The 142,790-nt window shown below is 45.4% G+C and overlaps 9 protein-coding genes across 24 annotated transcripts in view; 5 read left to right on the plus strand and 4 right to left on the minus strand.

The window, feature by feature from the left end:
- LOC307079912 (putative oxidoreductase YteT) overlaps positions 1-9,778 on the plus strand; it is a 22,777-nt gene extending 12,999 nt beyond the window's left edge. For 2 of the 3 annotated variants that reach the window (XM_079742431.1, XM_079742430.1), the window contains exons 9-14: positions 7,184-7,238; positions 7,488-7,580; positions 7,747-7,881; positions 8,182-8,283; positions 8,947-9,112; positions 9,302-9,778. In XM_079742431.1, coding sequence (XP_079598557.1) covers positions 7,184-7,238; positions 7,488-7,580; positions 7,747-7,881; positions 8,182-8,283; positions 8,947-9,112; positions 9,302-9,483 — 733 coding nt within the window. In that variant the 3' untranslated portion in view covers positions 9,484-9,778. The remainder of the gene's footprint in view (positions 1-7,183; positions 7,239-7,487; positions 7,581-7,746; positions 7,882-8,181; positions 8,284-8,946; positions 9,113-9,301) is intronic. The other variant, XM_079742432.1, reaches the window with a different exon arrangement.
- Positions 9,779-19,124: 9,346 nt separating this feature from the next.
- Positions 19,125-27,833, plus strand: errfi1b (ERBB receptor feedback inhibitor 1b). The gene is made up of 4 exons (XM_079741069.1): positions 19,125-19,237; positions 22,899-23,033; positions 23,722-23,801; positions 25,546-27,833. Exons 2-4 carry the CDS (start codon positions 22,933-22,935, stop codon positions 26,682-26,684), a joined length of 1,320 nt encoding a protein of 439 aa, XP_079597195.1. The 5' UTR covers positions 19,125-19,237; positions 22,899-22,932; the 3' UTR covers positions 26,685-27,833.
- Positions 27,834-28,039: 206 nt separating this feature from the next.
- emc1 (ER membrane protein complex subunit 1) lies at positions 28,040-39,616 on the minus strand. Its single transcript, XM_079741026.1, has 22 exons — positions 39,477-39,616; positions 38,607-38,734; positions 38,354-38,419; positions 38,185-38,278; positions 37,969-38,097; positions 37,596-37,722; positions 37,303-37,452; positions 36,694-36,861; positions 36,238-36,309; positions 35,729-35,827; positions 35,428-35,524; positions 34,944-35,060; positions 33,636-33,835; positions 33,205-33,354; positions 32,677-32,838; positions 31,975-32,094; positions 31,605-31,742; positions 31,101-31,274; positions 30,489-30,699; positions 29,870-29,954; positions 29,655-29,784; positions 28,040-29,191 (listed from the first exon to the last, which is right to left on the minus strand). Exons 1-22 carry the CDS (start codon positions 39,566-39,568, stop codon positions 29,012-29,014), a joined length of 2,889 nt encoding a protein of 962 aa, XP_079597152.1. The 5' UTR covers positions 39,569-39,616; the 3' UTR covers positions 28,040-29,011.
- An 812-nt stretch (positions 39,617-40,428) lies between these two features.
- ubr4 (ubiquitin protein ligase E3 component n-recognin 4) lies at positions 40,429-97,575 on the plus strand (the record flags this gene model as incomplete). 14 transcript variants are annotated; one of them, XM_079741620.1, is made up of 105 exons in its annotated part: positions 40,429-40,553; positions 44,373-44,470; positions 44,836-44,939; positions 45,187-45,316; positions 45,643-45,788; positions 45,904-46,006; positions 46,126-46,267; positions 46,644-46,768; positions 47,022-47,146; positions 47,244-47,303; positions 47,502-47,692; positions 48,085-48,205; positions 48,679-48,816; positions 49,210-49,327; positions 50,337-50,378; positions 51,742-51,929; positions 52,080-52,236; positions 52,662-52,747; positions 52,896-53,065; positions 53,347-53,626; positions 54,017-54,149; positions 54,251-54,330; positions 54,666-54,794; positions 55,158-55,340; positions 55,856-55,978; positions 56,072-56,301; positions 56,637-56,755; positions 56,959-57,056; positions 57,770-57,927; positions 58,451-58,657; positions 59,023-59,124; positions 59,248-59,348; positions 59,709-60,096; positions 60,484-60,547; positions 60,652-60,843; positions 61,133-61,203; positions 61,446-61,638; positions 62,151-62,384; positions 62,732-62,902; positions 63,325-63,507; positions 63,939-64,097; positions 64,383-64,535; positions 64,777-65,004; positions 65,242-65,399; positions 65,685-65,859; positions 66,425-66,626; positions 66,996-67,159; positions 67,632-67,848; positions 68,455-68,674; positions 69,816-69,879; positions 70,582-70,716; positions 71,127-71,298; positions 71,761-71,892; positions 72,009-72,130; positions 72,431-72,542; positions 72,677-72,807; positions 72,949-73,135; positions 73,464-73,568; positions 73,867-74,004; positions 74,354-74,522; positions 74,925-75,132; positions 75,588-75,701; positions 76,055-76,264; positions 76,659-76,808; positions 77,051-77,278; positions 77,573-77,651; positions 77,774-78,034; positions 78,426-78,594; positions 79,146-79,290; positions 79,504-79,589; positions 79,715-79,802; positions 79,918-80,111; positions 80,778-81,017; positions 81,187-81,325; positions 81,492-81,617; positions 81,738-81,866; positions 82,098-82,450; positions 82,860-82,950; positions 83,209-83,293; positions 83,569-83,696; positions 83,893-84,022; positions 84,351-84,508; positions 84,629-84,738; positions 84,981-85,122; positions 85,461-85,542; positions 85,926-86,099; positions 86,542-86,663; positions 86,997-87,194; positions 87,481-87,561; positions 87,777-87,864; positions 88,107-88,234; positions 88,508-88,615; positions 88,859-88,975; positions 89,447-89,637; positions 90,128-90,301; positions 90,744-90,843; positions 92,169-92,387; positions 92,609-92,722; positions 93,056-93,198; positions 93,460-93,585; positions 93,979-94,173; positions 94,779-95,003; positions 95,162-95,252; positions 95,683-95,845; positions 95,976-97,575. In XM_079741620.1, 105 exons carry the CDS (start codon positions 40,429-40,431, stop codon positions 96,038-96,040), a joined length of 15,618 nt encoding a protein of 5,205 aa, XP_079597746.1. In that variant the 3' UTR covers positions 96,041-97,575. The 14 variants fall into 14 exon arrangements, with proteins under 14 accessions (XP_079597746.1, XP_079597752.1, XP_079597754.1 ...); XM_079741626.1 differs by having other exon boundaries at positions 74,928-75,132; XM_079741628.1 differs by having other exon boundaries at positions 72,949-73,126.
- A 4,924-nt stretch (positions 97,576-102,499) lies between these two features.
- LOC307079335 (transcription factor HES-5-like) lies at positions 102,500-103,121 on the plus strand (the record flags this gene model as incomplete). Its single annotated transcript, XM_079741598.1, has 2 exons — positions 102,500-102,571; positions 102,711-103,121. 2 exons carry the CDS (start codon positions 102,500-102,502, stop codon positions 103,119-103,121), a joined length of 483 nt encoding a protein of 160 aa, XP_079597724.1.
- A 4,594-nt stretch (positions 103,122-107,715) lies between these two features.
- LOC307079519 (uncharacterized protein) lies at positions 107,716-108,551 on the plus strand (the record flags this gene model as incomplete). Its single annotated transcript, XM_079741902.1, has 2 exons — positions 107,716-107,781; positions 108,111-108,551. The coding sequence occupies 2 exons, from the start codon at positions 107,716-107,718 to the stop codon at positions 108,549-108,551; spliced, it is 507 nt and encodes a 168-aa protein (XP_079598028.1).
- Positions 108,552-110,821: 2,270 nt separating this feature from the next.
- On the minus strand, positions 110,822-111,432 carry LOC307079822 (uncharacterized protein; the record flags this gene model as incomplete). The annotated part of the gene is made up of 2 exons (XM_079742328.1): positions 110,822-111,256; positions 111,367-111,432. The coding sequence occupies 2 exons, from the start codon at positions 111,430-111,432 to the stop codon at positions 110,822-110,824; spliced, it is 501 nt and encodes a 166-aa protein (XP_079598454.1).
- Positions 111,433-113,340: 1,908 nt separating this feature from the next.
- On the minus strand, positions 113,341-118,482 carry tas1r1 (taste receptor, type 1, member 1; the record flags this gene model as incomplete). Its single annotated transcript, XM_079742329.1, has 6 exons — positions 113,341-114,266; positions 114,696-114,816; positions 115,236-115,472; positions 115,835-116,602; positions 117,874-118,186; positions 118,316-118,482. 6 exons carry the CDS (start codon positions 118,480-118,482, stop codon positions 113,341-113,343), a joined length of 2,532 nt encoding a protein of 843 aa, XP_079598455.1.
- Positions 118,483-134,379: 15,897 nt separating this feature from the next.
- On the minus strand, positions 134,380-140,563 carry LOC307079579 (tumor necrosis factor receptor superfamily member 14-like). The gene is made up of 6 exons (XM_079742010.1): positions 140,425-140,563; positions 139,046-139,123; positions 138,494-138,619; positions 136,967-137,125; positions 136,791-136,872; positions 134,380-135,700 (listed from the first exon to the last, which is right to left on the minus strand). The coding sequence occupies exons 1-6, from the start codon at positions 140,465-140,467 to the stop codon at positions 135,577-135,579; spliced, it is 612 nt and encodes a 203-aa protein (XP_079598136.1). The 5' UTR covers positions 140,468-140,563; the 3' UTR covers positions 134,380-135,576.
- Positions 140,564-142,790: the final 2,227 nt, after the last annotated feature.

Here is a 142,790-nt window from a genome sequence, read left to right on the forward strand (position 1 = left end):
TTTCTTTATTGCAAAAATGTCAATATACATTTTATTTTTTTTTTTGAATGATTTTTTTATTTGGAAATGATTATGAGCAGATTACACTGAGCATACATTTGAGCAGACATATCCAAGTTTTTTTTTTTTTTTTTTTTTTTTTTTTTTAACGTACATATACAAACAACAGTATCCCACCCACCCCACCCACTTGAACATGTAGTACACACACCTAGGATAACAAAAAGAAGAAAATATATAAATAAATACAATAAAAGTAAATAAATAAAATAGTTAGCAAGGTTACCATACTTAGTAGTGACAAATGTCACCATGTACTTGTTCGCATACATACTCACAAACACTTTACATTATAGGCTGAAATGCCAGCATCAATCCACATCGCAATTACACATCCAAAAATAATAAAATAAAATAAAATAAAATTGTTTTATAAGTTGATTGGCCCAGAAGTGACCAAATCTGTTTATAGGGTCCTAATGCAAGAACTATTGCTATGGGGTATCAGGTATAGTTTTGAGTTTCCCTATGTATTTCAACACCGGATCCCAAGTGGAGTGGAATTTGTCCCTTGACCCCCTAAGCGAGTATTTAATTTTTTCTAGTTGTATAAAGTGCATCAGGTCACACATCCACAAAGACGCTTTGGGAGGGTTTTTTGATTTCCAATGTAATAATATTCTTCTGCGTGCAAGCAGAGTCACAAAGGCTAATATATTTTTATAACTTTTCCTTACTATAGAATGTCTTTGATCTGTGATACCAAATATAGCTGCTGCTGCATTTGGTTGGAAGTCAGTATTGAGCGCATCAGACAATGTTTTAAATATCATAGACCAGTAAGTGACCAGGGCAGGGCACGACCAAAACATATGGGTTAAATTGGCAGGGGTGTGGTGACATCTGTTGCAACTAGCATCTGAATCAGGATATATTTTAGCTAATCTTGCTTTGGAAAAGTGAGTCCGGTGTAAAACTTTAAATTGTATTATACTTAATTTTGCACACGAAGTGCTGTCATTCACTCTTTGTAAAGCACAGTTCCACATGCCATCTTCCATATCTTCCCCCAGTTCATCTGCCCAGTCTGCCCTTATCTTCGCGATGGTTATGGTTTTAAGAGAGGCTATACAATCATGTATTCTAGAAATTAGCCTTTTCGAATTGAACGGGGATTCTAGCAGATCATCTAAGCTTGATACTGAAGATAAATTTGGAAAGTTGGGGTCATGGCTCGTAAGGAAGTGGCGTACTTGGAAATATCGAAACAGACTAGATCGAGGAAGGCCAAATTTTTGTGATAGATCATTAAAGCTGGCAAATACATAATTTATGTACATATCTTTAAATTTAGAAATGCCTTGTCTTTGCCAAAAAGAGAATGTAGCATCTAATTTAGCTGGGTGGAAGAGATGGTTATTGCATATAGGGCTTAAGCTAAGAATTTGTTTGAAACCAAAGTGCCGTCTCATTTGAAACCAGATCTTCAAAGTATTGATGACAATAGGGTTGTTTGTGAACTGGGTAATCGAAACTGGAAGACTGGAAGTGACCAGAGCTGTGAGAGATGTTGAGATGCACGATGTAGCTTCAAAGTGGCACCAGTCTGTATCTGGAGCGTGAAGCCAAAACATTATTTTTTGAACATTTGCAGCCCAGTAGTAGTAGAAAAGATTAGGAAGAGCTAGGCCTCCCTGTAATTTAGGCCTCTGTAGAAGCTCCAAACGTACCCTAGGGTTCTTGCCATTCCAAATAAAAGAAATAAAAGCGCTATCAATACCTTTAAAGAAAGACCTAGGAAGGTAAAGTGGGATACATTGAAACAGGTAGAGGAATTTTGGGAGCACACTCATCTTGATGCAATTCACTTTACCTGCTAAGGACAAGTGGAGTGTTCTCCATTTCTTTAGATCTAATTTGACTTTATCAAGTAGAGGAGCAAAATTTTCCTGGTAGAGGTTTTTCATATCTCTTGTGATGTTAATGCCCAAATATTTAAAACTGTTTCTAGACATTTTAAACGGTAAAACATTATCCTGGATTTGAAGAGCCAAGTTGTTAACAGGGTAGCATTCACTTTTACTAAAGTTCAGTTTATATCCGGAAAATTTACCAAATCTTAACAGAACATGGATTATATGAGGTACACTAAGAATAGGGTCCGATACAAATAGTAGTAAATCATCGGCATATAAGCTTAGTCTATGCTCTTCTCCTCCTCTAAAAATTCCACTAATAGATGGCAATGATTTGAGTGCGATGGATAAGGGCTCTATGGCCAAGGCAAATAACAGTGGACTAATTGGACATCCCTGACGGGTCGCTCTCGACAGGGTGAAGTACTGAGATTGCCTGCCGTTTGTAACCACAGAGGCCTTGGGTGAGCTGTAAAGAAGTTTAATCCATGAAATAAAATTAGGACCATACCCAAATTTCTCCAAACACGTGAATAAATATTCCCACTCAACCCTATCAAAGGCTTTCTCTGCGTCCAGCGAGATGACCACCTCTGGTACCCCACTGGGCGCAGGGGAGTGAACAACATTCAAAAGCCGTCGGATATTTGCAAATGAGTGTCGACCCAAAATGAAACCGGTTTGGTCAGCAGAGATCACATCAGTCATTGTGGTTGCTAAGCGCAGGGCAAGAGCTTTAGCTAGGATCTTCACATCGCTGTTTAGGAGGGAGATGGGTCGATATGAACCACATTCTGTATTCTCTTTACCTGGCTTAAGCAGGAGAATAATCGATGCCTCAGTGAGAGTTTGTGGTAATGAACCACGGGACATAGAATCTATAAACATTTCAAGTAGAATTGGGGATAGTTTCTTAGAAAAAGTTTTAAAGAATTCTATTGGGTAGCCGTCGGGGCCAGGAGTCTTACCACTTTGCATTGCCATTATTGCGTTAATAATTTCAGACTGTTGTAATGGGAGTTCGATCTTTGTCTTATCCGTTACCTTTATGGAAGGAGCCTCAAGATTGCAAAAGAAATGTTCCATATCAGTTCTATCATTGGTCGCCTCTGATGTATACAGGTTAGAATAAAATGAGGTGAATGTTTCATTAATTTCTCCCGGGTCAGTAGTTAAATCCCCATTTGGTTTCCTTATTTGTGAGATTTGTTGAGAAACAGATTGGGCCTTAAGTTGGTGTGCTAGAAGGCGGCCAGCTTTTTCTCCATGCTCATAGGTATATCCACGTGATCTTAACAACATTTTTTCTGTTTTACCGGTTGACAACAGGTTGTATTGAGTTTGAAGGTCAAGCTTTTTTTTATAGAGTTCAGGGGATGGAGACGAAGAGTACTGAGAGTCTATTGTGCTTATCGATTTAATAAGCTGGTCTTGTTCAAGTCTTCGCATTTTATTGATTCTTGCTGAATATGATATAATCTCACCTCTGATCACAGCCTTCAGTGTCTCCCAAAGCAATGAGGAGGAGATGTTATCTTTTTTGTTGGATACTATAAAGTTGTCAATTACTTTGTTTATCAAATCACAGAATGAGCTATCAGCCAGTAAGGTTTTGTCTAATTTCCAAGGAGGACGTTCCGAATTGTTAGGAGGAAACACGAGATCTAGTAAAACTGGGGCGTGATCAGATTCGACTATGGTTGAATAATCAGCTTTTGTGACAAAGGGAAGAAGGTTTCTATCAATAAAAAAGTAGTCTATTCTGCTGTATGAGTGGTGAACCGGGGAAAAGAAGGAGAAGGATTGACCAAGTGGAAAAAGAGAGCGCCAGGGGTCGACTCCACCTATTTGATCCATAAGAAAAGATAAAGATTTGGCCATTTTAGAAGGGTCTGTAGATTTAGGATTAGAGCGGTCCAATATTGGGTTAATGGTGCAATTCAGATCACCCCCTAAAATTAATTGTTGTGAACTTATGTCTGGTATTAATGAAAAAACTTTACCCATGAATTTATCATCATCCCAGTTTGGGGCATATATATTGACCAAAACGACTGGTTTGTGGAAAAGTAGCCCAGAAACGATGACAAAACGCCCCTGTGGGTCAGAAATAACAGTGGTAGCACTGAACTGGATTTTTTTATGAATTAATATAGCTGTCCCACGTGTTTTGGAATCGAAACTTGAGTGGAACACATTTCCCACCCAAGCTTTCCTAAGTCTAATTTGATCTTTCAACAACAAATGAGTTTCTTGAAGAAATGCAATTTCGCATTTTAAATATTTAAGGTGATTGAATATTCTAGCTCTTTTTACAGGCCCATTTAAGCCTTTTACGTTCCAGCTAATAAATCTTACATCAGCCTTACTTACATTAGTTCTTTGTTCCATGTTTCATCAGGGAAAGGATATAATTGTATTAATAACTGTAAAGCAAACAAATGGTCGCAACAGAGATGTGTGCAGCTCCATGGATAACCTCACTAGGAAAGAGTTAGTTAAAGAAATAAAAAATAGAAGAAAAAATATAATGGTGTACCATCCCATAACCCTGTCCCAAACCCCAGACATAAACACATACATAACTAACACTAAGCCTATACTTGTTCCTTTTCCTAAGGCAAGCTGCAGGCGTAACACTTTTTCCAATAACTTCTGGTGCAACATCATCTTCTTGCTTCTAGCTAAGAAGGCTCCCAGTAATATATGTATAAACAAGCTTAACACATAGGCCATGAAGGCAAAAGCAGGGCTGAGGGGACAAAAATATTATAAAATAATAATTAGGCACATCCATGTAATGGAAAAGCTATGTGTCCCCCTCCCTTTATTTTTTTTGTTCCCCCTAATTAGCCCAAACATAACATGAATGAAAGCAGTAGCACACAGTAACACAAAATCCGGGCCACTTTTTTCCCCATTCTTCTTTTCCCCTTCTAAACATGTTATCCCCAAACGTAGCGTGGATGAAAGCAGTACCTTAAAATCCGGGGCGCATGTCAGAGTAGTTGCAAAGGCCGTTACGAACGTACATAGAGTATGCGTTATTTACCGTCCGTCTCCAGCCCATATAGTGAATGCGAACGCTACCGAATTATTACTCTTTAGCAATTCTCTGATCGTAGAACCTCTGAGCTTCATCAGATGAGTCGAAGGTGAGCACGTCGTCCCCGTATGTCACGCGCAGCCTGGCGGGGTAGATCAGGTGGAACCGGACGTTCTTTTGGTAAAGGGCTTGTTTTATTCCGTTAAATGCAGCTCGCTTTTTAGCGAGAGCTGCGCTGTGATCTTGAAACATCCTTATGACAGTTCCTCCGTACCGCAGCTCGTGATTTCTCGCCCATCGCAGCGCAGCCTCCTTCTGTTGGAATCGGGAGAAACAAACCAAGAATGTGCGCGGAGGTTTTCCTTGTCCAGATCTGAAGGTCGGGGATCGGTGGGCTCTCTCCAGTTCGGGCGGTACAGTGAAGACATCGGGGCCCATCACCTGCATCAGCAGCTCCGACATGAATTTAACCGGGTCCTTGCCGTCCTCGCTGCCTTCTGGTATGTGCAATATACGGAGATTCGCTCTCCGCGATCGGTTTTCTAGGTCATCAAGCCGAGTGAGGAGAGATTGGTTTTGGGCTTGGAGCGTCTTAATGCTAGACTCCGCAGCGCATACACGTTCAAAGTTATCACCGGACACTGACTCCACTGATGTGAGGCGCTGTTGAAATGTGTTCACTGTTGTTTGGAGTGAGTCCAGCGAGGCTTGTAATGGCTTTGTAGATTCTTGAATCAGAAGAGAGACATCATCCCTTAGTGTGATTCTCTGCTTCGCAAATTCTGCAGCCAGTTGATCCTTAGACATGACAGCGGCATCCATGGTAGCTGAAGTTTTTGTCGCTGTCGGAGGGCTGTTAGCTGAGAACGGTGCTAGCTTACTTGCGGCGCTACTAGCAGCACGTGTAGCTTGGGTTTGTGCACTGCTGCAAACTGATTTAGAAAGCTTCGATTTGCTCATTTTAAGTGGAAACACTTGATTAAACACACTACTGATGGTTTGTCAAAAACACTGGGAAGAAAGCTTGGTAAAAGTCGAATATAGCAAAAAATAGACTGGGAGCCTTCACTCGTGCGTCCGCTCACCACATTTACAACCGGAAGTCCGTCAATATACATTTTAGCAACAATTTCAGTAGCGTCGCCATTATTGACTCTAGAGCCCCAAAACTTGTTCAATAGAGGCATGGCCTCTTTATGGTCCTATTACAACCTTTGTGATGGGGAGAGGGGAGGGAGTGGGAAGATGCATTGGTTGGAGGCAATATATTTTTTGTTAAATAAATGTCAATAATTGTTTGAAAGATTATACTTGTAATATGTTCAATCTCTCCATATTTCCCCTGCTCATAACTGTGCACAAATGTACTGTTTGTACACCCTTCTGGTGCCGGCAGACATATAGAAACCTCCCAGCACGGTGCGCTTTGCGAGCACACAAAAAAAATTGTGAGCGGAAAAATAAACATTTCACCTCCGCTGCTTCAACTCCATTCTAGTGGAAACACTGGTTCAGTTAAATTCAAATAACTTTATTTTTCCATTAGGAACTTCAGATGTGGAGGAGCAGCATGGTGTGTCCATACCCAACAGTACACACAATAAACAAAAACACGCACACACGCGCACACAAACGCCATCAGCCCCGCAGAAAATAAAAAAATCCTTGCCTAAGCCTAATGAATAAATAGAATTACCTCCATAGTGGAGGAGAAATAAATAAATATTCCAGGCATTAAAACAGGAGGATACAGTTCAAAAATATTCCAGGTATTAAAATGAGAGGATACAGTTCAAAGAGGGGTTCAACCATTCAAATGTCTTATAGATGCCGGGATGAAGCTTGACAGGGCTCTGTTTGTCCTTGCGTTTAGTAAGCAGAGAACTATTCTGCTCTAGCCATAGCCCACAATGGTATGTTTTCGCCTGTTCTCTACCTGGCAGGCAAACATTCAAAACTTTACTAACTAATGGTCTATCAGGGTCTTAATGGTCTGTGTTAGGCTTGGCCCCCGTGAAATTCTGCTTGCAGCTTTAACTCTTATTATTACCCTACCCTCTGCGGTCACAATAAAATTTCCCATCTCGGATTAATGAACGAAATGTTGTCATATCTTTCGTAATTTTTATGCAATGTAAAATCAAACATAGAAACTTACCTTTAAAAACATTTTAATTTTGAGCGTGAGATACTTAACTATGTTGTTTTTTCTGTTTCTCAGGTGTCTTAAAGTGTCATCATTTGGAGCACTGAGCCATTTTCGAAAAGAAAGTAAGGTGTGTGTCACATTGCCTGAATACAACCGTTATTCCAGTTATTTATAGTCCTCATGGTATATCTGAATCTGGGCTTTATTGTGTTCATTTGTAATATTTAAGCAACCCTTTTCTGAAAGACTTCAGAAATCTGAATTTGTTGTTATTTGTACATGTTAAAAACTGACATGAATCTAAGACTTTTGTCGTTAATCTATTAGTTGAATGTAACTGTTGTAAAGGTTGTTTATTGTTGGTTATTTCTTGTAGCCAGCTGGTGCTGCAAATCGCTGCCTGGACTGTCCAGTAGAGGGCGACTGTGCATACTCATCCAAGAAGTTGTACCTGGATGGTTTAAAACGAGTAATATCCTCATTTACTTAATTACGTGAACCACTATTTATTCTGAGCATGCATTGAAAAACTATCCAGAAAAACTGATTTCTAGGTGTCTGTGTCTGTGTGTGTGTGTGTGTGTATGTGTGTGTGTGTGTGTGTGTGTGTGTGTGTGTGTGTGTGTGTGTGTCAGGGTAACGTCGGCTGGCCTGTCTCTGTTATCTGTCCTACGTCGCTGCCAGACATTGAGTCGGTGACCGAGGCTCTGAGGACCGGACCCTACGGCCGCTGTGTCTATGACTGTGACAACGACGTCTGCACCAATCAGGTTAGAGCCAAAGTCCCCTGCACCAATTACGTGTGAAACCATTAACGTCTGCACAAATCAGCCGACAATAAGCGGGAGCTATGCACCAATGAGGTGGAAACACCCTGGACACCCAAGAGAAAAAACCTGTCTTTGTGTGTGTGTTTCATGTACCAAAAGGTACCAGGTTCCTTCCCCCATATAGACAGCCTACCCCATCCCTAGCAACTGGTCTATCCCCATCTCACTGTGAGTCGCCTTGGATCAGTGTCTTTTCACTAAGCCATAAAGTCACGTGTGGGTAACTATGATCCCTTCCAGGTGGTCAACATGGAGTTTGAAGGCGGTCTCACCGCAGCCTTTAGCATGGTGGCCTTCACCGAGTCCATCTGTCAACGCAAAACGACCATCTATGGCAGCAAGGTAGGAATTTACCACATTAAGCGTTAGGAGCAAACACCGTAGAGGTTTTTAATGGACGTGGGCAGTTAGCAGGAGGAGACCAACAGTCAGTTCATTATGCTCTTTACCAAATAATATTAGGGTGCACTCCTGTTTTTTGGCGAGGTCTCCCCACAACGCTGTCAAATTTAGACAACTCAAGTAAGGTAAATAATAAATGAACTGAATTTTAATAGCCAACCGTGCCAACCGGGAAATACATAGATTGAAATGGAATAAATGATGCGTAATTTCTATCAATCACTAAATTATATATTGTTCTGTCTATATATTGATTAATAAGAGACCTGGGGGAAGTGCGCAGGAAGTGATGTCATGCGCAGAGTAGTTTCTCAAGCTTTGGGAGATGCTTAGGGAAAAGGGTAGGGCCAGATGGTTCCTCAGTCATCATTGTGCATGTACAATTGTCTGCAAGAAACAGAAAGTGGCTTCTGTGTGTGTCTTTCATCCTCTGCCCTACAAAATGGATGTCCTTCATTAAAGGTGCTATGTGGAGCATTTTGTGGCATCTCGCATTGGGGTTGCAACCAACTGAGAACTTTATGTCGTCTTATTTATCGTCGCTTTTGCAGAAAAGTCGTCAGCTATGTGACTTATTGTACCATGTCCCGTGTGTTCCACTAGGGGGAGCTGTCCTGCGATGGCCATGAGATTCGCGTGTTTGACTTTGTGAACCGGAGAATGACCAAGCACACGGTCCCCAATCAGACCCCTGAGGGCTTTAGTATGACCGGCCACGGAGCAGCCGACTTCAAACTGATGGAGGCTTTCATTTCAGCCGTGGCAGTGCGTGTTTTTTCTTTAATATATGTTAGGCATAATATTTAGTAAGCCTGGGAATATTTGAAAGATTCTCGGTTCTGACAACACCAATGTCCTCCTCATTTTGCGAATGTCTTAATGAGCTCCATAAACGTTAGAAGCTGTATTTGTTGCCACATAATTAAGGCTAATATAATTATTGACCTTCCGTTGACAGAACAACGACCCGTCCTTGATTCGCTCGGGCCCAGAAGAGACCCTGCGAAGCCACCGGTTGGTGTTCGAGGCCGAACGATCCAGACGAGAGAGCAGGGTGGTGGACTGCAGTGCCATCGACCACCACTAGGTGTCGGCATAAAGCCTCGACCAGCCAATCAAACGCCAACATTAACAACGTAACTATTAGAGGCACTATGTGAATGAGAAATGTCTTCTCAATACTGGCCGCTTTGGCCAGTAAGTCTACTGCAGCCTGCATTCAGAGCACTGGGTTTTATGAATGTAAAATCACAGTTAATATAACACATTCACAAGTGTTTAATGTAGTGATTCAATTTCTTTTATTGATTAAAGTGTCTATTTGGGTTGCTGCTTGTAAATGATTCATGTTTGACTGCTGATTACGTTCCATCTTTAAGTGTCATAACTGTCAAGCTGGTACGTCTTTAAATACAGTCTTATAACTGACCTGATAATCCAATAATATACTGCTAGTCAAGGTTTATTGATTGTGTGTTTTGATCTAAGCCTTGCTTTTAATTTATTTTTGATAAAAATGTCTGCTTATTGTAGATTTATTCCAATATCAATTTCCTTTACACTGTTATTTAATAAGCAATTATTAAAGATTAAAATAAAATGCTGCATTGCAATGTGTGTGTGTGTGTGTGTGTGTGTGTGTGTGTGTGTGTGTGTCAGTTGACAATGGGGAGCAGTACATCATTACCTTCGCGATAAGAACAGTGACTAAGAAGGCTTTTCTGACTTGTGCAAAAAACTATCCCAATGGACAGATCAACAGAAGATAAGGAAAACAAAAACGGTCAACTAGTTTGGTCGAGACTCTTTTTCAAGTCTAGTCAGGAGATTTCCACCTCTTCTCTTGTCCTGCTGGAGGCATTACCATGGTTACCACCGGACCAGCTCTTTAACTTCATAGGTGCAGTTGTAAAATATAAATGTATTATTGACTTTAATCAGTGATTAGTAATTAGTGAGGGAAAGGCGCTGTGAGAATACCTTTTTCCAGAGGACTGTGCCTTCTTCCGTGTGAGACAATGTAGATACTAGACCGCTCCTGGCTCCATTCTGACTAATCAGGGCTTATCTTCTGAGATTGGTACCGGAAATTGTTTTTTGCCTGCCTGAAATTCAGCTGTCCTCGATGCCGGAGAATCGTAGGGAGGGAGCAGACAAGATAGATACGTCAGTAAGGAGCCAACGAGCAGCAGAGAATGAAATAAAACATTTGTTACAGTTCATAAAAATAACCAAATTTAAAGAAACAGTTATTTAAAATGGCTACTGTCTTTACTTAATAGCCTGATTAAACGCAGACAGAAGTGGATAGAATTTTTTTGATTGATCATAAGTATCGTTATATCTTTCTCATGTATGGATACACTCAGTTAGACACTTTTTTTATTTAGCATTACAGACAAAAAAGGGAACCAGAGAACCAACTTTATTCACTAATAAGGACATGTGTATTCTACGTATTAGGACTTTTACTTTGACAAAAATACTGTTTCGTGGGCCTTACCATTAGGTCCTGGATGGAGGGGATTTTCAGTTTTTAACTGTGGGATATGACTCTTAAACAATGGACTGATGCCAGAGGGACTGGGCCAAATACCCGCCCCTGTCATTTGGATCAGTCATAGCTGTGACTGAACAGTTCTCCCAACCAATCAGAGAGCTTGCAGTCGACGTGTTGGTCGACTGTGTTTATGTTGCACCAGAGTGTTAATGTGAAAGTATGGCTCAATTGGCTCAAATTAAATATAAAAGAGCCCATGGCTTTGACATCTGCCCACGCCGTTCCCAGAACCAGCACAGTGTCCCTGGGTGGGCCTCTGTTTAGTTTGTACAAACAAAGTATTCCACATCAGACAAACAATAAACTACCAATATTAGTAAGCGCTCACTGTGGGATACGTTAAAAATGTACCTAGCAAATTCTGTATAATTTGCCTGTAGTTAACATTGTTTTTTTCCATCCTCGGTTTGTCTGATCTTTTCTAATCTTATGGTGCGTTTTATTATCCGTCCGTCTTGGAGGTCCGAGGACGTTGCCTATGAACACGCCCCTTTTCCTCGGACGGCGAACTTGCTTGTTCGGATGAACTCAGAGGAGGCCGAGCAAGGATTCCGAGACAGAATTCAAGATGGCTGCGCCCGGTGTGACTTGAAGTATGAACTGTTTTCATTGTGTTTGGACCGCTTTGGTGGTTTAAATGTCAATTTCAATCACTCGTATTACTGCAATACCTTACTGCGTCCGTATCTCTGCCTATGGTCTATATCCTACTTATTTTGGAGCGCCTGGTACTCTGCCAATGCTACCGCTACAACAGCTTTCCGGGTGGCGTCCATGTTTTTCTCCAACGCGAAACATAATAAAACGCTTGAAGTGTGGGCGTGACGTCACATCCGAGGTCCGAGTCGGTTCGCAGAGAATACTAAAACGCAAGGGCGTAGGAACCGGGGGGGACCGAGGGGACGTGTCCCCTCCAATATTGGAGACAGGCGCATTTGTCCCACCATTTGTCCCGGGGGGAGAAAAATATTTTATTTTATTTTTAAAGTGCAACACAGCGTCTTGTCACCGCTTCTTATTCTAAAAAACTGGATGATTGAGTGTGAAATTAAATAATTGATTTGATATTTATCAATTCATTACTGCCATTCAAAATGTGTTTTCCTTTACATTTACAAATTTATCTTTTTAGTAGAATAAAATATATTTGTGAATTTTTTCAGTGTTGTTAATTTATGACATATTTCTGTTCAAACCATTAACGAATCTGTCAGGTTTCCGATATGTGTCCCCCCAATGTTAAACTCATTCCTATGCCCCTGCCAAAACGCACCATAAATCTTAATATTGGATGTTTTTCCATTGAGATAAATAGTGCTTAAAGGGGACATTTTGTGAAAACAACACTTTTCCTGAGATTTTGGGCTGTTGTTTTGGGTCTCTGGTGCTCCCACACGCATACAAACTTTGAAAAACGCCTGTACATGATTTTTTGAGTGAGATATGCGTTTCTGAAAGTACCCCGCCTACAGTTACCAAACGAGCGAGTCAGTTTCGGCGCCCCCTCCTAAGGGGGCACATTTGAATATTACCTCCCACTTCCCCACGCCCCTCCAATCAGAGCATAGCTAAGTCTTTGTGGGCCAGCGGCGAGCAGCTCCGGCGGGGGGAGCTCGGCGGCAGCCCGGCAGCTCAGCTCCGCAAGTGCAATCCCTTTCTCCGCTGGAACTGCCGGACTGCCGGACTGCGAGCTCCCCTCGCCGGACTGCCACCGAAGCTTTGGCCAGGGGAAGCTATTGCCGCTGAAGCTACTGCCGCAGAAGCTTCGGCGGCAGCTGGCAGCTCCGGCGGGTGTACTCCGGGAGCTGAACTGCCCCGGCAGTTCCGGCAGCTTGACTCGGCGGCAGTCCGGCAGCTCAGCTCCCGGAGTACAATCCCTTTCTCCTCCATGTCGCGGTTCATATGGACTTCAGAGAGTCAAGGCCAAAGTTTCTTTCCCCCAATCCTTCTCAACCATGCCCAAGATAACCCCCACTACGAGTCTTAACTTGCTGTGGAAGTACCAGAGACGTCAGACTCAATCTTTATGATTCATAATATCATCCGAGGCGCACATAGCTTTTGGCCGTGATGTTAGATATAATATTATATAAATACCTATATATTATATAATATTATTATTATTATTATATATTATATTATATAGATATAGAGCTCCAGGAGTCCGCAAATGGCAATAATCGCTTCTCCTCCATGCTGTGGTTCACTCTGACAGCTCATTGGTCAATGGGCAGCAGCTCATTTGCATTAAAGCTACAGACACCAGAAAGAGCGCATTCTGTGTAGGGAATGAAACAGAGGAGAATAGCGGTAGGCAAGATTTCTTTTTCTAAAAGCTATTTCCAGCAAACAGCTTCAAAAACATGTTTTCTGGAACTCATATACTATGTTTGCTTGTTGGGAAAACACCATAATATGTCTCCTTTAAATAAACCCTAATGTCCAAAACTATCTATTAAAGTATCAACTGAAAGTGCCCCAAAATGTGAAGCAACCTCCAAACCTAATAGACCTTCCTCTGTAGCTGTCAGAAGATGAAAGCGAGCTGGTGTCGAACCAATGTGATCCTATACCTTGGACCTTACGTTTGCTGTACAGAACACGCCTAAAGGCCAGCGGATGTGAGTCACATTGTGTCATATAAGCCCAGTAAAAAGGGCATTCCAGCTTTATCAAGGAACTCAACTCGCTCGTAGCTGGTGCCCGCAGTTAATGTCAACACGAGAGGAACCATTGCTCCATAACCAACAACGATGACTAACCGCTAGTTAGCCTGTCCTTCAGGCAAATATGATGCGTGAGCCAATCCCAGTGCCCATTTATTATAAGAGGAGTGATGGTTATGATGGGGGCAATCAGGGTGCGTAGAGTAAACACACAGAACTACCTCCCACAGGTGGTGGAACCTGAGCGGCACGTTTATGACTGCATAGCACCAACCCTTTGGGATGACATCACCGCTGGGAATGGCCACACCTTTAGGAAAACGTTTTGGTTTTCTTTTCACGTGCTCTTAATGCTTATGGTATACTGTATATGGTAACATAAAAATGGCTTTATGTGAAACGTAAGCTTCAATGGCAGGGTAAAATGGACTTAACTCACATTTGACTAGTCTTTCACACAAATAAACAAACGCACGACACACATTGACACAGACACACACACACGTGCATACCAACACACAGTGCAGTGCCAGATGCACAGACTTTTGGACGCAATCCCGCTAACTGAGTCAGCAGCTGTATGCAAGAGTGAGTCATCCTTTCATTTCCCACAGTCTGTCTGTCTCTCTCTCTCTTTCTCTCTCTCTCCTCTCTCTCTCGCAGAGTAGCACTCGTTCTTCGCTGTGTCTTACCTCATGGAGACGTTTCTTTGGTCTTCCTGTGCCATGGCATCACTTGGCATAATTGGGACTTCTATGAATGAGCCAATCACTGAGCACAGGTGATATGGAAAGGGTTATATCAAAGGGGATGCACCAGGTCTTGACTGAACAGGTGATGGTGGTAGTGAATAATGACAGTGATTATACGGACAATGCATTCGCTGTAAAAAAGTTTAATTATGACAAGTAATACATTCATTTTAGGTGCGGGAATTTCTCCCATATATTCTTCAACCTTATATGACCAGTAGGAAGTGCCTTGAGAAACTACTGAGAGGACAGGAAGTTTTTAATTAGCTGCTCCATTCCAGCATGGCTCTTGTTAATGTAACCTCCGACGGTTGCTATGTTTCTGCATAGCACCAGCGATTCCGACAGCTCCTCCCGCTCATGTGTCCTGCGATTCAAGTGCCTTGCCCGGAAAACATGGCGCGGCACATTCTTACGTATGCTTTTGATTTACAAAGGCATCATCACCATGTGATGTCACATCCTCCTTCCTCTGAAACGATGCAGAGCACATTGGATAACAATGGGGTAAAAATAGGGCGGTTGAGCCAGGAGGCAGTAAAACGAGGAGAAAAAAAAGAAGGAAAAGCAGGACAACAGAGGGGCCGATACGTCAGACTCCTTCCCGGTGACTCAACAGGAAGTGATGGGAGAAGAAGTCTGGAGAAGGGAAACAGACGGGAGTGGGAGAGGGAGGAGGAGTGGGAGGAGGAGGAGGAGGGAGTATTAAAATGAAGGGAGAGAGAAATAAAGTTAACTTTGTCATGCCTCAGGATTTCCAAACATGTGCATGAGTAAAAAGAAAAGGGCAGGAGAGAGAGAATGGTCTTGCCAGGGTTTTCTGATGAAATCTGTGTCTTGAGAATACACAGGGCGGCCAAGAGAGTCATCGTAGTCATGGACGCAATCGGACACAGATGTGTGGTGTCACACAGACGCACACAAATATAATCTTACACACACACAGAAAACACATACCCACACACACACACACACACACACACAGAAAACACATACACACACACACAACCACACACACATACACAAAATCAGAAGGAGGTATCTTTGTAGATTGGTCATTTGTGTATATTTAAAATTTAGCCACGTAAATCGTTTAACGGTTTTTCTTTCATTTCTGGCCCTTAACATGAAGGGATTGTTAGTGAAATCATCTGACAGTCAAAGTTTCCTCATCTCAGAGCAAACATGAGCACTGCACAGGTTCAGTGAGTCAAGGCCTTGTTGGGAGTTGATTGCAAATCAGCGTAGGCAGCACAAGCGTAGTCACCCCCAAAAGTTTTTTTCCATTGCTTACACTTGTGCTTGAGCTAATATTTGCACTGCGTCAGGTTTATTTTTCGCAAATAAATGTCAAGGTTTTTTGCAAAATTAGTTTCACATGAGCTGCCAAGGCAGCTAGGTGATCTTTGCTCTGTTTCACCAACCCCCAATTCATAATAATGTAACGGATGAGGTCTTTCAAATAACTAAACTAAATAAGAATCTAACTTTGGGAGGAATTGATTTTAAATGAACTGCGGTCGCTCTTAATTCAATTCCTCTCTATCTTTCGTTCTCCTTTGAGACTGAATTGGATGTCAGCCTGCCAGCCCGGAGGGGGGGCCGTTACTGAGGACAGGGGCTGCGGGTAGGGAACCGTCCGGACCATCAGACAACGTTTCCTGGAGGAGCAGCAGCTAAACAATCCTCAACTTTTGTGGCAGTTGCTGTGAAATCAGTTTGCCACCGGTCAAGTAATCACGACACCGCTCTTTGAATCTTCTTCTCTCTATGAGTTATTTCCTGTCTTTGTTTTCAATTTCGTTTTTGGGCTCTTTGGTTGAGTAAGCTCCAGAGGTATTATGGGATGTGTTGCCCATAATAAGGTGTGTTTGTGTCTGTGTTTGAGCGCTGCTCGCTAAACTAGCTATCAATAAGGTGACACAAAACCTTTAAATTCGATGGTGGCTGTTTCCGCTCAAGCTAGCCAAAAAGCGAACGCGTCATAAAGAAATCCTTCCTGAGGCCACTTCCTCCCACTGCATTTTGACTATCTGATAAGTCGGTTGTTTTTTTTTCAACTGAATGGGTCAAAGGCTGTTGTGGGTGGCCCAGTCAGACATTTTAGGAGTCTGCTTCCGTCCTTACGCCTCCATCTTGTCATCCCTGACCAGAGTCACAGTTCGTAAAACAGCACCACGAAAGGGGGGATGTTTTTCACATCACCCTATCTGCATCCATGTGCGACTGCATGAGTAATTACTTCAAACCATTTCAAACCATTTAAAATAATGGTAAAAAAAAAAAAAAAGGGTTCAGGAAGGAGCATACATCCTGGGGATCCATGGGATGGAGGGGGACTTAAAAAACTTGAAAGTGAAAGTGATTTTTAGGAGCTTGTCATCTCCTGGACAAATATGATTTTATGAGACTTTAATAGACTATAATAAACAAAATAGATTACAAAAACGTTGTAAAACAAGTGTGAGTGTGGTGGGCCGGATGTCCTTATCATGCTTGTAATCATGAGGATATTGAACCAGTGTACTATTGGTCTGTGTTTTTAATCATAGGCCTTGTGATACGCAGATGAAAGTGCGGAATGTGTGGGAGGAGTTTTATCTTAAACACTATATAAGACTGTCAAGGACCATGTGCAGCTAGGCTACTTTTGAAAATGACAACACTTTGGTTTCATAAATTTGATGAAACCACCAGACACAGGTTTTTGCTACTCATGTTTTGTTATTGTTTCAACTTGGTGAAAATTGGCCTCATTGGCTATAGGTTACCGTTAGAGCGTCTTTGACAGTTTGACATTAGTGCCATACTGAGCCAATTAGAAACAGCAATTCCTATATCATTGTGTATTGCCATTGATGGTACAGTCCTCTTCTTTCTATTTCAGTGTGAGTGTTTTCTTTAAATGTGTTAAAGAGGCTGTGAACACATTTTGAGGCTGTGAACACATTTTTTGAAAAACAACAATATACTGGTTATATATAATAGGAATCCTTCATTTCGTATTGACTGAGGAATACCATGAGAACAAATAATATCTCATGTACGCTACATTTTTGGAAAAGTAGCATTTCAAGGAAAGGAAACCAAGATTCAATTGAATTCCATCAGGAGATTGGATTTTGTTAATGCAATTATACACTAATTTAATATGGAGTTAAAAAAACAAAAGTGTACTTACTTGGGGCAAAAAGATCCCTTTAAATCATATAAATTTTCTGCTGAATAAAGTTGTGTAGCATATGCTGTAGCCTACATGTTCGCATGATTGCTTGTGTTTTATAGATATCAGAGGGCCTGTCGTTCAGCCGTGTATGACTGCTCCTTAATGGCTGTTTCATTCAGTTTGTACACAGCTGCTTTCTCCATATGAGATATTTCCCTTGACACAAATGACATCTGAGCGAACCGACATAAAGGTCCTTACCATTGAACATGTCCTGTATCGTTCCCTGCAGGGAGCAGGCCTTTCCTACGCTAGCGTAGGGGTACATCATACTGGTTGTGCGATTAAATATTCACTTAGAATGGAAACTTTGTCACGGAATGCCCAAAGTGTTGGACTTTGAAACTCTGAACACCTACAACCCAGTCTAATGAATGGAGGTGTCCAGGTTGAAAGCGGGCACTTCCAATTCCCAAAGTGGTTGACTGTGAACATTATTAACATTATATACACATATTCTATTGGTTAATACTGAGGGCTGAACTTTGATTTAGAGGCAGTGCGTGGGTGTTTTGCTGAAAAGACAAAGTGTGTGTGTGGGAGTGTGGGGTGTGTGTTTGAGAGATCTACCGGGGAGGGAGGGGGGGGTTGGGGGGTGATGCAGATGTTGCAGGGGTTTGTCTGACCACACTGACAGCTGTGAGGGAGAGAGGTCTCTGAAGACAGGAAGTAACTTGACCTCCCCTGCCCCCATCCCCCATAGCCCTCAGCACCACGGGTCATTAGTCGGTGCCCACACACACACACACACACGCACACACACACACACACACACACACACACACACACACACACGCACACAAACACACACACACAGACACGGCTACAGGGCATAGTGCGTGGATGGAGGGAACATCTGCTTGTTAGAGTATGATTCTGGAATAAACATCTAGTAGTGAGCAGTAAGATTCTGGAATAAACATCATGTAGTGAACAGCAATGATTCTGAATTACCATCTAGTAGTTAACTGTAATGATTCTGAATAAACATCATGTAGTGACCTGTAATGATTCTGAATAAACATCTATAGTAAACAGTTATGATTCTGAATAAACATTTGTAGTGAACAGTAATGATTCTTCTGAATAAACATGTTGTGAACGGTAATGATTCTAAACAAACAGCATGTAGTAAACAGTAATGATTCTGGAATAAACATCTATACTATACCAAACTATACTAAGACAAACTATACATACTTTACTAAACCGTACTACACTATACTATACTACACTATACTATACTAAAGCCTACTATAGGCCCACTATACTATACTCAACGTTGGAACCTATCATATATTGATATGATAAGGAATTCTCAACGCACAGTAATGTTTCTCGCATCCATTCTAATTTAGAAAAATGAGCAGTGCCATTCCAAAGTCGTAAGCCCAAAAGAAGAAATATTGACAGAATTCATTATTAAATAATTTGAAGAGAACCTTGGGTGGAGTAGTTGGACACGAGGGTAGTAGCATTGATTATAAGGAGAGGCTGAAAGTCGCGTCACAGTGAGCAATGCATTTCACCACTCAAGTGTTGATTCAGAGGAGGGAAGACGCACGTGGTTGGACCGAGTGACGGTGACTCCTCGAGCAGGGAGTTGTGTTTGCGTTGTCCGACGGCAGAGTGAACCGAGGCGAACATGGTCTACTAGGAGTGGCATCTATTCACTGGCGTGACCACAACCGTGAGTACATTCAGTTATTCCTCGGATTAACACTGTTTCCCGTGACCAGGTTGAACTTTGTGCGGTTGAAGGCATTTACACGCGGGACGAGAGGATAAAATAAATCTACAAATACGTTCGTCTGAGAGCCGCGGACTCGATGTGCCTCGGCACCGCTTCTCAGTTTTCTAAAGCCAGTGTAACTCTTACAGACGAGTACAACAACAACGCTGTTAGTTAAGGGTCTTGCAGGAGTTTCCTACTGGAGATTTCCTTTACTTTGGATTTGGTGGAGGAACGGGACAGTGTACGCCATCGGCTCCGGTTGTGAGGGCATTCTGGGACACGTCCCGTCTGTTACTTTATGTTCCAGTGAGCCGGGCAGAGCGCTGCCTCCAGTGGGCTAGCCTCGCGCTAATGGCCCGTATCACAACTAATTGAGTCGTTCTGGATCGATCCATCGCTTCAACGATGTCAAATGTTTCAAAAAGGAACCGAGCGTTGGACGTAGAAAACACAGGCTCTAATGTGAAGAAAAAGTCTTATCTAAAAGGCCCACGATTTCAAATTGTAAAATTCGCAAGATATGCCTTAACTAACGTTATGACTAACAACATTTTATAGCACATCCAATGTCTAAAGGGCTAGTCTTGTCAAAACGACAAGATTCGTTCACTGATGTATACAATGGCCTTCAAGTGATTTATTTAGAAAAACTCCCGAAATCGAAACTTGTCAGTAATTTATTAATTCAATATATAATGAGGGGAAAGCTGTCTAACAAGTGTCTCAGAAGGGGAAAACCTCATTATCCTAGAAGATTTGGTTCTTCAGAGATGAGGCATATCAATGGAATCCTTACAACAAAGTAATCAATAGTCATTTGTCACGCCACACGCAAGGTTCAATTCAAGGCTTTTCACTTATGCAAACAAGTCATGGCCGATATTGTTCATAGTTCATATGTTAATAGTTACTCATCATACCACTGTATTACATGGAACAAAATGGGCGCTACAGTAAGCTTGATGTTTGATTTGAAAGAAATTATATTAACTTCAAATGAACCATTACTGTACTTGTACGTTTGTCTAGTAGTCATTAGCCTACTGCCTAATAGAGATAACTATTCTTAAGAGACACAGAGAAAGGCTTTCTGAAGGGCTTGGGGGGGGGGTCAAAAGTGTGCGGCACACCGTCTGACTAACAAACATGCCAGCATGGGGCTGTTCTGTTCTCTGGAGGGTCCGGTGAGGAACACCACATCTTAAGTGACATCATGACATCAGGACTCACAGCTCCATTCAGGGACATTCAAAGCCCATGCCTTTAGGGAAGTAACTTCATATAATATCTATCTGTCTATCTATCAGTCTGTCTCTATCTCTGTCTATCTATATATCTCTCTATCTATCTATCTATCTATCTATCTATCTATCTATCTATCTATCTATCTATCTATCTATCTATCTATCTATCTATCTATCTGTCTATCTATCTGTCTATCTGTCTGTCTGTGTCTGTCTGTGTCTGTCTGTGTCTGTCTGTCTGTGTCTGTCTGTCTGTCTGTCTGTCTATCTATCTATCTCTCTTATCTTGCTCTCTCTATCTATATACAGATACAGTCTTTATCTGTTTATCCATCCATATAATAACACATACATATGTCATTGTAATTATCTGCCCTGTCAGTCTCTCTGTCTATTCCAGCCATATAACAACCGTATAATATATTAAACCGTCGTTGTATTTAGGAGGTCTGTCAGCCAAGCTCATAACTCAAAACTGCAATCTTCAGATTGTTGTGTTGTTTGTCCTGCAACAGATGAATGGGGCTGCACTCCGAGTGAGGCATGGGGGTTGTAGTTGTTGTCATTCTCTTTCTGCATGTGCCAGTTCTCAGCGACGATGACAGCAGGCTCCCTTTGGACCATCTCTGGTCTCCCAGCCCAGAGGAGCTTCTAGCCCTGATCTCATGGGAGGGAGGGAGAGAGAGAGCGAGAGAGCGAGCTTGGGTTTTAATGGTTGCCTCTCAGCACACCAAAGAAACACAAAGGGCCATTCATGGTGTACCAGAGTGGACCCATTCATTCACGCTTACTGAGTAATTGCCGGTAGAATCCGTGATTGTTCAGCCTCTTCCATCTCCGGGGCCCACAGACGGATATGACGCCAGAAGCAGTTGTTTTAAGACGGCGCGACATTCATATTAAAATACATGCATGGATGTGGGGGGGGGGGGGGGGGGGGGGGGGCAAGTTTGGATTATACCGGCTTTCGTCGTTCAATATGCAAGAGCTGCATTTTTTGGCGTCCTACATACATCTAGTGTTCAAGAAGCCGTTGCGTAGCGCGCCTTGGCGTATTGTGCTTGCGGGCACACAGACGCGCTACAGTGGAGAGAATGTCGATGCAACATAAACGTGTGGTGGGGGATAGATGAGCCATTGTGTTCCGCTCAGATCACAGGCCCGCCCGTTGAAGTGGAAGGGGGCGTAATATGTTGATAGTTCCTGATATCCTGCATTACTGAATCATACTTACAGCAAGCAGTGCTCATCTACAGTATATTGTGAATGCGTATGTAGTTGTAGTGTATTGTAGGTCACAACAACGACTTTCTTTGCAATAGTTCTTAGTTCAAACACAGTGGGAAACCCAGATGCTACTCAGAAAGTCATGTGTTTTCGGGCCTTCAATGGATCATCACATGTACACAAGTGGAATGCAAAGTCTAAAGTGGTCTAAAGTCAATAATAGTCTGATGTCCAAAATAGTCTAAAGTCTAAATTAGTCCAAAGTCCAAAATTCAAAACAGACTCCAAGTCTAACATGGCAGTCTAAAAAAAAAAAAAAAAGACCCAACCGCATCCTGAAAGGAATCATATTCAACTTAATAAAAACCTGTCAACGTATCACCGCCCACCCACACACCACACCCACCAGCCGGCCTCCCCGTCATGCGTCAACGGGATACATTATTACAGTGGTGAGAGCTTCTGTTAGAGGAGGAGGAGGAGGAGGAGGAGGTGCTGCTGACCCTGAACCGTGACAGGAGATGGGTTACCAAGGCCTCCCACAGGTGGGCGGGAGGACGCTCCTCTCCCACACCTGATTCCCCCCCCCCCTCCAAACACACACACACGTTTCCTCATGTAGTGTGAGAGAGAGTCAAAAGAGAGGGAAGGAGTGAGACAGTTTAAGAGAGCGAGACAGAGAGAGGGAGAGGGCGAGACAGAGGGAATGAGGGACAGCAGAGGGAGAGGGTAACCGAGAGAAACAGGAGGGGGTGAGAGAGATAGAAAGAGAGAGACAGAGAGCGAGAGGGAGAGAGACAGAGAGAGAGAAAGAGAGAGAGACTGTTTGTCCAGAAGAGAGTTTTCCCATGAGAGGAAGCCTGAATGGTTTACTGAACATTTATTTTAGAGTTTTATAGTTGGTTTCCACACCGGGCTGGGCGAGTCTTTGTACTTTGAGGTGATTACCTCCCCCCACCCACAAATGTTTAACATATTGGAAATATATGTTGCTGCGTGCTGCTTTTTGTCACAAAATTGAAAGGGAGATGATTCCTAATGCCTTCAATGTTGTTATCTCTTTCTGTCTCTCTATCTCTCTCTCCCTGTCTCCAATTCTGTCCCTCTCTCTCTCTCTCTCTCTCTCTCTCTCTCTCTCTCTCTAGGCATAATGGTGTATGAGCTTTCTTGGTTGGAGGTATGAGAACAGAGCCTCACAGAGTCCCATTAAGACCCCTCTCTTTCAGTCACAACATGGCCGGCAGCAGGCCTTACTGGGGAACCCACGACTCCAACGCCAGGTAAATAGCTTCTTAGGGAAGCCTTTAAGCCCTGTGGGACACTAACAATATGGGCGAGGGAAGGAGATTTATTTTCTACACTTCAACCCCTTTTTCCTCGATCAAAGTAATATTCCACTTTAATCGAAGGACGTCCCTAGCAATGTGGGCATTTTTTCTACAGAAAGCAGCCTGTGATCTTAAAGATATCTCTGTCAATACGAGAACCTTTATAGAGAAATAGATTATTTCTCCTATGCTCAAACAAATAGTCTTTGACCAAGCGTCCTTATTTTCGAACAATATGAATATTTAACTCAACGTTATGGTTGAATGTAACTTGAATTATGAAAATTACAATATTATAACTGTATCCGTAGTGAACAGAGAGGCATCTCCGGAAACACAAGACCTTCTTTTAGGACAATCCTTCCATGTACTCGTGTATCTTTCTCTTCTATATACTGGCCCAGAGCCCGGACATGGAGCACCTCCTGGTGACACAGCCCACCCCCAGCCCTCTCCCTCCCCCTTCATGGGGAGGGAGAGGGGTCTGGGAGCTGACATGGGTGTTTAGTGCACATGTCAGCCATGTTATTTCACTAAGAAGGACTCACCCGTGACGAGTTTCGTGTTAGTTATGTGTAGAGATCATTGACGGAGGGCGCTGTATGGATGTTTCTCATGCCAGTGTTGTTGTGTTTTGCAGCTTGTGCCTCAATCTGAATACTAGTATGGACCACAACACCTCACGGCTACAGCAGACGCAACCAGCCCAGACTTTTCAAAGTGAGGACCCCACTATTTTTCCATTTTGAATTTGTCCTATTTTGAATATGTCTTAATATTTTGTATTTGAATAGATCAAGAATATGTTTTGAGTCAAGTATATAATATATGTATATATTTTATAATTTAAATACTTGCTAACATTAGAAATGTAAGCATCTAAGCTTTACTTGTGAGCACTTTTTTGTAAAAAGTGGCAGTTGACTTTAAGATCATTTTCTATATGCAATTTTCTATTTGGATTGGGTATACTAGAAAGCAATAACAAAAAGCAACAGTTTAGATTTCCTCAGATTTTACTTGATTAAGGTCAGTCTGACCTTAATCAGGATTGACTGAGAAATGATGTGGGAAGATAACGAGAACACAGTGCATACAAAAGTATACAAAGGAGATACTACAAAGCTATCGTTGTCTGTTTTAAAGATTGGACTTTGTTTCACAAAAAAAGTATAATCTCTGTGTGCTGGTACTTGTGTACTTAACTCTTTTTGCCTATTGATATGATTTCTATGAACAAGGCGGGTAGCTCTTTACCACTATAACTATAATTATAACATATTCACATGTATTCAGTTACACGGCCTCAGCAGGGTCACTAAAAAACACAAGAACAGAACAGGATAGAAGAGGAACGAACAGCTTGATTGGGCTGTTTTCCCCCCAGGTTTTGTTTTGTATGTTTTGCTGGATCCTTCTGATAGAGGAGCAGAGAGGAGGGCTAGAGAGGAGAGGGAGCTATCGCTAGTCTGGTCAGCTGCTGTTCCTCTGCGGAGGTCTGGGTGGTGCTGGCGGTGGTGTGTGTGGTGGGGTTGGTGGTGCTGACAAATCGGATGTTTTCTCCGGAAGCCCGGCAGAAGGTTGTCTGCCGGGGTGGGAATCGGCCGGAGATTGTGCCACTCGAGGCTCAGATAATAAAACGAGGGGAAAAAAAGGAAAAAATAAGTGCTTCCTGCGTAATCAGGGTGTTGTGGCTGATGTTTGACCAACAGGGTGATAGGTGAAGAGGCTGTTGTTTGTAGTACTATCCTGTTTCTCCCTCCTCCTCCTCCTCTTCTCCCCCCTCCTCCTCCTCCTCCTCCTCCTCCTTCTCTTCATACTCTTCTGCCCCCTGCTCCTCCTCTCCCCTCCTCCTCCTCCTCTCCCCCCTCCTCCTCCTCCTCCTCCTCCCCCTACTCCTCTCCCCCCTCCTCCTCCTGCCGCTCCTCCCCCTCCTCAACCTCCTCCCCCTACTGCTCTCCCCCCTCCTCCTCCTTCCTCTTTCCCACCTCCTCCTCCTGTATGTGGTGGCAAAACAGTTTTTATTTCACACATATCGACACACACACATTGACACGCACGTACACACATCCCACCCATAAACAAAGACATGTTCATGCACAGTCCCAGCCACTCACACACCCTCTGGTGTTTTTCCCAGAGGGTGACTCGGAGAGTCGGACTCTGGGAAACACTGGGAAAGTGAGTGGGGGAGAAAAGTGTGTGGAATTCAGCCCCCTATCTCTCTTTTCCCATCCCCATCTCAACTGCTTTCCCACTCTGCTTGTCTCTCGTTTCGTTTGCTTACACCTGCATGGAACAATATCATTACTGGATTTTACCGATGACAATGGCGCCACTTGCCACTCCTGTAAAGAACAATACCCCAAACAAAAAGCCCTCTCGTGATGAGCAGCAACTCGCACTGTTGGAACATGAAGGCAACGTTTCTAAAGCATTGATTCCTTTTCTTCCCCGCCTACAGCCGAGTTCCCCCCGCGCCAAACAGCACTGTGCTCCGCTACTCATCGCCTGGCGCAGTGCCACAACAACCTGCTTCGACCACAAGAGGGCGACCAGGTGGTCCCTTCCTTCCAGAGGCTGACGGTGCTGGAGGGACACCACCAGCGGCCCAAGCCCCTGCCGCCCCCGCCCGACCAGGAGGAGCTCATGGCGGACGAGGCGGCGGACAGCGAGGTGGAGTTCTTCACCAGCGACCAGCGCAGTCTCCTGCCCAAGAGCCCCGGCGGCAAGGCGCCGTGTTTTCGGGCCACCAGCAGGGGGAGCTACGGCGGCTTCGGCCAGGTGAACTACGCCTACCAGGGGGTCCCGGCGGCGGCGGCGGCGGACGGGGAGGGCGGAGACGGTGCAGCGTCGCAATGTTGGTCCGCTATCGGAACCGACGCCGGGGCCACCAGCTGGCCACCGGTTGATGATGTACGGTATGGTAACCGCGGGCAACCCCTCCTCCAGAGGGGGGAGGGCTACGAGCAGATGGCGCCCAGAGCACGGAGGGCCGTGTCCTCATCCAGGAACCCCGCCGATGTCCCGCTCCCCTCCGGCCTGCGGTACTCGTACCCGGGACCGGTCTACCGTACCGAGGGCCCAGGAAGCCCCACACAGCCGCCGCCCCCCCAGGACAAGCCCGTCGTCCCACCCCGGGCCCCCATCCCCCCGCCCAAGTCCTCGGCCCTCCACCCAAGAACCCTGAGGGGCGACGCCTCCGCGGCCCAGGGTCGACAAGAGGAGGACCGGCCCCCCAAGGTGCCTCCAAGGCTCCCCCTGGTGGCCACGCACCCTCCCCGCACCCCCAGCCCCAAGAGCCTCCCCATCTACATCAACGGGGTGATGCCTGCCACGCAGAGCTTCGCCCCCAACCCCAAGTATGTCCGCAGGGGGCCGTTGCCCCGGCAACAGAGAGCACGGGCGCCCCCTGCTGACCAGAACGCGCCCTGCATCGTGCCCGTCATGAAGGACGGACGCCAGGCCAGCGCCACACACTATTTCCTGCTGCCGCGACCGGCCTATCAGGAGCGGCTGCAGAGGATCCTCGGCCAACCGGAGAGGGCGGATCATGGCACGGGGGCGTGGCCCACACCGGACATGAATGCTCCGAAGAGATAATAAAATGAAAACTCACAACTACTGTCTTTGTTGGGACCTCACGAGTCTGAAAGCTGTTCAGGGACTACAACTATGGAAGCCCAACGTGGGATGTTCTTTGGCATCTGTGGCGTACAGTACAGAGGTAGAGGCAGCCCAAGACGCCACCTTGTTTGGACATGGGACATGGTGTGTATGAGGGCCCCCCCAACAAGTGTGTGCATTGCACAAGCCGTCCATTCCTCTTCAGTGAATTGATAGTTGGCTATGATTACTTATTATTTATTACTGAACAGATTGAGAGTAACGTGTGAACAACGCGTCGTCGGTGGGTCATGTGTTCAAGGGACCGGTTTGGTCGGTCTTTAGTATTACGGATTCTGGACTTTCGCCGACAGACTGAAATGGTTGAGACTAAAAGGGCTTCACTTAGTGCGTGGAAGGTTATGATTACGACACCAGATGGGGAAATGACGGTTGGACAAGCTGTGCTTGGACACAATAACCCTTGACATGTGATTTGTTTTTGTACTGATACTTGAAATCTTCACTTTGAGATTGGATGATTTAAAAGACTTTGACTGATTTATTTAGCTATTAAAAATGGGAAACTGGGAATGAATTAACAATATGAAGCTACAACATATGCTGACAACTAAGACCTAATCAAATTTTGGGGAGATTTTAAACTATTTTAATTGTAAAAACAATACATTTTATCAATTTCCAGAGTGTAATTAATGTTAAATCTAAAGGCACTTAACGATACCCTGGAAGTTATGTGAGAGTAGTGATCCTATTTTTCTATGTATATTACATGTTATTTAATGGACTGAACACAAGTTGGATGGTTAGATTTCATATGCTGCATTTGTTGGTCATTCTGTTGTATCCTGAATGCAAGTGTATCAAAATGCCATGTTTCATGAACATGGAAGGCTGTTATTTAATTGTTACACATTGTTTCTTTCTCCACATGCCATTCACATTCTAATTTATTCATGTCACCAAATAATCATGACATCAGAGACACCGTCTATGCTACTGGCACAGTGATTCCGTTAGAGGCCATGTTGTGTTAGCATAGCATGCTAAGATCCTTGTTTACATTGTTACATCAGTTGGTTAGTTATTGTAGAGTATTTTTTGTATAAATGTTAGGCGAAGGCCATTGATATAATGTATGCATGTTGTGCTAATTTCACAATGAAAGGTCTTGGAAAGAATAATGGAATTTGAAGTGATCTATTTATAAAATTAAAATAACTTAAATTATGACTTTTTCAATGTTTTATTCTCATTATTTCCCCTCTCTGCAGTCATTAATTGAGGAAGGATAAAAGGTATGGAGATGGTCCAAGTAAGAGGAAACCAGGGGGAGTAGGATATTTTTACTCTGCAACAGACATTAAAAAACACAATTCACCAAGCTTACAGCTGCACTTTTATATTGAAATAGTTTTATTATAAATAAACAAAAAAATGCAAGCGCAGCAGAGGATTCCAGCATTCGAAAAACTAAACTGTGGCATGTGAAACTTACATGGATCCACTTATATTCTTACTGCCTCGATGGAGTGTGTGGTTGTACTGGAGACGTGTGTATATTAGCAAGTGCGAAGAAGGAAGTACACAAATGATAGGAAGGATGTCAAAAACCACACACATAAAGCAATACTCTCTGAAGTGTTGTCAATGTAACTTCTCTTTATCACACTCATTCTCTTAATTTCACAGTTTTCACAGGCAAAATATCCCAGGAACAAATCAATAGACGAAAACCATCAAAACAATCCAACAATAATTATATTTATTAATTCTCCACATATTAATGTTAAACAGTTAATCAAATTAAATCTACACAAACCACTTATCTCACCCCGACCAGTCACAACTTCGCGCTTAAAAAATAAGTTAGAAAATAAAGACAAACCATTCCTAAACCTCACTGCCGCTCCACGTTCTCCATAGTTCAAATAAGACTGTTATTCTACCTTTAGATTTTGTCCTCGGCTCCTCCCACTCAGTCATTACAAGCCATTTAAAATGTAGCCCATTTGTGACATCGCACGTTGGACTGTCCGCCCAGATGTATGATGGTCAAATTTGTTGGTATAGTCCGCCTCTATGGCGGACTGTACCAACAAATTTAACCATCATACATCTGGGCGGATGCTCCCACTTGTGATGTCGCAAAAAAAGCAGCTTCAAAGATTTCAAAAAATGGCTTGTAATCAACCTCACACACTGGCGGCAAAACAGGGACCCCCTTTAGTGGCGAGAGGTCCCGTAAAAAGGCAGCCTATGGGCATCGGGGGTCGAGGGTCGTGACCCCTCTGAGACCGCCCTCACCGCCAGGCGCGGTTCAGCAGCTTGACCTCGGCGAGCCGCTTGCTGATCATGGTGGCGAAGAAGAGTCCGAAGAGCACGCTGCTGATCAGCATGTAGTCGTAGTCGTCCTTCAGCACGTCGAACTGCTTGGAGGGGTAGACGCGCGTCTGGTAGATGTCCAGTCCATAGGCCACCACCTGCCCCCCCGCAAAACACACACACACACACACACACACACACGCGCATGTTGGGAATAGGGCTTGTATGTCGGAATGCATTGTGAGATTTCTTTGTTGCCGATGCTCCGCCGTTTGAGTACTCAAGACAGTTGTAGTAATGTAAAACGTTAATATGCCATATTTCAAACACAACAATGTCACCCCATAATGACAAATAATGGCACGATTAATACCTTAAGTATGACCAAAACACTATTTCTTTTACTATTTACATTTTATGCTCCAATGCTAATAAGCCCTATACATAGGTGTGATATGTATGATCAATCTAAATACATCCTCATTGGATTCCCTTACACAACATTTACAGCAGAAAAGCCACAAACTTTTCATCCTCATCACGTATAGCTAAATATGCTTTGGATTCAATGTTATTATTATTATTTTTTTATTTGGAACAATTGGAAAACTGAATACTGACCAGGCATGTGGACTCCAGGCCAGAGGGGGCGGTGTAGATTCCCCGCACCCTGGACACGGTCTGGTTGTAGTTGATGAACCACTCGCTACGGATGGGCATCTCGGGAGCGTAGGGGATCAGGTTCTCCTCACTGGGGACATGATGGAGTAACGTGAGGATAACATGGAGAGCAGCATTGATCCTAGCAGAAGGTAAAGTCTGGTTAGGGTACGCACCGGCTCTGCTCAGTCGGTATCTCCGGCCGACGAGGGTCCAGGAACATCTTTGGGAGGGACAGGATGGCTCCTGACGGCAGGCCGACTACAGAAAGGATGGAGATTTTATTATTATTTTTTTTTCATGAGTGAATGTTTAAGTTCCTTTTCGAACACATAGTTCACCGCATTGCAAACTGTACAGGACGATCAGAGATTGAAAATCCAGCAGTGCTTAAAAAATTTTTTTTAAAAAAAGGATGTGGTCGCGTATTCAAAAAGGTGCAGTCCAGTTGAGCTGTTTAACCCATTCAGACCGGATCACGCATCTGTGCGTGTTTACCTTTAAGACCGGACTGCGCATCAATGCGTGTTTACCATTAACCCATTTGTACTGGCTGCGCGGAGCAACATTGTATCTACTAGATACAATGTTGCGCCACACAGCAGCCTGTACAAATGGGTTAACAACGCAAAACCATTCAATCGAAATCAAATTAATCACATGAAGCTAACACGCTAGAGATCCCCCACACTACTGAAATCTACTAACAACAACAACAACATGGCGGCCGATCACGTCGGCGACCAGGAAGTCCCCCAGAGGACGTCTTAACCCCAACAACAGGGCGCCACTGACCCAGCAGGTGGCGACTGGTGATGCCCTTCTCGGTGAGGGTGGCCTCCAGGGCGGAGATGGCGGTGGGGAAGATGTAGGACTGCTGCAGGACCTGGGGCACGTGGGGCCGGTCCAGGGAGCTGAACACCGTGCTGTTGTACAGCTCCATGCCCTCGTAGAGCTCCAGCACCGAGAACTCGCTCCTCCGGGACTTGGTGCTCCAGTACTTGTACTGCGAGATGAGGGGGGGGGGGGAAGAGCGGTTATACGATGTCTGAGGCGGGCTCCACCTGGACTGAGGGGGGGATGTTCGCTACTAGAAGTAGAGACAAATATTCAAAGCAAATGCCACCCATCCCACACCCACACACACTTTTATATGACATATGTTGTTTAGAAACCAGGCAATCTCCAAAATAAAGAAAGTATGTTCAAATATTAACAAAGGAGTAGAAATGACAAGCAAGCCAGGAGGCAGCAGAAACCAAAGAGTCTTAGTTTTAAGGGCTTACGGAGTCAGAGTACACTTTTGCCGTGATCATATCCATTAGGCCGTACAACAACAAACGTGTAGTCAGACTCCCAAGGCGGTGGGGTAACGGTACATTAGGAGCGAGCGGGCCTGGGACTCACCACCACCCAGTTCTCCGAGTGCACCAGGTGCACCGGGCCGCGGGCCTTGCGCTGCACGGCGTCGTGGATGATGCGCCCGGTGATGCCGTCGATCAGCAGGACGCCCACGAAGCTGCGCTCCGGGTGGGGGTCCGTGCTCTCTGTCACCACCGCCAGCAGGTTGGGGTTCAGGTACTGGAGGGTGGAGAGTGGGGAGTAGGAAAGGGGTTCGATTTAATGGCCAGGTATGCGTTTCTTACGTCATTTTTATTCATACGACCTTGCCAAAACTATACAAGGAGTATGCTGAGGTTTGCCAAGCTCTGCAGAAGGATATATGATATACGGAATGTATGAGACAAAGAAACCTAATAAGGCAGGTTTTGTCTTTCTTCCGTGCGAATGTGCGACTCATTGTGTGGTTGATATGATGACAAGAATAGCTGGACTGTTGTTTTGATCAACTGGAGTGAATGAAAGAAATTCCCTTCAGCCCATAGCGTGGGACTGTGGCAAGCCGGGTACCTTGTAGAGCACACTGCGGTCGCCCATCACACGGCCCTGGGAGTGCACGTGCTCGTTACACCTCTTCCCCTTGACGAACAGGACTTTCTGGACCTCCAGCGGCAGAACCACCTCCCAGATCAGCTCCGTGGACAGGTCCTGGGAGAACGGCGGCAAAACTAATTAAAACCTTTCTTCAATGTTGTTTTTCAAAGTTATTCAATCTGACACATGTACAATGTTTGAGGTGACTTATTTGGAATAGGCTGGGAAAAGTGGGGTCGAGGAAGAGGGTTAGGACAACATGTAGCAATTGACCACGGGTGTGAACGGAACCCGGGCCGCTGGTCGCCTATGAAACACATGGAAGCGACTTGAGATTCAAACTGACCGTGCGTAGCCGGTATCCCGAGAGGCGTCCCATGTTGGGGTCCACCAGGTAGAAGAAGATGGTAGGGGCCATCTCTTGGAGCTGCTGCAGCACGTTCTTACTGGAGGGGAAGGCAGAGACCTGTGGGGGCGACACCAGATGGGATGGAAGGAAACACTCTGGAACTCTCATAGAATTAACATAAACTGAGTGGGATTTTTATCCATATGAAAAAAACACAACCGGACGGCTATTTCTGTGAATCTTGTGTGTGCCGTGACTAAATAAGGAGCAGTCTACATTTCCGCTATGCACTTTTCCCTTCTGATACATTTTGTTGTTACGATAACTGCGACTGGATGCCTGGGCACTCCTTAGGGTTGACCGGCCAGCCACCCCATCACTGATTTAAAAAGTTCTGCCTGTATATATGTTTGTACGTGTGTCAATTATGGCACCCATTGCCCTGCTGACCATCCCTGGAAGGAAGGATCCCCCCACCCTGTTTTCCTCCACCAGATTTCTTCCTCGCTGTTTAAGGGAGTTTTTCTTGCCCTCTTGGGGGATTAGGGCAGGGGGGTGTCATAAATATTTGGCCTGTTAAGCCCTACGATACTGTAATGGTGATTAAGGGCTATACCAAAAAAAGTATTGAAAAGTATTGAAAGTATTGAACTGAGCACGGTCGTGGGTGGTAACGTCAGCACAACGTCATGCGGGTACCTTGTACTGGTCGTCGATGAGCAGCAGGACCTTGGAGTAGTCCTGGTCCATGATGGGCAGCAGGATGGACTGGAGGATGGGCTGGGGCAGGGAGGGGGGCGCCACGTGGCTCTTCCTCCCGAAGATGGGGTTGAAGACGTGGAGCATGCCTAGTCCAGTGTCCTGGAAAACCATCACATACACAAACACAGAGGAATACAATTACAAGTCCGGACCGTGACGGATGTATCTGCATGCCAGCGCACGGACCACACACATGACCGATGCATTCATACAAATACATTTCCATCAATAACGATAGTGGCAAAGAAAAACCTGACGTGTTTGGCAGTTTGTACACAGGAAAAAAGGAGTTCACTTCCTGTACATTTTGTTTAACAAAGTCATTTATCAGAAATGCTGATAACAATCAAGCCGCCATTTACCAGAAAACATTTCCCCTTTAAGACCTACATTTCCCACCACTACATAAACTCAACAAAGCCGTCCCTGGGTGATCCAGTCCCCCTGAGCGCCCGCGGCACCCACCTTGTCCTTGATGAGCAGGGTGCACTGGGGCGGGTGGGGGAAGTGGGCAGTGGTCCTCTGCACCATCAGCTTGAAGGCTGCGTTCGCCGGCACGTTCTCCAGGTAGTGCTTCCACACAATGGTGCCCGTCTTGCTGTCGATGCCGAAGAGCTGCATGGCAAACACAGAAAATAGTTAATCTGCAACTGACCTGGTTTGTTTTTGCAGCGACGCAATATTTCCTGTCTGAGAATCATTTAAGGGCCCTCTTAGCTTATATTCATGCTCCTTATCCAATAACATCTCAAAACAGTCTATGTAAACCATAGTCTATGCATGCCAATGAATAGGATGCTATTTAATGGTCATTACAATCCACAATATGCAAAAAAAACACACAACCATGATTACTCAGGAGCCCAGTTCCTCGCCAGAGGAACCGCTTCACGTACCTTTCCTGAGGCCGTGACCATGATCATCATCTTCTGCAGGTTGAACTCGTCCCGGGAGAGCGTCTCGATGGTCACGTCGTTCTTCACCAGGCTGCGGGGCTTGCGGGCGTCATAGAACAGCTTCCACAGGTGGCCCATCCATGCCTGCAGCAGGATGAGCTGGGAGGACAGCCTCTTCAGCACCATGGAGAACAGGCCGTCTGGACGGGACAGAACACACGCAGCAGCAGCAGGGAGATTGGAGGAGACGGTTCCGTTATTCGAGGAAAGGAGGGCTGCATGCATCTGGATTGGCATGACGGATTCTCGCTATAAACAGAGGTCGGAAATGTCTGCCTTTATATTTTCTTATTACAAACATTATCTTTACAGATGTTCATGATTTACCATGAGGTTTTAACGAGTGTCCAGTGCAGAAGAAATAGAATAGAAACATTACATTTGCTTGTAAAGTTGTGTTTAAATACATTTGTGCTTATTTAACGACCCGCAGGTTGCTCATCTCTATCCAAATAACTACCGTGCTAGGTCGTTTGCGGGTTTTTTTTATGTACTTTTTTGAATTATGTATTGCAATATCATATGACAGACCTTTTGTGTTTAATCATTTGCCCAGGTAGATTTTGGGTGTTTTTACTTTTGACAATTTAAGGGTTAGAAGGTGCCTTTAAATCTTCCTGTGCAGCCCTTTGAAGCATTCACTTTTGTTAGACTCATTAAATGAAACGGTTTGATTTAGTGTATGAAAGCACGCACGTCAGATAAAAAGGGGTTAAAAGGCTGAAAAGTGAAACATGCTTTTCTCATCAAAATACTTTCAGAAAAGCATGTGAAATTCAAGAAATGCAAAAAGCAGAGAAGCACGTTACCTTGTATGGCTAAATCCAAATGCCGCATTGAAATAAAAGGGCAAAAAAAACAAAAGGAGGATGAAGCTTACAGAACATTAGCATTAGAGCATTAGCAGTAGCATTAGCATTAAAGCAACAGTGTGAGAGAAGAGAGATTGGACCGCTGCTGGAACCTCCTCCTGCTGTCACTCAAAAACTACAGCTGCTACAATATATCAGCCTGGCCATTATCATCTGCATCACTATATCTCTACAATGTAATGATTTAGGACTGAAATTATAACCTTTTCGTTTTTTTAAATCATAATTTAATTAAAAAAGGTACTCTTCTGATAAAGTAGGTTATCGTAAATGAAAACAGTTGTTGTGGATGGACTACAACAGGTTTGAAAGCATAGTAATCAAATGGTTACAAAAAGGTGAATCGTTTGTATTCAAATCAAAATGGCTCCTTTACCAGCCTTCTTGCCAAACTCCCCCTCCAACTCGGCCTGCGTGCCCGTGAGAGGCAGGTCCACCATTTCCATGGTAACCACATCCGAGAGGGCCTCCTCCCTGGTCCACATCACACGACCTGCAAGCCAACCACACAGCCTTCATCACTCCTCTGAAGAACGGCTGGCCCTTGTTCTGATGCTCAGTGGTCCAACCTTGTTAGTGTTGATATATTTATATGAATGAAACTCCCCATAAGGTAGTTTCAAACATGTATATAAATATGTCAACACTAACAAGGTTGGACATACAGACATTTTGATCCTACATTTGATCCTCCGTGTACACCATGGAATTATTCTTATTTTGTCAATTGTACAACAGTTTTACAGTAGGTTACAATACTTTAGATTGTCACATTACTAACAATCTGCCTATATTGTCATTCGATCCAATTGGAGCTCCTGTTGAGGCAGAGAAGAGCCACTAGAGAAGGAAGCTCCTACCTGGCTGCTGCATGAAGGTGAGGGTCTGGTCCTCAGACTGCACCATCACCCTGTAGCCCACAGAGTCGTCCTTCTTCAGGAAGGCCTGGATGTACAGCTGGAAACCAAAGCACACAATCACGGAGGTGGACAAGTTTAGACGTTTGCAACAAGGGACGACATAGGGTTTATGTTTAAAAATATAAAAACGGCTATTCCCTGATCCTTGGCATAAGCCATAGAGCATTTTAGTTTCCCTTGGGTTCTCCCGAGTTGAAATAATGTTCTGTGCTCCTCAGTTTTATGTAAAGTGTGGACTCACCTTCTCTGGTTTCCCACTGTTGGGGTCCACAGGGAAGATTATTGTGGTGTCCAGGAGCCTGCGTCCAGAGTCTGCACTGTAGAGAATAATGGTGTTGGCCTAGGAGGGGGGGTAGGGTGGAGGGGGGAGACAACATATCTTAGCAACTTATTGTGTGAACAGAGGTTTTCACCATGCTTGTTTCGTGTACTCTCAATATCGGACTTCTGAATCTCAAAACTGAGGTTTTTAGTAGATACAAATTATAATATGTCAGATGAAAGAACACATTTTTAAAAACATACAATTTTGCAAGACCCTAAACATAGTTTGAGGAAAAAATACTTCAAAACCCATACTCTACTTCATTTAACAGAAGCATATAAGCATGGACTTCATTATATTTAATACAAAAAAAATGGAAAATCAAGATGTCCATAGCTTTCCCTCGGGTAATTACAAAGAGCATCATCCTTGTGAACGATCAGTGAGAAACGTGCTTTCAAAGTCTGACCCCCTGAGATACTCACCGTTGTATTCTTGGTCGCCATGACAGCAGCAACGGTTTTCTCACCAGTGGTTGCAAAGGAAACCAGCAGAGACTGAAATAAAGACGAAGAAGGTTCAAATGGAATTCTCCCCCGCATTCAGCCGCATATAATGTTCTGAACTGCATAACAGATGGTGAGGTGAAGGAGGAATGACACTGTTTATATTTGAATAAGACAAAAAATATATTTTCTTTATAAATCCAGGTTTAACATTTCTGGTTATAACATTTTCTTAGTTCTTTTTGACCACTTATATGAAAATATGGTATTTTTAACAGAAAGAAACTTTGAATCGGACCAACACTCAAACACTAACAAACACGTGCCTCCTACATAAAAGTGGTTCATTTATGATGAAAAGTCGAGCAGGTCAATCAATCTAACAAAAGATTACCCAAACACACGAGGAGTCAAGTACATCAAATGGTGACTTACGGGCTGGAAGTCCCTCAGGGTCATGACTTGGTTGTCTTTGAGCTGCAGCAGCAGGTGGTGCTCGGGTCCAAGCTGAAGGAAGAACTCAGAGAGCGGGGACTGGGCTGCGTTGGGCTGGGTGGTCGTCAGGACCGGCTGGAAGCCAGGGGCCAGCTCCAGCTCAAGGGTCTGAACGACAAGAGACACAAGAACCGTTAGGGTACGCATCGTAATCGAAGAGTAAGGGCTGATGGGTTCTGTCACGGGAGAAGGATAAACTACCGAATAGCAGGTACATGTGATGCAGAAGGTTGTTATACGTCACAAACGATAATAGCTTTTCCACTCCCGACAATATGGTCCTTCCTGCCTGGTGCCGTGGTAATGCATGTATATGTTGGTATTTAGTTGGTTAGGAATCCCTTCACCACTTACTTACCCTTCATTAAATACCTATTTTAAACCTTGATTTATCGCAGATGAGTAGGTGTATCGGCTTTTAGAAGTTTCTCTAACGATGTGAAAGGAGTTATGATAGACCCCCCTAATCAGTTGCAAACCATTCCCAGGAGAGTAAGGCCTCAACAAAGTTAATTAATGACGAGAAATTAATAGGTTTCTAGCAGGTACCTGCAAGGTGATCTGGGTCATCTGGGACTCCAGGTGGAGGTCCAGTGTGTACAGTGACAGAGTAGCCACATCCGCGCACAACAGAACCCCCTGGCCCACTACAACACAGTTAGCACCCAGGTCCGACAGCCACGGAGCTTCCACCTGAACCTAAAAAATACACCAGCGAAAAGCATTTTACATGAATGAAATACGTTTCTGAACATTTCAGATTTGCATGAAGCACTAATAGTCATTTTTTATTTTATTTTTTACATGGCGATGCAGGAAACCGTCAAAGAAATGAACGTTACCTGCTTAAGGATCTCCCCGTCTTCAACACTAAAAGTTACAATCGAAATGTGGGAATTGGGAACCACACCCAGGACATAGACCTCCCCATCTCCCTCAGAGTAGACAGCCTGGTACTGAACGGTCTCACTGGGGGAGAACAAAGAGGTTCAGTTCAATGGTTGATCACCTATTTCTAGGCGTTATAATGGAGTTATTAAGATCACATTCCATACTAGGTTTTAAGCTTATGCTAACTTATCATTGAGTATACCATACAAGCCTTCTTGAATAAGTGGCACAATACATTTAAAAGTACCAGCAGAAGAACTTGTAATGATACAGGCAATACTGGGGGGATTAAGTGGTCACATTCTGTATTGATATTGCCCTTACCTTTCAGGAAGATTCTCAAGCCACTTCTGATGGCCATTGGACAGGTAATGCAGTGAGATGGCTGCTTTCTTCAGCACGGCCACGTACTTCACTGAGTCTAGGTGCCCAACAAAGCTTGATGCTTGGAAACTACAGGAAATCAACACTAGTTAATAACTGGCACAAAAAAGGTAAAATACATAAACAAAAGCAACTACCAGCCCATGTGATAATCACCTGCCAGAGTCAAGAACCATTTCCCAGTTCAAACCGCCGACATTTATGTCCCACGAACGAAGAAGGCGCCCATCCCCGACCACGAGTACAGCGTCTGGAGGACAACAAATAGTTAGCTTTCTGTTATCTACCATATCTGTGATCGTTCCTTCTGTCTTTCTAGATTCACCTTGTCCATGCAGCAGAAGACTATCGATGTTTCCCTCTGGCCCCGTGGAGTCTACATGGCGCCATGCTGAAACAAAAATCGTACACAGTATTGGTTTGAGTACTATGACTACTTTTATGACATCTGACTTTATTTACACACACTGTTAAACAAAAGCATTTCTTGGGAGGAGAAACAACTGAAGACTGTCATGTATTGGCTGCAAGAAAAATATGTCTAAAACGTGACTGGAAACCAACATACTACTACTCACCAAGATCTCCAGTTCTGGTATTAACTGAGGCGAACACATTGCTCTCGGTAGCCATCATCACCTTTTTAGATGACTGGGCGTGCATATCAAATACGGCAAAGCGAACTTTTCCTGCATATTGCTGTCGCCTACAAAAAAAAAAACATTAACAAATGGAGACATACTCTCATAATAACACAACAAACAATACAATGAAAAATGAGGTATTGTCGCAATGCAAGTGTTTGGTTGATTAATGAACTTCTTGACACATCAAAAAATGAATTATGATTGTGATTAATTGTTTTAGCCAATAACACTGTCATGATTATAGCTTCAGAGATGCATTGTGGGGGATCTCTGTATGTAGATTATCCAAGACTGCTAACTGTTGACCTACAAACAATGGCTCATAAAACGATTTGAATCACCACACTTTGTCTTGTCCTTTGGAAATGCAAGTAGCATAATAAGAATTGCAAGGATTTTGGATTTTTCTCGACAATTTCAGTGTGAAACCAATACATATAGCACAATCATAGTATAAAACACAAACATAAATTCCTCAAAGACATTTCCTCACACTATCCTCAGGACCGATGTCGTTTCTTCTAGATGTGGGTCATTTAATAACTACATAGAAATAATATGGAGAGATTACAATAACTGGTGAAACTGTACCAACGCTTATTGCGAAAACACAAAGTTTGCAGCAACATTTAATTCATAAATCCTTCATAAATTGCGCAGATTACATAGATTATGCTACAACCCCATTCAGCACACTCGGGGTTGCACTCTAATGGCAGTGACAGGTGCTAGCATTAGCATTGAATCAATCCAAAATAACGCCTCTACAATACAGCAAGGAACTCGCGGGATCGATCTTACCAGTCAAATTTTCCAACTTGATCCTCAAAGACAGCACCAGCAAAGTTACACAATATAAATAAATTAAAACATAAAGTGAATATAATAGCCATTTTAGCAACTGCTCGCTATGGCACTACGGGGAAAAGAGGAAATATAGTGGTCTCTGCAGGCTCCGACTTCCGCAGCTCATCGCGTATAGCGCCCCCTGCTGGGCCGGATGTCCATCGGCTGGATCTTATTCACAGAACATGTGAACAGTGTTTTTGAGAGGGTCTATTGAGAGCCATAGCAATGGAAAGCTCCAGATAACATAATAATCACGATAGGAGATAGCTTTCTATGAATTCTAACATGCTCATTTCCACTTTAATGACTCGGGAAATAAGTATAAAGGCTATGTCTCTTTTACAAATTAACATGAATAAACAATGGTCAGATCTATGTTGTCTGGTATCTATTGAATAAAACCCTAACCCAGTTTGTAATTTTAAACCAAAGACTATGACAAAGATATTGATCCAGTATTGTATTTTGGTTAAATGTTAACCGATTTTTGGTACTTTAATTTACTTTAATACTTTTTTTGACTTGAAGCCATGTTGATTACCTTGAATATAACTTGAATATCTTGAATTTCACAATGTCCCCATTAGACTTCTGTAAACAATATACCCAATGTATTGTATGTTCCATCTCTTCCTCCATGTTGTAAACCTTCACAAGTTCACATATTTAAGAGTAAAGGCCGGGTACTCCTTATAATCATCTCATATAAGTCTTTATTTTATTTATTATACATTATATTAAGTGAGTGAATATACAGTAGCGTAACACATCTGAAGAACCCTCATGAAATGAAACAATTAGGATTTTCCATATATTGGTTTGGAACATGAGCGCCCCTTGTGATTTCCTTTCGATAAACAATTTTTCCTTCCATTGGCAGTTTTTTTCCCCTCATTATTTCAAGATGGCGTCGAGCGGAGAAGATGGGGAGCACGAATGGACAGCGGCAGTACGACCGCTTTTATCGGCTTCTTACACCGCTTTTGAGACGAAGGAGCTACCTCAACTCGTTGGCTCTATTATCAACAGGTAACCGTTTATGTGTCAGGGACTATTGTCTCTCTGTTGACGCAGATAATGACCATGTCCACCGCGGACTCCACCGCTCTGCTAACTCGCTAGCCCGCTAGCCCAGGTACAGTGCTAGCGTTAGCGGCTACACAGTTCCCCAGCTACACTACAGTGCCGTTTACATTGACCTCGACTCACTGGCTTGACGTTAGCTCCAATGCTAGCGTACTTGTGTGTCATGGCATATACGCACTTAAAAGGCAAGCAAAACATAACGCAAGAGACATGGCGATCATTTGTATAGCATGGCCAGCATATTGGTAACGCGTTGTTAGGATTAGTTATGTGTCTTAACGTTGTCTCAAGTGAAAATATGCTTTATCATGAGCTAGCTAACGCCAACATGACCAACAGGCTAGCTGGCCTGGAGACCTGTATGGCCAGCGTCCTGGAGCTTCAAGATGTAGCCTAGCAGCTGACCATGAGCAGTGTCTGTTGGTTAATTGTAATGGGCCGGATTTTGTTTATTATTGGTATTGGTTCATGTGAACTGTGGGCCTGTCAACATGACACTGTCTGCTAGCTCCCATGGCAGCTGGTTGGACTCGTTGTGTGACTGGACAGATCAGGGACTAGACGGATCATGTAAGGTGTAGTTACTCATAACTAATGAGGTGATATAAAGGGGGACTACAAGCCTGTCCATACATTTTGGAGGGTGTGTCGGGCTACTTGGAGAAGTTGTCTTGTTATATACTGTTATGGAATTGTTATATACTTCTTCATAATTACTGTAAAGGGGGCGGGTCACGAGGCCGCAGGCTGTAACTAGATTTATTTATTAAGTAGCACATTGAACAGTTGCGTTTAGATGTTTTTCCGCTGCTTGTTTAACAGTCGTTTGCGTGTAACTATACGGTTGTTAGTTGAAATCTTAATTTGGGGAGACTTGTTCCCTTGTTGACATATGTATGAATTATGTTGTACTTCTGGCCAGCTGCTTTGCCACTTCATCGTAACAATAGGAAGCTCTTATTATAAAAGTCTGTATTTTAAGTGAAAATAATGGTCCTAATTGAACCACGCATGTGTTGTGTATTGTAACAACACCTGTTAAAAGAAGAACATTCCCACTCTTATTTTGGTATGTGTTATATGTGCCAAAAACTTTAAAACAATATTGAATCATTACCCAGAAAATACAGCCTGGACTGTAATATCCCGATGATGGTAAATGTTACCTGAAATTGAATTGAATTGATTACACTACTTGGTTAATATATATATGGTAGTTAACCATTTTCCATATAGGCTAGGCTCCAATGTGTACTCCATGATGAAATTCATTCCCATTTTGATGTTACACCATGGTCCTGTCAAAGAGGAAAACATAAGGCTGAAGGGTGTTTTCACACCTTGAGTTCTGCATTCTCTTCCCGGGGGTGAAGTTGATACTTTGTTGCAATTCATTAGTGTTCACACTTGACTTTGTTAGGCTAACCAAACATTGTAAACAACACATGTCCCGCTGCTGACCCATGCAGTCACTGAATAATTTAACGTCAGTGTTTTTGTGAATGACCACAAGCAATTGCTTTATATGGTCGTCCGAACATGTTTTTGTGTGCTTTCACCTCATTATTCCATCACATCTGACAAACTCTTTTTAATCTGGAGCAAGTTCACATATACCTGGCTGAAGGTTTTATTATTTCCAGTTGGCAGTAAAATTGTAGATTCAACTCACAATGACTTGTGTTTGAGTTCACTTCTCTTAGTTGGGTTGGATCACGTTCACACCTAAAGCAAACCGAACCAAAGTTCACTTGAAAGCAGGCAGAGTCCCCCCCCCCCCCCCATTTGAAAGCAGACCGTTTGGTCTGAGACAATGTAGGAATTGGCATTCACATCTCCCTAAACAAACCGTGCTATGGGGGGAAACGCTTCAGTGCTAGATTAAAATGGACCATACATCTCAGGTGTGAAAGCAGCCTCACCCAGCTTTTGAAATGGTCCAATACATATTAAATGATGTATGCCATGTTCCTTTAACCTGTTGGCAATTAATGAAATTTGAGCCTGCGAACTTGATCCAAGTTGCCCTTATTTTCTGCCTGGTGGTGACACATTACCCCCTGGTTGTTTGAGCCACCACAACCCGATATGCCACAGGCCTGTTTTGATCTGGGGCTGTGGTGTTTTCGTCCATAAGATCAACGCAAGCTTAGTCTGTTGGCATTCCAGCATGGCAGCCGTTTTAGTCATGATTTGTTGTTTTTCTTAGGGGCAAAGGTGGAAGCCTACGTTGCCTGCATTATCCAGATATTCTTGTTGCCTGTCGCTTAACATCAGTGGATATGTCAATTAGTGATCGACCGATATATCGGCCGATATTTGCGTTTTTTACGTGTATCGATATCGGTTGATATTTTTTTCAGTATCTGCCTTTTTTTTCTCCTTCGGCATGATTTACAGACAGCTCAATAAACTGTTCATTTTTTTAAAATTTAGATATTGTAACATTTGTTATCATCATTGTGTCATTTTATGATGTTAATTGAGGGAGGCTTAGCCTGGAAATCCAGACCCACATCTAGAAAACTGTAGGGTCTGGCAGCGAGTAATGACAATGGCCCAACTCGAGGGGCCGCACCAAGCATGCATTTGAAAATATCAGAAGAATACAAGGGGTGACGTATCCAGACCAGTGGAGCTAACCAATAGATAAGACTCTTGCCATATCCGGTCGGTAAAACATCAATGCTTTTGGCCCGCCTATATTGATACACCGATGTGATTGATTAATGTTCTGGGCCAGGGAGGCCCAGAATATACACGAGTATATTGCTCGTTCCCAGAGTGACTCGCTGAGCAAATTCAAATTGTGCTCTCACAAGAACTCTGGATTTCCAGGGCATTATCGGCTCCAAATATCGGCTCAAGAAAATCGGTATTGCATATCGGTTATTGGCTAAGGCTGATGAAAACATATCGGTATCGGCCCTAAAAAATCCATATCGGTCGATCCCTAATGTCAATCTAGAGTGTTATATTATATTTCCCATAATGTTTGTAGTGCACCATTCTCTAAGGAATGAAGAGTTCACACATTCTTATCTCTTCTTGCAGCATGCGTCTCGTCTGCTGTGTGTAGTGTAGTTCCACATCACAGAGCGAATGTAGCTGGGAGCCTTCAATGCTGATTTAGCTTGCACTGTCAGAGACTGGAGGAAAACAAGCTTACTGTATATGCAGTATATTGGCCAAACTTCTTGTGAGCGAGTTAGCGTTTATGGCTGAAGTAAACAAAAATAGAGGGCAGGGTAAAACGTAGTCAACATGGCATTAATATATGGCAGATGTTGCATTTTACAATATGCGTGCTTTGAAATGTGCACTAACACACATTGCTGTGTAGACTAGACACTCATTTTAGGTTTACAGGAAGCAAATGCAAATTTGCTCTACAACAGCGTAAAGGTTTTTGAGGGTGGGTAAGGTTCTGAGAAGGAGGGGTGAGGAGCAGTGCTTTTTCTTCAATATTTTGACTCGAGCTGGCTTGAAAATGCAAATCGAGCATTTTGTACCCTTTACCTTTTCTTTTATAAAATCAAGATTTCCCAGCTGTGTTTCTATTTATGATTGATGGGGCACTTTTACAATGCTTGGCGTGGTATGACCTAAATACCAGACGCTTTGCATAGTTTCTCAAGTTGAACCACTGGCAGTTTTAATCCATGTCTGTGTTTCTTTCTTTCTCCCTCTCAGTCCACGTCTCGCTGTTTCCCTGTCATATTAAACGTGTCTATAACAATGTGTTTTACCTTCCCTTTGCAGTGAATCAGAGATTCTTCACCATGACAAACAGTATGAGCCATTCTACTCATCATTCGTGGCCCTCTCGGCACATTACATCACCACAGTGTGTGGACAAAGTAAGTCATCGTCTCTCTTGCTGGCTTTCTGCAGCACCTTTGCTCCTTGCAGACAATGTTATGTCACATCTCATTACTCAGTCATATGGGGCGGGACGAGGGTCACAAACTATGTCCATATTGAATCCTGTATGTTTTGAAGGCCACTCTGGACACTTAAAGATTAATCTAATATAAAATACAAACAAATCACACTTCAAATCCACCCAATGAAATACATGTGCAACCAAATAAACATAATTTCAAACATGTCAAGTATCATGATTCTCTGATCTTTTTAAGTTCTCTCTCGATAGCGTGGTGTCTTTTACTCCAGGCAAATGTGCACCATTGTTGACCTAATCCTCCTCTGCCTTTTTTTGTAGTACCAAGGAACCAGCTGCAGTCAGTAGCCTCAGCATGTAAAGTTCTGATCGAGTTCTCTCTGCTGCGGCTGGAAAACCCAGACGAAGCATGCGCCGTTTCGCAGGTAAGACCAACTGCTGAGGAAGAAAGGACACCTACTATCAACGAATTGTTTTTCACCAGATCTTTTCACCAGTTTTTTCTGAATTAATGTCACTTAAAAAATGTTGAAGAGAAGAAATATACATTAAAAAAATACGACATAGTGACATAAACTTACATTACTTGTTTGTTATCGCTTGGGTTGTATTATTATTTTAAAATTTCCTCAGATTTCACAGAAATAAATCTCTTTCATCCCTCCCCACTAGAAACACCTGATCCTCCTGATAAAAGGGCTCTGCACAGGCTGCAGCAGACTAGACCGCACAGAGATCATAACTTTCACTGCAATGATGAAGTCTGCCAAGCTGCCTCAAACTGTCAAGACCCTATCGGATGGTGAGTGCATGGCATCCCAGCCCAAGTCTGCCCCGTTGGATGGCGTCGGTGTCTGGATTGGTATCTTGTTTGGCAAGCGAAACACAGCAGTCCTGGTCCAATGGCATCTGCAGTGGCATTTGGAGGCTTGACTTAGACCAACACCGATGTCAGAGATAATTCGATATTTTATGTTTCGGCATTGGTTGAAAAAGCTTGACTACTTTCAATGTTAAACCTCAATGTCGGCTGTGATTCGACAATAAATATATAATTGAATGATTAAATCCGAGGGTGGCTAATTAGTACTCATTAAGTCATTCTAATGGTTCAACTTAATCCCACAGTGGAGGACCAGAAGGAGCTGCCCTGTGTCCTGAACCCAGAGCTCCGGCACAAGGAAGTGCAAATGAACTTCTTCAACCAACTGACTTCAGTTTTTAATCCTGACCTGACGACCCTACTGTCCGCTCCGTCGGCATCACACACGCAGGTAAACCCTCTCACCATCCCCCAGTTAGTTTCTACTGCCTCGCTTGTCGGTAGAAGGATCACGCATTACTTCCTCTTAAAATGAAACGTCTTTTGTTTGTTCTCTTTCCATGCAGGCCGAGAGCGACTGTGACGAGCAAATGACTACAGATCAGGCCATCCAGGCCAAAATGAAGAATGCCTTTGTCTCTCAGAATGTGTCCAGTTTACAGGAACTAGGTGAGAAACGATCTTTTAAGGAAATGTTGTATACTACAAACTGCAAAACTCCTTATTATTCAGAAGGGTGCTTCAGTTTGGGATGGTCTGTTGGTTCAGCGTGGTTCTGCTTCTTGTAGGTGGGTCTGAGAAGCTGCTGCGAGTGTGCCTCAACCTACCCTACTTCCTCCGCTACATCAACCGCTTCCAGGATGCTGTATCAGCCAACTCCTTCTTCATCATGCCCGCCACGGTGGCCGACGCCACCGCCGTTCGCAACGGGTAACCCCTCTCCCTCTTTCAGTGGAGTCAGCCATTCTCTGGGTTTTTGCGGCATTATCGAAACAAAAGAATGTTAAATGTTGCCTGACATTTTACACCAACAATTGTTTAATACTTTTCAATGTAATGCCAATGAACCAGTGACTGGTAAAAGAGGGACCTATTAATTGTATTGTTATTAGGGCATAACAATGTAGTGAGATATCCCTACATTCTCCAATCAGCATGTACACGAATCATGCAATTGTAAGAATAAGGCGACAGCGGCCCTGTTCCAGTTCTGGTCGTTCGAAGGACGAAAGTGTGAGTAACGGTAGCGTCGTGTCTGCAAGTGGCGCTCGGCTCACCTGCGTTCCGCTCCCTCCCTCTGGTACAGGTTTCATTCTTTAGTCATTGACGTAACGATGGCCCTGGACACGCTCTCCCTTCCCGTCCTGGAGCCCCTGACGCCTGGCAGGCTACTGGATATGACCGTGCTGGCCCTGAGCTGTCTCTATGCTGGTAGGGTCGATGTGATTGATGCATTATACAAAGTGTCACTGTAGGATTAAATCATCTACCCCGACATTGATGTTAAGTTAAACATGGATTCTTTGGTGGTTAACACTTTAACAAGGGGCCATGTGCATGTTATCCTGGAGTTATTGGTTGGTTAATTGCAATGCTAATGGGGATAATCTAATATACATATTATTGTCTTTTTCCTATTTTGCACGTTTGGAATTTGTTAAATGATAGTTCTACTGTGCCCCAGGTGTGAGCGTGGCAACCTGCATGGCAATCCTGCAGGTGGGCAGCGGCCTGCAACTCCGCTCAGCCTCCACTGGCAGTAAAGAGGAAGACTACGAGAACGACGCTGCCACCATCGTGCAGAAATGTGTGAGTAGGAACACTAACGCATGACGTGACGACAGTGAGAGGAAGTATTCAGTGGTGTTCTAATATAACGAGGAAAACCTTTTGTGTTCTAAAACAGTTGGAGATCTATGAAATGATTGGACAGGCCATCAGTAACTCTCGCAGAGCTGGAGGAGAGGTGAGGACCTTTGTATACAAGCAATGTGTGATGAGCATATACATTTCCATGAATTTATAAAAAAATATATATATATTTTTAATATTTGTTTTATGCTTAAATAGTGATTGAACAATGCATAACATCAATTATAATTGTTTTGATATTTATCAGTACTGGACCATTGATAATCAATGTCCATTCTGTGTCCGGCCGCAGCACTACCAGAACTTCCAGCTGCTAGGAGCCTGGTGCCTGCTGAACAGCCTGTACCTGATCCTCAACCTGAGCCCCACCGCCCTGGCCGACAAGGGCAAGGAGAAAGACCCCCTGGCCGCGCTGCGTGTGCGGGACATCGCCGCGCGCACCAAGGAAGGCGCGGGCTCGCCCAAACTGGGCCCCGGCAAAGGGTACGTGTTGGCACGACGCTGTCATGCCCGCCTGCTGCCCTGCTTACATGCCGTTTTTATTCTTCAGCCCAAAGCACATGGCGTGTCGCACTCAAAGTGGTTTTGATTTTCGTGAACCGCTCAGTTCACGCTCTGGGAAAACCTTTGTTTTTACCTTTGGCTCTGTTAAAACAACATGATTATATTTGCTTTTTGGGTCGTGCAACAAAAACCAACTGAAATTTCAGCTCTGTGGGCTTTGGGCTTTATTCTTCAGTTTAGTAAATGTCTTTACTAAGTTAGCTACTGTAATCATATTATGTCCTGTTTCAACATGTCAATGGCCTCTTGCTTTGTATTCAAACCAGATTATTTTATTTTTTTTGTAATTGTTTTTAATTTCTTTCCTCAAGGCACCAAGGGTTTGGAGTCCTTTCCGTCATCCTGGCCAACCACGCAATCAAACTACTTACCTCCCTTTTCCAAGACCTCCAGGTGGAAGCCCTTCACCGGGTAAGACCCACCACACAAACCGTGAGTCCTTCTGCATGTTGAAGTGCCCCCCTGGTTCTGAGTCGTACTGCACGCTGAATATGTTGCTGTGTTGCTGTGAAACTGGGTGTTCAGAGGAAATGAAAATGAAACCTAAGAGTGTTACTGCTGTTGAGGAAAGCGTAACTTAATTTGATTGGTGATCGGGAACGGGAGGCTGCAAAGCATGTGACAGCCATCCCCTGGTCAGTCTGTTGACTTCATGAGTTTTATTATCTTTTCTTTCTTTCTTTTCTTTTTTTCACAATATTGTCTGCCTTTTTATTTTATAAATTGAGTGATATATATTGAGGATTCCAATTTACAAATCAACAAATGTCTCTATAAATAAAAATGCATGCAAAAGTAAAATGGGTATTGTATTATCAGTCCTAGCCTACAAGCTCATCACAAATGTTTTTTCCCCCACAATGACTTATTTAACACCTGACATTTCTAATGCACCTGGACGACAGGGCTGGGCCAGCGACGGGCCCCCAGCAGAGCTCAACATCATGGCTCAGAGCACCTCCATCCAGAGAGTCCAGAGGCTCATTGACTCTGTGCCGCTGACCAACCTGCTCTTCACCCTGCTCTCAACCTCCTACAAGAAGGTGTGGACCCCTAGCTCACTCCTAGCCCTGGTGTGCCCTATGTCCAAGTCTTAAACCTATGCAAAGTATAGTGTTTGTGGATGTTTCTTATATTAGAACAAGTCCGATTTTATTTTTTTATGATTGGGGATAACCTATATGCTCAACACCTTAACTGATATACTGATAGTAATATCTTAGTTTCATGAACATAAAAGATGAAACTATAATAACATTGCTAGTATCAACATGGTTTTTACAAATTCCATTTTGTCATCATATTTACTTGTTTAGCAGCACTTTTATCCAAAGCAATTTACAAAGACATCTTTGGGGAAATCTCATTTTTTTAATGAGCAAGCTGATGCTATTTACCTCGCTCACTGATACAACCGGGTGTTGATGGTCCTGCAGGCGTGCGTGCTCCAGCGACAGAGGAAGGGCTCCGTCAGCAGCGATGCAAGCGCCTCCACAGACTCTAACACCTTCTACGAGGACGACTTCAGCAGTACGGAGGAGGACAGCAGCCAAGGTACATTGTACTTTACTGGGGCTCTGACCAGGCTGTAGAATAACAAGTCTCTGCAGATCTAGGATTGGTTCGTTTATTTTTCCGATGTTGTTGATAATGTAATTACTTGCGCCCAATGCACAAAGAGAAAGATTTCAGTTCATAATTGTAGCAGAAGATTGATGGAATAATATTGTTTTGCTGGAAAAAGACCACGTAGCGCTGGTATTTTTTTCATCGCTTTGCATAGGACTGATCGCTTCTCTTGGGACAAGTTTCCCTTGATTTCAGATTCCTATGTTAATCCATACAATATTGGGGTGTTATTCGCTGTTCACAGCATTCCTTCTTTACTCTTTCTGTTACTCTCCATTGATCACTTGAGAGTAATCATATAAACAGGACGTTTCAACAGTACATGTGAACATTTTGGTGATATTTAGTTTGCTGCCATATTGCTGCGACCGTTTTACATTTTGTGTTGTTGATTAGCACAATTAATACAATTCCATATATTATTTATGCATATTTGTATAAGCTTCATGCTGCTGACGGCATGCCATGACATTCTAGATTTGATTTGGCCATTTGAAATGCACATGCAAAGATGAGTTTGTTCAGCTACTTAAATTGCCACCAACTTCTATCACCATTAAAACAATGGACAGGCTGCAGTTAGAAAAAAAGCCTACAAAGACACTGGTTTATAGACCTCAATGTATAATCAAGCACACCCCTGTGTGTTTAACCCCTCAAAGAACTAGCAACAAGTCTGAGTTGTGTACAGGAAGGGTTTAAATACATTGTGCTGTTTGTACCAGTGTCCGATCCTTTTGGCAGAACTCTGCAGCCAATTCAGACCAGTCTAGTATCAGGTCAGTAAAGTTATCCCCCTGAGGCAGCAATTGTAAGTGCCCCCCCCCCACATGTCTACATCCGCACACAAAGACCCTCCCAGCGCCCACTAATCCAAACTGTGCTGCTTCCGTTGCACGATGCCAGTGTAGTTGACAGTGTTGTGCTGTTTCAGCAGAGAGAAGACAGGAGAACCCAAGTGCAGCTTGTGTCTCAGGTCAGCAGTTCTCTGTCCTCGTGGGGGTGGGTGGGCTTACCCAGACCTTGGTGTCCGCATCACTGTCCTAGACCTAACTTTGTTGATGTTGTTTCTGTTGTCGTTGTATGTCACACAGAACGTAGGCTCTTGAGCTGGGGCTTGTCACCTGTACAACATAACGGAGCCACAGAGGAACGCGCTTTGTCCAAACCCTCAAACAATCCTAATTAATTGACTTGGGCTAAAGTGTTTGTCTCTGGCTCTGACTAGTGTAAAGGATAATACCAGTGGTGACGATGGATGCTTCTTGTCTTTACTGAAAGATTAGATTTATACTGAGCCCCATTCTGACATTCAGAGGTGTGGTTTCCCTGCACTTTGCAGTGTTGACGCTTAACATGCATACTACTTCAGTATCTCCGATATCTTATTGAAATGTGTTTCATATGGTAATCTATCCAATACTAATAGTAAACACACTTCTTCGGCTAACGGTCATGTTGACGACTGACGTTTGAACCCATGTCTGCATACACTGGTATTATCCTTCAACTACAATATGTTCCTGTTATGCTTGTAAGACTAAAGGCTTAGGTTGTATTCACTATGCCCCGCCTTGCCTTCACCCAATGAGCTATGGTTCTCTTGTTATGCATGCAGATGTGAATATCAACTTAAACTGATATTCCCCATGGGATAACTTTCGCCTAGTGCCCTGTTAGATTCAGGTATTTGAATAACCAAGTCGTACAAAGTGGAGTCATCTGATCTTTTATGTCCCCCTATTTTACTGTTAGGTGTAAGTAACTTAGGTCATTGACTGCACATTTGCCAGTGCCAATGACTGGGCTGTTAATTTAAACCAAAAGTCAAAAGATTTGTAGAATCTTTAGGTGGAAAGAACAGAATTGGCTGTGAGCTAATATGAGTTAGCAGATGAACATACCGTCTTCTCGGTTGGCAACTACTGTAATTTTCACCCATAACTTTAACATTTTGTTTGAGTATTTAATGCATTTAACAAATCACATTTAGTTGTCATTTTTAAATTTACAACTTAGTTACTATAATTCCTGTTTTCATGGGTCAGCTCAGCGGTATATATGAAGCCGACGGTAGCCATTGCATTGATCACCTTCCTGCATTGCTTTTTGTTTCTTCACTAGTAATGGTGGTCTTCTTGCTCTTGTCCAGCTGCCATCTGCACAACATTTATAGGTGTCCCAATCTAGCTTGAACGCTGATACTACCTGCATTTTGATGTCACCTCAGCCACCGAACCAACGCCATGTATTGATCTTGTATTCTTGGCACGTGTGTATACACCACGCCGTCCCTGCCTTGGAGCGTAACGCGCTAAACATCCAGTGTGTCCTTCCAGATGATGACAGTGAGCCCATCTTGGGCCTTTGGTTTGAGGAGACGATCTCCCCCTCCAAAGAGAAGGTGGCGCCTCCACCTCCTCCACCACCCCCACCCCTGGAGACCTCTCCCCGTCTGAAGAGCCCCAGCAAGCACAACCCGAGCGAGAACGGCAACATCCTGGCGGGCCGCAAAGACCCAGAGCTGGTGAGCTGCTTGTTTATATTCATTGATTTTATATCAATGTTTTCATTTCCTCATTTGTTCCGTGTAATATAGTTGTTTGTGAGTTTTGCCTTCCACCGGTGCATAGTATTTTACATTTGGTAACGAGGATTGTTCTTCCTTGTCTCCTAGTTCCTCGGCCTTGCCTCCAGCATCCTGAACTTCATCACCACCTCCATGCTCAAGTCCAGGAACAACTTCATCCGCAACTACCTGAGTGTGTCCCTGACGGAGCAGCACATGGCCACGCTGGCCAGCATCATCAAGGACGTGGACAAAGATGTGAAAGGTAGGCACGGGGTTTGAGGAACCACACAGATGACCTATAGACATAGGACATGATGTCTATTTGCAGGGAGGGTACAAGCTATAATTGAGTAGTGGAGTTTATCGACACCTATACAAGAGGACTGCTGAAATGTAATGGACTTTGTTTAAGGTGGGACAGAGCGATGAAAGATCATTAGAGACGTAAACACATGCAGCTGTTATTCTGTATAAAAGTTTTAATGTGTACAACTATATAAGTCGTCCATCTGTGCTGCTGCAAAGTAATACCTTTAGTAATACCTTCTCCGTAAAATGTATACATGGCAAAAATGTTATAGTGTTGTATTTTATGAGCAACATCCTAAAGTATTGTCCAGTGACGCTCTCAGATGCCGGAGACTGTCCACTTTCCTCACTCATAAGGTGCACTGTGTTTCATTTCAGGTTCCTCAGATGAAGTGTTTTCTCTGGCCCTCTACCACTTCAACCACACACTTGTGACCTCAGACCTACCATCTCCAGCCCTGCAGGTAAAGGAAGTGGTCATTTACTTTTTGCTCAGAGTATATCCTAACATTCAATGTTAACTTTAGCATGTGGATGCAGCCGATCTCAATGCTCTACATTTGCGCATCCCTTGTACAATTCTCAACAAATGCTTCCGGTGTGTTTTCCCAGAGCACACTGCTTCAACAACTGGGGGTGGCCCCGTTCTCAGAGGGCCCCTGGCCGCTGTACATCCACCCTCAGTCCCTTTCGGTGCTCTCCAGGCTGCTCCTGATATGGCAGCACAAAGCCACGCTGCAGGGAGAGCCTGACGTGCCCGAGTGCATCAAAGTCTGGGAACGGTTAGCTACATACTATTCTATTCCCGTTTCAACCGTAATTATTTTTTCCTCAACCAAATGTAATCTATGTTTATATTGTTATTAGTTGATCTTTTTTTTTTTTTTTTATATATTTGCTTCCTTGGTTTTGTTGTATTTTCTGTGTCCAATATTCCATCTGCCGGCTAACATACATCAAGTAGCTTTGGATATAGAGTGATTGTGGTGAGGGGCCTCATAACAGTATTGCAACAATTGTGTTCATCATGCATATTCTCCTCCGCTCCCCTGACCCCCTGCAGGTTCCTGGGAACCCTGAAGCAGCACACCATCCAGGGCTCCGTCCCTGGCGACGAGGACCTCAACGTGGAGCACCTCCAGCTGCTGCTGCTCCTCTTCCACAACCTGTCGGAGGGAGGCCGCCACATGGTGCTCACCCTGGTGGCCCAGGCCATCTCCGAGGTGGCCCAGAACGGAGAGACCCAGCTGAAGGCTGTGCCCCTCAACCTGGCCCGCCTGCTGCTGGTCCTTGACTACATGCTGCACCACTACTCCAAGCCACCCGTGTACCTGTTTGAACAGGTAGGAGAGGCGGAAGGCCCCCGTCTAGATACACTGGTAGAGGGTTGAGTGGACCCGGCCAGAGTGAGGGGTTTGCTAGTCTTACAAGTCAGACTACACGGAACAGGAAACGACGAGTAACTCCGCTATAGCAGGACGGCTGGATGCCAGATTAGGGGTTTGGTTCCCGCTAGTGGATACCTGCTTCAAGACTGTATCAGGGTATTGTAAGAGCAACACATGGCTAGTTATATTTTCCAGTCCTATTGATATGAGTATTCTCTACAGGTGAGTAATCTCTTCAGGAAATTCAAATTGCTTTAGCTTCTGAATGCTAACAGTGACGATTCTATTATTTGTATTCATTTATTCATCGTTGTTCATGAGGGTAAATCCTGATGTCATTCGTAGGTCCAGTACAACCTCCTGACCCCGCCCTCGTCCGGCCCTGGTTCGCCCCAGGACGGAAGCAAGCGGGGCGGCCTCCCTCTCTACTACGGCTTCAAGGAGGTGGAGGAGAACTGGTCCAAACACTGCTCTGCAGGTAAAGCCTCGGCAGCGCCGTCCCAGCAACCAGTCCAGAAGCGATTAAGCCAAAAGTGTCAGATATAATAAGACGTTGTTGTCGTTGTTGTCTGGTTGCAGATGCGACTCTCCAGCCCAAGTTCTACTGCATCCTCTCCCCTGATGCCTCTGAGGACGACCTCAGCCGACTAGACAGCAAGGTGAGACACCGTCTCCAGGAGGTCACAGGTCACACTGCCGCTGCTTAGACACGCGTGTTGTGAATTTATGTCGTCGCCGGCATACATTTCTAAGAGTTATTTACTCTTTGTTAGTTTCATTCAATATTTTTATGTCATGTTTCGTGTTTTATAAATATATTACCATAAAACTGTTTAGTCATGTAGCAGATGCTTTCATCCAAAGCCACTTGCTGTGAATTCATATGCATATCATTAGTGAGCAAGTAGCGGTTAGAGGTCTTATCTATTCATTTAATTTGAAACGAGGGTATAAGCACATACCTTTTAGACTCGATTTTGTGTTTTCTTCCTAGGTGTTTGAGAAGCTGTTCAACAACGCAGTGAAATACGACGAGCTGTATTCCTCTCTCATCTCTCTGCTGGCGGCCGGCTCTCAGTTCGACACAGCCCGGAGAGAGGAAAACAAAGCAATCGCACCCATGGTGAGGGCCCTGACATCACTGTGTCGGTGACACCCTGGTCCACACAAAGCCTGTTTACTGAACCGCACTATGGCACAGGGTGAAATACACGTGACGGCTATTAACAAGTTGTGTTCACATGACAAGTGTCACATTTCTTTAACTATACTCACATACTTGCATATCAAATACTTTTACATACAAATTACACCAGTGCATTTTTTGTTCAAATAAAATTAAGCTTTATAAATTTCTCTTTTTCACCAAAATGTTACTTTGGGGTTGAAATGGATATTGCTATCTAGCTCTGTAAAATAAACAGTACAATTCTTTTGAAATGGTCCATCCTCTGACCTTGAGCTCTGTGTGTGTGGTCCGGCCCAGGAGGCCTGCTCGCTGCAGTACTACTTCCTGGTCCTGTGGAGGATCCTGGGGGTGCTGCCCCCGTCCAAGGCCTACGTGGAGCAGCTGCAGAGCGGCTGCAGCGACCCCAGCGAGAGCGACATCCTCCACACCCTCCGCTGGTCCTCCCGCCTCCGTGTGCCAACCTACGTCACCTGGATCAAGGTCGGTCCGCAGCTGGACAATAGTAGATGATCCAATAGAAAAGGACTTGAGTACTGGCCTGGGACAGTATTTTGCTTATTGGCCTCACCTCAGAGACCTTCAAATGGAAACAATCACATCAATTGCTTTAAAGTGTTTTGCTCTACAGCAGTAGTTCACAAGGGCTTATTTAATAAAGCGATTGCATTTGGTACAAAACAATGCAAACAAACCGAGTGCAAACATGAATCCAATAATGAATGGCGATTCAGAAATGTTATACATCCCATTATTTGGGTAAAGTGGTCGACATGTTGTGACTTGCAATGGTGCAGGTCATGGTTAGCATTAGCTCCGGTTAGCATACAGTAGAAGGTAGGCAACAAGTAGGAGTAACCACCGGTACTTTTATTATATAACTGGGACCATATTACGCCAGGTCTCTACGGCATGGTTTCAAATCATGGAGTGAATGACTGTTACAATGTGCATGGAGGTACTGGACTGACCTGGTGCCTTGTGTTTGTTGCCTTCAGGATCACTTGGTCAAGCAGGGGATGAAGGCGGACCAGGCCTCCCCACTGGTTGAGCTGACAGCAGCCAGGTGCAGCACGGTCAAATATGACGTGGAACTGGCGGAGGAATACATCGCAAGACAGGTAACCGTGAGAAAACGTCGCGCACTTTCCCAACGTGTGGCCTCCTAGCAAAGGGGTCTCGGTTGATCACATGTCTCTCTCGGTCGCGGACAGATCTCTGCGTTCTCCGCCGTGGACCCCAGCGCCATCCTGCCGCTGCACCAGGTGCTCTCCCTGCAGGCCATCTACACCCTGGACGCCGTCATCTCCAAGGTCCAGGTGTCCCTGGATGACCACCTGTCTAAGGTCGCCATGGAGACGGACGCCAACAAGTCCTCCGAGGCCACCAAAAACCTGCTGCCCGCCACCCTTCAGCTCATCGACGTTTACACGGCGTTCACCAGGTGAGCCCCACTGAAACTACACGCACAAACGTAAAGAAAACCTGGGTTATCTTATTGAGTTTACCTTGCACAATAGGACTGCATAATGTAATGTTTCTATTCTTTTTTTGAAGAGAATGAATATCTGATTTGGTATAAATGTGGACGTCAAAGTAACACTCGGTTTCATAGTGTTGGGAGTTCGGCAACAGTATACGATTTTACACCGTTCTTTTCTAAATTACGGTATTGTTTTACTTACGGTGACAAAATGGCCTAGCAGCGTTGAGAAGAAAAAGCAATGTTCAAAGCCACCAGACCGTGATACGTATTAAGCGGGTGCCGTCTCTTCCCAGGTCTTACCTGCTGATGAGCCTCCCGGAGGAAGGAGACAACAAGCTGACAGACTCCAAGCTCCAGGGTTACGCCGCAGTGCTCTCCATCGGCTCCACCCGCTGCAAGGCCAACACACTCGGTACGTTTCAGCAGCCACAGCGATGATGCAGGCCATTCGCTGGTCACTTAATCCACATCGTCTTAGTGCCTTGGTACGGCTTTACCAAATGCCTGTATTTGGGTTGTTCTGGTGACTGGGGAAACAAATGTAAAACAGCTTGAAACGTGCTAACACCTTGAGTGTTCTTCTGCTGATCCTCCGTACTTCGTGTCCTTCCACAGGCCACACTATAATGCAGAACCTGCCGTCGGCTGTGCAGACCCTCTGTGAGACCTGGAACAACATACACACCAATGAGTTCCCCAACATCGGCTCTTGGGTATGTGTTTGTGTATTTGCTTGTGTGGTGGGAAAGGCATTTGAGTGAATTTCTGTGAAGGTAATTTAAGGATACAAGCATGCAGCTCTCATCACCTGTGTTTTATTTGTTAGACGTCTGTTTATCTAAAGCCCACTACCCTTTCATCACATCATCTTCTGATGTGATGAAATTGTGTTTTTTGACCGCTGTTATCAGCTCATCGGGAAGGGTCGCAATACATTTGTTGACTCAAAATATATTAAATATTTAAGACCATTCCTTAATAAAATACAAGTACAATCCATTTCAACCCCGAATTGCTGCATTACCGATTTCTGGACCATAAAGATGCTTGCACACCGCCGCGCGGCAACCACCCTTATAACTGCCTCGCTGCCGGAGTGTTCAGCGCTGCATTGTGAAGGGCCAGGCGTTTACAAAAGCGCCTGCTGCTGTTGCTGCTGCTGCTGCCGTTGTGGCTACCAGGCGGCGGCCGCCGACAGTTTCAACACGGGGAAAGCTGAGCGGTAGGGCAAAATCTGTGCGCGTTCACGTGGGCGGCAACCGCTTCCTGGTTTTCAGCCACTTTTGTAACCGCCTCCCCTCTGCCGCCCTTCCCTCATTGAAATGAATGGAGGCGGTGAGTTGCCGCGCGGCGGTGTGAAAGCAGCTTAATGTTGGTGCCACAGAAAATTATTTTCATGGGTCATCTTGTACTCGCTCCTCCACAGCGCAATGCCTTCGCCAACGACACCATCCCCTCTGAGAGCTACATCAGCGCCATCCAGGCAGCCCACCTCAGCACACTGAGCTGTCAGTCCCTGGCTCTGGCCCCCTCCCTCAAACACATCCTGCTGTCCCTGGTGCGCCTCACTGGGGACCTGATTGTGTGAGTGAACTCTTGAGCCTGCTCACGATCAGCACTGTGCGCTATGGAACAGTAGTCAGTGGTCTTCGTCCACCTTTGTCCATAGTAACTAAAGTAACAATGCTCATTTGTCGACAAACCAATCCAACATCTCTTACACTTTTCATATAGAAGGCCAAAGCCTCCCTGTACACTTTCCGAGCTATTTGTTTTCACAAACAATTCTTTACTCAAAAACAAAACATGCAAACATATCTTGTTTATATCTATGCTTTTCCATGTGTCCAATGTATATCTTAGGTTATTCTTGTAGCCTTTTCATTCTTTGTAGATTTCTCCCTGAATGTATGCCTCAGGATAAATCCCTTTTTACGTACTGAAATGGCAAATAAAGTTCTGGATCCAATCCTTCACGTCCCACTACGCCCTGACACTCCATTGCAGGGCAATGTATAAAAGGCACCGTTTCATTTCACACCAAAGCCTCCTCGGCCTGTAGGCCTGTAGGAATGGTCTTGACCTGTGGTGGTCTGCGTCCCCCCAGCACGGAGGAGCTGAACCCCGTCCAGGTGGAGCGCTCCCTGCTGCCCCTGCTGCTGGAGAGCAGCACGGAGAGCGTGGCCGAGATCAGCAGCACCTCGCTGGAGCGCATCCTGGGGCCCGCCGAGTCCGACGGCTTCCTGGCCCGCATCTACCAGCGCCTGGTCACCGGCTGCTACAACATCATCGCCCACCACTCCGACCCCAACAGGTATGCTACAACATCACCGCCCTCCACTCTGACACACCGACCGTGATGGCTTCAGTGTGCTGCCCACATTGGACCTATTCCCCGTCGGGCTCCTTCTTGGTCAGAAGCACTGCTATGTTTGTTTAAAATTTAATTCAATTTTATAATTTTCTGCTAACTATTAGTTTGAACCTTTTGTCTTTCAAAGGAGGAAAGAACTTTGTAAGCTCAATGAATAAATATGGTTCCTAAAATAGATTTTTGTCAAATATGTCAAGCAATATATCCAATGCCCCGAAGTTGTAAGTAGTGCTAAATTATGTTAAACGTTATGCTTTCATCAAGGTCTTTCCTCATGTACTCTTGTTTGTTTGCTCCTGTCCCAGTGGTCTGGATGAGTCTGTGCTGGAAGAATGTCTGCAGTACCTGGAGAAACAGCTGGAGAACAGCCAGGTCCGCAAGGCCATGGAAGAATTCTTCTCCTTCAGGTATCTTCACAGCACACATCACACAATCCGTAGCACTGTTCACCGCACAGTTCAATAGCCCTCCTTCTCATGCTGTTCCGCGGCTGTTTAAATTTTTTCCTGGATGCCGTCTTGTGCCACTAGCGGGGAACTCGTCCAAATCATGATGGCGACGGCCAATGAAAACCTGTCCGCCAAGTTCTGCAACCGGGTGCTCAAGTTCTTCACCAAGCTGTTTACGCTCAGTAAGTTTACGTCTGTTGTCAAATGCATCAACATAAGGTTATGTTTTCAGCACACATTGATTCATGTTTGTTATAATTGTTGCTTAAACAGAAGTACGTGGACGTTCGGTTTGATGAGGCGTGAAAAAAACAACATAATTCACAACACTATATCTTCATTTAAAAGATAAGATAATCCTTTATTAGTCCCAAAGTGGAGACATTTGCAGGGTTGCAGCAGCAAAGAGGATAGTGCAAAAACAGTCAAGTGCAAAATACAATAAGAAAAACACAAATCCAAATGCTTAAGTTGACGGTTTAGAGGCGTGAAGAACAAACCAATACCACCCTAACCACTGACCATGCTACCCCCCCCCCCAGCGGAGAAGAGCCCCAACCCCAGCCTGCTGGTCCTCTGCGGCTCCCTGGCCCAGCTGGCCTGCGTGGAGCCGGCCCGCCTGCAGGCCTGGCTCACCCGCATGACGGCCACGCCCCCCAAGGACTCGGAGCACCTGGACGTGGTGCAGGAGAACCGGCAGCTGCTACAGTTGCTCACCACGCACATTGTGCGCGACAACAGCCAGGTGGGCGAGGGCGTGTGCACCGTGCTCCTCAGCACCCTCATCCCCATGGCCACGGAGATGCTGGCCACCGGCGACGGCACCGGCTTCCCCGAGCTCATGGTCATCATGGCCACGCTGGCCGGCGCCGGCCAGGGGGCGGGGCATCTGCAGCTGCACCGCGCCGCCACTGATTGGCTGACCAGATGGTGAGGGCTGTGGGTCGTGACTTGGACGCTGCTGTTATGTTAGACTACAGTCACCAGTCATATTGGCTTAAAGGGGATATATTATATAACCAGGTGCGAGAGTGACTGGTCATTACGAGCCTTTTTTTAAATCGGCCTTCTCTGACATCACTAATGGGCGTGTCAACCTACACGTGTGGCTTGTAACGGCTGATCACAATCCCACCTGGTGGGATAATGTCACCTTTTAAGATGGCTGATTCACATTCATAGTGTATACGCTATTTGGGAGACACACATGGCTGTTTAAGCTAGCAATTGTTATTTGATCCTAAACCTGTTCAGTAAAATATATTCTAAAAACATAACTCAGGTGATTAATTGTTGATCTTGTGTGTTCCTTTGCAGCAAGAAGTACCTGACACAGAAGGATGTCGTGGAAAAAGTGAGCTCTAATTTGACCCAGGGCAAGGTAAGCGAAGCCGCCATATGCTACTACAACGATAGGGCCACTGTAATAGCACTGGCTCCACGCAGAGCTGCTACGTCACACGTGCGTTCCCTGTCCCACTCTAGCACGCCAGCATGCTGGAGTGCTCCTGCCACATCATCTCCTACCTGGCGGACGTGATGAACGCCCTGAGGCTGACCAGTGGCCAGAGTTCCTCGGCCCTGCTGGTGGACGGCGAGGAGAAAGCCATGGAGGTCGACTCGGACTGGGTGGAGGACCTGGCCGTGGAGGAGGACGACTCCCAGGCAGAGGACTCTGTAAGGACCTCCGCCCTTTGATACCAGCAGTACAACTGAGGCCGCATTGATTAGCGCTTATTTGAAGTAGATGGACTAATCCAAGCTCTGATCAATTACTGTTATGGAAGAAAAACTGATTTAGACCAGTTGGTTGGTCTTTAAAATGCACATAATTCAAAATGTTTTATTGGTCCTATCTCTTCATGTCGAGAAAAACAGAATACATCCCCTTGTTTTTAATATCTCCACAACAACATGCTCGACTCTTAATCTCTTGCTTGACTCTTAATGTTTTTTTGTTTGGCAGGATGAAGACTCCCTTTGCAATAAACTCTGTACCTTCACCATCACACAGAAGGAGTTCATGAACCAGCACTGGTAACAAAGAACTTGACTGCTTTCTGGAGGAATTGCTTTCTTATATATAATCTTCCACATAACCCTACACCTTTCCGTTGACCTTGTAGCCAAGGTGTCTACTATTGCATTGCAATATAATAAATGATGCTATTGGAGGAGAGGCTTCTAATATCTCAACCATCTCAACATTTAAATCAATGCACACAATGGTTTTTGAGACTCTCTTGGCTCAGTGCGTGTCTTGCCCTCCCCCTCCCCAGGTACCACTGTCACACCTGTAAGATGGTGGATGGGGTGGGCGTGTGCACAGTGTGCGCCAAGGTCTGCCACAAAGACCATGAGATCTCCTACGCCAAGTACGGCTCGTTCTTCTGCGACTGCGGCGCCAAGGAGGATGGCAGCTGCCAGGTGAGACCGAATACCTCAGGTCACCATGGGAAGAGGACAACAGCGGTAACTTTGGCTTGCAAATCACTTTTACCCCCTCCCCTCCTCCACCTGACATCCATCCTCTCATTTCACCCAGGGTTAGCGCTAGCCTGTGTGTATGTTGGCCTGTGCGTTTGGCTGAAAAAATGGAATGAAAAGGGACCTCATATCCATTTCTGACCCATATTTGTGTTATTCTTTTGTCTCTGCTTGAGAGTTTATGATGAAAAATGTACAGAGAAATGTAAGGCTAAATGAACCATTTTATGTACTGCATGTAGTATACTTTTCTACCTTTAAACCGACTTTTAATCTAGTTTGTCTAGAGATGCTATACAATATCTCTTTATACTGTTTCCACTGTGATATTGAATTTTGTCTAACATGTTAGTTTTGCATTATGAGTCTTGATGTTGAAGCGAAGACTTGACACAGAACGCAACTTTGTCATTTGAATTAGTTGGTCCCTCTTCCCCCATGCCTCTGTCCTCACTGCTCGGCCCCTCTCTCGGTCCTTCCTCCCTCGGTCCCTCCAGGCCCTGGTGAAGCGGAGCCCCAGCAGCGGCATGGGCTCCACGCTGAAGGAGTCGTCGGCCTTCCAGAGCGAGACGCGCACGCCGGACAGCGCCCTGCGCCACCAGAGCGCCTCCCCCTCCGACAAGAGCAAGGCCTCCTCCGGTGACGGCAAGGGGCTGGACGAGGACCGGCCCAAGAAGAGCAGCGTCTGCAGGAGCATCGAGGGCTGCCAGGAGGAGCTGCTGGCCCAAGTGGTGGGTTCAAAGGAGAAACGCTACAGAACCAGATGTAAAGTTGTATTGAGGGTTTAACATGGGGATGTGAGTCGTTATCCTGGACTTTGATTTGCTGGGTGTAAACATTTGGTTCAGTAAAATGAAAAGAAGAAATCAGCACGTTTTGACGGATTTTTCTGAACATTGTAAACATTTATAGATCCTATTAGAAGTTTCATAGTAACAGTACTTTTTCACAGATTTTTTTATTTGAATTACACCATTCTGCTTCTATTTATTTATTGTGGTCCTTTTTTAGATTAAAAAAAACTAAACTGCATCTAAGCACCTCTGCTCATGCTTCTCCTTCTCTCCTCCTCCTCCAGGTGGGATCGTCCACAGCAGCGCTGATCCTGGAGATGCTCATCTTCCTCATGGACGCCATCCAGACCAACTTCCAGCAGGCCTCCGCCGTGGGCAGCAGCAGCCGGGCCCAGCAGGCCCTCAACGAGCTGCACACCCAGGACAAGAACGTGTCCATGACCGACCAGCTCATGGTGAACACCCTTCCCTATACTGCTAGGCTGGAGGGTTGTTGGGGGGATTTAAATTCAATTTTATTCGATAAGCTCTTAATCACAGTGGGTCTCAAAGGGCTTAACAAGCCATATATTTATGACCAAAAATAATGATGGCGAAAGAAAGTCTGTCATTTCTGTTTTCATTCTGCTTCTTTGGATGTGACTTGGTGGATCTCGGGTTGGCCCTGATGCCTCACAGAATAAAGATCTATGCGTCGAGAAGTGGGTTGTGTAGTGGCTAGAGGGTTGAGCAAGGAAGCATTGAGCAAGACCCCTCCCTCCTTCCTAATGACCTTTTTCACCATCGACTAACTAGATATTCGATAGTTTCTAATTCCAGGGCCTGAAGCTCTGTTTCTCCATCCCACTCACCACACTGTCCCTCTGCCTGTGCACAGGTGCCCACCCTGGGGTCCCAGGAGGGCGCCTTCGAGAATGTGCGCATGAACTACAGCGGGGACCAGGGCCAGACCATCCGCCAGCTGATCAGCGCCCATGTGCTGCGTCGCGTGGCCATGTGTGTGCTCTCTTCCCCCCACGGGCGGCGCCAGCACCTGGCAGTCAGCCACGAGAAGGGCAAGGTGTGTATGATTTGCAGGGCAGTGTTAGAGGGGTTTTAGGGAAAGGAAGAACAATGAGAACTCTAGTATAAACGAGAGCGGAACTGGAGGAGGGAACGTTTTTTTTAATGCTACATTTATTCAGATTGGAAACGTTCTCACCACTGTGGCCTTCAAAATGATATACCACGCCTAGTTAAAGATAGGAATACAGCATTCTTCATCCAACATTCCTTGTTTTCACTTACTCTGCTGCTTCTAAAAATAAGCCGAAACTATCTTTGCACAACCTCGTTTTTATATCGATGCAGGCAGTTGTTATTTTAAAAGCATGCTGTTCAACACTTAATCAACAGCTTTAATATAACAGCTTTCATACTGATAAAATGAACTGTTTGTCTCTGTCTCTGTCTCTCTCTGTGTGTGTGTCTCTGTCCCTTTCCCTCCTCCAGATCACAGTGCTGCAGCTCTCTGCCCTCCTCAAGCAGGCTGACTCCAGCAAGAGGAAGCTGACCCTGACCCGCCTGGCCTCCGCTCCTGTCCCCTTCACCGTGCTCAGCCTCACAGGGAATCCCTGCAACGAGGACTACCTGGCTGTGTGTGGCCTCAAGGTCAGATGACAGCCAATGACCGTCCACGATTGGTTGGGTCAAATTAAGCGTTTATCTGTATGTAGAAATACAGTGCAATGTTTTATTAAATGAAAGAAAATGGAAAAAAGCCACATAAATTGCTTTTTTTTAAATTAATGTTGCTAAGTTTCGCTCTTCAGTGGGTTTCCATATCCGCTGTTAAAAGTCAACGCCAATTTGCAGTCGAATTCCACCTGTGTTCCTTTGCACTTTGATTCCACTGAGTCAGACCCAGTGATCCACTGTCTCCCCCGCTCTCCCCAGGACTGCCACGTGCTGACGTTCAGCAGTACCGGCTCTGTGTCGGACCACCTGGTCCTCCACCCTCAGCTGGCCACCGGTAACTTCATCATCAAGGCCATCTGGCTGCCGGGCTCCCAGACGGAGCTCGCCATCATCACCGCAGACTTTGTCAAGGTACTTCCTGTTGCTGATCTCGTGTGTCTGAAACACGGCATGGTATTTTTCTACAGTATGCATCCTAAGAGCAAGACGACGAACCCATGCCTGCTACTTAATGACATGTACCTGAACTCACTGTTGAGTTGATTTGGACAAAGGCGCCTTAATTAAAAAATGTCAATGCATGATCAATTTCTGCCATCCTCCATGTGAAATGTACAATAAATGTTGTTATTACCGTCTCTCCCCTGTTCAGATCTACGACCTGTCGTCGGACGCCCTCAGTCCCATGTACTACTTCCTGCTGCCCAGCTCCAAGATCCGCGACGCCACCTTCCTCTTCAACGAGGAGGGCAAGAACATCATCGCCATCATGTCGTCGGCGGGCTACATGTACACCCAGGTGATGGAGGAGTCAAGCAGCGCCCAGCACGGCCCCTTCTACGTCACCAACGTTCTGGAGATCAGCCACGATGACCTCAAGGTACGCCACCGCCGCTCTGATGCACCTCTATCCCCAATCCTGGAACAGTTGCCTTTCTGGTTTGCGCACCTCATTTTGAATAAACCAAAAAATTGCATAATGCCGTGCTCTACCAACTGAGCCACATGGTTAAAATCTGGAAAATCGTTACCTTGTTATAACCTGGTGTATGAGTTTTGAAACTGATTTCCATAATAAACTGAATTTGTACTTTGTTTTTGCTCGCGCCATCGCCAGGACACCAACGGGCAGGTGGCGGGCGGCGGCGTGTCTGTGTACTACTCCCACGTGCTGCAGATGCTGTTTTTCAGCTACAGCCAGGGCAAGTCCTTTGCTGCCACAGTGAGCCGCAGCACCACGGAGGTCCAGAGGCTCTTCACCATCAACATCAAAGGGTAACCACCCGGCGACGGGTCTTGTTATAGCAGTGAAATGTATACAGTGGATATGGGAGGAATCCAAAGTAGTTTGTGAAGTACATTAATCCAGTTTTAAATGTATTTGAAAAATGTAATTATCAACCAGATATTTATTTAGAAAATATATTTAATTAACTGAACTGGAATCTTTTATTTTTATAACTCGTTTTCGTATTTTAATGTATTTAATCCCGATCCTTTCTCCTTCTCAGTACATATTTCTCCACTAACACCATCACAAATGTCCTCCTCCTCTTCCAGGTCCAACGGTGGGAGCAGCAAGGTGTCTCCGGCCCTGTGCCAGTGGTCTGAGGTGATGAACCACCCGGGGCTGGTGTGCTGCGTGCAGCAGACCACCGGGATCCCTCTGGTGATCATGGTGAAGCCGGACACCTTCCTCATCCAGGAGATCAAGACCCTGCCGGCCAAGGCCAAGGTGAGAGAGGGCCCCCCCATGACACCACTCCTCGCATTGCAACCGCATATGCTTTGAGCGTTCAGTTCTCAGAAAGTGCTTTGGATTACAAATGTGTCTTTAACGTAATCCTGCTAATCCAACATCAAGGACCTCGTATAAAGATTTTCGTCTGACAATCACACAAGATTTGAGCTCTTAAATCAGAAGAGCTCAAATCTTGGTGAGCCGGATGTTTTACTTTTTTTCGTTTAATATATATTTGGACAAATCATTTTGCTGGAGGCTTGGATCCAAAAGCGTGTAATTGGCAAACAAAAACTGTCCTGTCCAGACACAGACCTTCATAGAAGAATGGTGTCTGGAAATGTTTAAAATTAAACACTGCATAGACAGGCCACTGTAGAACGAACTTTGTGAAGATCCCCTTATGAAAGCTTCACCCATTCACGCTAATGGCTTTCTCCTCGGTAGAATATCTCCACAACGAAGCGAGGCGTATCTCCTCCCCCTTCCAGTTTGCTAACTAGCATCCCCCATAGAGCACCGGGCCGTACATTCACCCACCACCTCCCCCCACCCATAGATCCAGGACATGGTGGCCATCCGCCACACAGCCAGTAGCGAGCAGCAGCGCACCACAATGATCCTGTTGTGTGAGGACGGCAGCCTGCGCATCTACATGGCCAACGTGGACAACACCTCCTACTGGCTGCAGCCCTCCCTGCAGCCCAGCTGCGGCGTCAGCATCATGAAGCCTGTCCGCAAGCGCAAGGCCGCCGCTGCCAGTGAGTGGCTGGGAAACAAACAACGTGGATTATTAGTTTACAAAATGGTGTTGTATGCAAATGTAGCCAAAAAAACCTCCTCGACAAAATAGCTGCTTATGATGGAAGATGCTGAACATATGTTATAAAGTATAGAAATGGTTATTAAAAGCACTCTGCATCAATATGTTTCAATGAATGTAGAGTAATCTCCTAATGTACACCGTGAGGCTTTAAACCTACTCTATAAGCATAGATAGGACCTATCAAATTCGTAGATTATCTAGTTGACTGAATGAAACAAATGTCCTAATAGATCAGCATCATCAGTCACAGTTAGCTCCTTAGAAAGGATTCTCCCTGAGACTCACCGATGTGTGTGTTCTCCAGCAACACGGACCTCCAGCCAGGTGACGTTCCCCGTGGACTTCTTTGAACACAACCAGCAGCTGACAGAGGTGGAGTTCGGAGGCAACGACCTGCTGCAGGTGTACAACGGACAGCAGATCAAACACCGACTCAACTCCACCGGGATGTACGTGGCCAACACCAAGGTACAGAGTCCATTCAGATGGAGAATAGAATAACAATCCTCAGCTGTATTGGTTTATGACTTCCCCAGGAAGTCATTAGGGTCATTTTGGCCAGTATAACCCGGAAAAGGGATATACTGGCCAAAATACAACTGCTTTTGTTGTATGGTTTATCCTTTATTATTAGACCACGGGGAAAATACAACCCATATTTTACATCCTCTGAGGATTCTCAGACTTGGCAATCTCTGTCTGAGATCGGTTTGTGATGAGTCTAGGAGACGTTTTCATCTCCTTTACCGCTCCCAGAAAGGTTCTGATAGAAAATCAATGTTTATCAACCATTGATAGTAGGGCTTGGGTCGGTGCAGGGTCCAGAACCTGGGCTCCAGTTGATTGTATCACTTTCTTTGGACCCTTGTTCCTTAAGTCTTTACCTTACATTGTCTGAATGACTGTGGTCTCACCGCTGCTCCTGTCTGTCCTCCCCCAGCCCGGGGGCTTCACGGTGGAGGCGGTCAACAACAACAGCTCAATGGTGATGACAGGCATGCGGGTGCAGCTGGGCAGCCAGGCCATTGAGCGTGCGCCCTCCTACCTGGAGATCTTCGGCCGCACCATGCAGGTCAACCTGACGCGAGCCCGCTGGTTCGATTTCCCCTTCACCCGGGAGGAGGCCCTTCAGGCCGACAAGAAGCTCTGCATCTTCAGTAAGAGACGAAGGGTCTTCACCACACATTAATGGTTTGGCTGGTTGGATACATGCTGATTTGGAAGAATATCATATTTAACACTCTAACACTCATATTTATACTTTTCGCCACTATTCACGGAGCCTGAGGTGAATAATTGTTTTAGTATATACTACACGTGAACACTCCAAAAATAAATAAGGTAACACTTTTTGCCGGGATTTATTTGTTTTTATTAGCGTGACGAGGCGACCGTCAACACGCGCTCAAACAATATCCAGAGTTTGAATTCTCAATCATGGGATATTGACCAATATCCCGAGAAAGCAAACCAATCAAATTGCGCCATCTAGGAGGTTCACGTGTAACATATATTTACTAATGAATATTAGTACTCATTTCATGCTGTCAATGTGATCATGAATTATTTATTTGCACATCTTGCCAACCATTGTATCAATTTGACCATTATCTCAATATCACCAAGCAGAATCTAAATAGATGCAAGACAATTTCGATTTTGAGCTTGGATCAGCTGCCCCCAATACTCATTGTATGGTTTGGGTTTGTATCCGCGGCGGCTGCGAGCGTCTGCTAAACATCTGATCGTCTTCTCCCTCCAAGTCGGCGCCTCGGTGGACCCCGCCGGCGTCACCATGCTGGACTCCATCAAGGTCTACGGCAAGACCAAGGAGCAGTTCGGCTGGCCGGAGGAGCCCCCGGAGGACTTCTCCTCCTCCACCTCCGTCAACAACGTCTGCAGCCCCAACCTCAACCAGGGCAACGGGGCCTCGGACGGAGACGTGGTCACACCCACCGCCACCAGCGGCACCGTGCTGGAGAGGTACGGGCCCGCCTCTTTGTCGGGACGCGGTTAAAGCGGGTAATGTGTGCCCACGGTTCTGTCTTGTGTATGCCGTCTGAGAGGAGCGTTCTTCAAAATGTCAACCGATTTCTTCCTTGAACCGTTTCCTCCAAATCTGTTTTCCACCAAACTGTTTCCTTGTGTGTGATAATCAATGTTTGTATGTCAGAGGTTCCTTATATGCATCCTGTATTGTAGTTTGATGCAGAGGAGGAGTGCTTTAGGGATGTCTGCATCCTAGACCTTATGCTAACCAATAATATGTGAACGAACAGCAGTCGTGAAGCACATCATTAGGAGCCAGGAGATAAGGGAGTAGGTTGTTGTGTTGGTGTGGTGCTATTCCTGACGGGAGATCCTAGCTGAGCACTGGAGAAGCACAGCAAAGTGCACAAATAAGGGATCCAAAAACGATGCACATTTGAAGGGACGGAAACATTTACAAAATAAAAAACCCTGTTAATTTTCAAAAATTCACAAAGTAGTATCAGCGGCGGTTGATCCAGAGGCAGTCTAGGTGCTCAAAGGTTATATGGTCGGTTACCAAATGTGTTCAGTGCATGGCTATCTCCGTGTCATCTACTCGCATGCCCTCTTCTCTTTCAGTTGACTCATTTACTTCCACTTGTCTTTCTGTGATCCTCACTGTTATTTTGTTTCCTTTTTTTCTTTTGCTCCCAAAAAAAACAATACAAACGCCCCCACAAAATAAAAAGTTGTGAAACTGAGTCCTTATCCACCTTGGACCGGTTAGTAAACCAGCCCTTTTCTCTGCTTGTTGTTTGGATAGCTTTGTGCATGTGTGCTGCACTTGTGTCGTGTCGTGCGTGCGTGCGTGCGTGCGTGTGTGTGTATGTGTGTGTTTGTGTGTGTACGTATATGCCTGCACCTTTTGAACATGCCATTTGTCATTTCCACACTTGAGCATAAGGGCATAAGATGGCAATAGATATTAATTTGTTTTGATTTTTGATTTTTGACTGTGCAACCATTTATCAAACTTGTACTTGATTTTGATTGCGAAGGGTTTTGGTCAAACTTTTAAGTTCTTTCCTTCAACAAATGATTGGAGTCAATTGAGCGTCAGGGGCAGATGTGACTGGTTGTCTCCTCTGGCCAGGTTGGTGGTGAGCTCGCTGGAAGCCCTGGAGAGCTGCTTCGCTGTGGGTTCGTCCAATGAAAAGGTAAACCCTTGTCTCTGCCCTGAACAAAACCAACATCACTCTTTTGCCTCCCACAATTTGGCAACGAAGCTTATAAAATAAAGTACTATTTAGCCATGTAACATAGTCATTTACTTACAACGACTTGCAGTGAATTCCAATTACAGGTCATTGAGGAGAAGGTTGGGGTGAGGCCCTACCTTCTACGCTTACTACACTACCTAACTACACCGTACTGTTCAGATGAACACCCGAATCACGACACTAGGGCTATGAAGTTAATCTAATTTTGATTGTGATTTCGATTTTTGGTTAAAAAATAAATAAAAAATCGTTGCAACTTGATTATATTAGTTTGGAGATAGTTTAAGTATTTATTTTATTCATTAAATGTTTTATAGAAATTTCAGAAAAGCTGGGTACATATTTGTACATAATTTTATGTATTTATCTAAGGAGAAATTTCAAAGTTCTCAGTTACAAAGTGTTTTTTGGAGAGAAATGCTGAATAAAAATAATCGTTTGAATTATCGTGATTTCAATATTGATGAAAATAATTGTGATTAGGATTTTTTTTCTTCCATAATCGAGCATCCCTACACAACATCTATCCCTAGCAACCAAACGATCCCCTCCTCAGGCAACCTGCCCTCTCTGTTGCACCTTGGGCGTGCTTTAGTTCTGGTTGTGTTACAGTAGTGTGGTTGTGCTCCGTGTCTCCAGGAGAAGAACAAGGCAGCGGCGTTGGAGCTGGCCACCCTGTTGCTGTCCATGCCCACCCCCGCTGGCGTGCAGCAGCAGACCAAGGGGCTGCTGGCCAGCCTGCACACCAGCCGCACCGCCTACCACAACCACAAGGTACCAGCACACGCACTCGCACCTGCCCTCTCTCTCACCGTATGCCTGACATCCATGCACAGCAGCACTCATCTGTTTTTCTTCGGACTGGGGAAAATCCAACTATTTAAGTTTAAAAGTGAAAGCACATAAGTAGAATGTAAAGGCAAGTCATGTCAAATCAAAGGGAAGCCTTGGCTAATAGTAGTAAAAAGGAAAAAGGAAATGCATTGGTAGTGATAATCATAAAAATGTAAGGTATACAGTAGATTATGCATTAAGTTGCATTAAGAAAAATATATATACATTTACAATCTTGAAGTAGAAGAGGTTTATCTGCAGCATATCTACATATTCTTTGACAAATATATCAAAGCATACGCTACGGCCATTAAGTAACGCACGCCTCTCCTCCTGCTCTCTCTCCTCAGGACCAGTCGTTGCTAGGCAACGCTGTGCAGTGTCTGAACGGCTGCAGCCGCGAGGGCAGGGAGCTGGACCCGGATGTGTTCCAGAGGTTGGTGATCACGGCCCGCTCCATAGCCATCATGAGACCCAGCAACCTGGTCCACTTCACCGAGACCAAACCACTGCAGGAGGCCGGTAAGCAAGAGGACTACACACACACACACCACCATGTTGGATCTTAAAGGCCAGTGAACCCAGAATCATGGTTAAAAGGGTTGGGAAAAATGTGTTTGTGTGTCTTCTAGAATCTTGGAAGTAGCCTACGCCATTTTGTAATTGTTCCTAACATATTAGTCTCAGTCTTATATTGTTCGAATTCAAGCTCAAACAGGGAGTTCACCGCCACTTTAAAAGCCTACTGTATAAAAGGGTTACCGTGATTGTTATTGGCTGTAACAGAGTTGTAATATGTTTTCTCTTGAATGTACTTTCTTTGATTTAATAGTGTGCATTTGGAGAAAAAGACATGGTTAGTTGAACGTAGCATGTTTCCAGTTTTTTGTTTTAGAGGGAACCTTCATAAATGGACCAGTTATACACAATCGTCGGTTAAGTTTTCAATGGCTCATTGAAACACTTGAGTGTGTCTTGTTTTAGATACGGCAGACGATGCACAGAAGATGATGGATGGAGAGAGTGATAACTTCATCATGCAGCTGGTGAACAACTTCTGGAAACTCCACGCTCTCAAACCCAAGAATGCCTTCCTGGCTCCCGCCTGCTTGCCCGGTAAATCTCATCCCATGCCCGGTCATTGTGACCCGTTACGGTGCAACGCTCATGACGTGAAGGCGTTTGAGTTCATGGTTATTCATTCTGTCCCCATCTCTCAATTGGTGTTTTAGGCCTGACTCACATTGAAGCCACAGTGAATGCCTTGGTGGACATCATCCATGGCTATTGCACATGTGAGCTGGACTACATCAATGTGGCCTCCAAGATCTACATGCAGATGTTGCTGTGTCCGGTACATGTCTTCTGATGTCATCATAAACAAGCTTGTTATAACTGGTGAAACTCAAGATTAGTCATTTTACAAATACCTAATTGGTTCTTAACCAATGACGTTTTGTTTTTTATGCACAAAATAATCTTAAATAATGCTATGGATTAGTGAGTTTCACTGACCCATGGTGTTTTTTGAACTTCATGCTAGCAGGACACCTCTGGTAGCTTTCACTAACCCATTATGTTTCTATACTTCATTTTAGGACACCTCTGTAAACGTTAACTTACCCATGGTGTTTCCGTTCTTCATTGTTTGCAGGACACCTCTGTGAGCTTTGCGTGCAAGCAGGCGCTGGTTCGAGTCCTGCGCCCAAGGAACAAGCGTCGCCACGTGACCCTCCCTTCTCCTCCACGCTCCAACACGCCCATGGGTAGGTGTCTCACCACCAACATGGACATACATAAACATTACAGCCCACAGCCACACGTCTGCTCTTCAGTGATCGTTGTAGACGTGAGTGGCGTTCAACCATCATCGCTCTAATGCCTCTTATTCTCTTTCTAGGGGACAAAGACTACGACGATGACGACGATCCTGATGACAAGATCCAGTCGTCGGTTCTGACCGGAGGCAGCGAGGGCAGGAGAGAGAGCCAGGAGCAGAACGAGGTGGACCACGGAGACTTTGAGATGGTGGTGAGGACACAGAAGACCGTGATTATTAAATAATGTTAAGCATATTCATCACGATACATTCCCCCTCCCGCAGTTCTCCTTGAAAGCAATTCGGAGAAACCTTCAAGACATCCCTTCTTATATCTGTGCACCCCCTTCTAGTCTGAGTCCATGGTGCTGGAGACGGCGGAGAACGTGAACAACGGGAACCCGTCCCCCCTGGAGGCTCTGCTGGCCGGGGCCGAGGGCTTCCCCCCCATGCTGGACATCCCCCCGGACGCGGACGACGAGACCATGGTGGAGCTGGCCATAGCCCTCAGCCTGCAGCAGGACCAGCAAGGTGTGCATGGTAAAATAGCCCCATTATTCATATTCATAACTGGCAGAATGAAATGTTTAGGATTACTAATTACTCTTAATAATGCTACAATAAATGCTAGTTTACATCCACAAAAATTGTTACGCAATTCTTTCCCTCCAGATTATTAGTTCTTGATGTAAAATGGGTTCTTTGCTTGATGGGTGGATGGATGAATACATGGGTAATTCATGCATCCTTAGGGGTAATTAAGGCGTTGTATTAAGTACATATCTTGCAAGGAAGGTGTTGGGTCTGTAGCTAAGGGCGAACAATGTGAAGTCAGAGCTCCAACAGCCTCCTCGTGTGCTTTATCCAGGGAGCAGCAGCAGTGCCCTGGGCCTCCAGAGTCTAGGTCTCTCCGGCCAGGCCCCCAGCTCCTCATCACTGGATGCAGGCACCCTGTCGGACACCACCGCCTCAGGTGAGAACCAGCGCCTCCACCCTGGAACCCCCCCCTCCATAGGTGACCTTTAATCAGAGGTCTTGTGAGAATTATAATGCTGCCCAAGATTCTGATCCTATGAAGTATGTCACACCAATAATAATGGTCCTCTCTCGCTGGTGGTCCTGTCTAGCAACACTGGCAGAGCTTGACGTGTACCCTGCCCAGGGTCAGGGGTTGGATTCCCACCGGGGCGACCCCAGGAACGGGGTGGGGAGGGTAGCTGGGTGGACCTGCTCCTTACAGCCGATGCTAACCCTAACACTATGCCTTTCAGCCCCGGCCTCGGACGACGAGGGCAGCACGGCCGCCACGGACGGCTCCACGCTGCGGACCTCCCCTGCTGAGCACGGGGGCAGCGTGGGCTCGGAGAGCGGAGGGTCTGCCGTCGACTCGGTAGCTGGAGAGCACAGTGGTGAGGGCCCGCCTGTGAAGGGCTACCAGTACAACGCAACTCAAGGGAGAAGGGGAGGAGGACACTTCGCTGGTCCCCGGGGGGAAATGCAGATGTTGTAGTTTCAAAAGTGAAAAGTGCAGTTGCAACATAGCAATAAGGTGCACCTATCACTATGATCTGAAATGTCTCCCTATGTGATTGATTAATACAACAATGGAGGAAAACTAGCATTATCCCTGTATGGGATTCGTCACGTTTGTTAATATTGCTTCTGAAACGCATCATTTTGGCAAGTTTCAGTTACTTAGTAGAGAAATAATTCTAATGGAAGTGTGTGTGTGTGTGAATATGTGTGTGCGTTCTCCAGTGTCAGGCCGCAGCAGTGCGTACGGCGACCCCACCGTGGAGGGCCACCCCACGGGGCCCGGCAGCGTGAGCTCCAGCACGGGGGCCATCAGCACCACGGCCGCCCAGCAGGAGGGAGACGGCTCCGAGGGGGAGGTGGAGAACGAGGGAGACGTCACCACCAGCAACAGGTCCGACTCCCCAAACCAGGCTGAAGAGCTGCTCCCCAGACCACGTTGTCACCCCCATTACATGCTGAAGAAGTACATTTATTATGCCTTAAGATTATAATAATCAAACACTAGCTTGTAGCTTTTTTGCACTCTGTCCAGTTGTTTTTTACCACTCTGTCCAGTTGTTGATTGTATATTAGGATTGTTCACAGCCCAAGACTTTTGGATAAAAGTGTATAATGTAAGTCTCGGTTTGTTGTAGCCTCATTTTAAAATAGACAACATCAAGTCAAATGACATTAGGTCAATAAGTTTGTTGACGCCCCCTAAAGAAAAGGGAACAAAAGCCCTTAGTCCCAGTAGAAAGCAGAAGCGCTTCCAGTGGATTCCCCCTGGCTAACACGTGGTCTGTTCCCCCAGCAGGCTGCACATGGTCCGCCTGATGCTGCTGGAGCGTCTGCTGCAGCATCTACCCCAGCTGCACAACGTGGGCGGGGTGCGCGCCATCCCCTACATGCAGGTCATCCTCATGTTGACCTCCGACCTGGACGGAGAGGACGACAAGGACAAGGGCGCCCTGGACGACCTGCTGGCCCAGCTCATCGCCGAGCTCGGCATGCACAAAAAGGTGGGCGGCTGGTAGCGTCGTGGTGATCCAGGCTTCGCTGTAATATACTGTAATATACTTTAAACCTTGGCCCTTTTTGTCTGAAGAGAAAATTATATTCAGAGTATTCTACTTTGGCACATAGATTAGATCCAAGATTTAAAGTTTCTATTTGTCCCATACACATACAGCATGTGCAGTGAAATGTTTGTGTGACTCTGTATTTCTGTGCTTAAAATACAATAGAATAAAATAGAATAAAGTACAATATACGTTTTAAGAGAAATATATACACACAAGACGTCTAAGATAAATTTTCTTAGACGTCTACGATTGTGATAAACTACTCATCAGGCTAGGTCGATATATTGCGTTCAGTATTCTTCTTTTAGCTATTAGCTACTATAATCAAACCATACTTCCTTCTGTTGAGACGCAGTGAGATTCGACCATGTTTCTCTTTGCTCTGACCCCAGGACGTGTCCAAGAAGAACGAGCGCAGCGCCATCAACGAGGTCCATCTGGTCATCATGAGGCTCCTCAGCGTGTTCATGTCGCGCACCAAGTCTGGCTCCAAGGCCTCCTCTGAGGTGAGTCTCCCCTCCGTCCTGCACCTCTCCACAGCCTCCCTCTGTTCCCACAGGGGCCAGAGGACTGAGCTGCTGGGTCAAGATGGGAACAAAAGTTGATGAGGGATACATGTGTACTAGTTAGTCCAGCAGACGATGTAATGCACTGGGATGAATGGTTGATGCAGTAGGAGTATTTGGTTGTACAGATTCAGATTTCGTAGCTACAGCAAAACATTTATATTTAAACTGTTTTATACAACACAATAATCGATTCCGTGTGTCCAAGTAAATTTGTTCCCGTCACTTGGATCAATGGAGATTTAGTTAGTTTCTAAGAAGAGAACTCAAACCCTGCTCTCCTCCTATCCCAGTCGTCGTCTCTGATCTCCAACGCCACAGCCACGGCCCTGCTCAGCCTTGGCTCCATCGACTACTGCCTCCACGTGCTCAAGTCCCTGCTGGAGTTCTGGAAGAGCCAGCAGGGCGAGGAGGAGCCTGTAGCCGCCAGCCAGCTCCTGAGACCCCATACGGCCACCTCGCCCCCTGACATGAGCCCCTTCTTCCTGCGACAATACGTCAAGGTAGACATCCCGGGACGATCCTCTCAAAGTTTCTCCCATCATCTGCTGCCGTATTCACATTAGGTTACATTGTTGTTGAACCTGCAGCGTCTCTATCTTCAAATATATTAAGCTAGATATATTAACTATATTGTATCATTAAAATTTGTGACCATTTAATTCCAATTAAATTTATTGCCATTAATTCTATCCCGTTGTCTCATTGTTAATATGGCCCTGCCTAATGCTTTAAGTATTTTTTTTTTTATCATGAATGTCAAAGCACTTTGTAATCTAAAGGGCCGCTGTCGAAGTTCATGCTCTTAACCCTTGATACTGGACGGCACTGGGGCTTCACAAAAGTTACAATGGGGTTGTTTGTTGTAGTTTAAACTGTGTGTGTTTCCTTCCACAGGGCCATGCGGCTGATGTTTTTGAGGCGTACTCTCAGCTCCTGACGGAGATGGTGCTCCGGCTGCCCTACCAGATCAAGAAGATCGCCGACACCAACCCCCGCATCCCGGCCCCGGTCTTCGACCACTCCTGGTTCTACTTCCTGTCTGAGGTAGATGTTATGGTCTGCCAGACTTTAACCTGTTCAACGTATTCAAGCACATTTCCAGAAACGTCCATTCCAGCCACAGTTGGGAGTGCATTGGTCCCGAATGGAAAGACTTATGATGGGAGCAAATAACAGTCACTGATTCTATCATTGGTTGTAAATGACTTGTTTCTTTAGTATTTTTAAATGCTGTTAACAAATCCTCCCATTGACCCTGCTCCTCCCACCCCCTCTCCTCCCCCCAGTACCTGATGATCCAGCAGACTCCCTTCGTGCGGAGGCAGGTGCGCAAGCTGCTGCTCTTCATTTGCGGCTCCAAGGAGAAGTACCGGCAGCTGCGGGACCTGCACACGCTGGACTCCCACGTGCGCGCCATCAAGAAGCTCCTGGAGGAGCAGGGCATCTACCTGCGGGCCGGCGTGCTCACGGCCACCTCGGGCTCCGCCCTGCAGTACGACACGCTCATCAGCCTGGTGAGTGTGGACCTGTTCTGTCCGTGGGTCTGTCTGTGTCCCTCCCTTTTATGTCTCATTCTTTCTCTGTCTGTATCAGTCTCCCTCTCGCTGTCCCTGCCTGTCTATCTCTCTGTCCCTCTCTGATAACAGTCCGCCTTGTCTGTGTGTTTGAGTTTAGCTATGCTATGTTGACAGACCTTCTATTCAATTCTATGGGGAGATTTTGATTAGGAAAAATTGACTGGGATTGAAGTGTGTTGCTTTTCTTGTGTGATTGTGTTGAGCCCGGTCGTCTTTCCATCCCCTGTGTAGATGGAGCACCTCAAGGCGTGCGCCGAGATCGCCACTCAAAGGACCATCAACTGGCAGAAGTTCTGCATGAAGGATGACTGTAAGTGAACCATTAATACTTGACTTGTTAAAAGAATCCCAGTAAAGAGTTGGAACCTATCCTTTTGTCTTTCACTCCTCCATTTCAACGCCTCCATTTTAACGCCTCCTCTTCCTGCCCAGCCGTGCTGTACTTCCTGCTGCAGGTCAGCTTCCTGGTGGACGAGGGCGTGTCTCCGGTGCTCCTGCAGCTGCTCTCCTGCGCGCTGTGTGGCAGCAAGGTGCTCGCCAACTCCTCCTCCTCCTCCTCCTCCTCCTCAGGGGGAGGAGGAGGAGGAGGAGGGTCAGGAGGAGGTGGGGGGCCGCCGGGAGGCTCCCAGCCCTCCCAGACCAAGTCCTCCAGCAAGAAGAGCAAGAAGGAGGACAAGGAGAAGGACAAGGACGGTGAGGATGAGCCCCCACCTCCTCCCCGGCAGGAGGGCATCGTTGCCCAGAGTGTTTGTCTCCCGGCCGTAAAGGCTCTGGGTTCGATTCCCTGGGCTTCCTAGAACTTACTTACTCCATACCTACTCCATAATGACATGCATTTATTTGAAAGTTGCTGTGGATAAAGATTTGCTAAATGAAGGAAAGAATCAAATTAAATCAACAAATTGGTGAGATTAGGGTCAAACCATTTACGGAATCAAAGATTTGGTTTGATTTATTTCTGAAACATCCATCCACTCTCTGTGAGGCAGACTCTCATTTTAGTATGAACAATCTTGAAGCATTGGGAGAACGTGTCCATGTCCTCAGTCTAATGAACGGTGCCTGCGGGGGGGTCTGTCTACAGTTGAAGGGGTGGGCAGCCAGGAGGACCAGCTGTGCATGGCTCTGGTCAGCCAGCTCAACAAATTCGCAGACAAGGAGACCCTGATCCAGTTCCTACGCTGCTTCCTGCTAGAGTCCAACTCCTCGGCTGTGCGCTGGCAGGCCCACTGCCTGGCCCTGCACATCTACAGGTACTGTTATACACACCTCTAGATGAACTGTTATACACACCTCTAGATGAACTGTTATACACACCTCTAGATGAACTGTTATACACACCTCTAGATGAACTGTTATACACACCTCTAGATGTACTGTTATACACACCTCTAGAGGTATGGTTATACACACTGCCTGGCCCTGCACATCTACAGGTACTGTTATACACACCTCTAGATGTACTGTTGTACACACCTCTAGATGTACTGTTGTACACACCTCTAGATGTACTGTTGTACACACCTCTAGATGTACTGTTGTACACACCTCTAGATGTACTGTTATACACACCTCTAGATGTACTGTTACACACACACTGTCTGGCCCTGAACATCTACAGGTACTGTTATCCACTGGTACATTTTTATACACTATGGACCTACATATCTACAGGTACGGTTGCACAAACTGTCTGACCCTACACGTCTACCAAGAAGAACACGACATAGACCCACTCGCTCGCTCACTCTGACGTATAGACGTAAATGGTACTTTCCTGACAATCCCTGTGGTCTCTGGACAGGAACTCCAGTAAGTCTCAGCAGGAGCTGCTGCTCGAGCTGACCTGGGCCATCTGGCCAGAACTCCCTGCCTACGGCCGCAAAGCTGCCCAGTTTGTGGACCTGCTGGGATACTTCTCCCTCAAGACACCTCAGACCGAGAAGAAGGTCTGTTGGACAGTTTGCCTTTAGTCATAACTGTTTTTAGTTTAATTTATCCATCAGTCAAACAGAGTATAGTCAAAATGCATTTATTGAGAAATGTTAACCAGAATATAAAAGTAAAAGTGTTCTGCGAGTAGCAAGCGAAATTGCAACCAGTACAATATTTATCTTATGTTTGCATTTTCATAAATTGTGTTGTTTTTTCCGTCCCTCCAGCTTAAGGAATATTCCCAGAAAGCTGTGGAGATCCTGAGGACACAGAACCACATACTGACCAACCACCCCAACTCCAACATCTACAAGTGAGCATTCACCCTTCCATTTAGCCTCCATTAACCAGAATTACTAAAATGACCCAGTCTTCTACTCACACCCTTTGACCCTCGGAAAGACCATCAAATAAATCACCAATATCCTTCTTTTCCAGCACTCTGTCTGGGTTGGTGGAGTTTGACGGGTTCTTCCTGGAGAGTGACCCCTGCCTGGTCTGCAACAACCCAGAAGTCCCCCTCTCTGTGAGTCGCCTTCTGACATAAACTATGAGTCCGTTCATACGCAGCTCAACATTTTGTTTTGTCAATTGTTGTGCTGGTTTTTTTTATTCTAATCCTCCTTTCGGTTCGTCCACAGAACATCAAGCTGTCCTCGATCAAAGTGGACACGCGCTACACCACCACCCAGCAGGTGGTGAAGTTGATCGGCAGCCACACCATCAGCAAGGTGACGGTGAAGATAGGGGACCTGAAGCGCACCAAGATGGTTCGCACCATCAACCTCTACTACAACAACAGGACGGTGCAGGCCATTGTGGAGCTCAAGAACAAGTGAGTCATCTGTGGCTAGTCGCTCCCTCTCTGTACCTCTGTTTAAGATCAGGTGTCTTGTTTGTTTGAAGCTATGCAGTCATTTTCCAGGAGTACACCTAAAACTTTTGAAAGAAATTACTTATTTATTCTTTATTCATGCTCGCCTTAAAATCATGTTTTTTCCATTGACTTAAAATCAGTATTCACAGCAGCAACTCACCCTTGCTTTGAGTGGAGTGAAAAGACGTGCACTAAAGAGATTAAAGTCCTCCTTATGAAAGTCCAAATTATTAACAAGCCCTCTCCCCCTCTCCCTCTGCCCCCCTCTCCCTCTCTCCCCTTCTCTCTCTCTCCCTCTCCTCCCCTCTCCCTCTGCCCCTCTCTCCCTCTCTCCGTCTCTCTCTCTCTCTCCCTCTCTCCCCCTCTCCCTCTGCCCCCCCTCTCCCTCTCTCCCCTTCTCTCTCTCTCTCTCCCTCTCTCCCCTCTCCCTCTGCCCCTCTCTCCCTCTCTCCGTCTCTCTCTCTCTCTCCCTCTTTCCCCCTCTCCCTCTGCCCCCCCTCTCCCTCTCTCCCCTTCTCTCTCTCTCTCTCTCTCTCTCTCTCTCTCTCTCTCTCTCTCTCTCTCTCTCTCTCTCTCTCTCTCTCTCACTCTCTCCCCTCTCTCTCCCTCTCCCTCTCTCCCCAGGCCGGCCCGCTGGCACAAGGCCAAGAAGGTGCAGCTGACCCCGGGCCAGACGGAGGTGAAGATCGACCTGCCGCTGCCCATCGTGGCGTCCAACCTGATGATCGAGTTCTCGGACTTCTACGAGAACTACCAGGCGTCCACGGAGACGCTGCAGTGCCCCCGCTGCAGCGCCTCGGTGCCGGCCAACCCGGGCGTGTGTGGGAACTGCGGGGAGAACGTGTACCAGTGCCACAAGTGCAGGTGAGCACCTTCTTCTGGCCAACTGGAGTCTAGCGGCTAAACTGTGGGACAGAAAATAAGATTTTTTCTGACATTGTTTTATCAGTTTTAGCATGACCAAAATGTGCATTTGGTTTGAAGTGCTACTTTAACTTCAGTCCTAAAACCACCTCGTCGTCCATTGCCTCAGGTCCATCAATTACGACGAGAAGGACCCCTTCCTGTGCAACGCCTGTGGTTTCTGCAAATACGCCCGCTTTGACTTCATGCTGTACGCCAAACCCTGCTGTGCTGTGGATCCCATCGAGAACGAGGAGGACCGGAAGAAGGTAAGGCGCACCTCTTGGGCCAACATACAGATCATTTGAAACCTCCCGCGGGCTATAACCCAACCCAGAGACCCATTACTGTGTCTTCTTCCTAGTATGTGTAGAAGTGGACTTGAACGGTCCTGTGTGTGTGTGTGTGTGTGTGTGTGTGTGTGTTTCTCTGCAGGCTGTGACCAACATCAACACTCTGCTGGATAAGGCTGACCGGGTGTATCACCAGCTGATGGGCCACCGGCCGCAGCTGGAGAGCCTTCTGTCCAAGGTCAACGAGGCTGCACCAGAAAAACCTCAGGTGAGTCGCTCAGAATGCAGGTTCCTCATGAGGGTCTCTCACTACAGAATCCGTCTCTCTCTTTCTCTGTCTCTCTCTATCTCTATTGGTTCCTAACCCCTTCTCCTGCATCTCCTCCAGGACGACTCTGGAGCCGGGGGGGGACTGGGGGCCACGTCGGCCAACGTGAACCGCTACATCCAGCAGCTGGCCCAGGAGTACAGCGGAGACTGCAAGACCTCCTTCGATGAGCTCTCCAAGATCATACAGGTAGGAGTGCCTCTATTATTCTCCACGCTTGTTGTAATTTCCAGTGTAGCCTGCTGCACGATAGACATAAGGACCAAATCGAAACCCTTCTTAGATTGTTACCATCCAATTTATGCAGCTACATTTTGACCCAACCTGTGCTTCGAAGGTTGAAGAGAAGGTCACTCATCTGCAGATGGTCCATGAAAACCTCCCGAACCCGGTTCTTCTCCCCCCTGTGTGTGTGAGCAGAAGGTCCTGGCGTCCCGTAAGGAGCTCTTGGAGTACGACCTCCAGCAGCGCGAGGCCGCCACAAAGTCGTCCCGCAGCAGCAGTGGCGGCAACCAGCCCACCTTCACCGCCAGTCAGTACCGCGCCCTCTCCGTGCTGGGCTGCGGCCACACCTCCTCCAACAAGTGCTACGGCTGCGCCTCGGCCGTCACGGGCCACTGCATCACGCTGCTGCGCGCCCTCGCCACCAACCCCGCCCTGCGGCAGATCCTGGTCCTCCAGGGGCTGATCCGGGAGCTGTTTGAGTACAACCTGCGGCGAGGCACGGCCTCCATGCGAGAGGAGGTGAGGCAGCTGGTCTGCCTCCTCACCAGGTGAGTCCTCGCCCTTGTTGGGTCTGCTCGGGAGGACAGCCGCTTGGGGGGTTGTTAATGGAGTATCAACGTAGTGCAGTTGGTTTGTGACGAGAGAATGAGTGACTCATCCAATGACACACACAGTAAGACTCTAACAGGTGTAGTGGTTTGGTGTGTATGACTCCTAGCCGGAAAGGTTCTGGTTTTGATCCACCACGGATCTACATGGAGGCATCCTTGAGCAAGATGCCCCTACCTTGAGCTTAACTGTGAACTAAATTACCACACACCATGTATCTGAATTCATTCTCACTTTGGATAAACACTTAATACCGTGTGATATTCACTGTTTCCAACGCCTAGCTCCATGTATGTGCTGGTTTCCTCAGACATAATGATAAGACTTTGTTTGCTTCTCTTCTTCCAGGGATCACCCAGAAGCCACTCAGCAGATGAATGACCTCATCATCGCCAAAGTGTCTTCTGCCCTGAAAGGACACTGGGCAAATCCAGATCTGGTACGATGCTAACCATCCCTACTCAACTGAAGCCCTGAAGTCACATACCCACTGGCTCTTTCTAGTATCCTACACGATAAGAATTCATATCCATATCGGAAACGCAGTCGTCCCTTAAAAATAGTTTGAAGCGAATTGAATGGCTGCAGTGAAAACGCTGCACAGTACAGCGTTAAGTTGGTCTTTAAAGCAAATGAAGTTAGGTAGCCAGTGTCTTTGGGTGTGTGTCTGATGCTTCTGGTTTCCCTCACCTTGCAGGTCAGTAATCTGCAGTATGAGATGCTGCTGCTGACGGACTCCATCTCTAAAGAGGGCGGATGCTGGGAGCTCAGGCTGCGTTGTGGTACGTTGTTCATATGGATTTACCTTTCATTTCACCAGGTATTTACTTTTCCTTTAGTTGAACTGCTTTTGGACTTCAGTAGGCATGATTGTTTCTTCAGAAGAGATGTTTTGCGTCTGAAGGGCAAATTTTGGCTCAAACGTACAACAAAAGGCATATGTAAATGATTTTAATGCTGTGCCTAATGGATGTAAAGCCAGCCTTCCCTCCTCTGGCATGACTGAGTGATACTAGACACATCCTACTAACTGATGTTCCCATCTCTCCCCATCCAGCCCTCAGTCTGTTCCTCATGTCTGTGAACATCAAGACGCCCGTGGTGGTGGAGAACATCACCCTGATGTGTCTCAGGATCCTGCAGAAGCTCATTAAGCCCCCTGCTCCCACCAGCAAGAAGAACAAGGTACGCCGCAGCCAACGCCGTGCAGCCATTGGTCCTGGAGCGTCACATGATCTGCTTGAATAGAACCAGAAGGAATGTTTTTTTTTATTCAGAATCTTCGAAAGGCTCCAATTTCAATGCCCTTTTAGGTTTGTTCTAAAATATATAATGAACTATTTTCCAATCGATACATTTCATTTTGTTTGTGTGTGAATAGGATGCTGCCGTGGAGTCTCTGACCACAGTGAAGCCCTACAGCAATGAAATCCACGCCCAGGCCCAGCTCTGGCTCAAGAAGGACCCCAAAGCGTCCTACGAAGCCTGGAAGAAGTGCCTCCCAGCTCGTTGTAAGTGGGGCGCTCTGAACAACGGACCAAAAATGACCACTGAAATGCAATGGATTTAACCACTAGTATTTCAGACGATTTGATCCATTTGGGCGTTTTTCTCAGAGATTCCAGTAGACAGTACCGCTAGGCTTCCCCGAGCAACAACAATCAGCTTTAGGCCCACAACCTTTTGGCTTGGAGTGAAACACCCAAACAGCTAGACTTTCCTTCCCCCTTTTAAAGAACCTTATTCAATGGCCTTTCCAACCAATACCTGTCAGCACTTCTAATGAAATGTCTCGTTGATTAGAGTAAGTATTAACAAGTGGTTGTGCTCCATCTGCAGGCCAGGAGGCGGTGTCCAAACCCCAGAGCAAGGTGGAGCTGCGGAGGCAGTACCTCCTGGAGAAGTACGTGTGGAAGTGGAAGCAGTTCATGAGGGCCAGGACCGAGGGCCTGTTCCCCCGCCTGCTCAAACTCAGCCACAACAACTGGCTGCGGCAGGTAACAGCCGCTCACTACGCTCACCCTAACGCCTTCTCCCCGAGTCAGATATACAAAGAGGAGACGTGTCCTGTTTGTTTTCCAGCGTCCCATGATATATTGCTGGTTCTTTGGTTGTAGGTGCTCTTCACGCCTGCCACCCAAGCCGCCAGACAGGCCGCATGCACCATCGTGGAGGCCCTCACCACCATCCCCAGCCGCAAGCAGCAAGTCCTGGACCTCCTCACCAGGTAGGAGCCCGCGGTCCAGGGTTCATCATACAATCTGGCTTGGTGCTGGGTGGAGGACACGGGAAGGATGAATAAGGATGTGGAAATTATTTGTTGGTTTTATCCACGCATTTAATTACTTGGTTCAATCTTTATGCTCAAATGACTTTTGTTGTTGTGCCGAGGTTATTCCGCGAGCGATGCTTGTCTGCCGCGTACACTCTACTGTACTGAATGTTTGTGTGTGTGTGTGTTTGTGTCAGCTACCTGGATGAGCTGAGTGTGGCAGGGGAGTGCGCGGTGGAGTACCTGGGTCTGTACCAGAAGCTCATCAAGCCAGCCCACTGGAAGGTGTACCTGGCTGCCCGTGGGGTCCTGCCCTACATCGGCAACCTCATCACCAAGGTGACTGGATGACCAGATGCTCCACGAATTAATATATATGTACACTGTGTATGCCTATTGGTGGATGTTTTTAATCCAAGTATTTTGCCATGTTCCTGACCTTCAAAAATGTGCTTATAGGAATACCCTTCTACCACTGCGATTCAATGATGACGATATAACTCATGAATACACTATTGAGCAATCCACAGGGCATTGCTTCGTCTTCAATATCCATTCTCTTTAAACGCCAGCAAACAGCTCATTTAAAGGCCTCTATGTGCTCCAAAGTGGCGGAGTACCAAGTGTTTCAGAAGCAGTTATTCATGAGCAGTATCTCTGTATGTATCTCTGTGTAGGAGATCGCCAACCTGCTGTCTCTGGAAGAAGCTACGCTGAGCACTGACCTCCAGCAAGGCTACGCCCTCAAGAGTTTGACAGGTAGGTTTTGCGATAGGTTACCAGGGACGGGCCTCTGCAGATACATGCAGGGGTTTTTCATCTGATTCAGTGTGCTGGCAATTAGATTGACTGTTGGGGTTAAGATTCTACAGGTCCGTCGGTCATTTCCATTGCCTTTTTTAACGAACGTGGCCGAACAGAACAAGGTTGATGCAAATTGACTATTGGCGAATACACTTTAGCACCCTCTGTAGGACAGTACCCAACATTTGTTTCCACTAAGACAACGTTGACGCTTTGGGCTTCGATTTTTTTCTTGCATTAGAAGCACAGAATCCTGATACTCGCACTTGAGATCAAAGAGGCTTGTAACACCCTATCGAATTCACACCTTTTGACACAATGTGAATGGTTTCCCCCAGGTCTGCTGTCGTCGTTTGTGGAGGTGGATTCCATCAAGCGGCACTTCAAGAGCCGGCTGGTGGGCACGGTGCTCAACGGCTACCTGTGCCTGAGGAAGCTGGTGGTGCAGCGCACCAAGCTCATCGACGAGACCCAGGACATGCTGCTGGAGATGCTGGAGGACATGACCACAGGTGGGTGGCTGCGTGCTCGGGTCGGTGGTTCATGGAAGTCTTGATTTCCAACCCTCCCTGGTAGGAGGGATTCCTTTCCTCAGTTCCTTGTCAGGGTTTTTCCCTCTCCTTTTGAGAGCTTGGAGTTAGGGGTGTGCAGCCCGTACAGGATGTTAGGCTGTAGTTTAGCCAATGTTTCTGTCCACTTCTTAATGCACAAATTAAATCTCAAGACGAGGAAAATGAATGTAATATTCATTTACCATCCTACCAAACAATTACCATCCTACTTTACAGTAATTGCAATATAGTTTCAGTCCTAGTTCTTCTGACCTTGACCTCTGAACCCTAAACGGTTCTATAGGTTAAATATAAATTCCCTGCCGACAGCATTCATCAGAGAACACTCATGAAGAACCCTGGTTTGGGATCAAATTAATTATTTACACGCGCGTGTCTACAGGAACGGAGTCTGAGACCAAGGCCTTCATGGCGGTGTGCATCGAGACCGCCAAGCGCTACGACCTGGACGACTACCGGACCCCCGTCTTCATCTTTGAGCGACTCTGCAGCATCATCTACCCTGTGAGTTTCGACCCCCGCTCAAGCTCCGTACAGCGCATCAGATACAGTGTTCAGACCTAATGGTTGAGGCCAAACATAGCTCACTGCAGCGCGGGCGTTAATTAATTGTACCTACTTTTGCAGTGTGTGATGCAGATTGCATTGAATTATTAATTGACAGTAAGCAGGACACATTGAAAAAGGCGTCCTTAAGCAAGATGGATAACCCCAACCAGCTTTTTATTGATATTTGACTATCGCAGGTCATTTGGATAAAGGGTCTCTAAAATATCAATAGTACAGTAGGTCACAGATCACCCCCTCACCCTTGTCTCTCCCCTCCACCTCCTCCAGGAGGAGAACGAGGTGACGGAGTTCTTCGTGACCCTGGAGAAGGACCCCCAGCAGGAGGACTTCCTGCAGGGCCGCATGCCGGGGAACCCGTACAGCAGCAACGAGCCGGGCATCAGGCCCCTGATGAGGGACATCAAGAACAAGATCTGCCAGGACTGTGACCTGGTGGCCCTGCTGGAGGACGACAGTGGCATGGAGGTGAGCACTCCACCACACCCCTAGCCAGCAGTCACAAGACCAGGCCCTAACCTGCAGTCACATGACTGGACCATTACCCTGCAGACACATGACCAGGCCCTAACCTGCAGTCACATGAACGGACCATTGTATACATACATAGACTAGTATACAATGTTTAAAGAACATGGGAGCTGTCAGACCTCTACCACAGTTTCAATCACAAAGCACTATAGCAGCATTTAAGAATATTAAAGATATACATTCATAGACTTATAAGAACTTAAAATGTGACTTTCCCCCATAGCTTTTGGTGAACAACAAAATCATCAGCTTGGACCTGTCTGTCGCTGAGGTCTACAAGAAGGTGTGGTGCCCCACCAATGAGGTGAGTCCCATTATGGATTTTATTAACTTTAATGGGAAAATACGGGTCTGGGTTAATTAACCATCTACCAACAACATTCATAACCACTGTTTCAGTGAAGCCAGGAGAGACGGTTACGATGGTTTGACTATTTGGTACGGCTGTACCTTCAGATTAAAGCAATGTAAATATTAATATCTGGGTTAACAGGCCTGTTTTTTGTTTTTTCTTGCCAGGGTGAACCAATGAGAATCATCTACCGCATGAGAGGCCTTCTGGGTGATGCTACCGAGGAGTTCATTGAGTCGCTGGACTCGACCACAGGTAACCCTATACATCATTTACATTAATGGACTCGACCACAGGTAACCCTATACATCATTTACATTAATGGACTCGACCACAGGTAACCCTATACATCATTTACATTAATGGACTCGACCACAGGTAACCCTATACATCATGACTACATCATATATTTTTCATGACTACTCTGTGTTGTGAAAGAGGTTCAACATGATGGAAAAAAACATGAATTAAATGCTGAATTTGTTTGCGTATCGTAGACGAAGAGGAGGATGACGAGGAGGTGTACAAGATGGCGGGTGTGATGGCCCAGTGTCGGGGGCTGGAGTGTATGCTGAACCGCCTGTCGGGAATCAAAGACTTCAAACAAGGGAGGCACCTTCTCACTGTAAGTCAGGACGCACACATGTAAAACTCTACAAACCCTAAATGGATCAGCAACTGAATTATTATGAATGACTGTGGATCTTTATTGCACATCAATAAAGCTGATATTCAGGACGAAATCCAGTAACATCACCTACTTAAGGAATAATATTTCCATTAGTAGCTACTAGCCCTGCAGTAGTACAAACCTGCCAGGTTCATTTGACTACTAGTCATACTCCCTGACCCAGAATGTAAATAAATCCGTAATGTGTTTGTGTATGTGTTAACCCAGGTGCTGCTGAAGCTGTTCAGCTACTGTGTAAAGGTAAAGGTGAACCGACAGCAGCTGGTCAGACCAGAGATGAACACACTCAACGTCATGCTGGGAACACTCAACCTGGTGAGAACAGAGACGTCTTATTCACAAACTATCTGATGATGTTGTTCTATGTCATTCAATACAAATCTGATCATTCATGCAGACATTAGTCATATAATAATGACAGTGACGTTTTCTGCTGAATTCTCCTGCTGGGATTAATAAAGCCCTATAATATAATTGATGGCTGTAAATCCTAAAATGGCAGTGCCGGTACTGCTGTCCAGACCCTAAGCCCCAGGCTGCTTGTGTCCCCTCCTCCAGGCCTTGGTAGCGGAGCAGGAGAGCAAGGACAGCGGAGGGGCGTCCATAGCGGAGCAGGTCCTGAGCATCATGGAGATCATCCTGGATGAGGCCAACGCTGAGATCTCGGAGGACAAGGTGAGACCTCTCGAGACTAGGGTTGAGGGCCATGCAGTACACACACACCCTGGTCGAGATGGCTGGCTTTCACTAAATTAGGTTGGGGTTAACTGTCCTGAAATGGCAGTTGGGGAATCTCATCTGCTCTTTGTTTTCGCTTGAATACGATGGATCTCCTTCATAACCCTCTTCCATTAGAAACCTCATTTTTTTTCTGGGGAGTACCTAGGAGTAATCTTCGGTGATTAAGGATTGTTATAATTATTTTACTATATATCCCCAGTGAGCCATCAACTGTCTTGCTAATACATCCAACAGGGCTCATCCACCAGGATTGGTGGATGAGCCCCACCAATAACACAATTTACTAATAAAATAACACAATTGACTGATACATGAGATGAAACATCTATGTGGTTCTAATGGTGATGAATAAAAGAACAAGGCTAGTGCCACTGAGTGCCGCTCGTCTTCCCCTCCCTCTTCCAGAGTAACCTGCTGCTGACGGGCGACAAGGACCAGCTGGTGATGCTGCTGGACCAGATCAATACTCCCTTCGTGCGCTCCAACCCCAGTGTCCTGCAGGGCCTGCTGCGCATCATCCCCTACCTGTCCTTCGGCGAGCTGGAGAAGATGCGCATCCTGGTGGAGCGCTTCAAACCCTGCTGCAGCTTCGACAAGTAATAACAATAACAATAATAACAATGCATTTTATTTATTTTATTACTTTCAAAACTCGCAAGGTCGCCTTACAGTTTAGCCAAGCGAATATAATTTAGAAGCAGGCAAATATAGTTAAAAGAAACACATTTAAAAAAAATAAACAATATAAACAATGCAACATGTTCATTAAATTGGCTGGTGGGTGGAGTTAAGTGGGTTAGGCCAGTTTGAACAGGTGAGTTTTGAAGGAGGTTTTAAAGGTTTCGAGAGACTCTAGTACGAATGGATAGTAGGAGAGACCCATAGGCGAGTAAAGCCCTTTGAGCCACCTTGGAGTCACACAGCGTTTGACTTGAACTCCTTTTATTTATCTCGTCCTTGCTTCCTCCCAATCCATGTATTTGAAGTCCCTCTGGTAGGTAGTGTAGCGTGATTTCCTCTAACGCATCGTGGTTCACACTGAGTTGTGTGGAAGCAGCACTCACGCGCGTGTCTCTCTCCCTCCAGGTACGATGAGGAGCACAGTGCGGACGACAAGGTCTTCCTCGACTGCTTCTGCAAGATCGCCGCGGGAATCAAGAACAACAGCAACGGCCATCAGCTGAAGGACCTCATCCTCCAGAAGGGGATCAGCCAAAGTGCCCTGGACTACATGAAGAAACATATCCCTAATGCCAAAAAGTACGTCCAGCTCTGTGGCCGCCTCCTGGCTCTTTGTTTGAATGCAAACGGATTGTTGCTTAATGTTTCCTCACTGCCTCGCTCTGCATTCAATATTTTTGGGGCGCGTATTTGGGGGATACGTCTACAGTTGCTTGTTCTTGATTGGCCCAATAGAGTCGATGCACGGCCTGCACCAATCACCACTTTTTCATTGCAGATGTGTGTCCTAATGATTTAACCATAACTCAATACTGCGTCAACCTACTTTACTTATTTTTTCAACACAATGCCATCTTTTTACCTTTTTTTGATAGATAGATAATACTTTTTAATGAATGAATCTTATTCTGAATATTTGTGATCCTGTTACTGGACTGTGTGGCCAATAAAGGTCCTAATTTCTGTACGTTTACGTTTTTTCTGGTTCCCTTACCGCTGTGTCTGTGTTTTTATCATCCAGCCTGGACGCTGACGTGTGGAAGAAGTTCCTCTCCAGACCAGCGCTGCCTTTCATCTTGAGACTCCTCAGAGGGCTCGCTACGCAGCACCCCCCCACCCAGGTACATGGCACCCACTCAGACAACCCCACCCAGGTACATAGCACCCACTCAGACAACCCCACCCAGGTACATAGCACCCACTCAGACAACCCCACCCAGGTACATAGCACCCACTAAGACAACCCCACCCAGGTACATAGCACCCACTAAGACAACCCCACCCAGGTACATAGTACTCACTAAGACAACCCCACCCAGGTACATAGCACCCACTCAGACAACCCCACCCAGGTACATAGCACCCACTCAGACAACCCCACCCAGGTACATAGCACCCACTAAGACAACCCCACCCAGGTACATAGCACCCACTAAGACAACCCCACCCAGGTACATAGTACTCACTAAGACAACCCCACCCAGGTACATAGCACCCACTCAGACAACCCCACCCAGGTACATGGCACCCACTCAGACAACCCCACCCAGGTACATAGCACCCACTCAGACAACCCCACCCAGGTACATAGCACCCACTAAGACAACCCCACCCAGGTACATAGCACCCACTCAGACAACCCCACCCAGGTACATAGCACCCACTAAGACAACCCCACCCAGGTACATAGCACCCACTCAGACAACCCCACCCAGGTACATAGCACCCACTCAGACAACCCCACCCAGGTACATAGCACCCACTAAGACAACCCCACCCAGGTACATAGCACCCACTAAGACAACCCCACCCAGGTACATAGCACCCACTCAAGACAACCCCACCCAGGTACATAGCACCCACTAAGACAACCCCACCCAGGTACATAGCACCCACTCAAGACAACCCCACCCAGGTACATAGCACCCACTAAGACAACCCCACCCAGGTACATAGCACCCACTCAGACAACCCCACCCAGGTACATAGCACCCACTAAGACAACCCCATCCAGGTCCATAGCACCCACTAAGACAACCCCACCCAGGTACATATCACCCACTCAGACAACCCCACCCAGGGAGTAACAACCCCACCCCAAGTAAAATGTTTTGAAATGTAGAGTTTATATAACAATTAACAATTTAATTGGTAAAGGAAACAATAAATAAAGGATTGATTAAAAACTTTATTGAACAACTATCAACAAAAGTTTTCAAAAAACAACACAATAAAGCCCAAAGGCTTGTTTCCATCGTGGTCCTTAAGATGGAAGGGGAGAAACTACACATGGACATTAAACATTGAGGACAAAGGGATGCATGAATTAAGACCATATTGAATAAAGCATTATAAATGAATAGATCATGTTCATATGTCACTCTATGGCTCTATGGCGGTAAACACTATGTAAACCCTCTCCCACGCTCTGGTCTCCCCCCTCCAGGCACTGATCGGTACAGACTCCATCACCAACCTCCACAAGCTGGAGCAGGTGTCGAGTGACGAGGGCATCGGCACGCTGGCAGAGAACCTGCTGGAGGCGCTGCGCGAGCACGCCCACGTCAACCTGAAGATCGACGCCGCCCGCCGAGAGACCCGTGCCGAGAAGAAACGCATGGCCATGGCGATGAGGCAGAAGGCCCTGGGCACGCTGGGCATGACCGTACGTAGCCCTCCCCTAGACACGGCTGGCTGGTGCTGGCTGGTTCTGGCTGGCTGGCTGGTGCTGGCTGGCTGCTCAGCACTTTGTATCTTATGCTTAGAGAGGTGCTTTATAGATAAACCTTCATTTAATGAAAATAATATCACGGCTATTATTGTTCTCTCTGTATTCAGGGAGGTTGTTGTGAGCAGCTGTCTCCATAGCGATGTGTTGTGTTTCAGACCAACGAGAAGGGTCAGGTGGTGACCAAGACTCCCCTGCTGAAGCAGATGGAGGAGCTGATCGAGGAGCCAGGGCTGACCTGCTGCATCTGTAGAGAGGGCTATAAGTTCCAGGTACACACACGCCTCTGAACAGGTTTACAGGTGGATGTGTTGCTTTAGCATCCAACCCTGCTTAGCTCCCTGTCCCTCCTTCTGCCCCGTCGTTTGTACGGTTGTAAATGTGTTAAGGTCTTTTTTGAGTATCTAGAAACCTGTTCTGTAAATCATATAGTGGGATCTATTGTTGGTTTATTTTTATGTTCAGTTGTAATCTTTTTAAGTTTAATTTAGTTATGCTAAAATTACATTCAGCCCGATAAAGAAAGTGTTTGGACGTCCTTGGCTCTGCTGGTGTGTTGACCTCTCTCTCTCTCCCTCTCTCCCTCTCCCCTCTCCTCCTCCCAGTCTACCAAGGTGCTGGGTATCTACACCCACACCAAGCGGGTCACCCTGGAGGAGTTTGAGAATAAGCCCAGGAAACAGCAGGGCTACAGCACCGTGTCGCACTTTAACATAGTCCACTACGACTGTCACCTGGCTGCAGTCCGGTAGGAGCCCACTACAACAATACAAGATGCCTCATCCCTTCCTTCCTATTATTAACTTGTGCCCAAATTCACTTTGCCAAGAAAAGGGTTTGCCAAATCACAAAATTAGGAATGAATCACGATACCCTGGAGTAGTTTTTTGTTATTTTGTGATTTTAAGCAGCTGCACCCAAAATCTTCTTCCTTGGTGAGCCTGTGGTTGTTGCCTTATGTTTGACGGTGGTTGTTAGCGTTGGATTAACCCCCCCCCTGCTCCGGCAGGCTGGCCCGTGGGAGAGAGGAGTGGGAGAGCGCTGCACTCCAGAACGCCAACACCAGGTGTAACGGACTGCTCCCGGTGTGGGGGCCACAGGTACCAGAGTCGGCCTTCGCTACCTGCCTAGCAAGGTGAGACCTCCCCCCATCACACACACATAAACACACACACACGGGTTTTGTAATTGATCCAGCTCATTGGCATGTACTGCCTTGTGTTGTGGATGTACAATTTCGTTTTGTGGTAATATGATTATTATCCATGGTGACAATGTCTCACGGAGGATTATACCCATGTTTCCTTCTTTATTAATGAACTTGCTCTTTTTTAATAGTCAATGATACTCTATCATGTCCCCATAAACCTACGCAATAATAATAAAAAAGGTGTAAACTTCTGACGGAAAATAGTGTCCCCATAAAACAATTATTCAAATCCTGTTGGTAGGGGACGCTGTTCAGGGCTCCTCTTCCACCGTCCCGGTACAGCAGGTTGATATAAACCCCTTCTCCCCCGCGGCGCAGGCACAACACGTACCTGCAGGAGTGCACGGGCCAGCGAGAGCCCACCTACCAGCTCAACGTCCACGACACCAAGCTGCTGTTCCTGCGCTTCGCCACGGAGCAGTCCTTCAGCGTGGACTCGGGCGGAGGCGGGCGCGAGAGCAACATCCACCTCATCCCCTACATCCTCCACACCGTGCTCTACGTCCTCAACACGTACGTACCCACACCTTACCACAGGGCTGATCGGTCGATGGGATAAAGACCGACACATTAATGTTGCGGGGGATTTGTCACTGTTACTCACTGGAGATAAGTAAGATTCGTATTTATTTATTTTCATCTATTTTTCATCACAACAGATAGACCTGGCCTAAAGGAAGGAGCTGTTTATATGTTGACTGCTTCCAATGTTGTGTAGATAGGAATGATCTATTGCTTGTTTAGTGGATAATTCAGAACATAAGGAACTTTAATAAGAAAAATCGCAATTAGGCTATTTCCTCGAATTGTTTAGCCCTACCTTACGACACGCTCAGCTAGGCAACACGACACCATGAGACCCGTCTAAACAGTCACCCCCCCACCCCAACAACACCACGAGACCCGTCTAAACAGTCACCCCCCCACCCCAACAACACCACGAGACCCGTCTAAACAGTCACCCCCCCACCCCAACAACACCACGAGACCCGTCTAAACAGTCACCCCCCTCCCCCACCCCAACAACACCATGAGACACCGTCTAAACAGTCACCCCCCCACCCCAACAACACCATGAGACACCGTCTAAACCATCACCCCCCCCACCCCAACAACAGCACGAGGGCCACGTCGCGGGAGGAGAAGAACCTGCAGAGCTTCCAGGAGCAGCCGTGTGAGAAGTGGGTGGAGAGCTCCTACGAGGTGGACGGCCCGCACTACTTCTGCGTCCTGGCCATGCACGTGCTGCCCCCCGAGCGCTGGAGGTCCTGCCGCCTCCACTTCCTGCGCCGGCTCCTGATCGCCGCGCACGCCCGCAAGCTGTCCCCCGCCCCCACCAACAAGTAGGAGAACCTGAAGGACTAGGAGGCTTAGCAATTAGAAACGCTGCTTTGTATTTCTAATGTTTAACCCTTCTTCCTGTGACATTGATAATGATGATGATGATGTATTCCAAACGCTTTCTGCTGACCTGTGTGTCTCCCGACGTCTCCCCTGTCAGACTCTCAGATAAATCACCAAAGGAGTACGCCGTGTACCGCTCTCCTGTCCTCTTCTGGGGCCTGGTGGACCTGGTCTACGACATGTTCAGGGTAGGTCCGTGTGGATATTCATGTGTAGCATAGGGATCTCAAGATGCTATCCTTCATGAACCGACCCAGGATGCATTTAGTTCAGAACGTGACACATCAGTTCTAGTGTAGCGACGTGGGTGTGGAACTCCCACCCGGAAGGCGCTGGGTTCGATACCCAGCATCCTCGAGTGGCACGCCTCACTCGGGCCGGCTGACCTGCATCTGCATTCACTGCGTCTGTATTTGATTAAAGCTAACAGCGGTACAGATGGAGTATGACACTGACCATTGTTCTCCATGTGTTGGCTCCATTCCATTGGCCTCTGGTTTTCAATCGGCTCCATTCCCTCGACCCCATCTGTTGGTTCCTGGTTCTCCATTGGCTCCTGGTGCTCCCTTGGCTCCGCTCCGTTGGCTCCGTACCCTTGGTTTCCCGGCGGCCGTGCAGAAGGTACCCACCAGCAACACAGAGGGCGGCTGGTCCTTCTCCCTGGCCGAGTATGTGCGCCACAACGACATGCCCATCTACGAGGCCTCCGACCGCGTGCTCCGAACCTTCCAGGACGAGCTCATGCCCGCAGAGTCCTTCTCCGAATTCCTGGACGTCGTAGGTCAGTGGTCCCACTCACACACTCTCACACTTGTTTGACTTAGCTTGGTTAGCTGTTGGGACTGCCCGTATTTGGTCGTGATGGTGACGATGCGTCCTGCGGTGTTGTGACTCCGCTTTCTCTCCTCCAGGTCTGCTCACGGACATCCCGGAACCGGATCTCTTCCTGCAGGATCTGTTGAACTCTGTGCCCTGAACAGCACCCACCCCCCCCACCCGACTAGTCTCACACCAACTTTACTAATGACACCCGAGGACAGCTCTGACTCAGACACGCGCACACACACACAGACACACACACACACACACACACACACACACACACACACACACACACACACACACACACACACACACACACACACACACACACACACACACACACACACACACACACACACACACGAATACTGTGCTTCTCTCTCACTCTGTTGACCCCTGCTGATTAATTTAAAGCAGAAACTATGTGTAGAACTAAGAAATTCATCCATCTATGGCAACCTTGAAGTCTAACACGATACTAAACCGTAACACAGATCAGGGGCCCGAGCCCCCCCCCCTCCCCCACATGGCCACCATGGCCCGTCAGACTGGATGTTGTGAACATGATGCGGACAGATTTCCTTTCTTTCTCTGTGAGATAATCCATAAAACCATTATTTAATGTAAGCGAAGGAGAGACTTGAGTCGCAGGTCTCTGGCATATTCTGGCCTTATTTCTGTTTGCTTCACTACTCGCTGTTCATAAACGGTCACCATATGGTGACTAATACGGCACTTTCCACAGTTCTGGCCCCGGATGGAAAATGTAAGCGCTCATGTTCACAACGTTCTCTGGGCGTTGGATTACCACACGTTGTATTTCAGTGCGTTCGTTGTTGTTTTCGGGTGCAATCTTTACGGTAACTTTAAAAAGGAAAAAAAATACCATTGCTTGGCGATTTGACCACATATTTAGAGAGTGGAATTTGTTTTAACCTTTTTTTTTTTTGTTCGGTTTGTAGAAGTTTGTTTTTGGTTTTGGTTCTGTTTGTTTTTTCTTTTTAATGGTGACGCGTCCCGCGGCTGTGATCGAAGTTTTCGTTTAATTTTGTTTTGCGGTTGGTCTTCATGTAGGTTCTAACTGGAATGTGAATGATTGGCAGATGAGTAACGTTTTGCTTGAGTGCATGTGTAACGTGTCTTTTATCGATCGCAGAAGCGAATGGAGCGAAAGATGAATAAAAGAGGGGTTTAAAGTTTTTTTGTTTTCTCTATTCTTTTTGTTGCGAAGAAGCCATCTTTTGGTGACAGAGGAGCTTGTGAACGATTCCATCTCGTGCGATGAAACATCTGACCTGACTAAAATGAAGAATAAATGGACCTGCGTGCTTTTCCTTTTATTGTTTAGTTTGAATATTCCAACGACGGCCCACTCTCTCGATCACTCTGCTAATCGCATTTTATACTAATGGATCTACTACCATGGTGACACTCCTGTCAGCCCCCCCACACACCACCCAGAGCAGGTTCCTCATAAGCAAAGTGCCGCTGAGTTTGCACCGTCAGCGAAAAATAAACTCTTTAGACGCCGGTTACAAAGTGGCGTCCCTGTACATGTCCGAATGCATGGTGTGGAGTTCAGCCAGTTTCTTGTTCATTTGCCTATTTCCCGCTGCTATAATGTCCAACTGTCGCTGAATGTGTGCTTTTTGGATCTAGCCTATGATTAATAAAGTCGTAATAACTATCCGCTGTCCTGCCGCTGTAACCTCTTCTTCCTGCCGGGCAGAGTGCCCTTTTGCGTGTTGACGGTGTAATGGGTGGCGAGTGTATTAGGCTTGCGATAGTTGCATCACCGATCTGCAAGCTCATGTTTTATTTGCTCTGGCCTATGCGTTAGGTCTCCGTCCTGTTCAGACAGATTTTGAGCAGACCTGGCACGGGTCGGGCCAATCAGTCTAAAATGGGACTGGTTGGCATTGATGTGGCTCACGTTTCGTTGCCCAGATTGGTTGTATGTCTATTCATTGGGTCCAGAGGCATTTGCTCCGTTGATAATGGCCCTCGGCCATTGAAAATTAACTGAGAGGTTCTAGACTATTTTGCAATGGCGAATGGGAATATATGATTTTGTTTGCCCCATTTACTTTATACCACTAGAGGGCAGTATTACTCAGAATATAGTGGCAACTCGGTTTCCGACGGATATAAAGTTTTCAGAACAATGTTGACGTATTAACATGAACTAAATGTACAATTTATTTTTTAAACAATTACAACACCTGAATAACTTCATGACAGCTCGCCAACCAGGCACAGAAACGTTGAACCAGCACAAAGCTGTCAAACCGTGAATGCCACATTTTTTAAATGGAAAGAAAATCATAATGACAAAACACAACAAATCTAGTTTTACGAATTTAACAATTCATATATATTTTTTAACAATTTTCCAACTCGTATGGTAAAACATTTTGAAAATATGAAAAACATAAGGCCTACTCCAAAAAAGAAAAACACTTTCTTTCACGCAAACGTAAAATTACACAGGATTCCTGACATTCATACAACGATGAATGCATATACAGAAGGAAGTACACTTCCTCAATAAGGCAATATGGCTTATTTTCCACACAAACTCAGAGGAATCCATGGGGACCCTTATGCTTTCTTCACACAAATATTCCACCCAAAAACCCTAAGCAGTCTTCACCATCACTCGCACCTCTCGACCCTATTGAACAACCGGCTCGCTTTTATTTTCGTTTTTTAATCTGCCGTTTTGTTTCATACTATGAGGCGTGAATATATGATAAAGTATCCTAACTTATGTTTAGTGGACTGATATTCGTTTAAGGCACGATGTGCATGGTCTATTTATGGACCACATCACAGTGTTAATGGTCCATTGAATAAAAAAAAAACCTACCTATTTAACAAAGACCTATTTATAAACCCATCAAAAATCATTTTAAAAAAACGTACAAATAATTCTAAACATTAGACATAAAAAATAGTTCATTTTGCTTAAAAAATATATTTCTTTCAATGTGAAAGCCAGTCTTTAAAACAAAAACAAAAATGGTGCTGGGTATTCCCTGCTTCTTCATCAGCTCGTTCCCACTCGGCCGTCTGTCCACTCCGTCACTACTGGCAGCAGAGCGGGGCCACGTCCTCCGCGGCTTTCGGGAAGAAGCGGATGGCGTCTCTGGACGATCTGCTGTAGCCGCCGGGGGAGAGCAGCAGGGCTTTCTTCACGGCGAAGAACGACACCGTCTTGTCCCACACGTCGGCGCCAGAGAGGTCACTATGGAGGAGCTGAGTCTCCAGGGCCGCGCGGAGCTTTCCGGCGCCATCGCTGCACTTCCTCTCCAAACTCATCATCTTGCACATGCTGAAGAGACATCACATTGACCGATTAACATTCAGAGTCGGCCTAGTGCAGCGTTAAAGCTACATTGGGAAGTACTTAATGAGGCCTATTCCTAATACAATCCTACTTTGTTGCGTAAAATGTATTTCCGAACTACATTACATTCAAACTTACTATTTGAGGAAATAAAAATTATGTAAGACATGACTGGAAAAGTAAAATTGATTGAGAGAGTTCAACACTAGAGTTGGAACATAAACACAAAACAATTACAAAAAAAATTCTGATCGCCTTAAAGGCTATTGCTGATGAATCACAGAATTGACCTGGTTTGAAGTTACCTTGTTTGTTGATCCCTCATGATGACTGTTGCAGTGCAGCTATCCGACGTCTGTGTGCGTGTGTGTGGTAAACACAAAGTGTGGAGTGTTGTGATTACACTGGGTATCAGTTTCCCCAGACTACTTATAGCAGCTTTAATGTGATTCTGGTTCTCACCATATTAGCCAACCACGGGCCAGAGCTGTGACAATAGGATGTGCGTGAATAGAATGAATGGAACGCATGGGCACACACCAGTGCAAACAAACGGATGGGAAGGGAGTAAGGACCCCCCCCCCCCCCCCCCCCCCCCACACACACACACACACACACACACACATATATACCAGGCTGTTACTCAGCCTACGTGGGATCTGGGATGACAGGGTGAAATATGTCTGTAGGACTTTCTGAAGGGAGTGATATGCAGTGGGAACGCAGAGCAGAAGCATCTGCCTGCAAGGAGCTCCACATGTCTTCACACGCTCAGACGTAGAGTTCTGCATGCATTAGAGATGTGATCCAGACTGCAGCTCTGTAAGTTATACATGCAGATCACGACCAGCTCTATAGAGCTGGTGCTGTGTTGCTTAAGGCTTTTGAACCGAGCATGGGCAGATCTCTGAAACAAATGATATATTTATTAAATGCAACGTTCAGTGGCTACTAGAGGGTGTATGACTAGCCCGGCCGAGAGGTTCCGGGTTCGATCCCCGGGGACAGCGATCCACCTGTAGGTGTCCTGTTGCAATGCCTTCAGACCCCCTACCTGCTCTGGAACGGCACGACGTCGGCCCACCTCAGTGAATCACTTGAGTCGCTTTCAATCAGCGTCTGCTGGAGGCCCAATCAACGTTGTGTGTGTCAACAAACTTCTTGTGCGTGTCTGTGTGTGTGTGTGTGTGTGTGTGTGTGTGTGTCATTCTCTTGACTTCTTTTCTCTCTCCGGATTTGCTCGGGTGTCTGTTCCCGGCGCGGCCCTGGTTCTCACGGGGGGGGGTGTCTCCATGGCGAGGGCCACAATAGCACGCGGCCGCTCCAGATGGTGCACCCTGGAGCTGGGCTGGCTGCTCTGCACTCCCCCCCCCCCCCCCCCCACCACCACCACCACCACCACCACCACCACCACCACCGCCTCCACCAGCACCAGGGCTGGGAAACAGAGGAGAGAGAGGTGGGTGAGTGTGGGAGAAAGAGAGGGTGAGAGAGAGTGTGTAAAGGAGACGGTGGGGTGGGGGTGAGGCTGGGCAGCAAGTCGGTCACTTGGTCTTTGTTGGCCAGGGCACACTTCCTTTGTATGTGTGTGTGTGTGTGAGCGTCAGTTTTCCAGTGTGTTTGTGTGTGTGTGTGTGTGTGTGTGTGTGTGTGTGTGTGTGTGTGTGTCAATAATGCTGGAGTGTGGGAAGCCCGGGACCGTCAGCGCTCTCACGTTCCAGAGAGGCAGGAGGGGCGTGCGACCAGAGGCACGCAGCTGGGTGGTGTGTGTGTGTGTGTGTGTGTGTGTCTGTGTCTGTGTGCAGTGTCTGTCTGTCTGTCTGTCTATGCACATGTACATACACGTTGATAAAGACAAAAAAAGTTGTCTTCATATTTATTAGAAATTCAGTTTCAGTGTGACTATATCTGTGTGTGTGTGTGTGTGTGTGTGTGTGTGTGTGCGCGTGTATGTGCCCATCTGTGTGGTAACACAGTGTGTGTGGAGAGGGGGGCTGAGGAGTGGTGGGGGTGTGTGTGTGTGCCGTGGGAGGAAGAGAAGGAAGTGTGTGAGTGTGTAAGAGTGTGTGAGGTGTGCTTTATGGTTTGAGAACGTGCTGAGAGCGTGTGGCGACTTGGGGTCCCACACACACACTCCCAGACACACACACTTCACACACACACACCACACTGAACCCTCTCTGTAATGGAGCCGGGGTCATAGACGCTGTAACTGTGGGCTGTGGTGGGGACTTTGGTCGATTCAATTCAGATACCTGAAAGAAATAAAACAAACTATGAATTTGACATCACAAAAAAACCATGCGATACCTTCACCATTCAACCCCCAAGCTTCAGATCGTTGGTTTTTTTCTTCCAGATATTATCTTTCATTATGGAACAATGTTCTGGAGGTCTAGTTCATGGGTGTTGAATGACAGTGGTCCAAATGAACGTACTTTTAGCATCTTTTCCCTTTTGGGAAATTGGGGGTTATTTTACATTTAAATTTTCATTTAGGGCTTTTAGCAGACACTTTATCCAAAGCGACTTACAATAAGTACATTTATCATAAGAAAGTGACAAAATATACATCGCTGTCGGTACAGTTACGAAACGGTATTCCTGAGAATCCCACTGAGGGGGGCTCCGGTGCTGGAAGCTGTCCTGAATGCTTTGAAGTGAACATCCCTTCAGCAGAGCCCAGTCTCGTGGCCCAGCATGGTGGAGCATCCAGCACACCCGCTCTGACCAGCACACCCGCTCTGACCAGCACACCCCTTCCCACACGCGGCTGCCACCACCACCACCACCACCACCACCACCACTTTGTGCTCGATTACGACGTGCGACAAGAGATGACAAGAGACGGCGGCATGCTTCTCTCCCGGGTCACCCGCTTCCCACATCCCCACAAGCACTGGGGTCAGCCCCCTCCCTCCCTCCCTCCCATCTCCACACACACTCTCCCACACTCCCTTCTTTCACCAGCCAGGCTATTCCTCCACCTGCTCCCCCGAGACACACTCTATTGTCCCCGCGGCAATAAACACTTCATTGAGCATGTGGCGGTCATCAAAGCCCTTCCCGGGAGCCCTCTGATTGGCCGATGGACCTATGAGAAAGTGCAACCGGCCCGAGACCCACGCATTCACATGGAGATTGGCGGAGTATAAATAGAGGGTCCAGAGGCAGAGGAGAGACCAGAACAGACCAGCTAGCGCTTGGCTCCCTACAGCTCCTACTCCTCCTCTCTCACCGAGACGCATCTCTCTTAGGACAGCCATGGCTCCTACTACTGCCACTACCAATGGGAACGTTCACCACTCCAAGGAGCACCTCACATCTACTCACAAGGTAAGCTCTAAGACCACGCACCACTCGGTGTTCCTCTTGTACCATTCCAGCTTTCGGGTTATATGCATGTTCAAAAAGGGGGTTCAACATCGTTCAGCTGATCTAACGGTTCTTCCCTCTCTGCTCTCTTTCTCTATAGCTGAGGAAACCGATGGTTGAGAAGCTGCGCCGCGACCGCATCAACACCAGCATCGAGCAGCTCAAGTCCCTGCTGGGCCAGGAGTTTGTCCGCAAGCAGCCAGACTCCAAGCAGGAGAAGGCAGACATCCTGGAGATGGCCGTGTCCTACCTGAAGGTCTGGCGGCCCGAGCAGAGCACACACAAGCAGCCCGAGCCTCGCGGCGAAGGCTACGCCCACTGCGTCCAGGAGGCCGTCACCTTCCTGTCCAAGAGCCGCGCCAGCGGGCCCCTGCTGAACCACTTCCTGGGCCTGCAGGCCTCCAGCGGGGCCCCCCAGGTCGTCTCCGTCTCCCCACCCGGCTCCCCGCTTCACCAGACCGGCTCCGCCGTGAAGGAGGGTGGCCAGGCTCCGGTGTGGAGACCCTGGTAACGGAGCAAGCGATCCAAGAGACTGAACGCCATCCGAGCCAGACCCACGTCTATGGAGGTCATAGACCACAAGGTTGAAAGAGCGACGCACGCATCTTGCGTTGTTTTCTTTTGTAAAAGTAGCGACACGTTCCTACGTCGCTGAGGTACTTCCGTTGAGGGGAAGACTTGAGGCTGTGTTGCGATCCTTCGGAAGGATTGAATCGTTAATATATGTACACCATGTGTATGTGTCGTGCACACCCTCTTTTTGGAGGGTGTTTTACCACGACAGTTTGACTTTCCCAAACGCCATATTTGATACCGTGTATCATGGAATGTTACTTTAAAACCCTAAATTGATCCAATGGATCTCTCATCGATGTAAATCATGTTATGATTGTGATGAACTGACTTATTGTGTAAACCATTATGTGGTTGGATTCTGTATCAATTGATATTATTAATAGCAATGTTTACTGTTGATAATGTACCTTTTCTTCAAGTGGATACCTTTTGTAAAGGAGACCTTTGTGTGTTGCCAACTTAAATCTCTGTGAAGATGAACACTATATTTCTTCTTTGAGAAGACGTGAAAATAAATTGAAAACTTCATGTGAAGTTTGTCAAATGCTACACATGTGTCTGTTGCTCTTTCTCTCTTGAATCTAAATTATGTATGTAAACAATCCAAAACAACAATAACTTAGTAAACACTAATATATAGTAGTTTACCACCAATGATGACATAGTTGTGGTGTGACCATACACTATACCAAACCGGTTCAGTTTATGAAGAACAATATGTCCGACTTCCAAACTTACTGAACAGTTAGCCCTTATTTACAACACAGTCAAAGTAAGATAGGATTGAACGCTAACATTGTCATACAGTGTGAATAAACCACGATGTCCAACAAGTGTCCTATCAGCGGACATGAAACTTATATTTCTAAGTTTATCTAGATAACAATAATGAATGTAGTAACTAACATATTTTATAGTCCTACTCATGTACTCGTCTTTTTTTTACCTGTTAACATTCTACAAAAAAGGGTGCTAAGACAGTATTATAGGGGTGGTACGTATAGATGTGCCTTGAACATATTAAATACATAACAGTTAACATTGGTTATATTCAACATAATCAGTCTGTTAAGTAATACTATAATATTTATTTATGTAAATTGAGATCCAATTGAATGTTCATCCCACCATCACACCCATCATAGTAAATGAAAATATGATTCATAGTATGATATCATACATATAGTGTATAAAGTATGTCATTCTGAATCTAGAAATTAGATTCTTAGTATGAATAGCGTGATGACGTGTACAATTTGAAATCCATGAACTGTTTGTGTTTAAAATACACGCATACTGGACGGTTGGATGTGTGTGTGTGTGTGTGTGTGTGTGTGTGTGTGTGTGTGGGGGGGGGGGCTGCCCACACAGACACACAGTCTTCTGCCCAGTATATTGTACCCCCCCCCGTCATCCTCCCCCAAGTGTTACTGAAGTCTTCCCCCATTGCTTGCAGAAGTTATAGCCCTGAGAGAGAGTTTTTTCTCAGGGTCTGGTCCAGGACAGGACAGATGGTCTAACTAGGGGAACAGACCACTTCCCCTCCTCCTCCGTCCCCCCGTCCCACTGCACCCCAACACACCCCACCCCGTGGCCGACGAGGGGAGATCAAACACCGTCGCTAATGCGGCTGTGTAACAAGACACACTTCCATTGTCTACGGTTTCGGGGGGGGAGGGGCTGAATAGACGCAGAGTGTGGGAAAGCAGAGATGAGACTCTCACAGAGAGGCTGGGAGACTGCACCCACCGCCACCCCCACTACCATCCCCACCACCATCCCCACCACCATCCCCACCACCATCCCCACCACCATCACCACCACCACCACCAATGCCTTCACCACCACCCCCACTCCCCCAGACCAGCCTGTGGCTGGGGGCCGCTACAGGTTCCCGGGGGCCACTAGTTGAATGACCATGGCACCGCTTCAAATCCCTTGATGGATGGGTGACTCACTTTCTCACACACGCATACACACACAAACACACACACACACACATACACACACACAAACACAGAAACATACGCATATACACACACAAACACACACACACACACACACACAACACACAAACAGACAGACGGACACACACACATAAACACCCACAATCACATACATATAAACATAAACACACATGTATTCACACACACACACACACACACACAAAATTATGCACACACATTGCTAGATGCCTTCGGGATCTCACACACAGACACACATCCACATCCAAACACACACTCTCACTCACAAACTCACACGCACACACATACACACACACACACACACACACACACACACACACACAAACAAACACAGATTGCAAAATAGTGCAGCAGAGTAACTTGATGAAGAGGATATGGTGGCCAAGTTGGAAGCGCTGGTGTTTTGACATGCACCTGTTGTTTTTGTTTTTTTGTTAAAAGACTAAAGTCACTGAAGAAAAGTTGTTCACTTGACAATTCACAACTGCATTAGAACAATCCAAAATAAAATACAGCAGAAATAAGCTGTCTTTATCCCGGCTGACCCATATTTGACTGTAAAGAAATGAACGATGTGATTCCCCTCATGTCCATGCTTTAGCCGCTTCGTTAGACGTGATATTATGCTTCCTATCAAGGTATAGCCAAATGAAGATGCATTTCAAGAGTGTGTCCCTATGTACATTATGTACAGTGTTTTCTTGACACTGAGAGAGCCGGCTGAGAGCCTGGCTCTTCCTTCAGTTTACGCAACCCCCCCAGATGGTCCGACTCTGTTTGTCCCCCGACAATGGATCAATTAACATTCTCCCGGGAGCACGAAGGGAGCGGCTTTCAGTAGCTCCTTTACACACACTGACTGTGTGTGTGTGTGTGTGTATGTGTGTGTGTGTGTGTGTGTGTGCGTGTGTGTGTGTGTGTGTGTGTGTGTGTGTGCGTGTGTGTGTGCGTGCGTGCGTGCGTGCGTGTGTGTCTGGTGGGAAAGTCGGTAGACTGCTGTACTCACAAGTCTGGCTTTTCACATCTGGGAGGTGCGCTTTGACGCCGCCAACACTGCATGCAGCACGTGGCTCAAGCGGCTTTCAGCCTATTGCCAGTGTGACGCGTTTCTTAGAAAGGACCTGACAATACCCTGACGACGCATGCTCAATAGAGGAAAATTAATAAAAGGGTTAGGGTAAAAATGATTTACAACCATGGAATATAGGACGGCAACAGGTTGATGACAGCACGCTGGCTCTTGCTGGTTTATGATTCGTCCCACAATGTTTATTTAAAGCAGTGGATAACCTCTGCTGCACTGTGTGTGACTACATTCTACAATATGGTTGTTGTTTTTTAAACGAGCACTGTCTGCAACCCGTCCAGTTTTGAACAGCCAATAAACCACTAGGCTAACAGGCTACAGCTCATTGGATTAAGAAATGAGAATGACGACAACAGCCAAATGGGCGATAAAAGCGCAGCCAGGTTTCCAACGGACAGAACTTTCCCACAGTCCACGGCCATTTAGCGGAGAGAGCTCCCATTATTGCCGGGGTAATAACACAATGGTACAATGAGCCGCCTGTCGTTTGGCGTGGACACTCGTCTGCGCAGTGTGACCGGAATGTGGACGGAGGGCGCGCGACTTTCTGCACTGCATCACGACCGGACGCGCGCACGCGGCTGTACGCCCCGGCTCCCTGCTCGTGCTTTTTGACACACTTCTGCAGTTCTGCAGACAAACACTTCACGAGGAGGGGGGGGGGCGAGAGACCCATGCCATACGAGAATAACTACAACTAATTTTAAGTAATAAAGTCTTTACTTCTTCTTTTCACGCGCATGAGTCACTTTTACGGCTTTCACACCTGCTGTCCTCCGCCGCCTTTGATCCTTCCGACTTCAGAAGCGTCTGGTCCACCGGCACGTGGGCTTGAACGGCGAACTCGTTTGGTGTATATTGTGGCAGTTTGCTCTGTTGTTTCGGTGCATTTAAAATGGTGAAACGGGAAGTTTCTGTGATATTCTATGTTCCCTGGATCTGGCCTTCTTGCCTGGTGACTTAATCACATTTTGGGAATGGTTTTTTTTTAACCAGACATGAAAGCCTTCCTTCCCAATAAGATATGGCTTTATTGGGGTAACACCTTTGGCCTAAACTTCCCCAGACCACACGTACACTGCCCTGTTCCCTGTCATCAAAACGTGCCCCTTCTGCTTTTTTCAATCGAAAGATCTAGGTCTGAATTTGACCTAGATTTCAATTGATCCAATCCTACCTCACGTGATAAGAATCAATGCTGCCCTGCATATAATGTATCGATTACCAGCTCTCTGGTTTCATGGGAACCAGGGCTCTGCACCGGACACTGCCCTGAGTTATTGATGTGTCAGCCATTGTTGCGGGGGGCGTCTCGGAGTGTGGGAACCCCAGCCAAACAACCACCACGGCCTACCTCGGGGCTATGTTATGCTAATGAGACCCTATAAAGAGAGGAGGCTGGACTCCGCCCTGGGATCAGAGCTCTGCGCTGCCGACAGCAACAACACACTACCACCATGTCTCCGCACTTCAGCTACACCTCTGTACACCACAGCGGCTTCCCTGAGAAAGACAACCTCCGAGTAAGTACTGGCGTTTGGTTGTACCCTTGATTGACTCATTTCTCCGGGTTAGTAAACAGTAGTAAGCAGCTTGGGAGTCCGGTGGAAATAAGAATTAATGCTTACTTTTTAGTGTGCGACCACCACACAAATCTCGGCGCTTTACAAAAAAATAAAAAAATCGCTGCTGTCGTACCTGTTGCATTTTCTTAGCCACCCAGTCACAGATTGTGTCCGGTTTTGAACGAACATTTAATTTCGGAAAAGAGTGGTTGCATGAAAAATATAGACGCTCTTTAGGCTGTTGTTTAAAGAAATCGAAACTCACCTTCATCTCGTCTCCCTCTCAGCAGTTGAGGAAGCCCAGAGTGGAGAAGATGCGACGGGACCGCATCAACACCTGCATCGACCAGCTCAAGCTCCTCCTGGAGAAGGAGCTCCACCAGCAGGAGCCCAACGCCAAGCTGGAGAAGGCTGACGTCCTGGAGATGACCGTCTGCTTCCTGCGAAGGCAGCTCATGCACACGCCCGGAGGCCTGGACCTGCTCTCCTCTGTGGGACCCAGTAGAGAGACCTCCCTCTCTGCCGCTCCTCCTCCTCCTCCTTCTCCTTCCTCGTCTCTCCATGGTCTCCGGCACCAAGAACATCAGGGGGAGCTTCTCCTCCTGGCCCAGAGAGACTTCACCTCCTCCTCCTCCTCCTCCTCCTCCTCCTCAATCAGCTCCTCCAGCATCTCCTCAACCCACAGACCCACAGGCAGCAGCAAGTCTCTGGTCTGGAGGCCCTGGTAGTGGAGACGCTCTACAGCAGTAGAACCAGACCCACAACCCAGAGGATGGTCTCTCTTCGTGGTGGAGGAGATCTGCGTTTGAAATCCCTCTTGAGATGAACCTTCATCGCGTTATCATCACATTGATGGAACCAAGTAGCAATTATTGTTGTTGAAAGTTTAAGGCTGACTTTTAAATTTGCTTTTAAAGGTGCTCCTGCTTGAGCTGAACTTGTGATGCTTCTTACTGGCATCGAAGAACTGGTGCTTTTATTGTGAAGTGGAGAGCTTTCTTGCGTATCGTCGGGAGCTTTTAGTGTGAAGCGATTGCTTACTCCAGTGGAGTTCATCTCGTTAGATTCTGTTGTTGTAACAGTGTAATCAGTTTATGATTATGAAATATTGCTAGGTACTTTTGGAGAATATTTCTCGTGTGTGTGTGTGTGTGTGGGTGTGTGTGTGCATATGGCGTGCGTGCGTGCGTGTGAGTGTGTGTGCGTGTGAGTCTGTGATCACCTTTATGCTCTTAAACCTCAAATGTACTTTTGTATGACAATTACCAATAAAGATACAATCACTGAAAACACCTATGACTTTGCTTTGAGATTGAACATGGTACATTTAGGGAACAAAAATGACCAAATGTTATATCAGTTATGCCTACATGTAGCAAGCAACTATTTTTTATTATGGCACACTACATTCTAGTGACAGTATAAAGATGTTTTGTTCTTGTACTGTTTGTCCTCAACTTAGATCCAGCTGGCTATCTGGTTGGTTGGCCTCAAGTAGGCACATGCATTACAACCAGTAGAAACTGTTGGAACGTCAGCAGTAGGCAGCCGCAACATGAAAATATGTAAATAAACCATTATTTACATATTAGTCATTGAGGAGACATGTGTGTCCAAAACACCTTTTGAATTTAGTAAGACACATGTCATTAAATGTGACATATTATACCACCAGGTGTGAGTGTGATTAGCCGTTACAAGCTGCTTTGAGTGGGCGTGTCCACCTTGATGTTTGACGGACAGATGAGCAACGTTTGCTACAGTCCACTGGGTAGGCTGGTAGACTGATCTATCAAGCACACATCTAGTTGGACACGCCCACTGGTGATGTCACTAAAGGAAGATTCTCAAAACGGCTCGTTGCAGCTAATCACCCTCACACCTGGTGGTATAATATTTCACCTTTAATGAGCAGGTAGAGACTATTCTCAAAGGTGCCTACAGGTAGATTGTAAAGATCGGAATTTAAACACAGAACCCTTTGGTTCGGTTGTCGAACACCCTTAAAACTGACCAGACCCGGGACGATTCACTCCTAGATGATGGGGAACCTAACCAATCCAAGATAGGACACTTGCCTTAGCATGTCACTGTACGGATAAGCCATTTAAAGGAACATGAACACTGCCCTAATCAACATCAACACTGATTTGTTGTGTATTGGGAATGTGTGGCTGGGCTTCACATTTGATATTAAAACCCTTCCGCTTGGAGATTTGCTCTGAACGCTAATTCATGTCTCTGTGAGAGGACCAGACAGAATACATAGGAGGATATTTTGAACATTATTTTATTTTTCAAAACATTGAATAATATATTACAATAGCAGTGAATATCACACACCAACACCAACAATACACAGTACTGGATTTATACTTTTGTCATATAAAACAACCAATTTTGCTGCAAAAGCAAACTACAGCCTGTTGACGTCTGTCAAGCACCATGCACCTTTATGAAAGGCAGATCTGTCCCAACGGCACACAGCCATCGACAGTCACTAACCTCTTCCTACCTTGAGATACAATTGTACATACATTGAAATTGCATAGCAACTTAATAGCAAAGAATTGCAACTCAACAACTTAAACCACATATATTTGGGCCACAAATATCCTATAATCCTGAATAAAGGACTTGGCTGCTTTAATATAATATCATCCTCATGTAGCATAAAGCCTCACAGTTGTACATCATCTTAAAACCATTCTTGAGGTAAAACCCCCAGTACATAGGATATTCTCATAGAGGATACAGCGACACTACCCTGTTAAATGATCAGGGAGTGATCTCAGAAGGGAAATAAATATTTCCTACAAGGCAACGCTATACACAGCTTTACCCTACAACATTATTGCTACTTTTTTCCATCAATATGATGTACCATAAAGTGACCCACCGTGGAAGACGGGGGTCTGGAAACGATGATGTCCTCCCCCACGAAGAGAGACCATCCTCTGGGTTGTGGGTCTGGTTCTACTGCTGTAGAGCGTCTCCACTACCAGGGCCTCCAGACCAGAGACTTGCTGCTGCCTGTGGGTCTGTGGGTTGAGGAGATGCTGGAGGAGCTGATTGAGGAGGAGGAGGAGGAGGAGGAGGAGGTGAAGTCTCTCTGGGCCAGGAGGAGAAGCTCCCCCTGATGTTCTTGGTGCCGGAGACCATGGAGAGACGAGGAAGGAGAAGGAGGAGGAGGAGGAGCGGTAGAGAGGGAGGTCTCTCTACTGGGTCCCACAGAGGAGAGCAGGTCCAGGCCTCCGGGCGTGTGCATGAGCTGCCTTCGCAGGAAGCAGACGGTCATCTCCAGGACGTCAGCCTTCTCCAGCTTGGCGTTGGGCTCCTGCTGGTGGAGCTCCTTCTCCAGGAGGAGCTTGAGCTGGTCGATGCAGGTGTTGATGCGGTCCCGTCGCATCTTCTCCACTCTGGGCTTCCTCAACTGCTGAGAGAAAGGAGATGGAGGTGAGCCGCTGTGTGCAGATACAACACAAGTAGATCTAGTCCTAGGTGTAGCAGGTGATTAGACCCTAACGGAGTGCCACTACTCACTCTGCGGTTGTCTTTCCCAGGGAAGCAGCCGGGGTGTGCAGAGTTGTAGCCGAAGCAGGGAGCCATGGAGGTGTTGTCACGGGGCAGGTTCTCCGAGGTCTGAGTGCTGAGGACTGATGCTCGAGCCTCCTCTCTTTATAGGACGGGGCATCAGCATAACAACCTCTGCATGTGTCTCTGCTCCGGCTCCCGTTCCCACACTCGGAGGACACCAGAGGGACCACAAACACAGCAATCAAGAGGAGCAGATCCATATCTCTCTCCCTCTCTGTCACTCTCTTCCTCACACCGTCTCTCACTCTCTGGCTATCTCTCTCTCTCTCTCTTGGTGTTCACAAGGTGAGCGGCACAGATAAAAGCAGAAACCCCATCATGGTGATCATTCATCAGGTGGGGATCAAATGGAGGTGATGGACTGCATGTCTTATCAGATACAGTGCAGACACTGCGTCCTTATCTCCCTCAGCCCACTTGAACCAGAGCTCCAGAGCCTGAATGGGACAGGACCCTGGGGGGTTGAGATGAGGGGCATCAGGTGGTGATGGCGGGGCTAAATCATTCCTGTGTGAATCCCATTAGGACGAGCCGGGGCCCAGGAAGCAGTGCCTAATGAAAGATGAACCCAGATAAGGAACCCTTTACATTTATGTACACCCTTTGGGTGATGGCGTCATAATAGAGTATTTATTGCAGAAAATTTGCCTCGGGAAATATCACATTTCACGTATGGTGATTGCAATTTTCTTATTTTTCTTTCTGTAATTATTTTCTCTTAAATGTATAATTTATATTATTTTCCACTGCAGACAACACTGGCTACAGATGGGATTTTCTAAGTCTGTTAAGGAAAAGCTCACTATTTTTTTAAAACAATCAATTAATTAATAAAAAATGGTATACTAATTCTGTGACAAATGCAAGGCTTGTAGATAAGTCAGGCATGGAAAAGGTCACTCATTTTTTTACGATTATTTAATTAATTAAAAATGTTATACTAATCAGTGACAAATAAAAGGCTTGTAGATGAAACCCGGATACAAAGCTCATACAAAACCTGACCGCTTTCCCATTGGCAGTCGCTGTGCCTCTATGGGTGATCGCCATGAGACTCAGTCAACCATCTATTTCGCCAATAGCACGCTTGTATTGTTCACTAAGGGTTTTAGGCTGAGGGTGGCTGGAGAGACTGTGGGAAAGTCAAGCAAGGAGTCTACTCACACCGCGCCCGGTCAGCTGGGCTGACCTGTTGACCTCCACAACACAATCCTATATCCACCCCAACCCCCCACGAGAAGCACTCTCTGGTTGGTGTGTCTGTGTGTCTATGTGTTTTATATGTCTATAAACAAACAAACAAACATTAAGATAGAATAATAGTCCAATTCATACATTTATTAGATAAGGGAGGAGGTATTACAAGTCTCATTTCCTCTGATGTTCCTACAAAAGAAAAATTACACATCAGAAAATAATGTCATAAACATATATATATAGGACCGGGCAACCCACAACCTATTGTCTATAGTTATAACCACTTATCTACGCCACCCCCACTGTGATTAATTATTTACTTCATGTTTGTGAGGTATATATATATATATATAAAAATCAGTCTTTGGAAGTTGTCTCATCACTACATTTTTTTAATTGGGCAGCATCATGACATCTGCCTTCGTACCTGCCTACTTTTCCCTATCATAGATTATTTTCATCCAAAGCGACATACAGTGCATTCATAAACACAACATTAAGGAGCAGGTAGGGATAAGGCATCTTGCTTAAGGACGCCTGCAGGTATACCTGTGTGTTCGAAACCCACAACCTATTGTCTATAGTTATAACCACTAATCCACGCCACCCCCACTGTGATTAACTATTTACTTCATTGTTTGTGAGGTGCTTGTTAAAGTTCTGTTTGGGATCACTACCGTAGCTGTAGATTGGGGGGTTTAGCACTTTTGAAACACACTCTAATCATTGCTTATTCATGGTGTACATTTGGATGCAGTTCTGGAAATGGGCAGAGGTGTTCATCTGCGGTCTGAATATGATGATGTACACCTTGGGCAGGAAGTAGCCGCCGAAGACGCCCAGCACGCTGGACAGTATGGCGAAGACGTTGACCGCCATGGTGAAGGTGTCCCGGCTGATGAGGTAGAGCGTGAAGTAGCAGATCCAGCTGATCATGTACACCACAAGGCTGAAGGCCACGCACTTGGCCTCGTTGTAGTTGGCCGGCAGGTCCTTGCCCATGTAGCTGAGGGTGAAGCACAGGCCGCTGAGCAGCGAGGCGCACGCCAGCTCCACCCAGGAGCCCGGCGAGAGCGTGTGGCTGCACTCCAGCACGATGCTGTCGGGGTAGAAGCGCAGGTCGGCCGAGGGCCCGGACGGGTCCACCGCCACGCTCAGTGCCGAGACGCACAGCACGGCGGCCGACACCGCCAGGATGGTGTACTCGGGCCCGTGGTTCTTGGCCCAGCGGTCGTACAGCATGGGCAGCCGCGACGCGAACTTGAAGATGCAGACGACCTGGAAGGCACGGACCGTGACGCAGGCCAGGCACACGGCGAAGCTGACCACGAACAGAGGCTTCTTGAGGAGGCAGCCCGGCCGGGTGGGGAGGCCGAAGTGGCACAGGGCGCTTGCCGCCGCCGCCGTCAGCGAAGCCAGCATCACGATGCAGGTGCGGCCGCCCGCCGACTTGACCACCGGGGTGTCGAGGTGGAGCAGCAGGATGACGGACGAGCCCGTGGTCAGCAGCAGAGTGGCGGCCAGCAGGAGGAGCAGGGCGACGGAGAGGGGGGCGTCCCAGGCAAGGAACAACAGGGTCCTTTGCAGACACTTCTCGCTCTTCGGGGGCGCCCACTCCTTTTCAGGGCAGGGCTGGCAACTGGAGGCTCCTGGGGGGGAGGAAAGTGAAAGATAGGAGTCAAAGTTAAGGGTCGGAGTTATGGTGGTGTCTCACAATATTTTTCAGTTAAACATTCTAACCCATACTGCAAACTATGACTTTCTAAAAAATAATAACATCCAAATGCCGTAATAGGGCGTTTGAAATTATGCATCGACGAGGGACCAATGAACCTCAATGACCGTTGATTCAGTGTATGACATGTTGTAGTGGCGCCCTCTGCTGGTGAAAACCGCGCATGCATGCATTGTTATTAATGCACATATAGCCGCATGTAAAATTGTCTCAATCTGTCCATACTTCTTGTTGCAATATTAAATAACACCGGCTCTTGTTCCAAATATAGTGCATATATAATTTCTACTCATTGCACTTCCTGTATGATACTTATACCCTAACCCTAACCCTAACCCTTTACCAGATTTGTTGAGGAATGTAGCAGCGGGACAGGCCAGGCAGTCGAAGCAGCACTTGTGTTGTCCAGTCTGCAGTCTTCGATGGCCGAAATCACAGTCCGGGGAGCACATGGAATGAGGAACCTGGAGGAAACCCAGGAAACATCGGTTTCACTGATTCTGTAGGGTGTTTTGCAGGGTTCTCAACCTGCGGTCACCTGATATGTCCGACGCTGAGATCGCGTCAGACAAAAATTATAATTTTTGGTTTAAAAGTGTCATTTAAAATGTTTAAAAGGCCTCTGTATAATCGAACAGAATGCCTAATGAATCATTCCCACGAACTAATTACGACTAAAATAGGTTCACTGGGACACGGATATTACCGGCAGATGTTAATTGGGTTTAAACAATACGTGTGAGAGAAGATGCATGGCATGTATAAGGGTCAATGTCCAACCTATAAACGCGACCATAGATTAAAAAAAAGTGCGGGGAACTACTGAATTAGACTGAATTCATATTATAGATTTTTTTTTTAATGTAACAACATCACATAACACCTGTCCATCCGGCCCTGCTGATGTGGCGTCCGTAGGAAGGGACCACTCGATCAGAGAGGTGTTGACTGTCAGCGAGCTAGGAGAAGGGGTGTAGGAGCCCACTTCTTTGACAATCCACTGACTTCCTCTCCAAAGCCAGGCCACAATGTCATATCCTGTTGGCGGGTCTCCGTTCTCATCAAAGTACATGGATGAGTTGCCCACGCTGAACCTGACCTTCTTAAGCAGTGGCAGGAGCTGATTGGGAACGGAAAAAGGTTAATGTACAAAATGATTGCATGCTGATGCATCCTAGCCTAACCGTAGCTGTCACATGCGGGAGTTTCCAACCAGATGTATGATAGATAACTACACTACCGTACCAGCATACCCAGTGGACTCTTACCACTTGTACAATGGGCTGTTCTGTCAACATACATCTAGTTGGACTCTCCCAAGTGTGATGTCCCCACACATTTTTTTTGAAAGGGCTTGCGATGGATGGCCTTTTCTGGTAAACCAGGGGCCGGTTATCCATTCATCATTCGTCGTGTATTAAGTATTAGGTTTCCCTTGTACTAGCCAACCGTGCGCTTTTCATCTCACGTGCTCCAGCTCACCTGCCAGGGGTTAATGGTCCTCGCTTGGCACACTCCGACGTTGCACCCTAGCGTTTGGTGCAGCGCATGAGCCACCGCATACACCGCCCTGTACACGTTGAAGGAGGACGCAAAGTCGTAAGAGTCCATCGGGTGATCACTGGCCGCCAGGATGTACCCGTCGGAGGTCTGGAGGCACTCGCCCAGAGGGCCGAGCGGAAGCTTGGAGAATTTACTGGGGTCGATATGCCTCGACATCTCCTGCATTTTCCTCTCGAAACCCCCGAAGCCAGGTATAGCCTTGAACTTGACCGACATTCCGAGGAAGGTGCCGAGGGTCCTGATACCAGGGATGTCCGCGATGAGGGCGGAGGCGATCCAGTCCTCACTGCCGATCCAGATTTTCCCCGTCACATTGCGCTCCACCAGCAACGGGAAAAAGCCCTGGAGTCGGGACTTGCTGGAGAACAGGACGATGGCTTTGACGTTGGTCCTCAGGATGGCGTCCACCATGTTCCTCAGCATCTGGGTGTTGGCAGCCGTGCGTCGGGGAAGCACGGATTGGTAGGCGATGCAGATGTCATGGTAGGCGGACTGCTGGGACAGGCTCTGCATTCCCTGCAGCCCGTAGGCGTTGTCGCTGCCCAGGAGGGCGATCCAGGTCCACCTGTAGTGCTTCAGGAGCTGTATCATAGCAGCCACCTGGATCGTGTCGCTGGGAATGGTGCGGAAGAACGACGGGTAGACCGCCTTGTTGCTCAGCATTTCGTTCGATGCTTCGTAGGAGATCTGAAAGATTGTGCCCGGTGATAAACGTCATGGGACAGTCATCTTGGTAGATTGAAATGTATACGAAACAAAGCATATAAAAGAAACCCATCCAGTGGTAAAGACCACATCTAAGTATGAGTTGTAGTGTTTGGAGCAACCCCTTGGATTGGCCTGATAGCAAGAACTATGGTCACATAGATGCATGAGAACTGTGCATCTATGCAAGACATGAGACGGTTGCAACATTTTAGTTATTGTCTTATTAACATAAATAAATGATTCATCTTTTCGTTATTTATATATTTTTCAAACTATTTAACAAAATGTTAATGCCCTTCATTCATTACTATAAAACCGCAAGGTCACAATCCTATCCACTCTCACTACTGTTACAATTCTGCGTGCTGACTAAAGTCCCAGTAACAACAGGATACCTGAGGCACATGGTGCTGACTAAAGTCCCAGTAACAACAGGATACCTGAGGCACAAGGTGCTGACTAAAGTCCCAGTAACAACAGGATACCTGAGGCACAAGTTGCTGACTAAAGTCTCAGTAACAACAGGATACCTGAGGCACAAGGTGCTGACTAAAGTCCCAGTAACAACAGGATACCTGAGGAACAAGATGCTGACTAAAGTCCCTGTAACAACAGGATACCTGAGGCACAAGATGCTGACTAAAGTCCCAGTAACAACAGGATACCTGAGGCACATGGTGCTGACTAAAGTCCCAGTAACAACAGGATACCTGAGGCACAAGTTGCTGACTAAAGTCTCAGTAACAACAGGATACCTGAGGCACAAGGTGCTGACTAAAGTCCCAGTAACAACAGGATACCTGAGGCACAAGGTGCTGACTAAAGTCCCTGTAACAACAGGATACCTGAGGCACAAGGTGCTGACTAAAGTCCCGGTAACAACAGGATACCTGAGGCACAAGGTGCTGACTAAAGTCCCGGTAACAACAGGATACCTGAGGCACAAGGTGCTGACTAAAGTCCCGGTAACAACAGGATACCTGAGGCACAAGGTGCTGACTAAAGTCCCGGTAACAACAGGATACCTGAGGCCCAAGGTGCTGACTAAAGTCCCAGTAACAACAGGATACCTGAGGCACAAGGTGCTGACCAAAGTCCCAGTAACAACCGGATACCTGAGGCACAAGGTGCTGACCAAAGTCCCAGTAACAACAGGATACCTGAGGCACAAGGTGCTGACTAAAGTCCCAGTAACAACAGAATACCTGAGATACAATGTCCTGACTAAAGTCCCAGTAACAACAGGATACCTGAGGCACAAGGTAGGCCCCCAAAAGCACGGCAGTGGGCATGGTCCTGCTGCTGCTGTCTGGCCCAATGACGGCCACGGGGCTGTCGTTGGGCGGATTGGAGCCTGGTAGCGGCCGCAATATCTCCTCCTGGTCTTGCATCACATTCACGCTGGCCAAGACGCCAGCCTGTATGGCGCAGGTGTCGTAGAGGTGGTAGCCCAGCCGTACCCCTGGGAGGAGGTTGGGGTAAGGCCCTGTTCGGTTGTTAATCTCCTCCACAGCGAACCTCAGGGCTTGGGCGAGGTGGTAGCCATGCTTGTTTTCTGTTCCTCTGGATATAAAAAACACGTTTGGAAAGCAATTTAAGTCAATTGATTTGCCCTAAATACACACACACACATATTGCTGTAAAGGCTGAATGAGTCGATATAAATAATAAAAAAAAAAAATCAATGTTTACAGTTTGCAGTCTTCCAAGATGGGCCTTTCCCTTTTGGTCCGAATATTGTCGTGGAGCGGAAAGAACCCAGCGAGGTAGTAGTCCCCCTGAAGTTTCAGCATGTTTCTCTGGAACTCAGCTCCCGATTCCACCGCAGTCAAGAGGAGCACGAGCCAGCCCCAAAGCATATCCACAGCGCTAGACATACTGCCTCAGGTCTGGCGCTGACCAATATAGGTAGCGATTGTTAGGTTATATCTCTGTACCTCCTGGTATTATAGGATGGCGGATGCAAGGATGATGACTGAGAGAAGGATGAGATTGAGATGAGGAAATGGGGTGTGACGAGATACGTCCCTGTTGGTATTTTGCATCTTTGCACGGTTGTTGATTTAAGGTGCAGCTATTTGCATGAGGACATTTGTATCTTTTATTTTCCAACCATAAAGTATTAGCTCAGAGTGTAATGAGATCAGATGTTCTGTGAAAGTCGAAGAGCGGTGTCTACATATCAATATCTTGATAAGTGACACAATATTCAACAAAGTCAGACTTTGGAGTTTGGTGATGTATTGTCTATTTAAGGTGATCTGGTTTATAATATGTACCTATCTACCTACTTTAAATGTTACTTTGCAACATAAGGTTTGTCATTTGTGAACCAAAATTGTTGTTATACTTTGAAAAAATGTCACTCTCAAATGTGTTGTTACTTTATATTATGTCATTTCAAAAGTGGATTCCAGAATCCTCCAAGTATGCAATACAGCCCTGTACAACACAAACCTGTTGAACTTGCATACGATATCCGAAACATGACTTTGTGTATTACTGCTTTTGCCCTAGCATTTTTTTCTTTTAAGATGTGGCCATTTGTCTATAGCTGACAATGAAACAGCCTTTCCATGACAACTTAACAGACTGCTGCATCAGAGCTCCATTCTAGAAAGTGCTGAGCAGAGAGAATCCAAGGTAATGCTATTATAAATACATCCATGAACATCCAGGTGGCTGGTTTGTTCAGAGTTCAGAGTTCACCTCGGCTCAGCATAGCTTCCCCTCTTATCCCCACCCCTCTTAGGCACTTATTTTATGTTGTACTTCCTGGAACTTAATGTATGCACTTATTGCATGTTGCACGTCCTTGCACCTAAAAATAGTACTTAGCATTGTGTAGCATCTTATTCTAGCTATCTTTATTGTACCTAACAATTGTCAGTGCCTGCCACTTAGTTCTATGAACATCCTCACTTTTCACGACAGTGAAATATTGTTTCTCTGTCTTCGGACAAATGTACTCATTGTAAGTCGCTTTGGATAAAAGCGTCTGCTAAATGCCCTAAATGTAAATCGTTTAATTTGCCTTTTGGTGGAGATTTGAAACTCATATTGACCTTGGTTGCGTAAACACACCTGTTTCTTCTGCAGGCGATTTGCTTGGGCTCCACTCAGCCTGGACTAAGCTGGTTTTAGTTGTTTTGACAGCATAATGCCACTTTGCAAACCACAGTGTTACGGAGGCAAATCGGCATGTAAAATGTTCGTTGCGGATGCATCTTGTGCTTCAGCCCAGAATAATATTGTCAGTGAAAATGTTGCATTTGCAGGATGACATTTGGTTGAATAAGAGGTTAATTGAGTCAAGTGTAAGAATACATTGGTTGATTAAGGGAAACCTTACAAACATATGATAGAACATATACCAAAAGCCATATTGGTATTTATAGGAATCAACACACACATACATGCACGCACGCACGCGCACACACACACGCACACAATACAAGCATAACCCTGATTAAAAGTGGTACTGACAATTATTCCATAATTAATTATTCTTGATGGAATGGAAAATGGATCCAGACGATGGTGTGCCTACTTGAGTTTTGATGCATCATTCTAGCTACAAAAAATAGGGGTTAATTTATAAGGGAAGTTATTTCAATGTCCACATGTAGGCGTGGCTAGCTTCTGAAGAATACCTATCATTGGTAGGGGGGGGGGGGATAAATGGCCTAAAAATTAAAAAAATGGAAAATGATTACGCCCACTTCAGTGATGGTGCATTGGGTCATTTGGGAGATATTTTGTATTGGAAGTTGGTACCTATCATGAAATAAACCCCCCACCCCACCCAAAAAACCAAATCGGATATGTTTTTTGCCCCCTTTTCCTCCCTTTTATCATTAAAAATAAAATAATATCTTAAGAGAACATTTTGGTTCACCTGTCAGATGTTGCAATGTTCTAATGTGATAAAGCACATTTACATAATATATTGTGGCTGCTGGTTGACTACAAGCAAACCGTTGAAATCCCCAAGCAGACAGTCATATTCAACACACCATCAGACAAGCAGTTAAAAAAAGTTGTCCCAGGTATGCTTTTTCCTTTCAAACAAAATTATTATATTCTAATTATATTATTATATGATTTATTGTAAGATAATTTATCTTGGTTTGTGTCAGGTTCCAATATTAGTCATACTTTCAGCTTTCTATCTGTTAAGAACATAGCTAAAACTAGCTAGCTAGCTAGCTTAGTGCAACAGTTGTTTTGACATGTTTTTGCTCACATTAGCCAGCTAACTTTATTATACAGTAATCACTTAGTTAACTGTTACATTAAGCTAAATTAGTAGGCAGCACCAAAGTTAATTAACAATCTCCTAGACCTAGTGCTTGTAACTTAATCTAATTTCGAATATTAATCTATTTCAGAGAAGTCACATCAGTCTGATGACATACATCATCAAGCATGGCAGAGCCCAAAAACATGCCCAAAACTAGATCTACTGGAAATATTTATAATGCAGATACTGACTTTCCTCCCTCCAAGACCTTCCAACCACCCACAAAACTCCCTACATTGCAGAGTGTCATAAGCATGATACGGTACCACCTGGAGATGGGCAATAGGAGAGTGACTACAACTATGGCAGCACGGGAGGTGGCAAAACAGGTCTACGCCAAGTACTACCACGACACTGTGTTTTGTGTTTCCTTGAGCACCATCCAGAGGAAGGTAGAAAGGATCTGGAAACAGTTCAGTGAGGGCAGAAAGAGGTATGGACAGACAGGGAAAGAAGACTCACTGGCTGTCAAACAATACAAAGAGTTATTTCATACAAAGTCTGAGCTCTTTGATGTATTTGCCCATGACCCTTTACGGCAGCAATCACTGGAGAAAGAGTGGTGTGTAAGCATGAGTGAGATGGAGCTCAAATACTATGAAGATTAGAAGACAGAGCGAAGGATGTTCTGTTCCAAAGGTGTGGACTCTGTCAGGTACCATGGCATGATGCGAACCCAAAGGTTGAGGGAGAGGAGCGAAGAGTACCAGAGGAAGAGAGACCAGCAGTTCTCATACCAAACTCTGGACCATATCACAGATATCTTGATTGAAACTGGTGAGATACCCAGCTGCAGCAGCGATGAGGAGAAAGAGGGCACACCCCCAAAGCGACTGAGACAGATGTCTGAGACTGACACACGGCTTGAAAAGGAGGGTAAAGAGAGTGAGGTGCGAGCAGAACCGAAAGGAAGGAAAAAAATCTTCACAGATGTTGCTGAACTGGACACTACCACAAGAGTTTCAACACATACGATTGTCCGAGAGAAAAGTCCGGGATGACTTCAATACAACTATAGCCAATCTCTCAGGAAAGGGACTTTCTATCAGTGAGGCGAGCTCATCTGTGATTGAAGTAGGCAACACTATGTTTGGACGAAGTTGGAAAAGTGCTTGGGAATCTGATGAGGTCTTTCACATGGATACAGTGCCAAGTACTAGAAGCATAAGGGCAGCTCTACAGCAAATTGAGGCCCAAAGTCTGTGTCTAGTTGTGGAAAAGCTTGAGGAGGAGAAGGAGAAAGGTAAAATGATCACACATGCATCGGACAGCACCACAAAGAAAGGTGTAGGCCAGTTCATGGTACAAGGGCTGCATGTGGGTCAAGATAGCCCATTTCCTCTGCCTATCTTACCAATTCATCGAGAGACCACTGAGGACATAGCAATGCAAGTGGATATGGGGTTCGAAATACTGGCGTCGGTCAGAGGAGTCAGTGTGGAGGATGTTTATAAACTTGTAGATGCACATATGACTGACAGCACAGAGCACAACAAAGGGTTTTCAAAGCTGTTGGCAGAGATGTACAACTTGGAAACACAAGCAGGGCAGATCTTTTGTGGCACCCACACTACACTGGGCTTCAGCAGTGCCATGAATAAAGTGATGCGGTTGGTGGAGGCCGATATGAAGATGGAGCAAGTGCTACAAAGTTTCATGGTGGATCTGGATGTAGACAGCAAGAATGCCAGTGTGGCTGGACAGGCACTGGACATGTGCCTCAAGTTGGTGGCTCCTGAGTATTCCCACAAACCCTGGAACCGCTACATGGAATTCCTCCTCTTCCTTGAGCAAAGGCAGGTATCCAGTGTGCTGTTTTCCTACAAAGACAGCAGGTTTGGATGTCTCTCCAGGGCAGCAGCAGTCCTAACATACCACTTTGGCCATCTGACAGAGTTCCTGAGCCAGAACCCTCACATAAACAACCGCCTGGCTTGCCTCGTTAGAGAAGTGATGGAGCTTCCCTACCTCAAAGTGGTCCTTGTGGTGTTTGCCTGCCTGGGTGTGCACTTGGTGGAGCCCTTCTATGCCAGAACCATAGAGAAAGATGCTACCCATACTCAGCTCAGGGAGTTCTACAAGGGACTGCATACAGGTTTGGGCCAGCCAATCAGCGACAACTACACTACGTTCACAACACCTGAGTATCCTGTAGTGTCTGACAAGCTTTTCAGTAGCGTAAAGAAGACCTACACGGAAGAGGTCCTAAACTCGGTATCAGACGTTGCTGCCGAACACTTGGATGAAGTGAAGAAGCTGACAGATCTCATGCTGCCCCATCTGAAGACTGTCCTGGCCAGGCAGAGGAGGGACTATGGGATTTATGAGGAGACCTTCCCAATGGACTACCCTGTCAGTGAACAGGCTAGTAACATTGATGGCACCCCTGTGCACAACATTGGGATGGAGAGACAATGTGGCAAGGTGGACTACAGACTGAAGAAGCTAGGCACACTGAACGCAGTCAGTAGGTCAATAATTTTACAGAAGAGCCAGGAGCTTAGGGATGGACAGATTCCGTCCTTCAGAGGTTTCAAGGCAGCAGCCCAAGCAAAAAGAGAGGTTGAACTCAACTGGAGTAAACTCATGAAGGCGAAATTCGAGAGTGGGGCAGACGAGAAACAGGAGATGGCTCAAAGAAAGGAGAGGAAGAGACTAGACATGCTGGACACACTGAAATCTTTAGGTGGCCCCTTCACTGACAGTGGGGAAGTTGAAAAGTTCCTTGTGGATGAAAGTCTGAACAACAACGCAAAGCTGCAGAGGATGAAGCTTGAGGTTCAGTTTGCCAGAGAAAGCACCACGCTTCTGCCTAAAGTCGATCCTATCTTCAGAATCCAGGTGACACTGCCCAGTGGGAAGAGGAGGATGAAAACAGCACAGGAGTTTGGAGATGCTCTCATGGCATACCTAGGCAAGAGGAGTGACCGAACCACACTGGAATATGCAAAATTCCAAGAAAGTCTTGAAAGGCTAAGAAAAATATGAGGTGCTACTTAAAACTGACAAGTTGAAGTTCTTTCCATGTCAATGTGACTGAATAAAAATGATTAAACTGTTTTGTATTTGAAATAAACATTTTCCAAATGAGTTCAGTGTTTTAATATTGTCAGACTGTAAGAATAATGCATACAAAGGGCAGAACAGCTAAAAAACGCTCTTTTTGTGTTCTTTTTTAATTTTAAAGAGGGATGGGGGATTATTTTCAAGATACAGAGTCACTTTGAGGTGTAACAGTTCTTCTATTAATAGTGTTTATTAAATATCAAATGGGTTTGAAAGCATTTTTTCAACAGTATATTGGCAAACAGTAAGAATAGCTTATGCATTCCAGGGGGAATGTGCAGAAAATGCCACTTTTTGGGTTCTTTTTTTCATTTTCAAGGGGTGGGGGGTTATTTTCAAGATACAGAGTTACTTTTGGTGTCAAAGTTCTTGTATTTATAGTGTTAATCATGTACCAAATGGGTGTGTTGAACTTGATGATTATCCCCCCCCTATCATTGGCCAGATGAACAACAAACATTTCCTATCCATTCGAATGAATTTGCGTAAAGCACATGTTAAAGACCCAAATAAACCCAAAATGTGTCATTTAAAGCAAATCCTATCTTACAATCAGCACTTGAGTTGAGGGGGGATGAGGGGGGATGGCATCCCCCTTTGGAATTAAAATTATCAAAATCATCCCCCTTCTGAAACAGCCATCCTCCCCTGCCCATATCCTGTTATTTTATAAATTAATGTGGAAATATTACCACTATTTCATTATAGCGGTTTCCTTTTTCAATTCGGCGCAACGTTACTTTCCCCAGGGACAGATTTGACAGCGACACTGCATTCTCGGGCAGCATGCTATTGCGCAAGCACGCAGGCACGCTTGCTGCGCGCCTGCGTACTTGCGCAATAGTGCCTTCATGAGCTCTCATTCCACACCGTACGAGACAGACACTGATAGCGTGAAGCTGTCTCTGCATCTCAGACATCGCTTAAGCAGACAACTCAGTGCCCTTTTCTCCCTTTCATTCCAACCCGTGAGCAACGCTTGTCTCCCTTCTCTGCCGAATGCATTTTTTGAAAAAAAGAATAAGAATCAGTTTTTAAAATCCTTAAAAGTGATACATGCCTCGAATCGTGTGATACGTCCGATGAGCTGCGTTTTTGGGGATAAAATACTACTACTAATAATAATAATAATAATAATTATCACACCGTTGGTCTCCCACCATATGCGCTGTTATCAGCACAAATGATCTGTCCCTAAAAGTTAAAATCCACCATCCCCCGTGGCTTTTTTTTACAACTCGACCGCTGCTTACAATTATCTATATTGCTAATCTCCGCTAGAGAAAGTGTTCTTATTGTGGCGAGCAGCACGGGAAGGATGAGACGGGCGCCCAGGTTCAACCAATTATGCAGTTCCGTGCCCCATTCACCGCACGACTCCGGACTGCCTTCATTCACGATCAACATCAAACATGGAAAACAGCTCAACCAATAAACGAAGACGTCACTCTCGGTGACGGTGGCGGCAACGATACACACAACATGTCAACACTCAACAACACACAAACTATACCCCAACCCTTCAACCCCACTCAACCTAACAACCACACTGTCCCCGAAAGGGTCCGAACCCCCAGGATTAATGAACCCTCAGAATCCCTTGTGCATCTGAATGAGCGTCCACACCTGTATGGGGGCAGAACAGTCTCATTAATAATGAATGCACAGAGAAGGATTCACAAATGTATTTTGTGATTTATATATAAATTACTCTCTTCTCACAAATACATTTCAATGCACACACAAATGGATATCGGTATGTTTAAATGTAAAATAAATCCATAAACAAAAATAAGTTTCACAAACACATTTCTGATCCACGCACAAATGCGTCTTGTTTTAAATAAATGTAATATAAATCCATAAATATATTAATTTAAAAGATATTTGCAATTTTCATCAAAATTTATTTGGATGTTGTTACATTTATATGCAAATTTTTAAACTTGAATTTACAAGACGCTTTTCATTTGTGAACTTGTTTGCATTTGTGTGTGAACTGGTCTGTATTTATATGTCGATTTTTGAGACTCTCCTGACGTGGCTGGATTCACAAATGCATTTTTTTCAACAAGGAACTATCTGTAGCCAATCAGATGCCGTCCTCGTTTTCAGCCAATCACATGACTGCAGTGACTGGGTTTTTAGATTATCGGTGCCGTTTACTACTTTAACGGCACCGACAAACCCAGACGAAACTAGATGAAAAAAGTGTGTAGTTCAAAACGTGACGCAGCTTTGACTTCTTCGCCATCTAGAGATTGTTATGTACGATCATTCAAAAGCCCCATTATTTCCCATAGACATTTGTCCAAGGGAACCGGGAGGCTCGGAGGCTGGACTTATTTTTCAGAGGTCGGGACTGCAGTCATGTGATTGGCTGAAAACGAGGGAGGCATCTGATTGGCTACAGAGAGTTCATTGTTGAAAAAAATACTTGAAGAAAATATTCAAATCCCCAAGGAAACCACGCCCACTGCAGTGGCTTCAAATCGCGCGGCAACGATCGCACGGCCCCGCCCCCCTCCCCCGGACTATGGTGAAAGGCAGGCAGGCATGGCCGGTTCTCTAGGAGTTCTACACATGGAACGGGCGGTTATTGCAGCTGTACGGGCTGCACTCCAGGGTGTTGCTCCCCCGGTCCAGTCCACAACATCAACGGTAAGTTAAGTTGTTTTAATTTGAGTTCTTTATGCATACTGGACGAGGGGGTTAGCCACTGTTGGCTAACCCAGCCAGTTAGCTGTGTGACGGATGCTAGCTGATGTTTTGTTTTCCACTCCACTGTAAGGACTTTCTGTAGCCTAGTTGACTTGGCGGTTACCAGTGACAAAACTGACCACTTACTCTATGAAGTCTGTGCTGTGGTTAACATGTGTAATATCAACGTACTTTGCCGCTCTATCTAAAATGCGGGTTCTTGTTTCAGGTTTCAACACCAGCGGTGCCCAGTGCCACAGGCACTTCCAACTTTGCCGCCACCGTCACATCACTGAGATCAGTAAGTTGTGATATAATAGCTGGTTAACGTTTATGTTGCCCCGAGAAGAATAAAACTATTGATAGAAAATAGCTGGTTAATATTGAAGTTCAACATTGGTAATGTGAGGTGTGCAAGCTGACGGCTAACTGGCTAACATTAACTAGTGGAGTGCACGGATTTATAGGGACGGAGTGAGGGTGTGGCAGGGCGGACTGATGGGTGTCGGTCGGTGTAGAGCTGGGTTAGCAGTATACACTGTGAATGTAGCTGTTCATGTTTACTGTGATCCACATATTGCGCTGAAAATAAATTACGCAGAACTTCGAGCAAAGCAGAGTTCCTGAACGTTATGTGATACGTTGCGCTGATTGTAGTGACATGAATGAGCTGCAATTTAATTAATTTAATTTTGTCCTACTTTGATTATGTTGTTTGTGATATCCCTTGGTGTCACTGTAGTTATTTCTGGTGCAAGGTTATGATTGTGAAAAGGCAAGCTGCTCTATATTACATAATGTACATGCAATACAATCTGAACCAAAAAGTTGAAGAGGATATATTAACTCTCTCTGATGCTATTTCATCAGTTATTCTTTACCAATTATGAAACTAATTATTATGTTTAGAAATGGAACTGCCAGCTTTGTTTTGCTTAAATTATGCTAATTGTAAAGGGTCACAATACAGCTGTTGTAGTGTTGTCTTTTAATGGAGTTTAATGAGATGTCATGGAAATTATCTATTAAATGCTTGTAAAAAACAATTTTAGCATAAGATGGCATCTATGTTTTTGTGTTTATTTTACATTTGGCCTTCAAGTTGATCTAAAGTAAACCATACTAACCTGTCATCAAAACAAAAAACAACTGAATATTAGCACACAGAGTTAATGCAAAGAAATGCAGCAAACCGGAAGTCGTTTTGTGGATAGAAAATGCTAGACTAGTCCAAACTCTGTAATGCTTCTGTTCTTTGGTCCAGCAGGAAAAGTTATGGGCATCCAATACTGTATTGAGAGGTTGTATCATGGAGTCTATTGAACACACCATGAGCTCTATAGTGTTTACTGTATAAACACAATTGTTTTTTGTCCTTTCGTCCTAGAGTTTCTAAATGGTTTCACTTCAAGAACGAACATTTCTCATGTGCAGAATGGAGTGTACCGCACTATTGGACAGATGATGTCTACCATCATCGGCCAGGGTGGTGAACTTCCAGCCCTCCTTTCTCCTCTGGTAGGGGACTACCTTCTGACAGGACGCATCTTTCAGTTGAAGGTCACTCCAGATGATGTAGCTGACATGGTACTGAGAGAAGCCCTGAAGAAGGTATAATATGAGTGTGATCAAATTTTATTCGCTTCAATCCTAGTTTCTGAGGCATTTATTTTAATTCTGAATGCATTTATCATATCCTTATTTTTCAATTGCACCTTAAGGTTGATCAAGCATTAACCACAGATGAGCTGGAGCAACCAGTGGAATTCTGTGACTCATGGAGATACCAACTCGAAGGTCTTCCGAACCCAGTAAGCATGGACAACAAAGATGCATTTGTGCAGAATGCAATACTTTTCCATGTCCTCATTCAACGACAGAGCTGCTATGATCAGTTAGTTGAGGGTTTGAAGTACTACGAGGTAAGTTTAGACTTAAATGTAACTAATAACATTCTAGTGTACAACAGAGTGAATTGCTTGTGCATGATTTTTATAGCACACTGGAACACTGTTCAGTCCCATTCAAAATAAACAATGTGAATTATCTAGAGATCGCACGGGTGTTCAGACACCGACTACATTACTTACACACCCCCAATCACTTTGCCTTTTTTTTATATTTATTATAATAAAACCCATTCAGTTCATTTTCTTGTATCAGCGTCAACGTCAATCTAATAAAAAACATGCTTACTGTAAAACACTAAGCATATTATCAATATGTATTTGGATGATAGATCACAGGTTCTGCCACTCCTGAAAGAAAGGCCTTGCCTTAGGGTCCTTTCTGATATGCCCAAAGAAAGCAATAGCCGTGTGTCAATGCCTAGCCTCTGTGTTTGAATGATAATGAATGAATGAACACTGCATTTTTAATGTCTACAAATATTCTAGACTAGAGAGTGCGCGCCAATCAATAAAACCTTATGCAGAATCAGATAAAGTCGGCTCTCTCTGCATGCTGGGCAAAGTATGTTTCAGAAATCAGCACATTAAGATAAATTTAGTTGTCACATAAGATATTTTGGTTTTTTGTAACATGGAATTATTTCAGGGGGGAAATTCCGTGAAAAAATGTATGCACAATGCGTTCAGGATTAGGACTGATATAGCATATGTCGGCCTAGGCCTAATCAATTGTGTTTTAATCTTTAGCATTCATATTATTGGAGTCTATTCTTTTCGTAGGCTACTCCTGCGACATTCCTGCGTCTTCCCCTCCTACATAGCCCGCTTCAGCACCGTGTCAGTGGACAGTTAAAATCCTACAAACGTCGTGAGTGCAGTGAACGCACGTTCATGTTAAGAGGAGTTTCGGGAAATGCTCCGAAGAAATTTACGATGGTTGCAAGATCCATCGTGAGAATGATCATACGAGCGAAGATCCATCGTTGTCGGAAACGAGGCCCTGCCATGAGGTGATTATCCCGTTTATTCTACTTCTTGCTTGCCAACATAATAAAACAATTCAAATACTTTAATAATTATGTTTTTTCTTATTCGTATGCATGCTTATTAAATTTATACTCTGTTTGAGTTCATCTCCCTCAAAAAGTAGTCCACTTTAATTACGATCGATCAAACATGTTTTGGACACCTCGAAGGGCATTATCCCGCTTATACCATGGTCACTTGCCAAAGAAAATAAATTAAATTAACATTTATATTTTCATGCGTTTTACAATCCAAATATAAAGTTTTTCACATGCCATAATTTAGTTTCCCTGGTAACGCCTGAGGGTTTGACTAATACCTGGAACAATCATTACCCTGCTGAAAGGTTCTTATGCAACGGAAACGTTGTTCACTCTTTCAGAGCTATGAGCCAGAGAGCTAACGTTATGTAACATATTTATAATTCAAAATTCGTCCCAGCCTTTATACCACAGATACTCTAGGGTCTATAGCATATAACCGTGTTGCCTGATTACAGTTTAATTCCTTTTTCGCAATTTACCAGCTCTCGTTTTGAAGACTAATCACCGCGCCATTCGTTTCAATGGGAATCACGATGGTCTATACTTTCAACATAAAGTGTGCATATTTATAATTAGAAATTCGTCCCAGCCTTTCTACCACAGATACTATAGGCTCTATAGCATATAAACGCGTTTTCTGATTACAGTTCAATGCACTTTTTCACAATTTACCAGCTCTCGTTTTGAAGGCTGAACAGACAATTTGACTGGAACTACTTAGCAGGTGTCCATATATCAGGGATTTATGGACACCCTGTAGCAAATCAGAATCAAGTATTCCAAAAAATACAAGCAGCGTATGGATCTACTATTTTGATGACGCTGTGCTCAGTCAGCAGCAAGTAGAACCGACAAGTCAGCGGGCAACCTGCCGGGTTAATGCCCTCCTCCCAGCCAATCAGAATCAAGCATTCTTAAATTAATTAGAATAATAGAGTAATATTGACTCTTGTTCTAAAATGTGCAGCGGGGCTCCGGCAGGACACAATCACGGTCAATAATCGTGGGCAACAATCCCTTTCTCCTCCATGTCGCGGTTCAGTCTACTTCAGATTGAATTGGAAGAACCAGAGACGTTGGAGAACCCGACGCAGTCGTTTGAGATTCATATCGTCTGGAGGCGCACACAGCTTTTCGCCGTGATAATATATATTATATTTTATAGATATCTATGTATAATATGATATTATTTAGATATAGAGCTCCAGAACTCCTACCAGAGCACCTGGAGTGTTTTAGAATATTTACAGAACACGGCCAAAAGCTGTGTGTGCCTCACCATTGCGATACATCCACTGTAAACACGAGTGCATGGTACCGTGTCCGCAAGCTGCTCAGGGCCACAGCCCCACCCTCCACCTTGACCCGCCTCTAAAAAACAGCACGTTTGTGGAAAGCTCATTGTGCGACTGGTGCGTAGTGGCTATAATTCTGCACCATGGCTGAATTTCTTGAACGTCTTCAAATACTGTATTATGGGCCCACTAACATAAGCATCCATGAAGTAGCATGCCATGGGACCTTTAAATTACGTTTCCATTGGAACATTGTGTTAAACAAAATCTTTCAAGGAAATCTGTTTTAACGCTTCTAATTATTACTGCAAAAGTCAAACTATAGGTTACTGCTCATTTAAAAACGTCACTTAAAGTTATATAGTTTGGACAAAGGTGTGAAATTTGAAGACGTGGTTAGGTTAGCGTTCAGGTTTCCCTTCAGATTGTATAAATCTTTCGCCTTTCGCTAAAGATTTCCATGGAGCGGAACAATATAAGTTTTAACTCATTTTTTGATGCTCTGCTGCAAGGTTTTTAAGAAAATTAGCCTGGATCCAAAGGGTGTGAGCGGTGTTGCTTATTCTTTTGTCTTGCTATACTGACAAAGCATTTCACAATGAATTAGCCTACCATGCATGTGTGACCTTGCCACATTAGATCCTCGAAGGAGCGGAGGAGGAAAAATGTTGCGGGAACATAGAATTATTAAATTAAATAATGTTTCATACTGAAATACATTTTAATTGAATTCAAAGTGAAGTGCGGTCCTTTTAAGACGCGGTGAGGGAAAAGCTTAGAGCAGAGCACATACTTGTTGAATTAAGCAATTCAATTAATCAGGGAAGGGCCCAACATGAATTTGATTTCTACAGCAGATTCCGACATGGCCGCCGTGACCCAAGTGGCATATAGCGGTGGAAATGGAAAATAAAAAGTGAATATATTGAAAGTGAAGACATCGAGATGGTGGCGATTTTACTCTATGCGCTAACGGTCCTTATGTAGCATTAGCATTAAAGTAACATGTTGTGGCTGTGGATTAACAGGTTAATTAAACAGAACCTTCTGATATCACCAGCATTTGATATGTGCATTCGTAAAGCAGTAGATGTGATGCAGGCTATGGAGCCACCATTCATGTACGCTTGTTGGCTGGGGGCCCATCCGTAGTCACTGGGGCCCTCGAGAAAACAAGAACACCTTGTGTCTACTATCAGGGAAACGGTTTAAACTTTTTTTTTATGCCTTGTAAAAACAGGAAACAAGATTGATTTTTTAAATTTTTTTATTACATATTATTTGACACATTGTAACAATATTATAGTTACGTCCTGAGTGCTAAGAGTTTGTTGATACAAAGCCTTCTTAATGAAGAACCAAATGACACATTATTATTAAAAAGCATTAGAAAAACACCTGTATAGGATTTGGAAAAACACTTTTGAAATTACATAACATGTTTACAACTGTTAACTATACATTTGAGAGTAAACGCAAATAATTACAGTAGCCTTAGGCCTGGAAGTACTGGCGTTTTGTATCTATTATTAGGGTGCCAAGTACAAAGTGCGTAGGCAACCTATTGTAATGGTTAGTGTTTTTATTATTATTAGGGTGCCACGTACAAAGTGCATAGGCAACCTATTGTAATTGTTAGTGTTTTTATTATTATTAGGGTGCCAAGTACAAAGTGCGTAGGCAACCTATTGTAATTGTTAGTGTTTTTGTTATTAGGGTGCCAAGTACAAAGTGCGTAGGCAACCTATTGTAATTGTTAGTGTTTTTATTATTATTAGGGTGCCAAGCACAAAGTGCGAAGGCAACCTATTGTAATTGTTAGTTTTATTATTATTCCACCACGTTTGACTTACACAGCCTAAATCGCTCGCACACTTTTTATGAAACTTACTACAGTTGTAGAGGCTGACTCAAGATTAGCAGAGCAAATATTACACTGATTGGCCCAAAGGTGGCGCTATAGAAACAGTCCAAAAATGCAAACGCTTTGACTTAAGAGTCATGAAACTTTGGTCACACAGGCATATCCTCATGTTGAACAAATATGACTCAAGAACCTATGAGTTTATTTTGGATGGATTTACGACTAACGTGAACTATGTTAAAAACACTAAATTCCCTAAGGATCGTAGGTTTTTTCACTTAGAAAAAAATCCTTTAGCATATATCTACGGACCAATGTCTTCAATCTGACATAAAGCGAAGTCTGTACAATAAAGATTAAAGCACCAAGGAGCCATTGATTTCTAAAAAGGGTGTGGTTTAAAACAAAAAAAGACTTAAATGCTTATATCAACATAAAAATGGACTCCTATGATCTTGAGTTCAATAGAAAAGTTGTTGAGAATCAATTTCTGAACAAGGTACCGTCAACATATTTCCAATTAGGGCATGGCATTGAAATGGGGGTGGTCTGTGACTAAAATCACCACAGTTCATAGACGGAATATTTGATTTAAGCGGGACCAACATATTGGCTGTTGGAGACTAAAGGTCCAACTGCTTAAGTAAAATCAAGTTGATTGACAAAATAACATGGCCGCCAGAGGCTCAATATCGTCCAAAATTAACTTAATGCCAAAAGGCAAGGTTAACTTTAACCAATCCTCTTCAAACTTGGTGTAGTCAAAGGCACATGGGTCCAGATGAACCCCTCCAAATTGTATCCATATCGGGGTATAGGGAGCGGTAAAACAATTAACTGAAAATGCATCCTCTCCAAATTGTACCCAGATCGGGCGATAGGGGGAGCTATATCAATTAACATAGCTGAAGACTTTGCCGACTTTGGACGGACATATTATCTGACCTTTTTCTTCTACATCAGGGGTTTTCGAAGTATGAGAGAGTGAGCCCCCCCTCAGAACAAATTTCAGCTGAGCCCCCCCCCCCCCAAAAAAATTGTTTTCTAAATCCCTGTGTTTTGAAAGATCTCTTAATTATTTTAAAGATTTTAAACATCCGATCATATTTTAAACATCTCTGATCATATTTTTTTGAAACATTCTAAACATCTTTGTGTGTTTTTAAACACATTTTAACATCTTTATCTAAGCATGTTTTTGCTTAACGTTTTTGAAATACATTTGAACATCTTAATCTGTAAACTGCCAGTTAAGCCTCCTTTTTAGCTCACCTCAACTTTAGTGGGAGCAATGAGTTTGCGAAGCTGTGTTTGAAGTCGTTCCCCATCACGGATATAGTGCACTATATAGGGTGCTCACCATTTTGTAGTGGTGTTCGAATTCTCAGTGGTAAATTTCTCACACTATAAAGTAGACTTAAAATACCCAAAATTTGAGTGAATATACGATGTTCCCTACATGTTACTCCCGTATACCACAGTGCAATGCAGTCGTGTTTTTCTGGAGGAGAAGAAGCTGAATAATAACGAAAACGTATACATTTAATGTCTTCGGCTTTCGTTTAGAGATGTCAACAATTTATTTGGGATTTAACATAGAAAATATAACATTCAAAATAAATTTAAAAAAACTTGATCAAGGAAATGCAACATTCAACATCCAGCTTTCCTCGTGGGTGCCCGGTTTGTTTACATGATGTGGACGCATCTGTCTGCGTCACACAAATACCTGGCGCATTTACTGACGCAAAAGACGTTTAGAAATGTTCAGCGTAGTGTCCGAATTCTCGTTTGTTGGTTCCCTAAATAGTGCACTATATCATAAACACTATATAGGGAATAGTGAGTGAATAGGGAACGATTTCGAACACAGCGCGTCTTCGCTGTGAAGACGCACTGTGTGTGTTTTTTCTGTTACATTTTTTTCTCACGTCACGCCCCCCCTGAAGAACTCTGGCGCCCCCACGGGGAGGCGCGCCTCACAGTTTGAAAACCACTGTTCTACAATAATGAAATCCTGTAGACATTTGTATCTTCTCATGTTGAGCGAATGTACCTATGAAACCCAGAACCTGTAACAAAATGGCGGCTGGACGTCCAAATTAACCCAATCAATGATAGGTGACTAAAGGCGGGGTTAACTTGAGTCAATCATCACCAAACTTGGTGTATTTAAAGAAGCATAGGTCAAGGTTAACCAGGCTAAAGTTCATCAAAATAGGACTATAGGGGGCGCAAAGCAATCAATTGAAAACTTTAAAGAATCATAACTCCTCAGCCTTTCGACGAACGGTCATGAAATTTTGTTCGCCCATCAAAGGATCCAAGCTGAGGCTATTTCAGCGTTGTTAACCAGTCAAAAATGGTCTTAATTGTCTGCGTCAGGGTCTTAATGGTCTGACAGAGTGTTATTGGTCTGCGTCAGGGTCTTAATTTTCTGTCAGGGTCTTAATGGTCTGACAGGGTGTTATTGGTCTGCATCAGGTTCTTAATGGTCTGTTAGGGTCTTAATGGTCTGACAGGGTCTTATTGGTCGGCTTTAGGCTTGGCACCCGTAAAATGCTGCTTGAAGCTTTAATTATTATTTTGTCTTTATTTCGAACCAAAAAAATTAAATAAAAGAAGCAAGTATGACACATCATACAATACTAGGCCTACGGTCCCTTGGTAGAGACACAGATCTTTGCATACGGGCTGAATGCAGACGTATGATTTGGCCTTTAGCAAGCAAGCATTAACCTTAAACTAACCATGCAACAACAACAGCATCACTGATAATATTACATCATAGTGATGTCTTCTTGGGGCTCTGTTGCAGACCGTGTCTTTGGTTTGGCTTCCCTTTTGCAGCACCTTTCCATTCCCGCAGCTGTTGGGGTTGGGAAAGCAGAAAGAAGCATGGTAAACTGCAACTTGCTCCTGGCTGGACTCCCTGCCTCTGTGATTAAACCCTTGCAGTGCATCCAGAATGCGGCAGCGCGCCTCGTGTTCAACCTACCAAAGTTCTCACATGTAACCCCCCTCTTCCGAGACCTCCACTGGCTCCCTGTAATAGCTCGCATCAGATTCAAGATGATGGTACTGGCATACAAGGCAGTCGATGGAACTGCCCCTGCCTACCTCCCAAGCATTAGTAAAGCCACACACCCCAGCTCGATCCCTCCGCTCAACTACCTCAGCTGGACGTCTGGTACCGCCATCGCTAAGAGCAAGCAAAGGTCGATCAGCAAAGTCACAACTTTTCTCTGTTTTGGGACCTCAGTGGCGGAACGAGCTCCCTACCGATGTCAGGACCGCAGAGTCGCTCACCAGCTTCCGCAAAAGACTCAAAACTCACCTGTTCAGAGTTCATCTCGACTCTGCATAGAAACCAATGCACAGCCACCATTAAATGTTGTACGTCCTGGCACTTGGTCATTGCACTTATTCAAGGTACTTAATTGTGTAGCATCTACAGTAGCTGCTATCGTTGCTTTACACAGGGAATGGGTTAGCCTAGCGATTGTAATACTTGCACTTGGTTCTATGAACATCTTTACTGTACCGACAGCGATATATTGTTTCACTTCTTATGACAAATGTACTTATTGTAACAAATGCACTTATTGTAAGTTGCTTTGGATAAAAGCGTCTGCTAAATGCCCTAAATGTAAATGTATATGTAAACACCTGTCTCACAGAGCACGCACACACACACACACACACACACCTTAAATCCATAGCTGGTATTAATCCATATTCTTTCATTTTATTTCTCTTTCCATGGCCTACTGTTGTATTGTATCAGTATTGACATTGTTGCTATCTTTTCATGTAGTCTTTTGTGAGAAGTGATCTTTGTCTCTTTAATAGTCCTGGTGTTATAATGTAATAATGTTATAGTAAATATAGTAAAGTAAATGAAATACCTTGAATTCATACAATAACCTGCCACTAAATAAGCCAATGAGATAACCCACCTTTTCCATTCTGTACATTTAGTACCAGCTGTAGAATAATACCCAGTCTTGCACTCACAGACCGTGTCAGTGCCCCTGGTTCCTACAAAAACACGTTGGAATTACAACACGCGAGCATTTATTATCAAATACAATTCTCAGTGATGTAATTATTACTACCAAAGTATTTCCCTTACCAGGTAATTTAGTAATCTGGCCAACATTACACCGGGTGTGTTTCTGAGCCAGAGTGCAGCCTGATTCCTGATTGGGCTCTTTGCAGTAGAAGCCATCCAATACGGCGCAGGCTGAGTCCTGTTCTCTGGTGCACTCCCGTTCTGCTACCAGACCTTGTTCTGACAGATCAAACAAGTAAACATTTCGATGCTGTTACATTCTTGTTTATTCAACACATTTAGCTTTTCTTTTTTTTTTAATCCCTAAATCATAGGCATTTAGTTTTGCTGCAAATGTGGGGTATATAAAAATACCATTTTTGGAACTCCACATAATCAACATGCATTTTTGTGGGGTATATAAAACCCATTTTTATAGCGTCAGCATGGTGCTGTAGGTAAGATTTGAGAGTTGTGAAGAGCAGAAAAGAAAAGTGAACGAGATTTAAATAGTCTTGTACTGCGGAAGGCACACAGTGCCTTAAACTCACCAATAGCTGACCAATGGATATGGTTGAATTTCTAACTCAAATAACAGCTCTTAAATCTTACTGTAGCAAAGCGTATTCCGCACTCCTAGGGGAGGAGCAAAGTAAAAGTCACCTAGGTGACTTTTACTTTGCTCCTCTTTTTACTGACCCCCTAACGCCAATTTGGGGCTGAGGAAAATCACCAGCCGAAGCCTACTTGGGCTTGTGGAGGCTTAAAAGCTGGGCTACAGTGGTAGCACCTAGAACAGCCCTCGGTAGGCCACGCTCTCCCAGGGCGACAGGGCCTTCCCCCATCTTCCGCCTGGAAGATGGCCTGGGCAGCCTGCTGCAGGCTGACTCCAGGGGTAGCAAGCAGATGGTTGCCGGTGCCGGTTGCTGTGCTGCCTACCTCCTGCTCCATGGCGCTGTTGGGGAATGGGCTTGTGCAGGGAGATGACAGACGTTGCGCTTCTTGTGACCCAGTGCGGCCTTGCAACAGCTTTAAGTGCCTTTAGTGGCTGGGAGAGGCCCGACATTGGGCGCCAGTGTAACAATGTAAATTGGTACATGCCACCTAAGTGGCTGCCACAGTCCATCTAGGTGACATTTACTGGGCTACCCCAGACAAGGACACAGGATTTTGATGCTGGAAAAACGGTATTTTGGAAGTTAATGAGAATGATTTGTGAGCATGCATATTACATGCATTGCAATCATGGCCATTCCAGTACATATTTCTGAGTTTGCAAGGTAGAGTTGAATGCACCATGGAATGCATGTAAAGTGCTTTACCGTACAAAGCTATGTAGAAGCGCAATGGATTTTTTTAAGTGTAGATAGTGTTGCCGCATTTCTACATAAGGAAGACATGATGAAGACAAATGAAACACTAGATATAGTAATCATCATTTACAAGATAATTCCACACTCACAACCCAGAGTAAATCTCACTCTGACCTCCAGGGTGAGGTAGAATCTCAGGCCAGATGAGGCTGCTTAAACCAGTCATCAACCACACAAACACTCTGCACTTACATACAGCATCTTTGATGTCACTTAGCTTAAGAGCGTTCACTACCTGCTTTACAGGTTCGACAGCTGTAACACCGGCTCAGTCCACTGGCTATGTCCATGTACGTGCCTCTCTCACACGGCGTGCAGCTCGTACTCAAGTCATTGGTGCAGTTTCGCTTCACAACACTTCCTGTAGAGCAGGAGCACACAATCAGCACCAGCAACTGGAGACCCGCACTTATATAATATGTTTCTTATGTACTATTTTACAGCATCATTTTGGTTTTGTAGGTTTGAAAAAGTACCCGCACAAGTAGGCCTACCCCTTGTTGGGAATCACAGGTTGAAATTATACTAATGCTGCAGAACTCAAGCCATTTGAGCGGTAAGAGGAATCAACCGTGTGATAAATAAACAATACTAATCTATTGTGCCATGCAGTTAATATTTCTTATCGATCATCGTTACGCTAGTTGATAGGCGGTCCAATGCAGTGGTTAAACGCAAACAGGAATTCGTTCTCAACTGTTCTTTTTTATTAATATGTGGTCCATTCGTTTTAATTGGATCATCGTCTGAAATCCAGGCAATATCTTTATAGGCCATACATATTTACCTTTATCGCACATTGGACAACATATCTCACTGACTTCATATTCCATAGGACGGCAGGTTTCTCCTGCAGTGGTGGGTGCTGGAATATGAATATATATATATATATTAGAGCCCGACCGATTTTATCGGTCGATATTGGCCTATAAAAGATAGATTGGAATCGGCGTATGTGTTTGCCGATATGAACATTTTAGAAATGGTGTTGTTCATTAAAGTATTATCTCTATTGCATTTTGTTATAATAACATGTTAAAGCAATCCCCAATACAAATGTATCACTATAAAGGCAGAGATACGAGTTGGTCAAACAGAGTTGATTTGATTCTTTTATGATTTGTATCTATCTGCCTAATGGAGTAATACATGGTTTTTGGGGATTATTTTAACTTCCTTACTAAGGAAGACATGATGAAGACAAATGAAACACTAGATGTAGTAAGCATAATTTATAAGATAATACCACACTCTGAAACTCCTTAACGCCGTCAGTGAAACTGAATTAAAAATAAAGATCTAAATAGTTTTCCTAAGAACCCAGCATAAATCACACTCTGAGCTCCAGAGTGATGTAGAAAAATGCACAAAAGGTAGAATGCATGTTTGATGATATGCAATCAACTTCGAGTCGACCTGTGAAGATATCCCACACACATTTGCACTTACAGAGTGGTCGTGACCTTAGACAACGGGCCAAATAGAATATGAAACGGATCACCACACGACATGGCCGCCGGATGACAACAACCCGTGGGCTGTGATTGGTCCGCTAACTACATACCTTTTGGCAATACGCTTTGTGTGTAAAAAACCAAAGGCAAAACATGTAACTTTTGCCATCATAGCCGTAACCTCTTTATTCGCGAATAATCCGTAGAAGTGGAGACGTTTTGTATTCGGTCATCATAGACTTCGAATCTAATGACCAGAATAGCTTGTTTGAGTCGTAGGCCTATTCATACGGAATGTCTATTGGATATCGGACCCAAATACCCAATAGACATTCCGTCTCCACATTCCGACTCATTTTCACCCGACTGTCCGTTAATGTGCGGCTAATCTAGGAGTTACCGCCAATCAAACATTAATGCCCATAATGCGCACGGCTCAGCTGGTACCCCGTCCAAAGAGGCGTATGATCAGTGGCGTGACGAGACGACATTTTGCGACGAAAACAATATCCCGGGTTTGAGGTCTTAATCATGGGATATTGCCGGATATTGCCCAATATTGCCAATCAAATTGTGCCATCTTCGGCTGTGACTCGGTCCACCTCGAGTCCATGACGCCATTGTTTACATTTCTGCCTGTCCTCTCTTTACACCCCCGAGCACAACAACGACTCGTAATAGTGTCGTTCTGTTTCGTACACTACTTTCTTACCCAGAAAGACGCGCATCACTGTCAGAACGGCGCATATTCGCATTATGTGTTTTGGGCCTTCTTAAAGCTAGGGTGGGTAATTTGGGAGAAAACAGCCGTTGAGATCCCGTTGTTTTCTTCTCTCTGGTCCCTCCCTGCCACGCCCTACCTGCTGTAGCTCCTCCCTCCGTACGTCAATTATGCGCGTTCATGTGAATTCAGTTACATTGATAGGAAGACGAAACACCATGTCCGATTCCGAGGTAATTAAACATTAGTGCTGATAACTACATAAGTACATATTGAGCTGCATCAACATCTTATTCACAGACATACCATGTATGTTATCTTCAGTGGTCGAGTTGTAAAAAAAAAGCCAGGGGGATGGTGGATTTTAACTTTTAGGGACAGATCATTTGTGCTGATGACAGCGCATATGGTGGGAGACCAACGTGTGATAATAATAATAATAATTATTATTATTATATATTTTATCCCCAAAAACGCAGCTGATCGGACGCACCACACGATTCGGAGGCATGCATCACATTTAAGGATTTTAAAAACAGATTATTTTTCAATTTTTTCAAAAATGCATTCGGCAGAGAAGGGAGACTAGCGTTGCTCACGGGTTGGAATGAAAGGGAGAAAAGGGGACAGAGTTGGGTGGGTGCCCGGTTTGTTTACATGATGTGGACGCATCTGTCTGCGTCACACAAATACCTGGCGCATTTACTGACGCAAAAGACGTTTAGAAATGTTCAGCTTAGTGTCCGAATTCTCGTTTGTTGGTTCCCTAAATAGTGCTCTATATCATAAACACTATATAGGGAATAGTGAGTGAGTGAATAGGGAACGATTTCGAACACAGCGCGTCTTCGCTGTGAAGACGCACTGTGTCTGTTTTTTCTGTTACTTTTTCTGGTTTATTTTTTTCTCACGTCACGCCCCCCCTGAAGAACTCTGGCGCCCTCAAGGGGAGGCGCGCCTCACAGTTTGAAAACCACTGTGCTAGAGGCAGGGGCAGAGGAAGGGGACGAGGTCGCGGTCGGAGAGGTCTTGACAGGGTAGGGCAAGAGGACATGGCCCGTGTGGAAACACTCAGGATTCAACGAATCACAAATGAGCAGGTATGTTTATTTCATTTCATACTTTAACGAAAAAAATTCAGGGGAGCCAATTGTCAGTATAAATGTGTAATAATTGTACATTGCCTGACCAGGTTCGAATCAGAAACCTGAACCTAGAAGCTTCCCACCATCTGCTGGAGCTGTGTTTGGAACGGGAACCATCCCTCATCTTTGACCTCCTGGCCATGTCCATCCCTCATCCCACATCTGACCCACAACAGCCTGGTCCCAGTGACCCACTGCAGCCAGCCTGGTGCATTTGCACCAAATGCAAGGAGATGCCTACCGATATAGAGAGGAAATGCTGCGGACAACTCCTGGACTCCTGTGTCTCCATGCTGCCTCACATGGACGCATACATAATGCAGGGTGGGGTTTTGCGGCTGGCCGGGAAGTTCTGGAATGATGTCTGTGCTGTGGCTGACCGTCCAGACCCAGGGGAGGACAACAAACAATTTAGGTTTGCCGCCTATAGGCAGTTTGTTGTTTGGCAATATGAGCACAGGCTCGGGGACACAGGGTCGTCATTCCTAGTTGTTGTGTCTGGAGGATACGCGACAAGTACCAAGACCCACTTGGACAATATGTTGGCTTCCTCACAAGGAGACTTTAAGCATCATTAAAAAACAAAGTTTAAAAAAAGACATGTTCACTTTATATATACACACACAAGTCAATTTCCTGTTTTTATGACCCATCTTTTCATTGTCGGTTACGGCAGACATCAAACTAACTAAAGCATATCATAATAACAATGCACATTCAGCAGGTGTAATGTTGGATAAAAGTTGAGGGCAGATGCGGTAAAAAGCTTTTTTATTAAAAAATAAAACAAGATAACTATAATGTTTAATTTCCCTTTACTTCGGATATGTACTGTATCATGTGTAGATAATGTCAAAACAGGTTTCATTCCATACCTACTCTGTGGAATTGGGTTTGCAACAAGTCCTGGGTGGTGGGAGGTGGGATGCTTGCAAGAACCCCATATTGCCGTGGGTCATTAGGCCTTTTTTTTTCTGGTCTTTGGCAAACCCTTGTCTGATGTCAGCCGGGCTTCTAGGATAGCACTCTGCAGGTCTGCGATGTATCCGTAGACCTTCTCCACCTTCATTGTGTATAGACTCCAAGTCTTTGACTTTTTATTGTAGAGCTTGCAGTACCTGACCCAGGACGAAATAATGTCTCAATGTATCAACATCAGTCATGCAGCTTAGAATATTGTAAATAACTTAAAATATCAAATCTACTGAAAAT

The sequence above is a fragment of the Pollachius pollachius genome, assembly GCF_949987615.1.
Source record: "Pollachius pollachius genome assembly, chromosome: 8".
Classification (NCBI taxonomy): domain Eukaryota; kingdom Metazoa; phylum Chordata; class Actinopteri; order Gadiformes; family Gadidae; genus Pollachius; species Pollachius pollachius.

What these genes read in the sequence shown, in the direction of transcription:
- errfi1b (XM_079741069.1), top strand. Translation starts at nt 22,933, where the DNA reads ATGAGAACAGAGCCTCACAGAGTCCCATTAAGACCCCTCTCTTTCAGT. An exon ending in ACCCACGACTCCAACGCCAG is followed by an intron (nt 23,034 to 23,721) that starts GTAAATAGCTTC and finishes TGTGTTTTGCAG; the next exon opens with CTTGTGCCTCAATCTGAATA. An exon ending in ACCAGCCCAGACTTTTCAAA is followed by an intron (nt 23,802 to 25,545) that starts GTGAGGACCCCA and finishes CCCCGCCTACAG; the next exon opens with CCGAGTTCCCCCCGCGCCAA.
- LOC307079579 (XM_079742010.1), bottom strand. Translation starts at nt 140,467, where the DNA reads ATGCGAATATGCGCCGTTCTGACAGTGATGCGCGTCTTTCTGG. An exon ending in AGTGATGCGCGTCTTTCTGG is followed by an intron (nt 139,124 to 140,424) that starts GTAAGAAAGTAG and finishes TTCATATTCCAG; the next exon opens with CACCCACCACTGCAGGAGAA. An exon ending in CCAGATTACTAAATTACCTG is followed by an intron (nt 136,873 to 136,966) that starts GTAAGGGAAATA and finishes GTGTTTTTGTAG; the next exon opens with GAACCAGGGGCACTGACACG.
- emc1 (XM_079741026.1), bottom strand. Translation starts at nt 39,568, where the DNA reads ATGGCTATTATATTCACTTTATGTTTTAATTTATTTATATTGTGTAAC. An exon ending in ATGGTTCTTGACTCTGGCAG is followed by an intron (nt 38,098 to 38,184) that starts GTGATTATCACA and finishes GATTTCCTGTAG; the next exon opens with TTTCCAAGCATCAAGCTTTG. An exon ending in TGGTCACGGCCTCAGGAAAG is followed by an intron (nt 33,355 to 33,635) that starts GTACGTGAAGCG and finishes TTTGCCATGCAG; the next exon opens with CTCTTCGGCATCGACAGCAA.